This window comes from Bombina bombina, chromosome 10, assembly GCF_027579735.1.
Source record: "Bombina bombina isolate aBomBom1 chromosome 10, aBomBom1.pri, whole genome shotgun sequence".
Classification (NCBI taxonomy): Eukaryota; Metazoa; Chordata; class Amphibia; order Anura; family Bombinatoridae; genus Bombina; species Bombina bombina.
In genome coordinates, this window is record NC_069508.1 from 157336328 (window position 1) to 157480506 (window position 144179).

A 144179-nucleotide genomic window follows, 5' to 3' on the forward strand; every position below is an offset into this window, starting at 1 on the left:
CTTCTCCGGGCTGTTGAGGCCCTTAGTATTTATGGTTAACAGTTCAATGTGGTGTTTCCTCTCTTGGGGGTGTAGATAAGCCATATCTGCCCCAGGAGGTATGCAAGAGAGAGAGAGAAAAAAAAAAAAGTGAAAGAGGGGTTTGAGAAGATATATAGAGTTAGTTGAAAAAGGTAAAGTAGGATAGTTGGATTTAATTAGGTGAAGAAAGCTGATTAGTGAAGGAGGGGGGAGGGAAGGTGTGGTGGTAGAATGTATATAAGAATAGAGAGTGGGATGTAACCCTCCAAATGTCACAGTCGACTCTGGGGGGTAAATATACAGTTAGGAAGTCTGAAAAATAAGATCAACAAAGTTGTACAACAGGGGGTAGTAACCCCAATACTCTCATATATAGATATATTGACATATATGATTAACTTTGTGGGTGTTTGTAACTCAATAACATTTTAAATCAAACCGTTGTTAGAATTTAAACATGAACAGTAACAAAAATTTAGAACCAGAAAAATACATAATGTCCCTCCAGCAAATGACAAAACATATATTCCTACGCCAGGATTCAACCATAAAATCTGAAGTCATATCTAAGACTAAGACCCTCCTTAGTTCATGTTAAAAGGTTCCACTAGCTTCTATATTCTTTATGGGAGACTCGGAGTAACAGAAGATAAGCAACATATGAATGCCTAGCGAAACTGATTGGACAGGATATTAGTTTAGTACTCCGTTAGTCGTGATGAAAGAGTCAGCACGACCAGGCATATAAAAGCTCACCTGAGTTATAACTAGTGCAGCGCAATTTATGGTGGTTTATACTAGGCAGATCTGTCCCTTCCACAGTATATCTAAATAGTAGTTCCTACAAACTGCACTGGCTGAGGGGGGTTTATCATGTATATTTAATCCTTCAATATGGCTAGTATGTGCTCCTTTTACCCATTCTCACTGCCTTTTCGCTCGTACATATTGCACAGTGCTTTACTATATTATTAGTGTTAATCATACGCATAAGGCACCTCTGAGGTCTCTATAGTAATCTTAGGGGAGGGTCTATTCAATCTGGTTACGCTTGAGTATCCCTGGACCTATGACAGATATTCTTAAATATAAAATAGTTAAAACAATTCAACACTGTTTTCCTGTTCACATTAGGCACACTACGCAACATCATAACATAAACATTATATGCAGAGTTCAACAGTCCACATTTACAACCTAGATACTATGTTCCGGCAATCCGTTGTACAGCGGTCAAAGTCTAGGATGGCCAAGTTGTAAGTTCAAGTTCCACCAGAAATGTTCTCTATTGAGGTGCGTGGGCCATATCTGCCACCTCATGCTAAACTCGTCAAACAGTGGGTGCCAAAACATGTTGTTTGGCAAACAAGAGAAGAAAATAAACTATACTTATCTGTCCAGGGACACAGCTCAGGTAGGAAGTCTCAAGTAGGGGGTCATTTCAAGTAGCCACTGTTCACCATGCCATCTGGCATGTTCTTCAAGGGTTCTTTAAAGTTGAGGTCTGCACTTTTAGACGGGTCTCGGCCTAATTACCTCGTGGCATTCTCCTGGACCAGCTGGAGCCGGCACTACTGCTGCATTTAGTGGTCTGATCTGTAGGCCCAGGGCTTGGTTGAAAGTAGGGAGATCTGCAGGTGTTTTGAAGACAGCTGTCGTTCCATCTTTGGTAGCTATTATACAAGTGGGAAAACCCCACCTATATTGGATTTGTTGCTCCTTAAGGGTAGAGGTGATGTATCGTAGCTCCCGTCGCTTCTGAAGGGTAGCCGCTATCTTTTACTTTTTAATAAAATATCACACTTGATTTTGGGGTCATTTATAAAAGATCTGATCTCTGGTTAATTTTATGAGCGTTGATTGCTACCACAAGCTGTATGTGTGTGTAAAAGCTGTGTGTGTGTGTGTAAAAGCTGTGTGTGTGTGTGTGTGTGTGTGTAAAAGCTGTGTGTGTGTATATATATATATATATATATATATATATATATATATATATACACATATACAGTATCTCCCAAAAGTGAGTACACCCCTCACATTTTTGTAACTATTTTATTATATCTTTTCATGTGACAACACTGAAGACATGATACTTTGCTACAATGTAAAGTAGTGAGTGTACAGCCTGTATAACAGTGTAAATTTGCTGTCCCCTCAAAATAACTCAACACACAGCCATTAATGTCTAAAACATTGGCAACAAAAGTGAGTACACCCCTAAGTGGAAATGTCCAAATTGCGCCCAATTAGCCATTTTCCCTCCCCGGTGTCATGTGACTTGTTAGTGTTACAAGGTTTCAGGTGTGAATGGGGAGCAGGTGTGTTAAATTTGGTGTTATTGATCTCACACTCTCTCATACTGGTTACACTCTCTCATACATGGCACCTCATGGCAAAAACTCTCTGAGGATCTGAAAAAAAGAATTGTTGCTCTACATAAAGATGCCTATGCTATAAGAAGATTGCCAAGACCATAAAACTGAGCTTCAGCATGGTGGGCAAGACCATACAGTGGTTTCGCTAAACAGGTTCCACTCAGAAGTTGAGTGCATGTGCTCAGCGTCATATCCAGAGGTTGTCTTTGGGAAATAGACATATGAGTGCTGCCAGCATTGCTGCAGAGGTTGAAGGGGTGGGTTCAGCCTGTCAATGCTCAGACCATACCAGTACTGGAACCATGTCCTGTGGTCCGATGAGACCAAGATAAACTTATTTGGTTCAGATGGTGTCAAGCGTGTTTGGCGGCAACCAGGTGAGGAGTACAAAAACAAGTGTGTCTTGCCTACAGTTATCCATGGTGGTGGGAGTGTCATGGTCTGGGCCTGCATGAGTGCTGCCGGCACTGGGGAGCTACAGTTAATTGAGGGAACCATGAATGCCAATATGTACAGTGACATACTGAAGCAGAGCATGATCCCTTCCCTTTGGAGACTGGGCCACAGGGCAGTATTATAACATAATGACCCCAAACATACCTCCAAGACGACCAATGCCTTGCTAAAGAAGCTGACGGTAAAGGTGATGTACTGGCCAAGCATGTCTCCAGACCTTAACCCTAATATATAAATTAATGTGAACTGCAAGAAAATATGCTGTTTAAAACAGACCAGAGTACATTTTTAAGACATTAAGGCCTAGATTTGGAGTTAGGCGGAAAAAGGGCTGTTAACGCTCCGCGGGCTTTTTTCTGGCCGCACCATAAATTTAACTCTGGTATCGAGAGTTCAAACAAATGCTGCGTTAGGCTCCAAAAAAGGAGCGTAGAGCATTTTTACCGCAAATGCAACTCTCGATACCAGAGTTGCTTACGGACGCGGCCGGCCTCAAAAACGTGCTCGTGCACGATTCCCCCATAGGAAACAATGGGGCTGTTTGAGCTGAAAAAAAACCTAACACCTGCAAAAAAGCAGCGTTCAGCTCCTAACGCAGCCCCATTGTTTCCTATGGGGAAACACTTCCTACGTCTGCACCTAACACTCTAACATGTACCCCGAGTCTAAACACCCCTAACCTTACACTTATTAACCCCTAATCTGCCGCCCCCGCTATCGCTGACACCTGCATATTTTTTTTAACCCCTAATCTGCCGCTCCGTAAACCGCCGCAACCTACGTTATCCCTATGTACCCCTAATCTGCTGCCCTAACATCGCCGACCCCTATATTATATTATTAACCCCTAATCTGCCCCCCTCAACGTCGCCGACACCTGCCTACACTTATTAACCCCTAATCTGCCGAGCGGACCTGAGCGCTACTATAATAAAGTTATTAACCCCTAATCCGCCTCACTAACCCTATCATAAATAGTATTAACCCCTAATCTGCCCTCCCTAACATCGCCGACACCTACCTTCAATTATTAACCCCTAATCTTCCGATCGGAGCTCACCGCTATTCTAATAAATGGATTAACCCCTAAAGCTAAGTCTAACCCTAACACTAACACCCCCCTAAGTTAAATATTATTTTTATCTAACGAAATAAATTAACTCTTATTAAATAAATGATTCCTATTTAAAGCTAAATACTTACCTGTAAAATAAATCCTAATATAGCTACAATATAAATTATAATTATATTATAGCTATTTTAGGATTAATATTTATTTTACAGGCAACTTTGTAATTATTTTAACCAGGTACAATAGCTATTAAATAGTTAAGAACTATTTAATAGTTACCTAGTTAAAATAATAACAAATTTACCTGTAAAATAAATCCTAACCTAAGATATAATAAAACCTAACACTACCCTATCAATAAAATAATTAAATAAACTACCTACAATTACCTACAATTAACCTAACACTACACTATCAATAAATTAATTAAACACAATTCCTACAAATAAATACAATTAAATAAACTAGCTAAAGTACAAAAAATAAAAAAGAACTAAGTTACAGAAAATAAAAAAATATTTACAAACATAAGAAAAATATTACAACAATTTTAAACTAATTACACCTACTCTAAGCCCCCTAATAAAATAACAAAGCCCCCCAAAATAAAAAATTCCCTACCCTATTCTAAATTAAAAAAGTTACAAGCTCTTTTACCTTACCAGCCCTGAACAGGGCCCTTTGCGGGGCATGCCCCAAGAAGTTCAGCTCTTTTGCCTGTAAAAAAAAACATACAATCCCCCCCCCCAACATTACAACCCACCACCCACATACCCCTAATCTAACCCAAACCCCCCTTAAATAAACCTAACACTAAGCCCCTGAAGATCTTCCTACCTTGTCTTCACCATCCAGGTATCACCGATCCGTCCTGGCTCCAAGATCTTCATCCAACCCAAGCGGGGGTTGGCGATCCATAATCCGGTGCTGAAGAGGTCCAGAAGAGGCTCCAAAGTCTTCCTCCTATCCGGCAAGAAGAGGACATCCGGACCGGCAAACATCTTCTCCAAGCGGACATCTTCGATCTTCTTCCATCCGGAGCGAAGTGGCAGGATCCTGAAGACCTCCAGCGCGGAACATCCATCCGGACCGACGACTGAACGACGAATGACTGTTCCTTTAAGGGACGTCATCCAAGATGGCGTCCCTCGAATTCCGATTGGCTGATAGGATTCTATCAGCCAATCGGAATTAAGGTAGGAATTTTCTGATTGGCTGATGGAATCAGCCAATCAGAATCAAGTTCAATCCGATTGGCTGATCCAATCAGCCAATCAGATTGAGCTCGCATTCTATTGGCTGTTCCGATCAGCCAATAGAATGCGAGCTCAATCTGATTGGCTGATTGGATCGGCCAATCGGATTGAACTAGATTCTGATTGGCTGATTCCATCAGCCAATCAGAAAATTCCTACCTTAATTCCGATTGGCTGATAGAATCCTATCAGCCAATCGGAATTCGAGGGACGCCATCTTGGATGACGTCCCTTAAAGGAACAGTCATTCGTCGTTCAGTCGTCGGGTCCGGATGGATGTTCCGCGCTGGAGGTCTTCAGGATCCTGCCACTTCGCTCCGGATGGAAGAAGATCGAAGATGCCGCTTGGAGAAGATGTTTGCCGGTCCGGATGTCCTCTTCTTGCTGGATAGGAGGAAGACTTTGGAGCCTCTTCTGGACCTCTTCAGCACCGGATTATGGATCGCCAACCCCCGCTTGGGTTGGATGAAGATCTTGGAGCCAGGACGGATCGGTGATACCTGGATGGTGAAGACAAGGTAGGAAGATCTTCAGGGGATTAGTGTTAGGTTTATTTAAGGGGGGTTTGGGTTAGATTAGGGGTATGTGGGTGGTGGGTTGTAATGTTGGGGGGGGGATTGTATGTTTTTTTTTACAGGCAAAAGAGCTGAACTTCTTGGGGCATGCCCCGCAAAGGGCCCCTGTTCAGGGCTGGTAAGGTAAAAGAGCTTGTAACTTTTTTAATTTAGAATAGGGTAGGGAATTTTTTATTTTGGGGGGCTTTGTTATTTTATTAGGGGGCTTAGAGTAGGTGTAATTAGTTTAAAATTGTTGTAATATTTTTCTTATGTTTGTAAATATTTTTTTATTTTCTGTAACTTAGTTCTTTTTTATTTTTTGTACTTTAGCTAGTTTATTTAATTGTATTTATTTGTAGGAATTGTGTTTAATTAATTTATTGATAGTGTAGTGTTAGGTTAATTGTAGGTAATTGTAGGTAGTTTATTTAATTAATTTATTGATAGGGTAGTGTTAGGTTTAATTATATCTTAGGTTAGGATTTATTTTACAGGTAAATTTGTTATTATTTTAACTAGGTAGCTATTAAATAGTTCTTAACTATTTAATAGCTATTGTACCTGGTTAAAATAATTACAAAGTTGCCTGTAAAATAAATATTAATCCTAAAATAGCTATAATATAATTATAATTTATATTGTAGCTATATTAGGATTTATTTGACAGGTAAGTATTTAGCTTTAAATAGGAATCATTTATTTAATAAGAGTTAATTTATTTAGTTAGATAAAAATTATATTTAACTTAGGGGGGTGTTAGTGTTAGGGTTAGACTTAGCTTTAGGGGTTAATCCATTTATTAGAATAGCGGTGAGCTCCGATCGGAAGATTAGGGGTTAATAATTGAAGGTAGGTGTCGGCGATGTTAGGGAGGGCAGATTAGGGGTTAATACTATTTATGATAGGGTTAGTGAGGCGGATTAGGGGTTAATAACTTTATTATAGTAGCGCTCAGGTCCGCTCGGCAGATTAGGAGTTAATAAGTGTAGGCAGGTGTCGGCGACGTTGTGGGGGGCAGATTAGGGGTTAATAAATATAATATAGGGGTCGGCGGTGTTAGGGGTAGCAGATTAGGGGTACATAGGGATAACGTAGGTGGCGGCGCTTTGCGGTCGGAAGATTAGGGGTTAATTATTTTAAGTAGCTGGCGGCGATGTTGTGGGGGCAGGTTAGGGGTTAATAAATATAATATAGGGGTCGGCGGTGTTAGGGGTAGCAGATTAGGGGTACATAAGTATAACGTAGGTGGCGGTCGGCAGATTAGGGGTTAAAAATTTTAATCGAGTGGCGGCGATGTGGGGGGAGCTCGGTTTAGGGGTACATAGGTAGTTTATGGGTGTTAGTGTACTTTAGGGTACAGTAGTTAAGAGCTTTATAAACCGGCGTTAGCCAGAAAGCTCTTAACTCCTGCTATTTTCAGGCGGCTGGAATCTTGTCGTTAGAGCTCTAACGCTCACTTCAGCCACGACTCTAAATACCGGCGTTAGAAAGATCCCATTGAAAAGATAGGCTACGCAAATGGCGTAGGGGGGATCTGCGGTATGGAAAAGTCGCGGCTGAAAAGTGAGCGTTAGACCCTTTAATCACTGACTCCAAATACCAGCGGGCGGCCAAAACCAGCGTTAGGAGCCTCTAACGCTGGTTTTGACGGCTACCGCCGAACTCCAAATCTAGGCCTAAGGCTTTTGAATTGCAAAAATCATGTGACAAGTGTTTTCTAAAGAATTGCAATACTAGCTGTTAGATTGTTCTATACGGGGCGGTAAAAATGCTGTTGAAAAGCTGTTAAAAAGACGGTTTTCGCAGCAAATGGATTGTGGCCCATGCTTTATCACCAGTTGTCTTTAAACAAAATAATGTGACTTTTTATATTCTATGTATTGCTCCTTTTTTAAGGCCAGTAGTTTATACAGTATGTACAGCCCAATCCTTTATACAATGTACTTTAGCAGCCCCTAGCATAGTCTGGACCTTTTATTTATATATATATATATATATATATATATATATATATATATATATATATATTATATACTGTGTGTATGTATATATATATATATATATATATATAGGGTTTCCTACATTTTTTCTGTCTGTATATTAGTCACTTTCATTAATAAAGACATAGCTATAGAATAGGAAGCAGGTGTGTGTGCGAACAGATTCTATAAATAGTATTTTTTTATTTTTCTCCCAAAACTTTTATAATGTAAATAAATTCCACCAATGAATAATGGAAAAATAAATTCATTTTGATGGTTATTCCTTTACCAGCATCTAACAATATTCTGTATTGAGGCTGAAATATCATTAATGTCAAAGAGAAGCCCATAAGCCCACAAAATCTCCTTCTCTGACATGACATTAAATGTAAACCACGCAAATGTCCCTGAGAAGCAGGGCAGAAAATAGGATGACTTTGTTTCATTTATTGTGTAGAATCCAGAATCTCTTGATTACAGTAGGGTTACTGGAAGGATAATGAAAAAAATATGTTGCTTTTTATAGAAGGAGCCTCTCAGACGATGCACAGCCCTCTGAGTTGTGTCTTGTATGGCCGCAGCCCAAGATAGGAACAATATCAGCTTGTCTGCCTATCTTTCCATGCACTTTGTAGGGCTCCAGTTGCACTCAAAGACCCAGATTATCTGTATTCTTTCCAGACCAAAGATCCTTGTTCTTTCTAAATTACAGAAATTATAATAGTACTGTTATCCACACTTTGTAAGGCTGTGACACCGATACGCTTTGTAAGTGACAAGCCCAGAGGACCATTGGCTTATTGTGTCCAGCTAGTAACACAGCCAAGCATTGAGAGATAATGAGACGAGCTCTGCATTCTCCTAAGTAGATATGGACCTTCTAAAGGCCTCTTACTGGGACACTGAGAGCTATTTTTATTCCACTGGGAAAATGTGTTTGGGCTCTTAAGAAAAGGCTTAAAAATAAAATTTATAATTACATGATACATTTTTTTCTTTCTTGGTAGTGAGAGTCCATGAAATTCTATTCTTAAATATGGGAATTAATCTCTAGGCCACCAGGAGGAGTCAAAGACACTCCAAACAAAACATTCAAGTATCCCTCCTACTTCCTCTTCCTTCCCAGTAGTTCAAACTGAGGACAGGGAAAAGCCAAAAAGATAACAAAGGTAAAGAGGTGCATCTATAACTGCCGCCACCAGGGCGGGTTTGTGGACTCTCACTACCAAGAAAGAAAATAATTTATCAGGTAAGAATACATTTTATTTTATTTCTAATGGTAGCGAGAGTCCACGAAATCCTGTTCTATATCCAAGCTGTGGAGTCCACAAAGAAGATAGGGTGGGATGAAATAGGTAAGACAGACACCTAGACACTAGACACCACCGTCTGAACGCTTCTCTCCCAATTGATGCCTCAGACAAGGCAAAACATCAAACTGGTAAATTTTGTGAATGTATGTAGAAAGGCCAGTAGCAAGTTTGTAGATCTGTTTGACCACAGCCTCATTGTTAAAGATCAAAAAAACGTTAACACACAATAGGTGGAATGAACATTAATACAAAACGAATGCTGTTGACCCGCCGCCAAGTAAATCATACAAATAAGACTTCTCAAGTAAAAGATAAGGAAACCTCAGTGATTATTTGACCCGTACTCTTACCACAGAATACATATGATGATTGATACATTTCTAAGAAAAATTAAGATCAAGTCAAAAGGACAGTACAACAATTTTTACCACCCCTAGTTAGACAAAAACCTATTTTGTCCATAGAAACAGCCTTATTCCGATGAAAAAAACCCAAATAAGGGGTTCACTCTGAAAAGCAAAAAAATAAATAAGACTGCAGAGAAGCATATATAAGTGGCTATGATGCACACTACTAGTGTGCCTGCTAATAGCTTAAGGGCTGTAAACATAAATGGGGGGTACTTACACATTTTCTGCACAAACCACTGGTCTTACCCTGAATACAGTATGCAGGTGCAGTAGACAGCCCATACAGTACTGTAACTAACAGTATAGAATATACTGAGGGAGTACATCTCATTGGACAGACAGGAGGAGGTTAAAGGAACTTCACAGCGACACCCGTGGCAGGCTTGTGATCACAACTCCTATAGGAGATTCAAATTACACAGACAGTACTCTCCTTTGTCCCTCTCTTCCGGAACTATCCATTGAGGGAAAACTTGGGATTAATATCCCTAAAACGCTTTTATTTATTTTATTTAAATCCAGAACATCTCTATCCTTGCCTTCCTCCAAAACAAGGCAAAAAACTACTGGGAGGGAAGAGGAAGTAGGGGGGATACTTGAATGTTTTGTTTGGGGTGTCTTTGCCTCCTCCTGGTGGCCAGGAGATGTATTCCTATATGTAAGAATAGGGTTTCGTGGACTCTCACTACCATAAAAAAGAAAAATAATAATTTCAGATTTAGAGTAGTACAGAAACAAATTAAGTGGCACTGTCTACATGCCAATTGACACAGTGTCTACATGCCAATTGACACAGTGTCTACATTTCAAGGGTCTTAGATTCTACATGCCAAGGGTCATGCCCCCTGCAACACAAACAGAGCTAAACATTACGTAGTACTGGTTATACCGTGATTGACCAATATCGGGAGCCACAGCTCCAAGATTTTGACATTTTATAAAATTTTAAGCTGTAGGACAAGCAGCTACCTGTGGAATCACCCCTTCAACTTCAAAGTTATAAACCTTCCTAAAATAATGCATCAGTAACACCCAGAGCTTGTCAACATAAAGCTGATATTGTAGGTAAATATTTGTTAATTAATGTTTTCTTATATATCTTAATATAAGTTTTATGTGAAGCAATAATATTTGATGCTGTGTTGCTGGTAGAGGTTGGTTTTTACAGGGACGTTAGTTCTAACTGAAATGCATGTGCAGGGAGCAGCATTCTACACCAATTTGTCACACAGCGATTAACAGTAACAGTAATGTTACAGCACTGACAGCAGACACACTAACCTACAGGACGTAAGGAAATAGCAAACTGCATTTTATGTCAACTTTCTCTGTAAGGACAAGCTACCAGCAATACTTTATTATCTTTTTTTTTTCTAATACCTGATCCCTCAAATCTTTGAGCCCTTATAACATTTTTTAGACTTTTTTGTTGAGTGTAACAGTTAGCCAGAGCTCTGAAGTTGCGCAATCCCGATGCATGTAAATTTAATTTGCTTTCAACCTGTAATACTCCGCAATAAACCCCTTTTCCCTCATGCATAACAGCGAGGCACTCAGAAACTAAACCAATTTTGGCTGCTCTTGTTTGCCCTACACAAACCTTGAATGACTTATTGGGCAATTGGTCACAGATTGAGGGCCTCTGGTTGGGGGGACATGAGCTCCCACCCATCTGACCCCTTGGGTTGATATATCATATTGACCCGATAGTGATCATTCTAACATGGCTGCTGTCAGATGTCCCTGCGGATGCTCTGCTACTGAGCGCATGCACTTGGTAATGTTTACTTGCCGCGGACACCTTTTAACAGCCTTGCCAGTACTTAAAATACTTAAAATTTTCTGGCCTGGGAACCCATGGGTTGTCCATTCGGCCCTCTGAAACTTTGCTGTGCATTCAGCATCTATCTTGTTTTTGCAAAAATAATTACTATTTATCAAATGTAACATTCTTAATCCTTGTGACCCCGCCCCATTTATAACTCCATATCTCCCTAAACCATAGGTGCTCTCTATTGTCCCTTCTCACTGAATTAAAGGAACAGTAACATCAAAATTAAAGTTAAATAGATTGGATAGAGAACAACACTTTAAACAACTTTCCAATTTGCGTTAATGATCAATAATGCTTAGTACTCTTGGTATCCTTTGTTAAAGAGGAAAACTAAGGGCGTTCAGGAGCGTGCACGTGTCTTTAGCAATCTGGCAGCAGTGTTTTACACTAATGTTTATAGCAATGCTATACATAGTTACAAATGCTGCTGCCATAAACACGTGCACGCTCCTTAACTCCTTTTCAGCCTACCTAGCTTTACTCTAAACAAAGGATACAAAGAGAAGAAAACAAATTTGATAACAAAAATTAAATTGGAAAGTTGTTTAAAACTGCATGCTCTATCGGAATCATTAAACTTTAATTTTGACCTAACTGTCCCTTTAAATTATATGTTCAATCAAACTGGCCAGTGCAACTTTACACCTGGGGAGGAAAGCTTGTATTATAATATGGGATTATACACCTTATGGAGCACACACGTGCACAGAAATACAGCAAAATATGTGCGTATGCACGTGCAGCTCCAGGAATACCGTACACTATATTTAGACCATAATTATCTTGTATGTCTGTTTATCACATGCAGCGATGCGATGCTCAGGGCATATGATGGGAAATGTACGTATCTGAGGCTGCACAAATGGAATCGGCGCAGCTGGGAATCCTGGGAAAATCACATTCCTTTGATACCCTTATCACAAACACATTTCCTCAAACAGAACAAGTGCAATAAACCTTTGACAAATGTGTCTGTCTGTTTAATGAATGGCACCGTAAATTACTGTAATAAAAATCAGCGTAACCGGCAATGTGCAGTTCTCTTCTGTAAGTGTAAAATCTATGGCTCTAATTGCATATTGACTGCCATGCAAAATGACATCACTGTCAGCCAATCAGCACAGAGCAGCACAATACAAAGGGAAGCAATTCTCTCCAAGCCAAAGCTATACCCAACCAGTGAGAGAGTGATGAATGACAGAGGGACACACACCTGCCAGGGATACACAGTGATAATGTTTGTAGATTCGCCAGCAGGATTCTAATCACTGTGCAGAGTTATTCATTTATTAAATAGAAACGGACACTTCATTCTGAAGCCCCAGTGATTTCATAAACAGGGTCACAAACATGCACAAAATGTAAATTATTGTTTTGAAATGAATTCAGTGTCAGAGGATTTGGAAACCGCTACCCAGAAATGAGCTTGTTGGGGCAGAAACTAAAAAAAACATGGTGGCTGCTCTGGCAGAGGTTGCAGTGGCACAGTGGGTGTGGCTACTGATGGATCTACAGACCTGGGGGCCTGTTTGGCCCCTATAAATACACATTTGCCTAACATGTAGCAGATGGGAGAGCTGTGTGGAGGAAATGAGGATGAGATTTCACCCTGCTCCCAATGGCAGAATATTTCCCCACTGATATTAGTTCAGGGAGAATTTAAGAAAAAACCTCAGCTGTCACATATGAGAAAACCACTTTGTTGTGTTGGGACTCACGTTAATTCTTTGTTTTATCCATAACTGCATTGCTCTGGTGCATGTGTAAAGATTAACACAACTGGGAGCTTATGGTTAGATCAAAGGGGAAAAATTCCAGAAGTGACATTTGTCTTAACTTGCCCTCCTAGACTCTCATGCAATACAGTACTTACCCATAGTATCATTACTTACCTAGGGTATCATTACTTACCCATGGTATTACTACTTACCCATAGTATCAATACTTACCCATAGTATCATTACTTACCTATGGTATCATTACTTACCTATGTTATTATTACTTACCTATCATTACTTACAGATGGTATCATTACTTAACTATAGTATCATTACTTAACTATGGTATCATTACTTACCTATAGTATCATTACTTAACTATGGTATCATTACTTACCTATAGTATCATTACTTAACTATGGTATCATTACTTTACCTATAGTATCATTACTTAACTATGGTATCATTACTTACCTATAGTATCATTACTTAACTATGGTATAATTACTTACCTATGGTATCATTGCTTACCTATGGTATTATTACTTACCTATCATTACTTACAGATGGTATCATTACTTACCAATGGTATCATTACTTAACTATGGTATCATTACTTAACTATGGTATCATTACTTACCTATAGTATCATTACTTAACTATGGTATCATTACTTACCTATAGTATCATTACTTAACTATGGTATCATTACTTACCTTTAGTATTATTACTTAACTATGGTATCATTACTTACCTATGGTATCATTAATTACCTATGGTATTATACTTACCCATTGTATTACTACTTACCTATGGTATCATTACTTACTTATGTTATTACTACATACTTATTGTATTACTACTTACCTATGGTATCATTATTACCCTATGATATTATAACATACCTATGGTATCATTACTTACCTATAGTATCATTACTTACTGATGGTATCATTACTTACCTATAGTATCATTACTTACCTATGTTATCATTACTTACACATGGTATTATTGTTTGCCTATATTATCATTACATATCTATGGTATTATTGCTTACTTATAGTATCATTACTTACCTATGGTATACTTACCTATGGTATCACTATGGTATCATTACTTACCTATGATATCACTTCTTTACTATATTATAATTACTTACCTATGGTATCATTATTTACCTATTGTATCATTACTCATTCAAAATATCATTACTTACCTATGGTATCATTACTTACCTTTGGTATTATTACTTACCTCTGGTATCATTACTTTCCCATGGTATCATTACTTACCTATTATTACTTATCCATGGTATAATTACTTTCCTATGGTATAATTACTTTCCTATGGAATCATTACTTATTAATGGTATCATTACTTACCTATGGTATTATTACTTACACATGGTATCATTACTTACCTATGGTATAATTACTTACCTATGGTAACATTACTTACTGATGGTATCATTACTTACCTATGGTATCATTACTTACTGATGGTATCATAACTTACCTATGGTATGACTATATATATATATATATATATATATATATATATATGTGCGCTGATACCTTTTTGTTTGTGTATCGACTAGGTCATATTGGCAGCACTCTCAAAGATATGTATATAAACTTTGTGTAAGGTGTGCTAAACCAAATTTTGTAAATATATTAAAACATAATCAGGGAGACTTACCAGCTCCCATTGGTTAAAGCACCCCACCCAAGCTCAGGTGTGCTCATGACAGTGTAATAGAGTTGTGAATATTAAGCCAGGGAGTCTCATTCTATTATGAAGAGTAAAAGCAGGAATGATTCCGCCCTCTGAGGCAAAGGACTGTAGTGTTAGGACCAGTCTATATTGGGGCACCTTGTAAGTGGTGACTGGCTAAGCAGAATATGGCCATATTATGTGACTAAGATCCCAATTTTATTTAAAAAGAATAGTTATCTCTTGATATGTTTTACAGGCAATTTTTTGCAGCAGCTCAAAATATATGTTGTACTTTTGAAAATGGATGTGCGCTAATACCTTTTTGTTTGTATATATATATATATATATATATATATATATATATAATATATATATACTGTATATAAGATATATGTATACATATGTATTTATGCGTATATGTCTGTAAATGTTTTTTTCATGTTTTCATCTACTTAACTGCAAAGGGCTTAAATGTACCATATATGTATACATATGTATTTATATTTTATATGTGTATATATGTCTGTAAATACATAACTATATATATAATTTCCAGTATTCACTCCATGTGAGTAAAATAATGCTGCACTCACCGGTCTTGTAGAAAATGTTTCTTTATTATATACAAACGACAGTGTTCATCACACAAATACCCCCAGACGTTTCGGTGCACCTCTGGCACCTTTCTCAATGGGTCTGCTTCTAATCCTCCAACAAACTGTACTTTGTCATGTATTTTTTTCAAAACAATTAGCCATTTAAAGAGATATGAAACAATGTTTTTTTTTAGTAAGAACATAAATATCAAAGTAAACATTAGGAGAAACAGATTGTGTTAAACAATCTACTTGTTGCAAAATGAGCAATTACAAATTGTCAGTGTAGCAGATACAGCTAGACAAGGGAGCAGACAATATAAAACCTAATGATTTGTGCAGCAGAATCCTTTACTGATCATGGAGAGTTATTTTATGGTGTCTCCTAGCAACACTTCAAAGGAAACAAATATTGCTTTGCCTTCCTGTAGAAACCACGGCCTCCTTGAGGGGTTGTGACCTGAAGTAATGGACTCTGCACAAATGAAGTAATAAATGGGAATTAAAGGTAAAATCCTTTTGAAATGATGAATAATTCATATTGTAATTATTACTATTAAGTTTAATCTACTAATTAGTGTTTTTTTATTACAGCATTGAAACAGACTGTTTAATATCCCTTTAAGAGTACGAAGAGACCAATCCTTTTAAGAGTAGGAAGGGACCACGTCTACGTCCCTTGAAATGACACCGCTGGCAAAAGTTGTGATTTAACTTAGGAATTGGAGCAATTTGTCTGACTTGGGAGTTTTTTGGCTTCATTTCAGTAGAGATTCCCTGCACAGTTACAGTGCCCAATATTATTCTGTTTATGCTGTAATTGTGTTACTGTGTGTAATATTAATGTAAATAAACATGAGTGTAAAGCAGAAAAGCCACATGTAACAGACTTGTCATTACCATTACTTTACGCTGCTTCCTGACAGGATTTGCTGGCTATGCTTATACTGAGATACTGAATTATTCCAGATTTTGTTATACTCAGGGAGTACAGCCTCATAAAGGGACGACGCCAGTCATTGCTCAGACAGGGAGACAGCAGATCTAGTGAAGGAACTTTGTAGGAAATAATGAAGTGAGGGCCGGGAATCTGCTCCAGATGCCAGTAAAGATAGAAAAGACTCCCAATCAGATGCTGGATTTCAGCCAAATGACAGTTGTTTGTCATTAGAAATGTTTCCCAATCTCAGGAACACTGCAGGGGGCAGAATTTATAGAGTTGTTAAAGGATTTCATTGAATTCATAAGCAGACTTTGTGTGAGAATAACCAGATCCCTCTATGTCTCCACGGCTGGTGTAATATTCAGTGTTTATATCACTTTTGTGATGCTTTATTTAGGTTACACTATATAACTGTCCCAGACTTATGTCTCTGCCCTGCGATTACCCCCATTCAGCCAGTGTAACTCCAGCCATTATGGTGTAAATCTGCTTAGAACTTGAGAGGCCTCACGTTCGCTGTCTGGTATCCCAGCGAGATGTGTTGTACACACAGAGCACATGGCAATGTATCATGGCAAGGGACCAGGCTGACTGCAGCATTAGACCTGGGGCCCTCAGAATGAGCCAATCAGGGGCCACAAAGCAAATTTAGATTGGGAAATAAAGCCAGAACCAATATTGCCCCAATGTCCTGCTCCTGTATGTGTTCATTTCTGTATAGTATTAAAGGGACATTATACACTCATTTTTTCTTTGCATAAATGTTTTGTAGATGATCTATTTATATAGCCCATTAAAGTTGTTTTTTTTAAATAAATGTATAGTTTTGCTTATTTTTAAATAACATTGCTCTGATTTTCAGACTCCTAACCAAGCCCCAAAGTTTTATGTGAATACCGTCAGCTACCTTCTCCAGCTTGCTCCTGTTTGTGTAAAGGGTCTTTTCATATGCAAACGAAGGGGGGAGGGGGGAGTGTCTTATTTGCCACTTGCAGTGGGCTTTCCAGCTACCTTTTCAACAGAGCCAAACTGACAGCTTCTAAGTAAGTTTTTAAACTGTTTAATACTGGATTTTTATATCAGTATCTGTGCATCTTATTCTTTATAGTAGTGTCTATTACATGCAGTTATATGAAAATGAGTGTATACTGTCCCTTTAATTGCTTCAGACTTGACATTAACATTGAGTTAAGCAATAGGATACTGATAATGACACATTTTCTGCCTGCAGGCTGCCATCTCTGGTTGGGACTGTTCATATGAGGGGCTGACACCAATCACTAGCCAATAAATGTTTTGTTTCCGCAGCACATAAATGATCCATTAACACTATAGATTTTGAAAATGAAGGAAACAATTGCTGTGTTTGTGATGAAGAAGCTAATGTGCTGTGCGTGTGGTTCCCATGGGCAGGTCATGACTGCAGTCCTGAGGGCTATTGTCCAGACAGTGCAGAGCTCACAGTTCAGCTGTAATGCAAGTGGACAGGGGCCAAGTCCAGCTGTTCACAACAGACAGTTGTATTGACCAGTCTTTGTGCTGTGTCAGCAGGGGATTCCCATTCATGTGCAGCTGTAGCCCTCAGAGACATCAGCTGAGTATTTCATACGCCCCTCTTGTGCTGTGCCTAATGCTCAGGCTGCCATGTCATGATGGGTGTGTGCCAAGTCCCCTGGCATAGCTTGCCATTACGCCTGGCACCTCTCACTTCACATACAGCAATGGGAAAGGGGTGACCTTCTCCTGAGACTAGAAGTAAGCAAACGGAGCACACTGCTGGTATTTATAGCAAGTGATAGGGAAAGCATAGCCTGCACTGTCAACTAAATTCTTTTAGCAAGGGTGACTAGAAATATCACTTCAGCTCTTTCGTTTTAGATTGTTTTAAACTAGCGACATTAGAGATTGTTCTATAAATGTTTAATTATGTGAGTAAAACAAAATCCAGTATACAATCATGTATTTTTCCTTGCTTTTACATAAAAGTTGTGTGTGTTCCCCTCTTCCCAAATATGATGAAAAGCAAATTCTCCAACATAAGTTTACCAGCTGAAGCATTTGCTAATAAATAAGCTGTGGAGTAATTTCATTTGCTCCTCTTCATCGATTTGTTATTTGTAAAATGCTGCAAATTGCCTAAACCAGCTACATACAACACAGTTATTGCTTAGAGCAGTAGATACGCTCATTTACAGCTCGCCACACGCATGAGCTATTAACCCCTTAACGACCAGCCTATCCGGACGCTGGTCATTATACCCTTAAGGTACCCTGTACTTTCTGCAGTGCTGGGATTCTGTCTGCCGCAATCTTGCTCAAAATAGCGAGATTGTGCTATTTCTGTATGCCCCACGAGTGGGGCACTGCAGAAATAGATTTGCAGAGTTACTGATGCAGAGAGGGACACTCTGTGGCCCTCTCTGCATCGGACAGCGGTGGTGCCGGTCGTTGGTGGGTGGGAGCGTAAGGAGGGAGGCAAGTGGGCAGCCCATCGCTGGAGGAGGCGGGAAGAGGGCGGGAGTTAGTGGGACCGCTCGGCCACGCTACAGGGTATAGAAAAAAAACTAAAAACTGCGTCATTGAGGGGGAAGGAGGGAGGAGGGAGTAAGGGCAATGAAGGGGATACCATGTGGGATCGATTAACAGAAAGGGATCTGGGAGGTGTAGTGTATTGAGGGGGGCAGCTACACTACAGGAAAAAATGGGACTTTTATTTTTTTTAAAATACCAATTTTTCAACAAACTGGGCACTGGCAGACAACTGCCAGTACCTAATATGGTGGCAAATAGGTAGAGGGGGGAGGGTTATAGAGCTTTTTTTTGGGGCGGTCAGAGAGGTTGGGGGGTTAAGGGGGAACCTACACTGCATATATATATTATAAAAAAAAAGGCTTTTATTTTTATACTGGCAGACTTTCTGCCAGTACTTAAAGGGACATTATACACTCAATTTTTTCTTTGCATAAACGTTTTGTATATGATCTATTGTTTTGTAGCGTATCATGTCCTCCAGACATCATTGAATGCCAACAGCACACATGGTCGGCATTTAACATTGCACAAGCAGTTCTAGTGAACTGCTTGTGCAATGCCGCCCCCTGCAGATTCGTGGGCCAATCGGCCACTAGCAGAGGGTGTCAATCAACCTGATCGTATCTGATCGGGTTGATTGCTGTCCACTGCTCCGAGGTGGCGGACCAGTTAAGGAGCAGTGGCCTTAAGACCGCTGCTTCTTGAATGTTTCCGGAGAGCCTAAATGCTCGCACGGAAAAAGGGGCCATTCGGCCCTTGAAAATTCTGCCCCATTATCTGAATCATGAAAGAAAAAAATTGTGTTTAATGTCTTCCCTTTAAATATCACAACGATAGTCCTTCTGGGTAAAAGTCTCTGCTCTGGTTCCTCTTTATCCTAATGGCAATCTGCTGGTTCCGATCAGGATCCTATTCTGCATTACTGCTTGTCTAAGGAGTGGGTAAAAAAGTGTGCAGCCATTTGGTGAGTTAGGCAGCAGACATCACCGTGACTACGGATACCCTTTGTTAACATAAAGCCTTTATACCAGATCCTGATCAGAACCAGCGGATTGCCAAGGAGGATAAAGGGGAGCCAGAGCAGAGACTTTTACCCAGAAGGACTGATTCCTGTTGTCTAACGTACTTCTAGTAAGTGCATTTTTACTGCTTTATGGGAAGCACAAATACATCTTGTTACTTGAATCTGAGCTTTTCTTTCATCTTGTAGCAATTTATACTTTTGAGGAGTTGCCCACAGACTATCAGCAGCACTTTAAGCATTTTACCACACTACACCAGGCACAACTACATACCTACCTGGTTTTCCTGCGAGAATATTTTGTGGACTTCCGACAAGTCTCCAATGCTGGCAGTATCCCCTGTTATTTTACAGACTGGGACATTTTTAATGACTTTTTTTTGTTACTATTTTTTTAAGCGCTGATTATTTTTCCCTGTATTTTTGTGGTAATATATGTGTATCCTACGGTCATATAGAAATGTAGCAGACACCCAAAAAAATCTACTGAAGATTCCACGTTATTTCTTTGAATTATCTTATCATGGGCCTGCAAAGTGGGTGATTGTATACAGCTATTTTGTGATAGTGTTAAAGGGACAGTCTAATGCCAATACTTATTCTTTATTTCTTACTGTTACATACCAGACAATCATCTTGCAATGGGTTCCACATCTATAAGTGTTTTGCCTGTCACTGAGCTCTCTGTATCTGTCCTGTACAACTACCAGCCGTAATTACATCATCTACAGTGGCTCCGGGGGTGATTGCCACCCTGCTCACAGTATGCCCCTAGTGGTGGGACGGTTATTACCTGTCAGCTCAGCATATTCTGTTCTTGTCACCTACACACCAATAAAACTGATGGTCACAATGCCCAGTGGATATTTTATAATCAACCACTCAGTTACAATACGCTTTGTCTTTCGCAGACAAGCAAGAGTTAATGTCTTCAAACAGCTGTGGAAGTGCGCTGAGCATCTATTTGTACAATTACACATGCAGAGTTGTCAGGGTTCAAGGATCCGAGGGGATTAGCTATAAAGGTTTGGACAAAGGAAGAATACATTTTAATGGGATGATTTTAATATCAAAGAGTTCAATTAAATTAGAGTCTTTAGGCTGTGAAGCTCTGGCACGGAGGGAAACGCTGCTCACAAGAAGTCTGCAATACTCAATAATTCGAAGCTCCTGTACCTGGGAGGGATAGGCCCAGCACCTGGGCAGTAATCTGCATTATATTTACTTAATGTCTCTTAAAATGACATTATCTGACCACTAGCTACAGTTATGCCAGGGATGTAGGTAAGTACCAGGGCTGCAGTGGGTGAGGGTGTCCGTCTAACCCTATGTTTCTGCTGCCCTACAAGTATAATTTGTCCACTGGATTCTATTGCAGGAACCCACATAATGACCCATATGATGCCAATAACTACTATGTCATTTGAAAGAGCTGAAAATCTACAGTATACACAGTGCCAGATTACAAGTGGCACGTCATATTTGTTCGCTTGTGTGCTAACCGCTCAAAGTAAAAAAAAATAGTGAGAGAGAGAAATGGCGCTAACTTCTCGCCATGCACATTTATTGTTTGTGCATCATTGTGACTAAAGAACGTTATCTGCGGCCTTCAGATGTCCCGTGCAACTTAAAGATACATAAAAACTCAACATTTTGCCCTCACATTGAGGGCTAGATTACAAGTGGAGCTGTAGTTTGTGTTCCCACTCACGTGTTAACCCCTCTAGACTTAAGATTTTTGCGTGTGTAAGGAAGCATGCGTATAAATTGAAAGTAAGTTAACCCAACACCCGCAACAGGCCGAAGTCCGAATATCGCAAACTATGTTAATGTTTCCCTCTATAGACTTCAATGGAGCATGAAAAGTGGAAAAAAATACCCTACTAGCATGCAAACCTGATCACATTTTCTCACCCGGCTTTCATTCTATTGACTGGTTTGAATTTAAAATGAAAATCAGCCAATAGGAATTAAGGGTACCCCTATATAAAGATGGGTACCTCACTTTCAAAATTCAGTTGTGCGGCAGGTGACCGCATGAAGAGGAGGACAGGGAACGAATATCCGATGTTAAGAAGAAAAGAAGATGGATGAAGATTAATGATGACAGCCCCTCGGATGAAGATAGAACGCCGCCGCAACTTAATAGCTGGATTCAACTTTGGCGAGTAGACAATATTTTGGGTTTAGTGACAGAATTTTTTTGGGTGTTGTTTTTTTTGTTATTTTTTCGGAAGCAAAAAGAGCTAAATGCCCTTCTAAGGGAAATGCCCAACCAAATGTCTTTACAAGGGGTTACTTGTAGAATGGGGTAGTATATAGTATATATGGGCTATGCTATAGTTTAGTGCTAGTATTGGATCTTTATTTTGGGGTGGGTTTTTTAAGTGGGACTTTAGTTTTAGAATAGGCATAACTGTTTTTTAATTTTTGGTAATTTGTTTTTTTATTTTCTGTAATGGTCGTTTTTTTTTCCTACTCAGCACCTTGTCAATTTGGTACATGTTAGGTTGTTTATTTCGGGTAAGGTTAGTTTTTTTAATATTTTTTTATTTTTATTAATTAAGGTTAGGCCTTTTGTTTTCAGGTTATGTTAGAGTTTTTTGGGTAACTGAGGGGATGTTAGGTTAGGGGAGTTAGCTGGTAAGGGGTTTAAGTTGTTAGTGGGTATTTTGCGATGGTGGTTGTGGCAGTATAGGGGTTTATAGTGTAACGGGTACTTTGTGATGGGGTTGTGGTGGTTAAGGGTTAACAGTGTAGCAGGTACTTTGCGATGGTGGAGGTGTGGTGGTTTAGTGGTTAATAGTGTAGAGGGGGTAGTTTGCAATGTATGTTGTGGCGGTTTAGGAGTAAATAGTGTAGCGGGTATTTTGCAATGGGGTAATGGCGGTTTAGATATTAATAGTGTAGTGGGAACCTTGCAATGGGGGTGTGTGGCGGTTTAGGGGTTAATAGTGGTAGAGGGGTCATTTGCAATGTGGGGGTGTGGCAGATTAGGGGTTAATAGTGTAGCAGGTACTTTGCGATGGGGTTGTGGTGGTTTTAAGGGTTAATAGTGTAGCGTTTACTTTGCAGTGTGGAGGTGTGACGGTTTAGGGGGTTAATAGAGTAGAGGGGTAGTTTGCAATGTGGGGGTGGTAGTTAAGGGGGTTAATAGTGTTGCAGGTACTTTGCAATGGGGTGTGTGTGGTTTAGGGGTTAATAGTGTAGAGGGATAGTTTGCAATGTGGGGTGTGTGGCAGTTTAGGGGTTAATAGTGTAGAGGGGTAATTTGCAATGTGGATATGTGGTGATTTAGGGGTTAATAGAGTAGTTCAGTGCATCTGTTTCCTCCGGCCAAACTCTTTAAAAATTTGAAAAGCTCTTGAAATGTTTGAGTGATATATGCGATTGTGCTCGAGCGATTGCATTTACTTTCAACTTGTAATACGAGCGGACATTGGTACTTAACGCTGCCCATAGAAATATGGGGAGCATAAAATATTGCAAGTTTGCATAAACTAATTTGTGATAATTTAATCAGTATGCCACTTGTAATATGGATTAAAGTGTAAAAAACACAGCAATATTGTGATCGCGTTTACGCTCCTCATGCTAACGATAGCGCTCCACTAGCCCTAAGTAAGGTAAACAACACTCAAAAGGTTTTTCAAGGGGTGTGTCCAGGGAATGTAAAACAATGCAAATTTTACTAACAAAATAACAGTTTTAAAAGCTTTTGAACACAGAACCTTTGCAATGCAGTGACATAAATAAAAATGACTTTATTATGCCTATAAATAGTGGGGGAACGTTTATCTATTTGTGGTTGTTGTGGGGGTAACTAACTGATAATCGTGTATCGCTGGCCCTGCTGAAATAAAAGGGGTTAATAATAAAAGGCTAGAAATACTGAGGGAAGAAAGTAAAGCACAACTGATTACAGCCCTGTTAACCCCTTAGCTGACAGAGAAAGCAGCAGCAGCACGGTAAGAGGAGCAAAGCATTACAGCCTTTCACGGCAGGCAAGAGGTTAATCACGGCTCGCCCTGAGGGCAATGAATGACTCAGTCTATGCTCCACTTTTCTCTGCAGGTTGCTATCTTCCCATTCATCAGTGATTGCGTAAAGCGCTTTAGATCTCAGCGGTTATTGCTGGCTCCATTGGAAGCATCGTGTTTCTATGGCCAAATCCTGCTGCACAACTATATATAGATGATAAATGCACATTAGTGGCACAGCCGCTCCTGTACCCGCAGTTACTGTAGGAGGATCATTGTGAGAAGTGACTCTCTAGCTGGCATCGCTTGCACGCCAAAGATGCCAGGGAACCCGGTGTCACTGGGGAGATGCTCAGCCAATGACGTCACAGGGCAAATAACAAAACACAAAAACTCATTTTTACATAACGCAGCAGCAGCAGCTGTGGGGTTTGTCACTTCTGTATGTGACAAATGTACCAAACTAACAAGGTGCTGAGGATGAAACGTTATCTGCTAAAACAGAGCCATTAGTATTTCGTTTGTTCCTTATAGTAACATAACAACAAATTCAACCGATACACATCGTATTATTTTTACAAAAAAGCTCCAGTTAATCTTAAAGGGACATGAAACCCAATTTTTTATTTTAATGATTTAGGTAGAACATACAATTTTAAACAACTGAACATATGGGGTAAGCCAATGACAATCAGTATATATATATATATGCAGCCACCAATCAGCAGCTAGAACCTAGGTTCTTTGCTGCTCCTGAACTTACCTAGATAAACCTTTCAGCAAAGGATAACAAGAGAACAAAGCAAATTAAGTAATAGAAGTAAACTGAAGGTTGTTTAAAATGGTATGCCTCTAAATCATGAATGTCTAATATATGACTTTAATTATGACACCAGAATCACAATGTAGCCTCCTCCAATCCAGCCCTTCTCAGTCCTATAATGAACACTCTGTGTACTAGGAGGGATGTGGCATCAGTCTTTCAGGTACAGCATGACCCCCCATGCTGATTAACCTCTCTGTACCCCAACCTCTCCTATACCCCACCACACAGAGCACCCACATGTGTCAATCATCAATGCAGTTTTATGCTGTGCTGCCTGTAAACGAACCAGGTTCAAGCTGAAATAATAAGCAGCAAACGGGCTGATGGTTAGAACAGGAGGAGAGGAGGGAGATCCTTTACCTGCAATGGTAGCAGTGAGCAGCATACATGCTATGGGGGTAAGTATTTCCTTAAAGGGGACTTTACGCTTTATGTGCATAGGATTATCAGCTATCAAACACTGCACTGGAAAAGATTATGCACAGAAAATAAATGTAATTTAATTACTTAAAGGGACATAATAGGTCATAATGCTAAATCACTTGAAACTGATGCAGTATAACTGTAAAAAGCTGACAGGAAAATATCACCTGAGCATCTCTATGTAAAAAAGGAAGATATTTTACCTCACAATCTCCTCAGCTCAGCAGAGTAAGTTCTGTGTTAAAAGTTATACTCAGCTGCTCCCAGCTGCAGGTAAAAATAAAAAAAAATGAAGAAATGAACAGCAGCCAATCAGCATCAGCAGTGCTGAGGTCATGAACTCTTACTGTGATCTCATGAGATTTGACTTAACTCTCATGAGATTTCATAGTAAGCTTCCTTTACCTGATTGGTGAAATAAGATGAGAGTGCACGATGCTCATCCCTTCAGATGTCCCCGGGACAGTCACACTAATATGCTGCTTAGAAATCCTTTACAATGGGAGGTGCTACTGAGGAACTTTGTTGAGGTAAAATATCTTTCTTTTTTACATAGAGATGTTCAGGTGATATTTTCTAGTCAGCTTTTTACAGCTAGCTGACATCACTTTCAAGTGTTTAAACATTTGGGTATTATGGCCCTTTAAATGGCAGCTTGTTGTAAGGTTGGCATTGTTCTGTACCCTTGAGATTTATCTTATCTCCTCTTCTGTTGTCAGTCAAGCGAAGATTTTGAGCACTGTGCACGGTATAGCATGTAGCAGGGTCAGTGTTCTGCAGGATGAGCTTCTGCATTTCTGAGAAATTAGAGGAAAATCAAACAAATAAATAAAGTAAGTTACATGTTTTTTACGGTGCATAATTAAAGATTTTAAGATAATTATATTTTGAGTTTCATGTCCCTTTAAGCATTTACTAAGCAGGGAAACGCTGTTGGTAACAAAGGTCATGTTTGACAGTGGTACCAGCTGTACCGCAGAGGTAGGCAGGGATCTAATTGGCATTGAGCAGTGGGCATTGTTCATCGAGTTGAGATACATTTATTGAGCAGATGGCATTGTTCATAGTAGACACCCCTGCCAGTGTCACAGACTTAGCTTAAAGGGGGCATTTAGGCTTTGTCCCCAGAAACAGAGAATATTTTAAAAGTATCTGTTCCTGTGCTGAATAAATCACGGAGAGAGCAGCAGAGTGAGTTGTAGATAGCCATGCACGTCCTGCTAGATTTCACTGTAAAAGTAAGCAGTTTGTACTTTCCAGTTTAACAGATTTATCTACTGCCTTTTCATATACACAATTACACAATACAAATATTGTGAGTACTACATCCCTTTAAAGGGACATTTCATTCAAAATTATAATGCACATAAATTAATTACGTATGTGAATAGAAAGATATTTGCAATATACATGTACTGGCAAAAATGCTTCTAGTAAAGTGTTAACATTTTTCTCTACACGTGCATGTGAAGCATAGCTAGATTATTCCAGTGCACCAGCATTGTAAATACTGCAGCTGCTCAGAGGGCTTGCATCATACCAGCAATTAAGCAAATTCAGTCATGGCCAAATGGCACAAACACCTTAGGCTCTCTGAACAAGTGTCGTGTTTAAAATGCTGGTGCATGTTGCATACTTAAAGGGACATGAACTTAATTTTTTTCTTTCATGATTTAGAAAGAGCAAATCAATTTTAAACTTTCTAATTTACTTCTATTATCTTATTTTGCTCCATTCTCTTGATATCCTTTGATGAAAGGCATATCTAGATAGGCTCTAGTAGTTGCTGATTGTGGGGCTGCACATAAATGTCTCGTGTGATTGGTTCACCCAAGTGCATTGATATTTCTTCAGCAAAGGATATCTAAAGGTAAAGAATGAAGCAAATTAGATAAGAGAAGTAAATTGAATGTTGTTTAAAATTGTATTCTCTACCTGAATCATGAAAGAAATTTTTGTGTTTAGTGTCCCTTTAAATAAACTTTTGATAAAATGGGGAGAGAGTAAGCGCTAAAAAGCTTAAAAGGCTAGTAAAAGGTACATTTTAATACATATAAAAATTTACAAAATGGCAATCAGACGCATGGATCCATGTCTGACCTTAACAAAAATATATATATATATATAATAAACAAATCTAAAAATATCTAAAAATATCCAATGGAGTATAGCAATGTGACGCTGACTTAGTGAGCCAGTGATGAGGAGTTAGGACATGTACATTCAATAATATAAACAACCTAAGTGAGTGATTGAGTGCACACAATAGCTTTTCAACAAAGAAAAAATAGCATTCACAAAAAATAGTGTTCACAAAAATTGGCGTACATAAAAAAATGTTCAAATGTTCAAACCGTTTATATGTAAGTGAATCCAGTAGTGTTTCCTCCAAAGTGACGTGTAGAAATATAACGTGAAGTCAATAATAGTAGAATGTAAACGTTGAGTGGGTCAAATTATTGTGGTTCAGCTGCTAATTTAAAAAAATTGTAAATCCGTGAGGTGTATAAAAATAAAAATAAAAATAACTTGTGAAAAAATCCACGTGGAAAACTTGAATTCAAATGATAAACAAAGGTCAAAAATCAAAAGACAAAAATCAAAAGACAAAAATATCAAAAGACAAAAATAGAAAATCAGTGATAAATATTAAAAAGCACTAAAGATCTAGTGAAAACAAATCCTTAATTCAGATGTTAAAAATCCTTGGTAAGATCCATAACAAACAAATACATCGATAAAATACCTAAAAGGGAACAAAAGAGAAACAAATAGTGCAACACTGTATATGATATATAATATAGGTAATTAAAACCAAGCTCACCAGTATGCCAACACGTTTCGGCCTAGACTAGGCCTTTCTCAAGACTATCTTGAGAAAGGCCTAGTCTAGGCCGAAACGTGTTGGCATACTGGTGAGCTTGGTTTTAATTACCTATATTATATATCATATACAGTGTTGCACTATTTGTTTCTCTTTTGTTCCCTTTTAGGTATTTTTATCGATGTATTTGTTTGTTATGGATCTTACCAAGGATTTTTAACATCTGAAATTAAGGATTTGTTTTTCACTAGATCTTTAGTGCTTTTTAATATTATCACTGATTTTCTATTTTGTCTTTTGATATTTTTGTCTTTTGATTTTTGTCTTTTGATTTTTGACCTTTGTTTATCATTTGAATTCAAGTTTTCCACGTGGATTTTTTCACAAGTTATTTTTATTTTTATACACCCACGGATTTACAATTTTTAATTTAGCAGCTGAACCACAATAATTGACCCACTCAACGTTTACATTCTACTATTATTGACTTCACGTTATATTTCTACACGTCACTTTGGAGGAAACACTACTGGATTCACTAACATATAACCGGTTGAACATTTGAAACATTTTTTATGTACGCAATTTTTGTGAACACTATTTTTTTGTGAATGCTATTTTCTTTGTTGAAAGCTATTGTGTGCACTCAATCACTCACTTAGGTTGTTTATATTATTGAATGTACATGTCCTAACTCCTCATCACTGGCTCACTAAGTCAGCGTCACATGCTATACTCCATTGGATATTTTTAGATATTTTTAGATTTGTTTATTATATATATATATATTTTTTTGTTAAGTCAGACATGGATCCATGCGTCTGATTGCCATTTGTAAATTTTTATATGTATTAAAATGTACCTTTTACTAGCCTTTTAAGCTTTTTAGCGCTTACTCTCTCCCCATTTTAACTTTTGTATTGTTAGCCTCCTAGTAGGCTAACAATTAGTAAGCTTAAGGCCCTGGGTGTAGCGCTTGGTCCACTTCTCCTGTTCTTATAAATAAACTTTTGAAACAGCTATACGCTTTTATTAGAAGCATTTTATGCTAACACATGTATGGTACAAAAATGCTTCTATTCAAAACTGAAATGCATCCACGAGAATTCCAATGTTCGTCGAAGTTGACAAAGCGAAAAATCTTCTGTCGGAAGTCCTAACGTGCTTTTTCATACCGCTGCTATTACGAGTCTTGTAGGTTTAGGGGGCACCGCACAACTTTTTTGCCTTACCGCAAACCGACTTACGTAAACTTTGTAAACCCTTTTTTCTATGGGACTTCCATAGCGCCGGTATTACGAGTTTGTCTAGGAGGCCAAAAAACGTGAGCGGTACTACACCCTCTACCTCCAAGATTCCTAACGCCTTCTAAAGTCAGTAGTTATCTCGCCGCCCCTAACAACGCCGCCACCTATATTATACCTTAGTAACCCCTAATCTTCCGCTCCGGACATGGCCGCAAACTACATTACTTATTAACCCTAATCTGCTGCCCTCAACATCGCCGACACCTACATTATATTTATTAACCCCTATCTCCCCACCCCAATGTCGCCGCAACCTACCTACACTTATTAACCCCTAATCTGCCGTCCCAACGTCGCCCGCCACTATATATAAATTGTATTATCCCCTAAATCTAAGTCTACACCCTAACACCCCATAACTTAAATATAATTTAAATAAATCTAAATAAAATTACTATAATGAACTAAATTATTCCTATTTAAAACTAAATACTAAGCTAGCTACAATATAACTAATAGTTACGTTGTAGCTATCTTTAGGGGTTATTTTTATTTTACAGGCAAGTTTGTATTTATTTTAACTAGGTAGAATAGTTACTAAATGGGTTATTAACTATTTAATAACTACCAGCTAAAATAAATACAAATTGACCTGTAAAATAAAACCTATCCTAAGTTACAATAACACCTAACACTACACTACAATTAAATAAATTAACTAAATTAAATACAATTAAATAAATTAAATTAGCTAAATAACAAAAAACACTAAATTACAGAAAATAAAAAAAAACAAATTACAGATCTTTAAACTAATTACACTAATCTAATAGTCCCTTCAAAATAAAAAAGCAATTGCCCAAAGAAATCAGCTCTTTTACCTGTAAAAAAAAAAATACAAAACAACCCCCCCAAGAGTAAAACCCATCACCCACACAACCAACCCCCCAAATAATAGCCTAACTAAAAAACCTAAGCTCCACATTGCCCTGAAAATGGCATTTGGATGGGCATTGCCCTTAAAATGGCATTTAGCTCTATTGCAGGCCCAATGCCCTAACCTAAAAAATAAATCCACCCAATACACCCTTAAAAAAAATCCTAACACTAACCCCCCCGAAGATTCATTTACCCGGGAGAAGTCTTCATCCAAGCGGCAAGATGTCCTCAAGGATGCGGCAAAAAGTGGTCCTCCATACGGGCAGAAGTCTTCATCCAGACGGCATCTTCTATCTTCATCCTTCCGACGCGGAGCGGCTCCATCTTCAAGACATCGGAGCGGAGCATCCTCTTTAAACAATGTCTCTTTGGAATGAATATCACTTTAAGTGACGTCATCCAAGATGGCGTCCCTTAGATTCCTATTGGGTGATAGAATTCTGTCAGCCACGGAATTAAGGTAGAAAAAATCCTATTGGCTGATGCAATCAGCCAATAGGATTGAGCTGGCATTCTATTGGCTGTTCCAATCAGCCAATAGAATGCAAGCTCAATCCTATTGGCTGATTGGATTGCATCAGCCAATAGGATTTTTTCTACCTTAATTCCGATCTTGGATGACGTCGTCACTGAAAGTGATATTCATTCCGAAGAAGACGTCGTTTGAAGAGGATGCCTCCATGCGGATATCTTGAAGATGGAGCCGCTCCGCGTCCGACAGGATGAAGATAGAAACTGCCGGATGCCCGTCTGTAGGACCACTTCTGCCCGTTCGGAGGACCACTTCTGCCGGCTTCCTTGAGGACATCTTGCCGCTCTGGATGAAGACTTCTCCACTAAGTGAATCTTCGGGGGGTTAGTGTTAGGAAATTTTTGAAGGGTGTTTGTATTGGGTGGGTTTTATTTTTTAGGTTAGGGGCTTTGGGCCTTCAATAGAGCTACATGCCCTTTTTCTGGCAATGGGGAGCTTAGTTTTTTAAGTTAGGCTTTTATTTGGGGGGTTGGTTGTGTGGGTGGTGGATTTTACTGTTGGGGGGGTTGTTTGTATTTTATTACAGAGTAAAATAGATGATTTCTTTGGGGCAATGACCCACAAAAGGCCCTTTTAAGGGCTATTGATAGTTTAGTTTAGGCTAGGGTTTTTTTATTTTGGGGGGCTGGTATTGAAGTGCCGTATGGAGCTTAATTTGCTCTAAGCGCACTTCTTGCCTTTTAACGCTGGGTTTGTAAACCCTGTAATACCAGCGCAGCAGGTAAAGTGAGCGGTGAGAATAAACTGCACGGTAGCACCACATAGCTTATAACGCAAAACTCGTAAATCTGTCCGTAAGCGTTTCACTTTATAATTTAATAAAAAAAAAAAAAGTTTTTTTTCTTTAAATAAAAAATATTTTCATTTATTTTTAATTATCTAATTAATTCAATATATCTCTAGAGGCACAGGTAGAGTGCTCATACATAAATGTAAATTTTACAGTGTAAGGTACCATAGCAACAAACTTGTTATGGTGTGATTTTCAAGAAATCTGACGTTGATTGGAAGATTAAAAACAACGTTGACAAACTTATGGCTCCATTTTTAACGACTCATTGTAAATGAATCCTGAGTAGCTATTTTATTCCTTTAATTGGCTATAAGAAAGCAGTGATTTTACCCCTTGACTGCTAGTAATACAGAAAGTGATTCTATTACCCACTGCTAGGGAAATGCTTTTTGCGCTTCCGCTCGTATTACAAGTTGAAAAATCATTATTTTGTGCTAGCGGTAAGCCAGAGAAGTGCAAAAAACCGCTTGCCAAAAAAAATAAAATAAAAAATCCATAATCTTCAAAAATAAAACCAACCCAAAAAAACAAAACAAAAACTGTCTAACCCCAAAATTAGTACTTACGATGATGATGGGCGGGGGCTCCATTTCATTTCGGCAGTGCTCCATTTTCATCCATCTTCATGACTTCTTCCATCAGCGGCCCATCTTCTATCTTCATCCCGGGTGTCAGTGGCCAGGTGTCAGCGTTGATGAGTTGCAGTAACATTAGTCCTTCTCTTCAGACCATCATCACTGAGATCAGCTTCATTGCGGTCTCCAGCCGCACACTGAAGATTGAATTAAAGGTTCCCCCCTTTATATAGGGGTATCCTTGCATTCCTATTGCTGATTTGATTCTTCAATTCAAATCAGCCAATAGAATGAAAGGAAAAAGCTTTCATCCTATTGGCTGATTTGAAATTCGAAGAAACCAAATCAGCCAATAGGATTGCAAGGGTACAAAGCTGTTTGACTTGCTTGACTGTCCTGTACTTAAACAGAGGAATCATTTTACCCTCTTAGTTGCCTTACTCAAACAAGGGTAGAGATTTCTCAATCATCACTGGATTTCAGTAAACAAAGAGTGAGCTAACCCTATATGTCGGTAACACAAACCAGTTATTTAACCCATTAAGTGCCAGTAAGCTAACAATCATTGTTGACTCCATGTGCCAGTAAAACATACAGCATTTATTTTAACCCCATGTGTACCAGTAAGAGCTTTATGTGCCAATATTACTTTAAAACATTTTATTTAGCTGCAGCTCAGGCACCTAACAACTGGGCATTTAAAGGGATAACTAAACTCACGTAGCCACCACTAAGCAAGCACTATTCAGGGTGCTGAACCTAAAATGGGCCAACTCCAAAGCGTTACATTCCTGCTTTTTAAATAAAAATATCAAGAGAACGAAGAAACTTGATAATAGGAGTAAATTAGAAAGTTGTTTAAAATTACACCCTCTATCTGAATCATTAACCCCTTATCGACATGCGTCGTACGTCGCAAACAACCTGTCTTTAAAGACCAGCGACGTAACCTGTACGGCGTTGGGGATTAAAGCGGCTGGAAGCGATCCTGATCGCTTCCAGACACTTTACGGTTATTGCAGTGATGCCTCAATATCGAGGCATCCTGCAATAACATTTTTGCCACATCCGATGCAGAGAGAACCACTCAGTGGCCCCTCTCTGCCACCGGCATCGATGGCCGCAATCGTTGGTGGGTGGGAGCCGACGTGGGAGGTGGGGTGGGCGGCCATCGATGGAAAGATTGAAGAGAGAGGGGGCGGGATTGGGGGCGGGTTTGTCGGGAGCACGCACGGGGGGCGGCGGGCGGGCGTGTGCACGGGGAGGGAGCGGGTGGGCGTGTGCACGGGGAGGAAGCGGGTGGGAACCGCTATACTACAGAAAAATGTGGATTGATAAGTGGGAGAAAGGGGGGGTGGAAACAGCAGAAAATGATCATTGTAGGAGATCTGGGAGGGGGGGTGGTTGGTCTATGGGGGGTGGGAGCTACACTACAGAAAAAATAAAAATTAAAAATAATAAAAAAAGGTATTTTTGTTCTAAACTGGGTACTGGCAGACAGCTGCCAGTACCCAAGATGGCTCCCAGTAAGGTAGAGGGGGAGGGGTAGAGAGCTGGTTTGGGGGGATCAGGGAGGGTGGGGGCTAAGGGGGGGATCCTACACAGCAGCATATATAAATATGCTATACAATTTTTTTTTTAAATTTACCTTTTATTTTAGTACTGGCAGACCTTTCTGCCAGTACTTAAGATGGCGGGGGACAATTGTGGGATGGGGGTGGGAAGAGAGCTGTTTGAGGGATCCTGGGGTGTAATGTGTCAGGTAGGAGGCTGATCTCTACGATAAAGCTAAATTAACCCTGCAAGCTCCCTACAAGCTGCCTAATTAACCCCTGCACTGCTGGGGCATAATACATGTGTGGTGAGCAGCGGCAATTTAGCGGCCTTATAATTACCAAAAAGCAACGTCCAAAGCCATATATGTCTGCTATTTCTGAACAAAGGGGATCTCAGAGAAGCATTTACAATCATTTATGCCATACTTGCAAAGTTGTTTGTAAATAATTTCAGTGAGAAACCTAAAATTGTGAAAAATGAAACGTTTTTTTTTATTTGATCGCATTTAGCGGTGAAATGGTAGCATGAAATATACCAAGATGGGCCTAGATCAATACTTGGGGTTGTCTACTACACAGCACTAAAGCTAAAATTAACCCTAGACGCTCCCTACATGCTCCCTAATTAACCCCCTTCACTGCTGGGCATAATACACGTGTGATGCTCAGTGGCATTTAGCGGCCTTCTAATTACCAAAAGCAATGCCAAAGTCATATATGTCCTGCTATTTCTGAACAAAGGGGATCCCAAAAAAGCATTTACAATCATTTATGCCATAATTGCACAAGTTGTTTGTAAATAATTTCAGTGAGAAACCTAAAGTTTGTGAAAATATTTGGGAAAAAGTGAACAATTTTGGTGGTGAAATGGTGGCATGAAATATACCAAAATGGGCCTACATTAATACTTTGGGATGTCTTCTAAAAAAAATATATACATGTCAATGGATATTCAGGGATTCCTGAAAGATATTAGTGTTCCAATGTAACTAGTGCTAATTTTGAAAAAAGTGGTTTGGAAATAGCAAAGTGCTACTTGTATTTATTTCCCTATAACTTGCAAAAAAAAGCAAAGGAACATGTAAACATTGGGTATTTCTAAACTCAGGACAAATTTTAGAAACTATTTAGCATGGGTGTTTTTTGGTTGGTTGTAGATGTATAACAGATTTTGGGGGGTCAAAGTTAAAAAAAAGTGTGTTTTTTCCATTTTTTTCCTCATATTTTATCATTTTTTTTTATAGTAAATGATAAGATATGATGAAAATAATGATATTTTTAGAAAGTCCATTTAATGGCGAGAAAAACTGTATATAATATGTGTGGGTACAGTAAATGAGTAAGAGGACAATTACAGCTAAAACACAAACCACAGCAGAAATGTAAAAATAGCCCTGGTCCTTCAGGGAAAGAAATTGAAAAATGGCCTTGTCCTTAACGGGGTTTAAAGAAAAAATTTGGGTTGCATAACCTTTTTAAGTGTCATTTATATACATATTTTATGGCTGGCCTGGTTGAAATACAGGCAGCATGGCTGGCAATCTTAGTAACCAAGTCTTTACTGTTCCTTTGGTCAAGAGCTTTTGTACCAGATGTTTTACAACAAATACTACTGATATCCTGTCTATACACTAACATATATGGGGGTTTTTTTTCAGGTAAAGGCTGTAAATCGTTTCAGCTGCCTGCCATTATATAACAGGGGAATTACACGTTTGCTCTTTTTGCATGTTACGTTGTGACCATTACATGACTCTAGTGACCCTCTGTGTGGAAAGTGACCTAGTATATGGTCAGAGCTGGTGACAGATGAGGGTGACATATTAATTCCAGAGGTTCTACACCATCTCAGGAGATGAAGATGAGTTGCCCATTTCCCCATGGCAGGCTGACAATTGCTTCTCTTGCTATGTAAACAGAAATAGAACGCTGGGAGATATGACTCATGTAAGAGTCTAATTATACGTGTTGGGAAGAAATGACAGAGGTAACACATTAACTCGATTTAAGTCCCCTTAAAATATAAAAAAAATACAATTTTAGTCGTCATCACACAGATGCAGGAAGATGGCACTACGTGGGCAGCACCAGCGTTGTATTACCGCAGGCTTTATTTGACGTCACGCCACTCTGTTGTGGGCGCTGCTGATATGTGCTTATCTAACAATACAATATTATACAGAGAACCTTTTAATTAGCTGCCTAGGAGTCGTACATACAGTACGTGATAAGTTGTAAGTTACATGAGGTTTTAGGGATAAATTAAAAAGAAAATCTGTGAGCTCCAGGGACCAACCTATTTAACAATTTCGCTCATGTGCGAGCACCGCTGGAAGTAATCTTTTAATGTGGGTGGGATAGCTTCCATATTACAAGTTGAAAGTAAAATGTTTGCACGCAAGCAAAAGTCGATGCTTGCTAACTTCAAGACTTTGGATATCACGACCACGTTAACTTCTCCCATAGACTTCAATGGAGCAAAAAAACAAAACACTTATCACTTGCGCACTAACCGACAACTCGTTAGACCTACATAGCTAAACACAAAGGGCATGATTACGAGTGGTGCTCTAACTTTAGAGCAAGTGCGATATCGGGGGTTTTTTTTAGGCTCCCTAGAGCGCCTTCTGCCTCTCTAGCCTCGCCAAGTCCTTATGTTTTTAATAAGTATTTAATACCATAAGGACTGGGTGAGGCTGAAGACGCTCAAGGGAGCCTAAGAAAAACCGATAACCGCACTTGCCCTACAGTTAGCGCACCACTGGTAATCTAGCCCAAAGGTAGTTATGAACATTTCATATTCAAATGTGCTTCACATTGAATAAAAATGTTCTTTTTATTTTGAAATATATATTTTTATTACATCTGATGATTTTTTTTGGGGGAAAATATATACCTATATATCTATATGAATATATACAGGAATATGTGAAGAACATAAAATATTTACAGTAAATAATACACAATAAAAAAAAAATCCTAAAATATTAAAATTGAATAAAAATAAGATTTTTCATGTTTTAAGGTATTTGAGTGAAAAGGGCTACAAAGTGTATACATTTGTTACATATATATATATATATATATGTGTACATATATATATATTGTGTACATATATAATATATTTATGTGTTTATATGTGTATATATGTATGTATATATAAATATAAAAATACACATGTATATTCACACACACACACACACACACACATATATATATATATACTGTATATATATAAATATATATATATCTATATATATATATATATACATGTATATATATATATACACTGTATATATATATATATATCTATATATATAAATGTACAAATTGAGTCCAGCACTAATCCACGTATAAGATTATCCTTAATGTGTGCCTGTGTTTCTCCAAAAAAATTACAGTCCATATATGCAATGTGACAAGCACCACAAACATTTTTAAAGGTGATAATTTCTATATTTAGATACAAAACCCTTTAAAAAGCGACGTTTCAGGCCTACATGGTCCTTAATCATGCATATTTAGAAGAGGTGAACACAGACATTTAAAAAGGCTATCTGAACCAATCAAATCGCACATTGCTTCTTAATTCATATTAACCCCTACCTATCCAGGTTAGACATACAATACAATTGTGACATCTAGCTGGTATTAGAAGCAGAAATACAAAATTATAAAACAAATGCAATTCATAGTCCTATTCAGACCGTATGGATGGAGAGTATTCAAAAATGTGATCCACCATACCCTCCTTTTATTTTAATCTGAGTTCTCTATTCCCCCCTCTCCCTATATTGGAGAATATGATCAATGAACTGAAAACGGAGTTGACTGACTGAATGACCCATTTGTGTAAAATGTGCTGAACTGGCAGAGTCATATCTTTGGATCTGATTGAGGTTTGTGTTGGCAAAATCTATCCCTAACGGCCTGGGTGTTCTTGTCAATGTAACATAGCCCACAATGGGCATTTTAGGAGGATAGATGGCATAATCTGTCTGACAGGTATATAGGCAGTTAATTTTAAGTTGCTTTCTTTTGTCATTTCCAGCCAAATATTACCTTTACTGACAGAATTACATTGAACACAATGCAAGCAGGGGTAATATCCTTTATTGGAGTAGTTAGATAGTTAATAGCAGTAAGGTTTAGTTGTACCCACATCTGCCCTAACAACTAAATTATCCCTATGGTTCTTTACCCTACCGTATGAGGGCATAGGTGGCAATTTAAATGATTCTACTTCAGGATTGTATTTTGACAGTAGATACCAGTGCTTTCTTACAACCCTAAAAATATCTTTTGCTCCTGTTCATTGTATTCTGTTGAAAAAAACAATCTGTTTTATTATTTTTCAATTTTTTTTCCATATTAACGTCAAACAATGGTTTTATCAATAATACTCTTAGGGTATCCCCTTTTTTCCAATTTATTGCCATAGATTTTAAACTATCAGGTAGCCTTCTTTTGATCTTTAACGATCCTCTTGTTGTGTAACATTTGGCTTCTAGGTATCGAATGAAATTCAGTTTCTGGATGATAGCTCTCATACCTAGATATTGTATTTTTATTAGTGGGTTTTGTATAAAGTTTAGTAATAACTTTGTTTCCCTGTTTGTACACCTTGGTGTCCAAAAAACTAATTTCATGATACGAATAGGTGAGGGGTAAACTTGATGTCTGACATAGACATATTCAAGATCTTCTACAAATTGTAGCAAGGACTCCAATGGAACCCCCGATATGCCAAAAACTTTATGATAGGTCTTCCCTTGTGCAATCCCTAATGCATGCTTGGAGCAAACAAATTTACTTTCAAACTTGTAATATGCAAAGCAAAATTAGCGCAGTCATGATATTTCTTATCCCGACTCGAGCTTACAATAGCGTGCCACTTGTAATCTTGCCCAGAAAGCGATGTGCAATTAATTTTACTTGATATTGTAACGCATAAAAGTGCTGATATTTTTAACTACACTTCTAATCTAGTCCTTATTGTATGCGCAGACTTTTAGCAACATGGCACTTAATTGCCTGAAAATATACTGTGTATATAGCAACATTTATTGTGTGTGTAGACCTCTTGTAATGTGGCGCTTAATTGCTGATATATAGGGGCCAATTTATCAATATCTGGCATCTGGCATACGCTGTCGACATTTTAATATTGCAACAAGCTGTTCTAGTAAACTGCTTGTGCAATGCCGCCCCCTGCATATTCGCGACCAATCGGCTGCTAGCAGGGGGTGTCAATCAACCAGATTGTACACAATCAGGCGGATTGATGTCTGCAGGCTGCCGAGGGTGGCGGACCAGTTAAGGAGCAGTGGTCTTAAGACCACTGCTTTATAACTACTGCTTCCGGTAAGCCTGAAGGCTCTTGCGGAAACGGGGGCATCAGGGGCCAGTCAGCCTTGATAAATCGGCCCCATACTGTGCATATATAAACATTTAGGGCCAGATTACAAGTGGAGCGCTAAATAATGTTTTCATGAAAGCAATAATTGTGCTCCACTGTGTAATACCAGCACACATTACACGTTTTCAGCACAAGAGCGGGCTTCCATTATTTAAAATTATAATGCCCTCTATTTTGAGGGCAATTGGGGCACTTTTAAAAAAAATAACCCAGAGATTGAATCTCTGGTTAATTTATTGAGTGCTTCTTGTGATAGCTGGTTAATTATCGCGTGCCCGAAAACAGGCAAATTTGCCCGTTTCCTAGGGCATGCGAAAATTTAGCGCTCCACTTGTAATCTAGCCCTTATTGTATGAGTAGACCCTTTTGTAATGTGGTGCCTGCTCTGAGGCTGCGGACATCAATCCGCCTTATCTCATCATCGATCGGGCGGATTGACACCCCCTGCTAGCGGCCATTTGGCCGCAAATCTTCAGGGGAAGGAATTGCACAAGCAGTTCACAAGAACTGCTTGTGCAATGATAAATGCCGACCGTGTATGCTGTCGGCATTCATCGATGTCTGTCGGACATGATACGCTGAGCAGATCATGTTGGAGAGACCGATGATAAATCGGGCGCCCCATATTGTGTGTGCAGACCTTATGTAATGCAGCACTTAATTACTGATATATACTGTGCATATATATGTATTTATTGTGTGTGCAGACCTTTTGTAATGTGACACTTAATCACTGATAGATACTGTGTATATATAAACATTTAGAGCTAGATTACGACTGGAGCACAAATGAATGCTACAACTTGAGCGTTAATTGTGCTAGAATTACGATTTGTGCGCTCGTCAGGTTGCACTCGTATTATGAGTTGAAAGTAAAGTGTTTTCGTTCTCACGCTTACCCGACGAGAGCAAAAATTCAAAGTTAGAATATCAGGTGCACGTTCACGTATTCCCCATAAAAGTCAAAGGAGGGAAAAAAAGAAAGAAAAAAAAAACACCACACTCTTGCGTAAACCCGATTGCATATTCTTATCTGCACTAACCAGACCTGAAAATATTAATATTCACATTAAATGAAGAGAAACAGAGGGGCGCCTCATGTGTAGTATCGTCAAGTGGAAACACAAAGTTAATGACAATATAGCCAAATGAGTACTGCTGCAGATTATTGAAGGTGTGACAGCTCACCCGTACAAACAATGCCTCTCAGTGCTGTAATGCTGGAAATGGAGTGGAGACACAAAAAGGAAGCACTACATGTGCAGACTATTAAAGATAAAACCAACAGTATTTTCTTAGTTGTATAGATGGATACTCACATACTCCAAGAGCACAATCAATGTTGCTGGTAGAAACCGGCTTGCAGATTTAGGCAGGTGTGACAGCTCACCCAAAGGGATAGTCTCTTGATGTTTGTAATGTTGTGAAACAATGGCACCAGTAATCCAAATGAACTGCACCAAGTATCAGGAATGTCTCTTGTGTATCAGTAAAGGCAATAGGTAGGTAGAGAGATCCACTCCAGGAGTAAAAGTTCAAATATTTATTAAAAAACAAAAATTAAAATAAACAACACAGCAGTTGTTATAAAAAGTGGATAACAGGGTTACCAATGTTACCCCCATAATTGCGACGCATTTCTCGGTTTACAAGCCCCGTTTCATCAGCATAAATAACTCTCATTCCTACCTCTGCCTTAAATACCAAACTAAACAAACATTTGCCTCCCTTCAAAGGGGTGTGTTTCCTAATTAATGTCTTACACCTGTCTAGTGTAACAGGCCTCCTGATTATAGTATCCGTATAAGGAAAAAACTGTGCCTTTCGTAGACAAATACAATATACTAAAAATCATCTCAAAATCAAGATAGACTATTATATTTTACAATTGATGATTGTGCATACATACATACCATAAAAAAGATTTGCGTTACCCTATAATATTAATGATAAAAGATGAGTGCTCCCTTTTCATTGTCCAACTTGCAGTGGAAATGCAAAGTTAACGTTAAATCTAGGCATTGATGGTGACGGACATAGGTGGGTAATATCAAAATATTCCCTTACCATTATTAGCTTTTGAATGAAAATTGCAATCTGGTTTTCTGTTCATTTACGGATGTGTCTAAAATTAGTAACTATGTAAAGACAGTTTGTTTCTGTATTTCGGCTGACGTTGGATTCCTATTGGCTCTCATGTTTCGTCGTCAGTTTATAGGTGTTGTTATTGGTTGCGTTCATATGGTTCAAGTGAAAGTGTACGCCCCCTGGTCGATCGTAATTCACTAGTGTGTAGGTAACCTTGCAGTGTAATCAATAGATGCAGCACGTTCTAAAATCTGGTATAATAGTCACACCAACCGAGAAAAGGTACCAATTACCCCATATGCACTGGCTCCCTACCACCCGACCAAGCGCAACCAATGAAACTGCACTTCATTCTATCAAAGGACATTATCTTTTTGTATTTTCCCATTTAAAAGGAATTATATTAATTAAGACAATATTAAATATGTTTGAACTGTATATTTTCTTGTTATTATTAATTATTCACATTGCAATGTTCTTCACATAGCAGAATATGTTCTATTTATTCATAAATACACGTATATATATATATATATATATATATATACAGTATCTCACAAAAGTGAGTACACCCCTCACATTTCTGTAAATATTTTATTATATCTTTTCATGTGACAACACTGAATAAATTACACTTTGCTACAATGTAAAGTAGTGAGTGTATAGCCTATATAACCATGTACATTTGCTGTCCCCTCAAAGTAACTCAACACACAGCCATTAATATCTAAACCGTGGCAACAAAAGTAAGTACACCCCAAAGTGTCAATATTTTGTGTGGCCACCATTATTTTCAGCACTCGCCTTAACCCTCTTGGGGCATGGAGTTCACCAGAGCTTCACAGGTTACCACTGGAGTCCTCTTCCACTCCTCCATGACGACATCACGTAGCTGGTGGATGTTAGAGACCCTGTGCTCCCCCAACTTCCATTTGAGGATGCCCCCACAGATGCTGGAATAGGGTTTTAGGTCTGGAGACATGCTTGGCCAGTCCATCACCTTTACCCTCAGCTTCTTTAGCAAGGCAGTGGTCTTCTTGGAGGTGTGTTTGGGGTCGTTATCATGGTTGGAATACTGCCCCCGACGGCCCAGCCTCCGAAGGGAGGGGATCATGCTCTTCTTCAGTATGTCACAGTACATGTTGGCATTCATGGTTCCTTCAATGAAATGTAGCTTCCCAGTGCTGGCAGCACCCATGCGGGCCCAGACCATGACACTCCCCCACCACCATGCTTGACTGTAGGCAAGGCACACTTGTCCTTTGTAAGCCTCACCTGGTTGCCGCTACACATGCTTGGCACCATCAATTAAGTTTATATTGGTCTCATCGCACCACAGGACATGGTTCCAGTAATCCATGTCCTCAGTCTGCTTGTCTTCAGCAAACTGTTTGCGGGATTTCTTGTGCATCATCTTTAGAAGAGGCTTCCTTCTGGGACCACAGCCATGCAGACCACTTTGATGCAGTATGCGGCGTATGGTGTGAGCACTGACAGGCTGACCCCCCACCCCTTCAACCTCTGCAGCAATGCTGGCAGCACTCATACTTATATTTTCCAAAGGACAACTTCTGTATATGATGCTGAGCACGTGCACTCAACTTCCTTTGGGTCGACCATGGCAAGGCCTGTTCTGAGTGGAACCTGTCCTGTGAAACCACTGTATAGTCTTGCCCACCGTGTGCTGCAGCTCAGTTTTCAGGGTCTTGGCAATCTTTTTATAGCCTAGGCCATCTTTATGTAGAGCAACAATTATTTTCTTCATATCCTCAGAGAGTTCTTTGCCATGAGGTGCCATGTTGAACTTGCAGTGACCAGTATGAGAGAGTGTGAGAGTTGATAACACCAAATTTAACACACCTGCTCCCCATTCACACTTGAGACCTTGTAGTATTAATGAGTCCACATGACACCAGGGAGGGAAAATGGCTAATGGGGCCCAATTTGGACATTTTCACTTAGGGGTGTACTCACCTTTGTTGCCAACGGTTTAGACATTAATGGCTGTGTGTTAAGCTATTTTGAGGGGCCAACAAATTTACACTGTTATACGGGCTGTACACTCACTACTTTACATTGCAGCAAAGTGTAATTTCTTCAGTGTGGTCACATGAAAAGATATAATAAAATATTTACAAAAATGTGAGGGGTATACTCACTTTAGTGAGATACTGTATATATATATATATATATATATATATATATATATATATATATATATATATATATATATACAGGGAGTGCAGAATTATTAGGCAAATGAAGTATTTTGACCACATCATCCTCTTTATGCATGTTGTCTTACTCCAAGCTGTATAGGCTCGAAAGCCTACTACCAATTAAGCATATTAGGTGATGTGCATCTCTGTAATGAGAAGGGGTGTGGTCTAATGACATCAACACCCTATATCAGGTGTGCATAATTATTAGGCAACTTCCTTTCCTTTGGCAAAAATGGGTCAAAAGAAGGACTTGACAGGCTCAGAAAAGTCAAAAATAGTGAGATATCTTGCAGAGGGATGCAGCACTCTTAAAATTGCAAAGCTTCTGAAGCGTGATCATCGAACAATCAAGCGTTTCATTCAAAATAGTCAACAGGGTCGCAAGAAGCGTGTGGAAAAAACCAAGGCGCAAAATAACTGCCCATCGAACTGAGAAAAGTCAAGCGTGCAGCTGCCAAGATGCCACTTGCCACCAGTTTGGCCATATTTCAGAGCTGCAACATCACTGGAGTGCCCAAAAGCACAAGGTGTGCAATACTCAGAGACATGGCCAAGGTAAGAAAGGCTGAAAGACGACCACCACTGAACAAGACACACAAGCTGAAACATCAAGACTGGGCCAAGAAATATCTCAAGACTGATTTTTCTAAGGTTTTATGGACTGATGAAATGAAGAGTGAGTCTTGATGGGCCAGATGGATGGGCCCGGTGGCTGGATTGGTAAAGGGCAGAGAGCTCCAGTCCGACTCAGACGCCAGCAAAGGTGGAGGTGGGAGTACTGGTTTGGGCTGGTATCATCAAAGATGAGCTTGTGGGGCCTTTTCGGGTTGAGGATGGAGTCAAGCTCAACTCCCAGTCCTACTGCCAGTTTCTGGAAGACACCTTCTTCAAGCAGTGGTACAGGAAGAAGTCTGCATCCTTCAAGAAAAATATGATTTTCATGCAGGACAATGCTCCATCACACGCGTCCAAGTACTCCCACAGCGTGGGCTGGCAAGAAAGGGTATAAAAGAAGGAAAATCTAATGACATGGCCTCCTTGTTCACCTGATCTGAACCCCATTGAGAACCTGTGGTCCATCATCAAATGTGAGATTTACAAGGAGGGCAAACAGTACACCTCTCTGAACAGTGTCTGGGAGGCTGGTGGTTGCTGCTGCACGCAATGTTGATGGTGAACAGATCAAAACACTGACAGAATCCATGGATGGCAGACTTTTGAGTGTCCTTGCAAAGAAAGTTGGCTATATTGGTCACTGATTTGTTTTTGTTTTGTTTTTGAATGTCAGAAATGTATATTTGTGAATGTTGAGATGTTATATTGGTTTCACTGGTAAAAATAAATAATTGAAATGGGTATATATTTGTTTTTTGTTAAGTTGCCCTAATAATTATGCACAGTAATAGTCACCTGCACACACAGATATCCCCCTAAAATAGCTATAACTAAAAACAAACTAAAAACTACTTCCAAAACTATTCAGCTTTGATATTAATTAGTTTTTTGGGTTCATTGAGAACATGGTTGTTGTTCAATAATAAAATTAATCCTCAAAAATACAACTTGCCTAATAATTCTGCACTCCCTGTATATATATATATATATATATATATATATATATATATATATATATATATATATATATATAAATATAAATTTATATATATATATATATATATATGTATACAGTGCTTTTTTGTAAAAGAAAAGCTATCAGTACTCAAAAAAAAGGTATCGGTACTCATTCATTTTTGATTGATATTTTTCTGCTTAGTAACTTTGAGTAAAGCAAAGGGACAACATTATTTACAATGTTTGATGCATTTTTACAGCCCCCATTTGTGAAAAACTAGAGTATTTACATGATAATTACAAATATTACATCTAATGAGTTGTCAGAGGTGGGGGTTACTCAGTACCGGTATATATATATATATATACTGTATATATAAACACGGAAGGGGACTGCATTCGCAGACTGGACTGAGTACACATCCCATGACCCTGCAACATGCTCAGCCCTGGGTGCTCACTGGCACTCACAGAAAGCTGTGCTGTCCCCAGAGTCACAGGCAGTTAACCCCAGACAGGTCTGGGGAAATTACAAAACAAATTAATACAACACACAGAGAAAGTCCCAGCACTCACTCACAAGCTCTCAGCTAAGATTAAAAGCAAAAATGGAAGGGTCAGTTACCGCATCTGGCCAAATAGGATAAGCCCAGGTACCACGTCAAGGTCCCTTCCAAAACCTGGTACCCTAAAACAGCCACACAATGCAATCTCTCAATCCAACAAACAATGGTCAGGTTGCGCTCGTATTATGAGTTGAAAGTAAACTTTTTTCGTTCTCACGCTCACCCGACGAGTGCAAAAATCTGAAGTGAGAATATCAGGTGCACGTTCTCGTATTCCCCCATAGAAGTCAAAGGAGAGAAAAAAAGAAAAAAAAACTAACACCACACTCTCGCGTAAAACCTGATCGCATATTCTTATTGCACTAACCCAACTTGAAAATATTAATATTCACATTGCAATGTTCTTCACATAGCAGAATATGTTCTATTTATTCATAAATACACATTTTTACATATACTGTATATATATACATCTTTAGACATGTTTATATGTATCTCTTTGTTATAGCCCTTTGACTGCCTTTTTTCCCTTCCTAACACCTGAGACATCATTTCTTTGAGCCCTTATAACTTTTTTGTGCAATATTATTTTAAAATAGTTTTTATTAGATGGTGTTATTATGAGTGTAACTGTACTTTTTTAATGTATTTTTGACGTGTTTTGTGCAACGTTTTAGTTTAGTGAAACAGTTAACCACAGCTCTGAGGAGGTGGTAATCATTATATCGCTTAAGCGCAGTCGTGTTTACTTGCAACTTGTAATACCAGCGCAATTTAATGATCACAAAAAATGATTTCGCTTGCGAACTAACTTTTGCGCTCCACTTATAATGTGGCCCTTGTGTGTGCAAACCTTTTATTACACACATGCGGCACATAATTGCTAATATATACAGGGCACACTTAAACAAATTACTTTCCCTTTACATAGTGTAGGGCTTCCTAGCTCGGAGGACACCAAGGGGTTACGGCCCTTCGCACATGAATGTGTGTGTGAGTGCAACTTTTTTGCAGTTAGGAAGGTGGAGTTTCTACTACCTTTTAGGAAGACGACTGATATTCTCCAGTCTCTTCCTATGGATAACTGAAGATTCTTCCTCCTCCCTACCCTAAGGGTGGTGGTCATCAATCAGTCAGTGTGACCTCCTTAAAGGGTTTTTAGTTTGTCTAAGGCTGGAGCAGGGTTACTTGACTTAGCTCTGTAAGTCCAAGGATGGTAGTTTTGGCTCCACGGGGTACCGCATGCTGTATGACTTGCGGATCCTGGATCTATGAGGTTGGAGCTTTTTATGCTATTGCACCCTAGCTTAGGCGGTTGGTCTTGGCTCAGGCTGCGTGATGGTGAGTGATGACCATTGCGTGAGAAGTGACGTCCCCATGTATGGGGTATGGTAACTCCTCCTTAGGTTTGCAGTGGGCTGCAGAGCTCCTTAAGATTGGCCTTTATATGATAGAGTTGTAGCTAAGTTCTGTCTGATGTCAGCAGCCTGTGCCCATCTTTGAAGGGGTTAGCTATTTAGAACCTAATTAGTGCCACCTTGTTTTGGTTATAGTGAAAAAGTTAAGCCTGGTGGTCTTTGTGCTTGATAATAAATATGACCCAGGGTTCTTTAACCTCACATCCTGGTTATGTGTCTTTAAGGGATAGTTAGATTTACCCACAGCTCAGGACAATCGGAGATTTAATCCCTTAAATGTTTCCAGTTATTTCCTCAGGAAAACTCTCTGCCTTAGGCAGCTAAAGGTAATTTCCATGCCCAGGATTGTGCTCTTCATGTCACAGATTGTCATTCCCATATTACTGAGGGCCAGTGAGAGACATGAGTCTGATACAGTAAAATGGAGTTACAGCTGCTTGTTCTTGTGGTAAGGAGCAGTGGACATTACGGCGCTGCTGGTGGGTATGGGGCTCAGTGTGTGGAGATTTCACATCCCTATTAAACTGTCAGGCTTGTCTGTATTAGTGAACTTGGATGTGTGACTGATACACCAGCGCCACCTAATGGACACACACAAACTTTTCCTTGTCTCCTGGCTCCTTATGTGCCCAGCTTAGGGCGGTAAGGTGCAGCCGCTCAGGTGCTGGTGATTTTATAGATATATTAGATAAGCTGCCATTAGACTACTCTCTATAACATACCTTGTGATAATGTAAAGCTGATTGTGAAGTTTTTCTCCTAAAACTGCTGAGATCAAAGGGACATAAAATGGGCACAGAGGGATCTCAAATAAACAGAGATGTAACATTTTATGGTGAGATTCTAAATATCCCATTTGTTCTATTAAACATTTCTTGTTACAAAAGCATCAAAAGTGTTATTTTGTATTAAATGACACCCCCTTGCACACATCCCCAGGTACTCTCCCACCCTAATGCACATACCAAGGTACTTACCAACCCTAATGCACATACTCAGGTACTCTCCCATCCTAATGTACATACCCAGGTACTCTCCCACCCTAATGCACATACCCTGGTACTTTCCCACCCTAATGCACAACCCCTTGGTACTCTCCCACCCTAATGCACATACCTAGGTACTCTCTCACCCTAATGCACATACCCAGGTACTCTCCCGCCCTAATGCACATACCAAGGTACTTTCCAACCCATAATGCACATACTCAGGTACTCTCCCACCCTAATGCACATACCCAGGTACTCTTGCGTCCTAGTGCACATACCCTGGTATTTTTCCCACCCTAATGCACATACTCAGGTACTCTCCCACCCCTAATGCACATACCCTGGTACTTTCCATCCTAATGCACAACCCCTTGGTACTCTCCCACCCTAATGCACATACCTAGGTACTCTCTCACCCTAATGCACATACCCAGGTACTCTCCCGCCCTAATGCACATACCAAGGTACTTTCCCATCCTAATGCACATACTCAGGTACTCTCCCACCCTAATGCACATACTCAGGTACTCTTGCGCCCTAATGCACATACCCTGGTACTTTTCCCACCCTAATGCACATACCTAGGTACTCTCCTACCCTAAAGCACATACCCAGGTACTCTCCCACCCTAATGAACGCACCCCAGGTACTCTCCCACCCTAATGCACACCCCAGGTACTCTCCCACCCTAATGCACATACCCAGTTACTCTCCTACATTAATTCACACCCCCAGGTACTCTCCTACCCTAATGCATAAACCCAGGTACTCTCCCACCCTAATGCACATACCCAGGTACTCTCCTACACTAATGCACACCCCCAGGTACTCTTCTACCCTAATGCATATACCAATGTATTCTCCCACCCTAATGCACATACCCAGGTACTCCCCCACCCTAATGCACATACCCCCAGGTACTCTCCTACACTAATGCACACACCCCAGGTACTATCCTACCCTAGTGCACATACCCAGGTACTCTCCCACCCTAATGCACATACCCAGGTACTCTCCTACACTAATGCACACACCCCAGGTACTCTCCTACCCTAGTGCATATACCCATGTATTCTCCCACCCTAATGCACATACCCAGGTACTCTCCTACCCTAATGCATATACCCATATATTCTCCCACCCTAATGCACATACCCAGGTACTCCCCCACCCTAATGCACATACCCCCAGGTACTCTCCTACACTAATGCACACACCAGAGGTACTATCCTACCCTAGTGCACATACCCAGGTACTATCCTACCCTAGTGCACATACCCAGGTACTCTCCCACCCTAATGCACATACCCAGGTACTCTCCTACACTAATGCACATCCCCAGGTACTCTCCTACCCTAATGCATATACCCAGGTATTCTGCCACCCTAATGCACATACCCAGGTATTCCCCCACCCTAATACCCCAGGTACTCTCCTACACTAATGCACACACCCCAGATACTATCCTACCCTAGTGCACATACCCAGGTACTCGCCCACCCTAATACACTTATACAAACATACACACTCACACATATACTACAGTAAACACATATACACTCATACATACACACACTTACATGCACACATAGTTTTACACACTTAAGCATACACTTATACACACATATACAAATATATACTTATACACAACACACTTATACACTTATTTACATACACTGTTAGAAAAAAATGTGCAAAAATTGTACCTTTAGTGGTACAACAGCTTGTCACTGGGGCAGTACCCTCAAAGGTACACCCACTGTGCCCTTTAACATGGGAACATATTGATACCCTTGCAGAGTGTACTTTTCAAAGGCAAATGTGTACCTTTGGTGATTAAATTGGACCTCAATGCTATGGTACCATAAGGGATTAAATGCCCTACATCTCCTGAGTGTCTGCTTATAACTTAACTTAACTTAACACTTAATATAACTTAATAACTAATAAATAACAACACAACACAGTTCTGTGGGTGAAAGACCCGTGGGTCGCATTTATTGGTACCAGCCGTGGAACTGGCAGGTAACTTATCCACGGGTGGCGGCAATCGGGGGCCTACGTCTAACTATGAATAACCCCTTCTAGAAAATGGCCAAGGGACACCGCTGCAGACCACAAGGCGGAGATACTCACGCAGCTTTCATAATTAGGGGTTTTTCCGGCCCAACAATAATCAGCCCAAGCACGCCCAAGCATACCAAGCCTGTGACGTCACCCTGACCGCAATGGCCATTACTCAAACCTCCTTCCAGTCTGCAGCCGTGATCCTGACCACCCGCCAGTGTAGGGTGCAAGCATTATTAACTCCAAACCTGTAGGTCCAGCCTTGACTTGACGAACAGCATGTCAATAACTGGGGAGTTCAAAATTACCGTCCTTGGTCTTAGGGAAGTAGTTCGAGTAACCCTCTTCCGGCCTCAGACACCTAGTCTCGAATAGAGACCTAATGACAAACCGATTGCCGCCTGTTATTTCTTTAACTGAATCAATAGAGCATTACCAGTGCCAATCAGTAATGCCTATCATCGAATTAATAATGCATTACAAGTGCCAATCCGTAATGCATAACAAATCCATCCAGGTGGATAACAAAACAAACAACAGTGCATAACAAATTCAACAACAGTGCATAACAGGGCTGGGAGGGTGGGGAAAGATCTTCTGGGAGTCCACAGGAACAAAGAGGAAGTAGAATCCCTGTACATCCTTCTTATAAGGTTAGTAAACCCCTCCCAACACAATGCAACATTGTAACTAACACACACACACAGCAGCACTCACTCCTCCAGGCCTTAACCCTTAGCTATGCTCCGGGCTATTTGCTCTGCACTTTCTTAAGGGATTAAATGCCCTACATCTCCTGAGTGTCTGCTTATAACTTAACTTAACTTAACACTTAATATAACTTAATAACTAATAAATAACAACACAACACAGTTCTGTGGGTGAAAGACCCGTGGGTCGCATTTATTGGTACCAGCCGTGGAACTGGCAGGTAACTTATCCACGGGTGGCGGCAATCGGGGCCTACATCTAACTATGAATAACCCCTTCTAGAAAATGGCCAAGGGACACCGCTGCAGACCACAAGGCGGAGATACTCACGCAGCTTTCATAATTAGGGGTTTTTCCGGCCCAACAATAATCAGCCCGAGCACGCCCAAGCATACCAAGCCTGTGACGTCACCCTGACCGCAATGGCCATTACTCAAACCTCCTTCCAGTCTGCAGCCGTGATCCTGACCACCCGCCACAAGAGACTGACCTGCATATACAATGGTCCTGACTCTTGCCGCCACCCTATACTCTTAGGAGTAACTCCTGCCTGATGTTCTGCAAGAATAAATCTACTCCTGCCAGTTCTAAATGAACCCCATCCTGCCTATACAAACCCTTATGGGCTGCCGAGATGTTCCCGTGCTCTACCACAAAACCCTCGAGTTCAACTACCTGCTTCCTCAGGTCCCTATTGATCTTTTTCCTGACCTGGAAAGCTGTCTTATGACACACCATGTGCCTCCATCTTAATCTAGGGATCACATTCGACCACCCGATTCTCACACCTGGAAACCAGAGTTTGAACTGCCTCAGGTCTGACTGCATTACCCGGATTAGATCCAATGTGGGAATGGCCCCCACATCATTGCCGCCAGCATGAATTATCAGAATGTGAGGTTTCTCCCGCCTTTTCGCTGTGGTCTGGAGCAATGCAGGCAGATCTGACCAAACCAAGCCTCTGCGCCCTAGCCAACGTAACACAGCCCTGGACTAATGAAATCCTAGCTGCTGTCCTCCTGGCATGGCTGCAGCTCTAATTGCGGCCCAGTGCACGTATGTATGGCCGACGATCCACACCCGTACAGGACCTGGACGTATTTCTGAAAACAAAGAAAACAAGAGTTAGCCCGCTTACAGTAGACCAGATCCACACAACCTTGGCCCATAACCTTTTGGTATCACCCCCGCAAGCCCCCCAACTCTTGCATGCATGACCTTTGATCCCCGGTCTCAAACATACAGCGGCCTAACGTAAGACTTATACCGCTGCGACCTCCACCGCCCCAATGAGCGGATCCGATCCGAGGACCAACCCAGCTCTGCTGCTGTCATCGCTGCCCCCCACCCTAAAGGAGTGTGGGGCGATCCGAGACCCGTCTAGACCAACCTTTTGCGCTGCCCTATCCAAGACCTTTCCAAACTGGTATCTGGTCAGCGGGTCTCCATTAGCATGTATCAAAAGCCTGGAGGAGCCTCCTGGCCGTACCTCCAGGTAAGATGACACTAGCTGCACAGGGCAACAGGCAACACCCTGCTGTCCCGGCAGGGAAAGCCAAGCTCCCCGGCCCTCCTGGTCCGTTTTGGACCTGGGAATGAACAATAGCACTGAGTCATCCACCAGCCGAACGTGGCTGTGCATGACCCCCCCTGTGGCTGCCGTCCTGGCTCGCGGCACCAACTCACCCACCCTTAATGCGCCATGAAACGCCAAGCCAAAGGCCGCCCCGAAGAGGCGAGCCTCGAAAGGTGAGGAACATACTTCTGGTAGTACGTCCAGTAATGTTACCAGCCGTTCTGCCGTAATGGGCTCCCTTGTGTCCCGTCGTGGAACTTCCAGACGGCCCCAGCCCCTCAACAGCTGTTTAACGAGAAAGGATCGCGACTCGTCTTTAAAGGCGTATAGCCTGCAGAAAAACGCCACAGCCGATAGCCTTGCTACCACCTTCGTTGCTCGCTTACCTCTCAGCTCCGCCAGCCAGCGCAACAGAAACCCTTGTTCACCCTCACAGGAGGGGAACTCACGAAGGTCGCAAAAACCTACCCATTCACTCCAGTACCTTACGTATGCCGACCATGTGCTGGGTGCCAACGAAGCCCGCAACAACGGGATCAGTTGCTGTAGTCCCTCGCCATCTGCCACAAAAAGAGAGGGCAAGAAAGACCATTAGGAGCCGCGGCAGGCGCCGCAGCCCTAAATGCCCCCCACTGGAAGCGCGACAGTGCATCTGCAACTATATTCTGCACCCCTGGCACATGCCGGGCCCTAAAATCAATGTTCAGTTGCAAACATCTCAACACCAGGTGTCGCAAATAATGCACGACCACAGGCGATGAAGCAGAAAGCCTGTTAACCGCAAACACCATGCTGAGATTATCCGTCCAGAAAATCACAGCCCTGTTACTAAACAGGTGACCCCACAATTCCACCGCAACCAGTATAGGAAACAATTCCAGAAAGCAAAGATTGCGTGTAAGCCCTCTGGTCGCCCACTCGGTCGGCCAGGGCTCTGCACTCCAAGCCCCTTCAAAATAAGCCCCATACCCGGATGCTCCTGCAGCGTCCGTGAACAGATGTAGCGCTTGGTTAGATATCGGATCCCCCGCCACATGCAGACGCCGTTAAAGTCCTGGAGAAACCTCTCCCAGACCTGCAAATCCGCCACGAGGTCCCTCGTGATGCGAATGCGCGATGCCGGAGCCCTACCTCCGCCCAAACACCGCTCTAGCCACTTGCTAAACACCTTCCCCCACGGGATCACTCTCCCCGCAAAGTTAAGGAGACCAAGGAGCGATTGCAGCTCCCGCAGTGAACATGTCTGTGTTGCAACCATGGCCCGTACAGCCGCCAACATCTTGGCGACCTTCTCCTTAGGCAACCTACATTCACCAGCCACCGAATCAATCTCGATGCCTAGGAACGTCAAGCATGTGCACGGCCCCTCCGTCTTATCCTCTGCCAGAGGAACCCCAAACCTGGCCATCATGAACCTCATGACTTTCATTAACGAGGCACATTCTTGCGAGTTGGCCGCCCCTACCAGGAGAAAGTCATCCAAGTAGTGCGCAACTCTATCACTACCAGCCACCGAGACCATCGCCCAGTGCAGGAAAGTACTGAATGCTTCAAAGTACGCGCAGGATATCGAACAGCCCATGGGCAGACAACGGTCAACATAATAACCCCCTTCAAACCAACACCCCATCAGCCCAAAGGATGATGGGTGAATAGGGAGAAGCCTAAACGCGGATTCTATGTCTAATTTCGCCATTAATGCTCCCGGGCCCCGTTCTCTAACCAGAGCCAGCGCGTCGTCAAACGACTGGTAACATACCGAGCTCAATTCCTCCAGAATAGCGTTGTTTACTGACCGCCCTTTCGGATAAGAGAGGTGTTGTATGAGCCTGAACTTACCTATCTCCTTCTTGGGGACCACCCCTAGCGGGGAGACAACTAAATCCGGTAGTGGCAGTTCCCTAAAAGGGCCTGCAACCCTACCCAAGGCCACTTCTTTGCCCAGCTTCTCCCTGACTGCCTCAGGGTATTGGGAAGCCGATTTCAGGTTTTTCCTGTCACGGGCTCCCAACACCCGGCCAACTACCGGGATCACAAAGCCCTCACTCAACCCGCTATCCAAAAGCTGAGCAGCCGCCCTATCTGGGTACCTACGCAGCCACTTACAAATGACCTGGACCCTAAGTGGTGAATCCGCCCTTAGTGCCAGCGCCTCCTTTACCCCCAAACCAATCAGTTTGGGTATCTCGCTTTTTGGAGCAATCAGCACCGGGGTGTTGCCCGCTGCAGAACTTGCAGACGTGCTTGAACGTGCACAATGTGCCCCGCTCGCACACCTTGTCCTGATATCGCCAGCATACACCCCCTTGTCGCCGTCGAAAGCGCAAAGTCTGCCTACCCCCGGGCGATGCCGCTATGGCGCCCCCTTGCGCCCTCCTTTCCGCATCAAGATGCGCCCAGAGGTGCAAATCCATCGTACTGAAATCAAGCAGTGGGTTGCCCACTTTCTTTTTCCGATATAACATATCATAGTCTCTCCAAGCACCATCGGCAAACTTTTGGTGTATTGCGTTGATGGTGTCAACGTACTTAAAGAGGGCAGTCCCCTGATCGGGAAATCTCTCCAAGTAACAAGTGGCATAGACCCGGAAACACCGATGCCACTCCTCAAGGGTAGCAGGCCGCCTAAATTTCTTAGGGCCCGTACCATCCTCCGCCATCTCCTTAAACTTAAAAGCCTCTGCAGACAGCTCAAACATATTTACATACTTACCGTCCTGGATACGTTTCACAGTTTTAGATTTAAGGTGTGCATGCAAACTGTGTACCTGGCACGAATAAGTATCCCCGTGTACTGCTGCCTTTCTGTTCACCGCCTGTGGTGACCCCCCCAGCAACCCCTAAGAGTTGAGATGACTGCGCCCCACTACTGGCATTGCCATCCCCGTGATTGCCCCTACTCTTCTTTCTCAACATTCTATACATCCTCCTATGCCCTTTCGTGTACAATCCCAGGGACCCATCTATCTCAGATCCCGAACCTGACCCAATAGAGCTGGAAGAATTACACCGCCCCCTAGGTAAACCAAGTTGCATCTCACCAGAGGAAGCGCCCGATGTGGCTTGGCCTTGTCCAGAAGCACTGCTGACTCCTCTAGGCACGAGACCTCCTGAACTCTGAGTCGCCATGTCCTTGCTGGATGAGGATGTCCTGGGTACCTGCAAAATAGAAGCCAAGAGGGGAGTACCTCGGGAAGGGCCAGCCATCTCTTCCCTATCCCCCATTTCCTCAAATTCTAGATAACCTTCCCGGTCACTATCACTCACACCACATGCCGCACTCACATCATCATCCGTACTGGTGGCCAACCCGCAAGTTGAATCCTCTTGAAATCTCACGGTCCTACTCCGACCCTGAGACTTCGATCCCCTAGCCTGTCTCACCTGCTCCCTCCCGGGGCTCTCTAAACCTTCCCCAGGGCCTACGCTAATACTAGCATGCCCCCTCTTAACAGCCCCCCTTGTGGCTATTTGCTCTGAACGTGCTGGTGAGGTCTTGCTGGGCGTCATTATACCCTGCAGGCTTTGTGCCTGGGGCTCCGCTACTGCGGCATCGCCCCTTGAGCTGTGTGCCAGGATGGCCCCCTTATTTGCGGTCTTGGCCGCGGGGGCCTTTCCTTTACTTTGGGCCGTGGCGCGTGTGGGGGCCGCCTTAGCTTTGCCCCCTCCTAACGTAGGCCGCGAGCGCGAGGAGGGTGCCCTGTCAGCATCCCCCCCCCCTTATTACTGGGACCAGCTGCGGCTCTTGTGCGCACACCCCGCTGCGACACCCCCAGAGTGCCCTCCGGGGGGCCCTGCTGCCACATTCACAGTTGCCCCATGACTCCGCATTTCTGCCCGTCTTTCCGGCCCACCATGTGCCCCCCCAGCCTCCTGGGCCCCATCAGGCTTGCCCCCAAGAGCGGGTGTCCCCCCCCCGAGGTGCTCCCTTCTTACCTTCGGAGCCTGGGGGGAACGATCCACTCTGCGCGCTGTCCGGATTGCGCCGGAAGTCGACGCGGCGGCCATTTTAGATGCCACGAGGGACGAACCGGAGACCTGTACAGCACTGTAGGCCGAAGCCTGGGCCTGAAGTACCGCCGGACCCGACGACGCACCCACGAGGACCGACGCCAAGGACTGGAGGAGGGCCACCGCCGCCGCCACCGATTCCCCGGAGAGGACCACCGCCGCAGGTAAGGCCGCACTGCTCCCACTACCCGCGCCAACGACACTCTCCCCAGAGGTGCATGCACCCCCTAAAGCCTCGCTGGGCCCTGCCACTACAGGCCCCTGCCTAAGGCCGACACCGGAACCCCCGGGTGTATTACCGGGACCCCCGGAGCCGAAACGGAGCTCCCCTGGGACCCCCTAGGCCCTAACACCGAGCCGCCTAACACTCCTACTCGCCCCTCAGGACCTACCTCCCCTGGGGGCCTACACTCCGACCCGACCGGCTGATAAGCCGGACCGGGGCCACCCCGGACCGGGGCCACCATCCCCCTCTAAATTCTCCTGTGCAGGAGAAGGGAACAACACTGGGCTACCCCCCCCCCTAAGGGAGAAACGGGCAGACACAGCCCAGACGCACCGTGACAGTTCCAGATGGGGATGGTGCGACCCAATCCACGTCCTCTAACTCCATTTCTTCCCATTCTCCAGCTTCGCCTTCCATTGGAAAATGCTGCAAACTGCTAAGCTGAAAGATCTTCTGGGAGTCCACAGGAACAAAGAGGAAGTAGAATCCCTGCACATCCTTCTTATAAGGTTAGTAAACCCCTCCCAACACAATGCAACATTGTAACTAACACACACACACAGCAGCACTCACTCCTCCAGGCCTTAACCCTTAGCTACGCTCCGGGCTATTTGCCCTGCACTTTCTTAATGTACCCTTAAAAATGGTGCAAATTTGGTCTTTTAAGGGTACTGCCCCAGTGACAAAAGCGCTTTGTTTCTTATTATGGCAAATTGATACTCAAAACATCATATTCAAAATGCTGTTCCATTAAATGAATTAAATATTATTCACAATGTATTCATAAACTGTGCGCCTGCTCGGAAAGTATTTTAAGTATTTGTCTACTATTCAATAACAAAACACAACCTTACAGTAGCCACACTGAGTTTGAGGATTTTGGAAAGTGTAACCATAAACCATAAAGCAGGGCCTAAGACTCTGCAAATAGAATTCCTGAAAGAACTACATATAACCAACTGATCCAATAAGGAGTTGCTCAGAATGCTGTATTTCACTCTCCACTACACTCTAACTACACACCATTTAACTTAAACATAGAGAAAAAATATAAAAAAACACATAATAATAAAACTCTAACAAAAGGAAAGGGGATTCAGGGGAGGGATAAACAATAAAACACACAACCATACATTTGAATTGTCACCCTATGCAAAATATATGCAAATCAGTCTTTTTCCTCAGTGCACATTTTTGTGATGAATCTTCTACCAATAGATGGCGCTGTGTTACACTTTGTTCAGGAACTTTCAACCAATAGATGGCGCTATGGTGTGTTTCACAATGTCCATGTGTGCGACTGGGGAATGATCACAATTTTGGGGTGACTGCCAGTTATCTGTTCATTGAATAATAGGGATCACTGGGGAAAACTATATGTAGCCGAAGTATAAAATAACTGTTTACCATCTTGGGAAATAATTATATAGACTTGTAGAGTTTGACAGCCTTGAACCACCCATGCCCCTAAACCTTTTGGTCACACAAGTGATTGTACATTTTTTGGGGGGATTAAATAGTACAGACATGGACCCTTTGACATTTGGAAACATATTTCTACCTTATTTACCCCTAAATGTTACATAGTTCCTTAAGGTGTAATTATGACCCATTGAGGGTACATCCACGGCAGTTGTACCCTAAGCGCTAGATTACAAGGGGCACATTTTTTATTTTTTTTCGTAAGCAAAAATACTGCTAGTGTTAAGCTTTTTGCGCTATTTGGATTGCACTGCTATTACAAGTTCCCAAAAAATAATTTTACGCTGGCGGGAACAAAAATTGCTTTTAAAGTTGAAAATCGAAAATCACAATCGCGTTTTCGCATTCCCCCATAGAAGTCAATGGAGCAAAAAAGTTGGAAAAAAACACCCATTCTCTTGCGAAAACCATGACAATAGCGCTAACCTAACAAGAAATAATGAATATTTCATATTCCAATGTTCTTTAACATGGTTTTTGTAATGTGTGCATACCCAATCGCATACTGTAATATGCACAGAAATGAGCGCATACTGTAATATGCGCATACCCGACATGAAAATATAAAAAAAATATGTATACATATATATTAATGTATTTATATGTGTATATATGTCTGTAAATACATTAATACACATAATAATACATTAATACATATGTATACATACTGTATATAGACATATCTATATTCATACATATACTCTATGTTAAAGTCCTCATATCTGAGCCCTTACAACTTTTTTGTGCAACATTTTTTTGTGAATCATTGTTATTAGACAGTATTAATATGAGTGTAACTGTACTTGGTAATGTATTTTTTTAAGTGTTTTGTGCAACTTTTTAATTTCGGAAAACAGTTAACCATAGCTTTGAGATTGCGGAAAGGATTGAAGCGTAAATCGCGATTTGCTAGCGATATTGCGATTGTGCTCAACTTGTAATGAAAATGGCTCACAGAAATTGCTCAATGAAAATGGCTCTCAAAAAAGCAATAGGGCGAGTGCAAAACCCTTTGCGTCTTACTTGTAATCTAGCCCTAAGTGTTCACAAATGGACCTCAACCGTACCCTTTTTTCGGACAGTGTACACACACAACACACTTATACACATATAAACATTTACATGCCCACATGTATATACACACATAAACACACTCACACGTATACACACATACACTAATACACACATACACACACTTATACTACTGTACACACATATATACACACACATAAACACACTCACACGTATATACACATACATTAATACACACATACACACACTTATACTACTGTACACACATGTATACACACACATAAACACACTCACACGTATACACACATACACTAATACACACATACACACACACACTTATACTACTGTACACACATATATACACACACATAAACACACTTGCACGTATACACACATACACTAATACACACATACACACACACACTTATACTACTGTACACACATATATACACACACATAAACACACTCACACGTATACGCACATACACTAATACACACTGATACTACTGTACACACATATATACACACACATAAACACACTCACACGTATACACACATACACTAATACACACATACACACACTTATACTACTGTACACACATGTATACACACACATAAACACACTCACACGTATAAACACATACACTAATACACAGATACACACACACTTATACTACTGTACATACATATATAAATAAATAAATAATATACACACACAGGTACATACACACACACATATACACACATATACGCATACACATATACACACATATATACTCATACACACACATATATACACATTTACATATAAACATGTGTACACACATTTACATACACACGTATACACACATTTACATACATACACATGTGTACACACACACATATATATATATATATATATATATATATATATATATATATACAGACACACACATATACACACGTACATACAAACATAAATATACACACATATACATACATTTACATACAGGCATACACATTATATTTACATACACACACACATACATACATTTACATACAGGCACACACATATCTACATTTACATACATACTACATACACACATATCTACATTTACATACATACACACACATATACACACATTTACATACAGACACACACATATACATATATTTACATACAGACACACAGATATACATATATTTACATACAGACACACACATACATATATTTACATACAGACACACACACATATACACACATTTATATACACACACGTATACACACATTTACATACAGACACATATATACACACATTTAAATACAGACACACATATACACATATTTACACACACATATAAACACATTTGCAAACACACACATATACACACATTTACATACAGACACACACATATACATATATTTACATACAGACACACACACATATACACACATTTACATACAGACACATATATACACACATTTAAATACAGACACACATATACACACATTTACACACACACACACACACACACACACGTATACACACATTTGCAAACACACACATTTACATACAGACACACACACGTATACACTCTTTTACATACACATACATGTATACACACATTTACATACACACACACAATACAGAAACAGAATGTAGAATGTTGCTTTCCTTTACTTATGAAATTAAATTAGGTGTGGGGGACAGTTTAGTTGTGAGAGCAAAATTAAAGCTTTTTATTACTGTCATGAAGCCATTACTTTAAGTATAACATAATAATGGCGTTGTCTTTACATGCTAGCTCATATGACATGGCCTCTATTGTAGCTGCACATATTTTGGCTTCACACCCTATATTTGCTGTATTCAGTTTCTCTGTCCCAGTGTTCCTGTGACAAGTGGCTGTGCATTCACCCACACAGCGCACTTCAAAACACGCAGGTTCCAGTGGTGTTGCACAAAGTTTGTACTGAGATAATTATAGTTTGTAAACCAGCAGGGGTGTGATGCCGCCAGCGTATGCCTGTAAAACATCACAAATGGTGTTTCATTACCTGAAATGTGTCTTGGCTGAGCACACACAAGCAGCTTGTGCCCACTCGAGAATATTATCAGCTGTTAGTATTTCATTTAGTGACTTTTCTTGGGACACACAATTGGCTCTTGGCAAAAGTCTTTGTATGCACGAATAGACGTCATTAAATCTCAAAAAAATATAATTTTATAAAAAATATAGGGGAATGTGAGCACCTTTGAAAATGGTAAGGCTGTAGGTTCAACCAATGTGTGGGTTAATCACAGTAATGGGCTAGATTACAAGTGGAGCACTATCTTAACGTGCTCCCTGAAAGAGGAAAATGTTCCCGTTTACGGGGCGGACGTTAAATAAGCAGTTGTTACAAGTGGCTGGTTAATGCTCTAAGCACAGTTAACCAGAGGTCAGACCTCTGGTTAAAAACTAAAAGTTCCCCGATTACCCCCAAAATAAAGAGAGAGTTATGTAAAATTAAAAATAAATATGTGCCTCTTTTTTTTTTTTTTTCTTTAATAAAAAAATGCACAAAGCAGTTATAAGGGGTTTAAATGAGGGGATCTGGGGTGTTAGAAAAAAGAAAGGCACCTTTGCATAGAGGTGAATGGGGGATTGTGTTTTCTCTATAAAAATATATGTATATGCTTATATACATATATTTCTATGTGTTAATATGTGTATATATACATATAAACACTTAAATATATATTCACTTGGCAGCTAATTATTGTACCCTGTGCATACACAACACCTGGCTGCTGAATATTGTACCCTGTGCACACACAACACCTGGCTGCTGAATATTGTACCCTGTGCACACACAACACCTGGCAGCTGAACATTGTACCCTGTGCATGCACAACACCTGTTTGCTGAATATTGTACCCTGTGCATACACAACACCTGGCTGCTGAATATTGTACCCTGTGCATACACAACACCTGTCTGCTGAATTTTGTACCCTGTGCATACACAACACCTGTTTGCTGAATATTGTACCCTGTGCATACACAACACCTGTTTGCTGAATATTGTACCTTGTGCATACACAACACCTGCCTGCTGACTATTGTACCCTGTGCACACACAACTGGTTGCTGAATATTGTACCCTGTGCATACACAACACCTGGCAGCTGACTATTGTACCCTGTGCATACACAACAACTGGCTGCTGAATATTGTACCTTGTGCATACACAACACCTGGCAGCTGAATAGTATATCCTGTGCATACACAACAGCTGGCAGCTGAATATTGTACCCTGTGCATACACAACACCAATCTGCTGAAAATTGTACCCTGTGCATACACAACACCTGGCAGCTGAATATTGTACCCTATGAATACACAACACATGGTAGCTGAATATTGTACCCTGTGCATACACAACACTTGGCAGCTGAATATTATACGCTGTGTATACACAACACCAGGCTGCTGAATATTGTACCCTGTGCATACACAACACCTGGCAGATGAATATTGTACTCTGTGCATACACAACACTTGGCAGCTGAATATTATACCCTGTGCATACACAACACCAGGCTGCTGAATATTGTACCCTGTGCATACACAACACCTGGCAGATGAATATTGTACTCTGTGCATAAACAACTCCTGACATCTGAATATTGTACCCTGTGCATACACAACACCTAGCTGCTAAATATTGTACCCTGTGCATTCACAACACCTGTCTGCTGAATATTGTACCCTGTGCATACACAACACCTGGCAGCTGAATATTGTACCTTGTGCATACACAACACTTGGCAGCTGAATATTGTACCCTGTGCATACACAACACCAGGCTGCTGAATATTGTACCCGGTGCATACACAACACCTGGCTGCTGAATATTGTACCATATAAATACACAACACATGGTAGCTGAATATTGTACCCTGTGCATACACAACACTTGGCAGCTGAATATTGTACCCTGTGCATACACAACACCAGGCTGCTGAATATTGTACCCTGTGCATACACAACACCTGGCAGATGAATATTGTACTCTGTGCATAAACAACTCCTGACATCTGAATATTGTACCCTGTGCATACACAGCATCTGGCTGCTGAATATTGTACTCTGTGCATAAACAACTCCTGACATCTGAATATTGTACCCTGTGCATACACAACACCTAGCTGCTAAATATTGTACCCTGTGTATTCACAACACCTGTCTGCTGAATATTGTACCCTGTGCATACACAACACCTGGCAGCTGAATATTGTACCTTGTGCATACAAAACACTTGGCAGCTGAATATTGTACCCTGTGCATACACAACACCAGGCTGCTGAATATTGTACCCGGTGCATACACAACACCTGGCTGCTGAATATTGTACTCTGTGCATAAACAACTCCTGACATCTGAATATTGTACCCTGTGCATACACAACACCTGGCATCTGAATATTGTATCCTATAAATACACAACACATGGTAGCTGAATATTGTACCCTGTGCATACACAACACTTGGCAGCTGAATATTGTACCCTGTGCATACACAACACCAGGCTGCTGAATATTGTACCCTGTGCATACACAACACCTGGCAGATGAATATTGTACTCTGTGCATAAACAACTCCTGACATCTGAATATTGTACCCTGTGCATACACAACATCTGGCTGCTGAATATTGTACTCTGTGCATAAACAACTCCTGACATCTGAATATTGTACCCTGTGCATACACAACACCTAGCTGCTAAATATTGTACCCTGTGCATTCACAACACCTGTCTGCTGAATATTATACCCTGTGCATACACAACACCTGGCAGCTGAATATTGTACCTTGTGCATACACAACACTTGGCAGCTGAATATTGTACCCTGTGCATACACAACTCCAGGCTGCTGAATATTGTACCCAGTGCATAAACAACTCCTGACATCTGAATATTGTACCCTGTGCATACACAACACTTAGCAGCTAAATATTGTACCCTGTGCATACACAACACCTGGCTGCTGAATATTGTAATCTGTGCATAAACAACTCCTGACATCTGAATATTGTACCCTGTGCATACACAACACTTAGCAGCTAAATATTGTACCCTGTGCATACACAACACCTGTCTGCTGAATACTGTACCTTGTACATACACAACACCTGGCAGCTGAATATTGTACCCTGTGCATACACAACACCTGGAAGTTGAATATTGTACCCTGTGCATACACAACACCAGGCTGCTTAATATTATACCCTGTGCATACACAACATCTGTCAGCTGAATATTGTACCCTGTGGATACACAACACCTGCCTGCTTAATATTATACCCTGTGCATACACAACACCTGTCAGCTGAATATTGTACCCTGTGCATACACAACACCTGTCAGCTGAATATTGTACCCTGTGCATACACAACACCTGTCAGTTGAATATTGTACCCTGTGCATAAACAGCACCTGCCAGCTGAATATTGTACCCTGTGCATACACAACACCTGGCTGCTTAATATTGTAAACTGTGCATAGACAACACCTGGCAGCTGAACATTGTACCCTGTGCATACACAACACCTGTCAGCTTAATATTGTACCCTGTGCATACACAACACCTGGCTGCTTAATATTGTAAACTGTGCATACACAACACTTGGAAGCTGAATATTGTACACCTGTGCATACACAACACCGGGCAGCTGAATATTATACCCTGTGCATACACAACACATGGAAGCTGAATATTGTACCCTGTGCATACACAACACCAGGCTGCTGAATATTGTACCCTGTGCATACACAACACCTGCCTGCTTAATATTATACACTGTGCATACACAACATCTGTCAGCTGAATATTGTACCCTGTGCATACACAACACCTGCCTGCTTAATATTATACCCTGTGCATACACAACACCTGTCAGCTGAATATTGTACCCTGTGCCTACACAACACCTGTCAGCTGAATATTGTACCCTGTGCATACACAACACCTGTCAGCTGAATATTGTACCCTTTGCATACACAGCATCTGCCAGCGGAATATTGTACCCTGTGCATACACAACACCTGGCTGCTTAATATTGTAAACTGTGCATAGACAACACCTGGCAGCTGAACATTGTACCCTGTGCATACACAACACCTGTCAGCTGAATATTGTACCCTGTGCATACACAACACCTGTCAGATTAATATTGTACCCTGTGCATACACAACACCTGGCTGCTTAATATTGTACCCTGTGCATACACAACACCTGGCAGATGAATATTGTACTCTGTGCATAAACAACTCCTGACATCTGAATATTGTACCCTGTGCATACACAACATCTGGCTGCTGAATATTGTACTCTGTGCATAAACAACTCCTGACATCTGAATATTGTACCCTGTGCATACACAACACCTAGCTGCTAAATATTGTACCCTGTGCATTCACAACACCTGGCAGCTGAATATTGTACCCTATGAATACACAACACATGGTAGCTGAATATTGTACCCTGTGCATACACAACACTTGGCAGCTGAATATTATACGCTGTGTATACACAACACCAGGCTGCTGAATATTGTACCCTGTGCATACACAACACCTGGCAGATGAATATTGTACTCTGTGCATACACAACACTTGGCAGCTGAATATTATACCCTGTGCATACACAACACCAGGCTGCTGAATATTGTACCCTGTGCATACACAACACCTGGCAGATGAATATTGTACTCTGTGCATAAACAACTCCTGACATCTGAATATTGTACCCTGTGCATACACAACACCTAGCTGCTAAATATTGTACCCTGTGCATTCACAACACCTGTCTGCTGAATATTGTACCCTGTGCATACACAACACCTGGCAGCTGAATATTGTACCTTGTGCATACACAACACTTGGCAGCTGAATATTGTACCCTGTGCATACACAACACCAGGCTGCTGAATATTGTACCCGGTGCATACACAACACCTGGCTGCTGAATATTGTACCATATAAATACACAACACATGGTAGCTGAATATTGTACCCTGTGCATACACAACACTTGGCAGCTGAATATTGTACCCTGTGCATACACAACACCAGGCTGCTGAATATTGTACCCTGTGCATACACAACACCTGGCAGATGAATATTGTACTCTGTGCATAAACAACTCCTGACATCTGAATATTGTACCCTGTGCATACACAGCATCTGGCTGCTGAATATTGTACTCTGTGCATAAACAACTCCTGACATCTGAATATTGTACCCTGTGCATACACAACACCTAGCTGCTAAATATTGTACCCTGTGTATTCACAACACCTGTCTGCTGAATATTGTACCCTGTGCATACACAACACCTGGCAGCTGAATATTGTACCTTGTGCATACAAAACACTTGGCAGCTGAATATTGTACCCTGTGCATACACAACACCAGGCTGCTGAATATTGTACCCGGTGCATACACAACACCTGGCTGCTGAATATTGTACTCTGTGCATAAACAACTCCTGACATCTGAATATTGTACCCTGTGCATACACAACACCTGGCATCTGAATATTGTATCCTATAAATACACAACACATGGTAGCTGAATATTGTACCCTGTGCATACACAACACTTGGCAGCTGAATATTGTACCCTGTGCATACACAACACCAGGCTGCTGAATATTGTACCCTGTGCATACACAACACCTGGCAGATGAATATTGTACTCTGTGCATAAACAACTCCTGACATCTGAATATTGTACCCTGTGCATACACAACATCTGGCTGCTGAATATTGTACTCTGTGCATAAACAACTCCTGACATCTGAATATTGTACCCTGTGCATACACAACACCTAGCTGCTAAATATTGTACCCTGTGCATTCACAACACCTGTCTGCTGAATATTATACCCTGTGCATACACAACACCTGGCAGCTGAATATTGTACCTTGTGCATACACAACACTTGGCAGCTGAATATTGTACCCTGTGCATACACAACTCCAGGCTGCTGAATATTGTACCCAGTGCATAAACAACTCCTGACATCTGAATATTGTACCCTGTGCATACACAACACTTAGCAGCTAAATATTGTACCCTGTGCATACACAACACCTGGCTGCTGAATATTGTAATCTGTGCATAAACAACTCCTGACATCTGAATATTGTACCCTGTGCATACACAACACTTAGCAGCTAAATATTGTACCCTGTGCATACACAACACCTGTCTGCTGAATATTGTACCTTGTACATACACAACACCTGACAGCTGAATATTGTACCCTGTGCATACACAACACCTGGAAGTTGAATATTGTACCCTGTGCATACACAACACCAGGCTGCTTAATATTATACCCTGTGCATACACAACATCTGTCAGCTGAATATTGTACCCTGTGGATACACAACACCTGCCTGCTTAATATTATACCCTGTGCATACACAACACCTGTCAGCTGAATATTGTACCCTGTGCATACACAACACCTGTCAGCTGAATATTGTACCCTGTGCATACACAACACCTGTCAGTTGAATATTGTACCCTGTGCATACACAGCACCTGCCAGCTGAATATTGTACCCTGTGCATACACAACACCTGGCTGCTTAATATTGTAAACTGTGCATAGACAACACCTGGCAGCTGAACATTGTACCCTGTGCATACACAACACCTGTCAGCTTAATATTGTACCCTGTGCATACACAACACCTGGCTGCTTAATATTGTAAACTGTGCATACACAACACTTGGAAGCTGAATATTGTACACCTGTGCATACACAACACCGGGCAGCTGAATATTATACCCTGTGCATACACAACACATGGAAGCTGAATATTGTACCCTGTGCATACACAACACCAGGCTGCTGAATATTGTACCCTGTGCATACACAACACCTGCCTGCTTAATATTATACACTGTGCATACACAACATCTGTCAGCTGAATATTGTACCCTGTGCATACACAACACCTGCCTGCTTAATATTATACCCTGTGCATACACAACACCTGTCAGCTGAATATTGTACCCTGTGCCTACACAACACCTGTCAGCTGAATATTGTACCCTGTGCATACACAACACCTGTCAGCTGAATATTGTACCCTTTGCATACACAGCATCTGCCAGCGGAATATTGTACCCTGTGCATACACAACACCTGGCTGCTTAATATTGTAAACTGTGCATAGACAACACCTGGCAGCTGAACATTGTACCCTGTGCATACACAACACCTGTCAGCTGAATATTGTACCCTGTGCATACACAACACCTGTCAGATTAATATTGTACCCTGTGCATACACAACACCTGGCTGCTTAATATTGTACCCTGTGCATACACAACACCTGGCAGATGAATATTGTACTCTGTGCATAAACAACTCCTGACATCTGAATATTGTACCCTGTGCATACACAACATCTGGCTGCTGAATATTGTACTCTGTGCATAAACAATTCCTGACATCTGAATATTGTACCCTGTGCATACACAACACCTAGCTGCTAAATATTGTACCCTGTGCATTCACAACACCTGTCTGCTGAATATTATACCCTGTGCATACACAACACCTGGCAGCTGAATATTGTACCTTGTGCATACACAACACTTGGCAGCTGAATATTGTACCCTGTGCATACACAACTCCAGGCTGCTGAATATTGTACCCAGTGCATAAACAACTCCTGACATCTGAATATTGTACCCTGTGCATACACAACACTTAGCAGCTAAATATTGTACCCTGTGCATACACAACACCTGGCTGCTGAATATTGTAATCTGTGCATAAACAACTCCTGACATCTGAATATTGTACCCTGTGCATACACAACACTTAGCAGCTAAATATTGTACCCTGTGCATACACAACACCTGTCTGCTGAATATTGTACCTTGTGCATACACAACACCTGGCAGCTGAATATTGTACCCTGTGCATACACAACACCTGGAAGTTGAATATTGTACCCTGTGCATACACAACACCAGGCTGCTTAATATTATACCCTGTGCATACACAACATCTGTCAGCTGAATATTGTACCCTGTGGATACACAACACCTGCCTGCTTAATATTATACCCTGTGCATACACAACACCTGTCAGCTGAATATTGTACCCTGTGCATACACAACACCTGTCAGCTGAATATTGTACCCTGTGCATACACAACACCTGTCAGTTGAATATTGTACCCTGTGCATAAACAGCACCTGCCAGCTGAATATTGTACCCTGTGCATACACAACACCTGGCTGCTTAATATTGTAAACTGTGCATAGACAACACCTGGCAGCTGAACATTGTACCCTGTGCATACACAACACCTATCAGCTTAATATTGTACCCTGTGCATACACAACACCTGGCTGCTTAATATTGTAAACTGTGCATACACAACACTTGGAAGCTGAATATTGTACACCTGTGCATACACAACACCGGGCAGCTGAATATTATACCCTGTGCATACACAACACATGGAAGCTGAATATTGTACCCTGTGCATACACAACACCAGGCTGCTGAATATTGTACCCTGTGCATACACAACACCTGCCTGCTTAATATTATACACTGTGCATACACAACATCTGTCAGCTGAATATTGTACCCTGTGCATACACAACACCTGCCTGCTTAATATTATACCCTGTGCATACACAACACCTGTCAGCTGAATATTGTACCCTGTGCCTACACAACACCTGTCAGCTGAATATTGTACCCTGTGCATACACAACACCTGTCAGCTGAATATTGTACCCTTTGCATACACAGCATCTGCCAGCGGAATATTGTACCCTGTGCATACACAACACCTGGCTGCTTAATATTGTAAACTGTGCATAGACAACACCTGGCAGCTGAACATTGTACCCTGTGCATACACAACACCTGTCAGCTGAATATTGTACCCTGTGCATACACAACACCTGTCAGCTTAATATTGTACCCTGTGCATACACAACACCTGGCTGCTTAATATTGTAAACTGTGCATAGACAACACCTGGCAGCTGAACATTGTACCCTTTGCATACACAACACCTGGAAGCTGAATACTATGATTAGATTACGAGTGGAGCACTATCTTAACGTGCTCCCTGAAAGAGGAAAATGTTCCCGTTTACGGGGCGGACGTTAAATAAGCAGTTGTTACAAGTGGCTGGTTAATGCTCCAAGCACAGTTAACCAGAGGTCAGACCTCTGGTTAAAAACTAAAAGTTCCCCGATTACCCCCAAAATAAAGAGAGAGTTATGCAAAATTAAAAATAAATATGTGCCTCTTTTTTTTTTTTTTTTTTTTTTTAATAAAAAAATGCACAAAGCAGTTATAAGGGGTTTAAATGAGGGGATCTGGGGTGTTAGAAAAAAGAAAGCCACCTTTGCATAGAGGTGAATGGAGGATTGTGTTTTCTCTATAAAAATATATGTATATGCTTATATACATATATTTCTATGTGTTAATATGTGTATATATCCATATAAACACTTAAATATATATTCACTTGGCAGCTAAATATTGTACCCTGTGCATACACAACACCTGGCTGCTGAATATTGTACCCTGTGCACGCACAACACCTGGCAGCTAAACATTGTACCCTGTGCATGCACAACACCTGTTTGCTGAATATTGTACCCTGTGCATACACAACACCTGGCTGCTGAATATTGTACCCTGTGCATACACAACACCTGCCTGCTTAATATTATACCCTGTGCATACACAACACCTGTCAGCTGAATATTATACCCTGTGCCTACACAACACCTGTCAGCTGAATATTGTACTCTGTGCATACACAACACCTGTCAGCTGAATATTGTACCTTGTGCATACACAACACCTGGCAGCAGAATATTGTACCTTGTTCATACACAACACCTGGCAGATGAATATTATACCCTGTGCATACACAACACATGGAAGCTGAATATTGTACCCTGTGCATAAACAACACCAGGCTGCTGAATATTGTACCCTGTGCATAGACAACACCTGCCTGCTTAATATTATACACTGTGCATACACAACATCTGCCTGCTTAATATTATACCCTGTGCATACACAACACCTGTCAGCTGAATATTGTACCCTGTGCATACACAGCACCTGCCAGCGGAATATTGTACACTGTGCATACACAACACCTGGCTGCTTAATATTGTAAACTGTGCATAGACAACACCTGGCAGCTGAACATTGTACCCTGGGCATACACAACACCTGTCAGCTTAATATTGTACCCTGTGCATACACAACACCTGGCTGCTTAATATTGTAAACTGTGCATAGACAACACCTGGCAGCTGAACATTGTACCCTTTGCATACACAACACCTGGCAGCTGAATATTGTACCCTGTGCATACACAACACCTGGCAGCTGAATATTGTACCCTGTGCATACACAACACCTGGCAGCTGAATATTGTACCCTATGCATACACAACACCTGGCAGCTGAATATTGTACACTGTGCATACACAACACCTGGCAGCTAAATATTGTACCCTGTGCATACACAACAACTAGCAGCTGAATATTGTATCCTGTGCATACATAACGCCAGGCAGCTGAACATTGTACCCTGTGCATACACAACACCTGGCTGCTGAATAATGTACCCTGTGCATACACAACACCTGGCAGCTGAATATTGTAAATTGTGCATACACAACACCTGGCAGCAGATTATTGTACCTTGTGCATACACAACACCTGGCAGCTGAATATTGTACACCTGTGCATACACAACATTTGGAAGCTGAATATTGTACACCTGTGCATACACAACACCTGGCAGCTGAATATTGTACCCTGTGCATACACAACACCTGGCAGCTGAATATTGTACCCTGTGCATACACAACACCTAGCAGCTGAATATTGTATCCTGTGCATACATAACACCTGGCAGCTGAATATTGTACCCTGTGCATACACAACACCTGGCTGCTTAATATTGTACCCTGTGCATACACAACACCTGGCAGCTGAATATTGTACCCTGTGCATACACAACACCTGGCAGCTAAATATTGTACCCTGTGCATACACAACACCTGGCTGCTTAATATTGTACCCTGTGCATACACAACACCTGGCTGCTTAATATTGTACCCTGTACATACACAACACCTGGCAGCTGAACATTGTACCCTGTGCATACACAAAACCTGGCTGCTGAATATTGTACCCTGTGCATACACAACGACTGGCTGCTGAATATTGTACCCTGTGCATACACAACACCTGGCAGCTGAATATTGTACCCTGTGCATACACAACACCTGGCAGCTGAATATTGTACCCTGTGCATACACAACACCTGGCAGCTGAATATTGTATCCTGTGCACACACAACACCTGGCTGCTTAATATTGTACCCTGTGCATACACAACACTTGGCAGCTGAATATTGTACCCTGTGCATACACAACACTTGGCTGCTTAATATTGTACCCTGTGCATACACAACACCTGGCAGCTGAACATTGTACTATGTGCATACACAACACCTGGCAGCTGAATATTGTACCCTGTACATACACAACACCTGGCAGCTGAATATTGTACCCTGTACATACACAACACCTGGCAGCTGAATATTGTACTCTGTACATACACAACACCTAGCTGCTGAATATTGTACCTTGTGCATAGTCATACACAACACCTGACTGCTGCATATAGTAAATTACCCTGTGCATACACAACACCAGGCTGCTGAATATTATACCCTGTGCATACACAACACCTAGCAGCTGAATATTGTACCTTGTGCATAGTCATACACAACACCTGACTGCTGCATATAGTAAATTACCCTGTGCATACACAACACCAGGCTGCTGAATATTATACCCTGTGCATACACAACACCTAGCAGCTGAATATTGTACCTTGTGCATAGTCATACACAACACCTGACTGCTGCATATAGTAAATTACCCTGTGCATACACAACACCAGGCTGCTGGATATTGTACCCTGTGCATACACAACACCTGGCTGCTGGATATTGTACCTTGTGCATACACAAAACCTAGCAGCTGAATATTGTACCTTGTGCATAGTCATACACAACACCTGGCAGCTGAATATTGTACCTTGTGCATACACAACACCTAGCAGCTGAATATTGTACCTTGTGCATAGTCATACACAACAACTGGCTGCTGGATATTGTACCCTGTGCATACACAACACCTAGCAGCTGAATATTGTACCTTGTGCATAGTCATACACAACACCTGACTGCTACATATAGTAAATTACCCTGTGCATACACAACACCTGGCAGCTGAATATTGTACCTTGTGCATACACAACACCTGGCAGCGAGGAGCAGGGGGCTTCTGCTGTTCAGACTCATTTCATACTATCACATTAGATAGTCTGACATTTCATTGCCATAAAAAGGAACATTAAACACAAATTGGAAGCTGCATGAATCTGCAGCTTGATATGTGAGAAGAATTTTACTATGAATAATGCAGCTTTGCTTTATTAAATGAGTATATTTTTTGCTTTTAATTTTCAATGATTTCCCTGTTTCCCCAGACCGAAAAGAGCCCTGCAAAGCAATCACATCCGTGCACATGTATATGGTGTATGATGAACATGTATCATATATCTCTGTCGCTATCTATCTATCTATCTATCTATCTATCTATCTATCTATAATACACTCACAGGCCACTTTATTAGGGGCACCTGTTCTATTGCTTGTTAATACAAAATGCTAATCAGCCAATCACATGGCAGCAACTCAATGCATTTAGGCATCTAGACGTAGTGAAGACGACTTGCTGAAGTTCAAACCGAGCATCAGAATGGGGAAGAAAGGGGATTTTTTTTAGTGACTTTGAACATGACATGGTTGTTGGTGCCACACGAGCAAGTCTGAGTATTTTAAAAACTGCTGATCTACTGGGATTTTCATGCACAACCATCTCTAGGGTTTGCAGAGAATGGTCCGAAAAAGAGAAAATATCCAGTGAGCGACAGTTGTGTGGACGAAAATGCCTGGTTGATGTCAAAGGTCAGAGTTGAATGGTTCGAGATGATAGAAAATAACCACTCGTTACAACCAAGGTATGTAGAACCTTGAAGCAGATGGGCTACAGCAGCAGAAGACCACACTCCTGTCAGCAAAGAACAGGAAACTGAGGCTACAATTCGCACAGGCTCACCAAACTTGGGCATTAGAAGATTGTAAAAAAGTTACCTGGTCTGATGAGTCTCAATTTCAGCTGCGACATTCAGATGGTAGGGTCAAAATTTGGCGTAAACAACATGAAAGCATGGATCCATCCTGCCTTGTATAAGCATTTAGGCTGTGTCACGCCGCTCCTCCGTGATCATAACCGTTGCTATGATCGCGGCATGACTCGCAGTTTTGTGAGCATGGCCGTTGCTATGGTCACAGTGGTTTTTGTGGGTGCGTGGGCAATGATGTCATCAACGCACGCCGTAGTATCCGATGCTGCTCTGGATTCACCTGGGAGGTCTCCTTGGTGCGAACAGGCGCCTATGTAAGTACCTCCTTCACTTCTCTTCACTGCCCAAGTATAGGTTAGTCTTGTGCTTCCCTGGGTGCTATTATTCTGAACTGCTGTTACTTTGATTGCCTTATTGTTACCGAACTGTGCCTGTCTGACCACTCTGCCTGTTTAACCCTTGAATTGCTGGATTGCCTTATCATTGCTGAACTCTGCCTGTCTGACCACTCTGCCTGTTTACCCTTGAATTAATGGATTGCCTTTTCTTTACTGAACTCTGCCTGCCTGACCATTCTACTGGTTTACCCCTGAACTGCTAAACCACTGGATTACCTTTGTTGCGGACCTCTGCCTGTTCCTAAACATTCTCCTGGTTTACCCCTGAACTGCTAAACCACTGGATTACCTTTGTTGCTGACTTCTGCCTGTTCCTGACCATCATCCTGGTTTACCCCTGAACTGCTAAACTGCTGGATTACCTTTGTTGCTGACCTTTACCTGTTCCTGACTATTCTGCTGGTTTATTACTGAACTGCTAATCTGCTGGATTGCCTTTCTCTTGTTGCTGTTAAGGACTGCCCTGTCTACCGTGAGTATTGCTTACCTCATTTCTTATACTTACTTTGTTCTGCGATATTTCCTTATCCTTCCACTTGATGCCGGGATAAAAAGACTACTGGCCAAGTTTCGTCTGATAGGGAAATATCCCACAAGCATTACATTATACTTGGGCCATGGACCCAAATGAGGTAATAAGAGCAGTCTCTCTTCAGGGACAGACCCTGGAAACCCACGCCATACACTTGCAGAATGTGGAATCTAAACTAGAGGCTATATCCGCTATGCTCTCCTCACTGGTTGCAGAGAAAAATGCTGCTCCTGTTGTTACTCAGCCAGCCCCTGTTGCTAGTGCTGCAACTCCCCCCCCCCCATTTCTGGAAGTATACCCCGGATACCGTTGCCTGACAAGTATGATGGTACTACCGACTGTTAGGGTTTTCTTAACCAGTGCAAGTTGCCCTTCCGCAATGACCCTCACACTTTCCAGTCTCATCAGTCAAAGGTCACTTTTATAATTTCTTTATTGAAAGACAAGGCCCTAGCCTGGGTCTCTCCACTTTTGGAAAAGAGCGATCAACTCCTGAACAATGCAGATGCCTTCATTTCTGCATTATCTTCCGTATTTGGGACCTCCGGCTGCACTTCTGCTGCAGAGTACTCCCTCTTTGATCTCCGCCAGAGCAATAGATCTGTGGCACAATACGCCATCGAGTTTCGCACCTTGGCACATGAGACCAGATGGGATGGCAGTGCTCTCAAAGCGGCCTTCAGGAGAGGCCTGCATGAGCGCATCAAGGACAAGTTCACTTATCGTGATGTTCCATCTTCCCTGGATGAATTCATAACACTTTGTATCAGTCTGGATTCTCGCTTTCAGGAGAGACAAGCTGAGAGAGAGAGAACTCGTAGAATCCTTCCCTCTCGTCTTCCTACTCGTCCAGTCACTAGACTGTCCTTTACCCCTTCAGCACCTCCAGTTACCTCTGTAGAGGAACCCATTGATCTTTCTTCCCTTAAGCCCTCTGAATCTGAAAGACAGAGAAGGAAATTGAGACTGTGGCCTCTAGTTATCAAGCCGTCAACCTCAAATACGCTGGAATTCCACAGCGTATTTGTGGCGAGGCTGATTTGCCTTAGTTATCAAGCCCTACACACTGGCAAAAGTAGAATATATTGACGTAAGCTTCGATCCGCCGGACTCAGTCATACACAGATCACTCCAGATGTTCCGAACACAAGTTCGGCACAATCTGACTATTTTTGCTAGTTATCAAAAAACTAGCAGGTACGCTCGGCACTTTTCCGGCCCAGCGTACCTGGTTTTCAATCTGCCGCCCTGGAGTCGGCGGATCCCATAGAAATCAATGGGAGTCTCACCATAGCGAAAGTTCATGTTCGCTGCTGCCCGACATCCCATTGATTCCTATGGGAGATGTCTGCACCTAACACCCTAACATGTACCCCTAATCTCCCCCCCCTACATCGCCGCAACTAAATAAATGTATTACCCCCTAAACCGCTGCTCCCGGACCCCACCACAACTATAATAAACTGATTAACCCCTAAACCGCCGCTCCCGGACCTCGCCGCCACCTACATAATACCTATTAACCCCTATCCTGCCCCCCCTATACCGCCGCCACCTATAATAAATTTATTAACCCCTATCCTGCGGATCCCGGACCCCGCCGCAACTAAATAAATTGTTTAACCCCTAAACCGCCGCTCCCGGACCCCGCCGCCACTTATATTAACCTTATTAACCCCTAATCTGCCCCCCCTACACCGTCGCCACCTATAATAAATGTATTAACCCCTAAACCTAAGTCTAACACTAACCCTAACACCCCCTAACTTAAATATTAATTAAATTAATCTAAATAAATATTACTCTTATTAAATTAATTATTCCTATTTAAAACTAAATACTTACCTGTAAAATAAACCCTAAGATAGCTACAATGTAATTAATAATTACATTGTAGCTATTTTAGGATTTATATTTATTTTACAGGTAACTTTGTATTTATTTTAACTAGGTACAATAGCTATTAAATAGTTATTAACTATTTAATAACGACCTAGCTAAAAGAAATACAAAATTAGCTGTGAAATAAATCCTAACCTTAGTTACAATGAAACCTAACACTACACTATCATTAAATAAATTAAATTCATTAACTACAATTACCTACAATTAAATACAATTAAATAAACTAACTAAAGTACAAAAAATAAAAAAAACTAAGTTACAAAAAATAAAAAAAGATTACAAGATTTTTAAGCTAATTATACCTAATCTAAGCCCCCTAATAAAATAATGAATAAAATAATAATGATCAGAACAGCCAATAGAATGCAAGCTCAATCTGATTGGCTGATTGGATCAGCCAATCCGATTGAACTTGAATCTGATTGGCTGATTTAATCAGCCAATCAGATTTTTCCTACCTTCATTCCGATTGGCTGATAGAATCCTATCAGCCAATCGGAATTCGAGGGACGCCATCTTGGATGACGTCCCTTAAAGGAACCTTCATTCGTCGTTAGTCGTCAGTCTGGAAGGATGCTCCGCGCCGGAGGTCTTGAAGATTAAGCCGCTCCTCGTCGGATGGATGAAGATAGAAGATGCCGCTTGGATGGGTGAAGACGTCTCAAGGTAGGGTGATCTTCAGGGGGGTAGTGTTAGGTTTATTTAAGGGGGGTTTGGGTTAGAGTAGGGGTATGTGGGTGGTGGGTTTTAATGTTGGGGGGGGTTGTATTTTTTGTTACATGCAAAAGAGCTGTTTATTTTGGGGCATGCCCCGCAAAAGGCCCTTTTAAGGGCTGGTAAAAGAGCTGTTAACTTTTGTAATTTAGAATAGGGTAGGACATTTTTTTTATTTTGGAGGGCTTTGTTATTTTATTAGGGGGCTTAGATTAGGTGTAATTAGCTTAAAAATCTTGTAATCTTTTTTTATTTTTTGTAACTTAGTTTTTTTTATTTTTTTGTACTTTAGTTAGTTTATTTAATTGTATTTAATTGTAGGTAATTGTAGTTAATTAATTTAATTTATTTAATGATAGTGTAGTGTTAGGTTTAATTGTAACTTAGGTTAGGATTTATTTCACAGCTAATTTTGTATTTCTTTTAGCTAGGTCGTTATTAAATAGTTAATAACTATTTAATAGCTATTGTACCTAGTTAAAATAAATACAAAGTTACCTGTAAAATAAATATAAATCCTAAAATAGCTACAATGTAATTATTAATTTCATTGTAGCTATCTTAGGGTTTATTTTACAGGTAAGTATTTAGTTTTAAATAGGAATAATTAATTTAATAAGAGTAATATTTATTTAGATTAATTTAATTAATATTTAAGTTAGGGGGGTGTTAGGGTTAGTGTTAGACTTAGGTTTAGGGGTTAATAATTTTTTTATAGGTTGCGGCGGTGTAGGGGGGCAGGATAGGGGTTAATACATTTATTATAGGTGGCGACGGTGTAGGGGGGGCAGATTAGGGGTTAATAAGTTTAATATAGGTGGCGGCGGGGTCCGGGAGCGGCGGTTTAGGGGTTAAACAATTTATTTAGTTGTGGCGGGGTCCGGGATCCGCAGGATAGGGGTTAATAAATTTATTATAGGTGGCGGCGGTATAGGGGGGGCAGGATAGGGGTTAATAGGTATTATGTAGGTGATGGAGGGGGTCCGTGAGCGGCAGTTTAGGGGTTAATATATTTATTATAGTTGTGGCGGGGTCTAGGAGCAGCGGTTTAGGGGTTAATAACTTTATTTAGTTGCGGGGGGCTCCAGGGGCAGCGGTATAGGGGGTAGAACAGTATAGTATAGTGTGGGTGCTTAGTGACAGCTTATTAATAAAGCTGGGAAAAAGCCGAAGAGCAGTGAGATCGGATGAGTGATAACTATCACAGTCCGCTGCTCATCACCCCGTACTTGGTGCGCAGCTTTTTGACAGCTTTTTTGATAACTTTGGCGAACATATTCAGGTCCGCGGCGGAGATGTGAGGCGAGCTTAGGCGGGCGTATTGGGGCCGGCGAAGGTAGGTAAGTAGACACGTTGATAACTAGAGGCCTGTGTTTCTATTGTGGTTCTAATTCACACCAACTCAAGAATTGTGATTTACTGCCGGGAAAAGCCAACGCTTAGAGGATAAAAGTGGGGTACCTCTAAGCGTGGCCACTGCTAATTCCCCTCACCCTTCTCAGATCCTGGTACCGTTACCCTTACCTTTCTTCAGAATTCTGTCCATACACAAGCCTTTATTGAGTCAGGGGCAGCTGGAAATTTTCTAGATCTCCGTTTCATGATTCTTGCAGGGTTACCTTTTCTTCAGAAGAAACAATGTCTTAAAATAACTACTCTGGATGGCACTCCCCTTGGATCAGGGTTAATCCATTTCGAATCAACACCTCTTACCATGACTGTGGGAGTCCTTCATACCGAACAATTGCAGATTGATGTCATCCATTCTCCAGCACAACCAGTTATCCTTGATCTTCCTTGGCTACGTAAACACAATCCTCCTTTAGTGCATGTGGACCAGGTCGGCTTTATGGCACATTGGAACTCGGCAGCAAGTATTCGAAAAGTTATGCTGTTGATTGATTTTTTTCAATCAAAGTTGAGTAAGAGTAAGGAAGAGCCAGCTATCCTGTCCCTTGATGCCAACAAGGCATTTGACTCTATTACGTGGGACCATTTATTCCATACCATGGAGCATTTTGGCTTTAGAGGACACTTTCCCAATTGTATTCGGGAGCTATACACAAATGCCTTATCAGTATTAATGGTGAATGGTTCGCCTACGGACCCTTTTTCTATCAGGACTGGCACCCGACAAGGCTGCCCAATTTCACCACTCCTGTTTAATTTGGCAATTGAACCGTTGGCGTTATTATTCAAAGCGCATCTCAAAGGGATTTGCCTAGGAGACGCCCACTGCAAATTATTATTATATGCAGATGATCTGCTTCTCCTTCTTAATGACCCTCAAACTGAAGTTCCGGTTATTTTAGAGATTATAGTCAAATTTGGGTCATTCTCGGGCTATAAAATTAATATTAGTAAATCAGACTTACTTTGGTTAAATTTATCAGTACAGTCAGACTATGTACCCCCTTTTAAAGTGGCCGAACAACATATAACATACTTAGGTATCAACATTAGTAGAAACCCATTAGATTGGTACAATCTCAATTATTCTCCTCTCTTCGCCAAAATAGAAGTAGATTTAAGAAAGTGGGCAAATATACCCCTTTCACTTACCGCAAAAGTTAATCTAATTAAGATGACCATTCTACCGAAACTTTTGTACGTCATGCAAAATATTCCTGTCTTAGTAACTAAAAATGATCTTAAACGTCTAGACAACTTTATTAGGTTATTTATATGGGGCAGCGGAAGGAAACGTATCTCGCTATACAAGCTGGCGCAGCTTAATCAGTTTGGAGGACTAGCGTTGCCCATATTTTCCTTGTACAACAAGATCTGCTTAGCTAAGGTAGCCATGGATTGGTTAACTGATGGATCATATGTAGCTTCTCTTGAGATAGAAAAAAAAATAGTCTTTCCCTACTCCTTAGTGGCTCTATTGCACTGCTTGGCTTCAGTCATACCGAATAAGATAAAGAAGAGAATTACACTAATGAATGTTATAAAAGCCTGGCAGGATATTCGGAGTAATATGAATGATAATCCCTTGATTTCTGAGGTTATACCCATTATGAAAAATCCAAGTTTTACTCCTGGTTTAAACAATAAACTGTTTCTTAGATGGGCTGATCAAGGTCTCTCGCATCTATACCTCTATCTATACTTTTGCCGCACTAAAATCCCGCTATCAGCTTATTAACACAGATTTTTACGCGTATTTGCAGGTTCACCATTGGTATAATTAAATCTTACAAAAGCATACTAGTGAATGGACTCACCCCGCCAAGAATGGGTCTTAACCTTTACAAGTTAGGAAAACGCTTGAGTAACTATTGGTATAGGATGATTCTATCGTCATGGGGGGAGAGTAATTTACTGGACATTTATGCCAGGTGGGCACAAGATATTCCTAATTTGGAATTAGCTAATGTGAAACTTGGTATAATTGCAGTGGTGCGGGCTTCCCTTTCGGCATCCTGGCGTGAATCACATTTTAAACTGATAAACCGTATATACATACCCCCAGCAAGTTTAAATAGATGGTATGGCAATATATTAAATACATGCCCACGTTGAAGTTCCTGCCAGGCTGATCTGGTCCACATGTTCTGGAGCTGCCCGAAAATCATGCAATTCTGGGGCAGGGTACAATTCTGGTTAAACAGGATATTCTCCTCCCATTTAGTATTTCAACAACAAGATATTTTCTTCTTGACAGTGTCCTCTTGTGACACTTACAATGTTGCTTTTGTTAACACAGTAATCCTGGGTGCTAGATACCTAATTTTAAAAAGCTGGAAAGATAAGCACGCACCAACGATCAATAATCTATCTCACCTCTTACATTCACAATATACAATAGAACAATTAGACAGTGTTAATTCTGGAAACAGTCAACAAAATAAATTTGTAAGTAAGTGGTTGGATTTCATTAAAATATATAGAAATTCTATTTAAGTATACGGCAAAACTATTACAGGGTTTTTTTTTTTGGGGGGGGGGGTTCTCCCTTTCTCCCGCCAGGCCATTCTCCCCCCCCCCCCGTAACCCTCTTATAAATCCACCTTCTTGTCAATAGATTAACAGCTACTTAATTGAGTAATACAAAGTATCATGTAAATTGTCTTTTTTTTTCTTTTTTTCTTTGTCGTTTCTTTTTCTTCTGCAATTAATGTTCCAATGTGAAATTATTGTATTGATTGGTAATTTCCTTATTCGACCATGTACGTATAAATTCAAAAAAATTGTTGAGGTTAGCATAATTAAGCTTTTTTTTTTTCTTTTTTTTTTCCGGGAACAGAATGTATATGTTCATCATAATTATGTAACTTGCTTGGATATGTTTTTTTTTTTTTTTATTATTATTATTTTTTGCTTATTGTTCTTTCTGTTACTTTACCTCAACCTCAATAAAAGAAATATATAGTAAAAAAAAAAAAAAAAACCACAATCCTCAATTTGACTGGACTGAGGGACAGTTAGCTTCCTGGGGTAAATCCTGTTTCCACTCCTGTCTGGCTAAGGTTACTCCGCTGCATCACATCCCTATAGCCAGCCTTCTGACCCCTTCTAATCTTCCCTTAGTATACCCAGAATTTATGGATATCTTCGAAAAGAAAGCAGCTGATGTGCTGCCACCTCACTGTCCTTACGACTGCAAAATAGACCTCTTTCCTGGAGCCCCACTTCCTAAAGGCAGGACTTAACCGCTCTCCAAAGCTGAAATCAAGGCCATGGAGGAATATATCCAAGAAAACCTAGCTAAAGACTTTATTCACCCTTCCTCCTCTCCTGCCAAGGCTGGCTTCTTTTTTGTCAGTAAAAGGGAAGGTGGTCTCAGACCCTGTATCGACTAAAAAGCCCTAAACAACATTACTATCAAAAATCGTTATCCTATTCCTTTGATCACTGAATTATATGATTCACTCCAGAATACTTGCTACTTTACAAGGTTGGACCAACGTGGGCCTTACAATCTCATTCGTATCTTCCCTGTACACGAGTGGAAGACTGCCTTCAACACAAGATCAGGGCATTACGAATACCTTGTAATGCTTTTTGGGCTGTGTAATGCCCCTGCTGTATTCCAAGAATTTGTCAATGATGTCTCTATCTATCTATCTATCTATCTATCTATCTATCTATCTATCTATCATCTATCTCTGTATCTATCTATTGGTCTATCTATAATCTATCTCTGTATCTTTCTCTGTATCAATCTATCTATTATTCTATCTCCCCTTAGGGTTGTTTAGCACTGATTTGGCTTAAGTATACTTTATTAAACAGGTTTAGTTAACACATTGATCCAATTTGTTTGATACGCTCTCTCTCTCTCTCTCTCTCTCTCTTTCTCTCTCTCTCTCTCTCTCTCTCTATCATCTATCTCTGTATCTATCTGTATGTTTGTCCTTCCACCCGTCTATCTGTCTGTCTATATCAATCTATCTATCTATTTATCTATCTATCTATCTATCTATCTATCTATCTATCTATCTATCTATCTCTGTATCTGTCTGTTTGTCCTTCCCCCCATCCATCTGTCTGTCTCTATCTATCTATCTATCTATCTATCTATCATCTATCTCTGTATCTATCTATCTATCTATCTATCTATCTATCTATCTATCTATCATCTTTAATCTATCTATCTATAATATATCTCTGTATCTTTCTGTGTATCTATCTATCTATCTATCTATCATCTATCTCTGTATCTATCTATCTATCTATCTATCTATCTATCTATCTATCTATCTATCTATCTATCTATCTATCATCTATCTATCTATCATCCATCTCTGTATCTATCTACCAGGGGTTGATAGTTATATTTAGCATTTGCAATGTGGGGTAATGGCGGTTTAGGGGATAATAGTTTTATTTACATACTTTGCGATGTGGGGGGATGGTGGTTTAGGGCCTGATAGATAGTGCAGGGCAACTAGCCTGGAACGGAACTAAGGGTTAATGCCTGGTTGAGTGAGTGCTAAGTATGTGTGTTTTGTTACAATGTTGTATTATGTTAGGGAGAGATTTACTCACCCTTTATATGTGATGTGCAGGAAATCCACTTTCTCTTTGCTCCAGTGGATTTCTGGAATTTTTTTCAACATGGACCGAAGCAAGAGAGTTTCTGTTCCTCCTCAAAGGTTCAGAGATGAAGAGGCTGAGCCTGAGGGGTGGGAAGAGATGGACCTTTAAGAGATAGAATGGATTGCACCTTCCCCCTCTGGGGCCCTTTTACAGTATCGTGGGTCAGGGCTATGTTTCTGGTCTCTCCATTTCCTCTTCCCCTTCGGTGGGCGAGGGGAGTCAAGTTTTGTTTTCCTCTCCTGAATGGGGGGGGGGGTTGAGTAGGATGGTGATATCGTGGGGCCCTCTCAGGCTTCTCAACTGGCCGGGCAAACTAGGGACCACTATGGGCTTTAGGCTAGGGTCCCAAGTTATTGGTGGTTTAGGGAAGAGAAGTGGTAGCTGGCCGGGGTCCCAAGTGAAAGGAGAGGGTCCTTCTAATGTAGATAGGATACTCAGTAGTGTAAGTAGTGGGAGCAGTGGGGCCTTACCGGCATTGGTGGTGCTCTCCGGCGAGTCCGTCGCAACCGCTGTGGCACTGCTCCAGTCCCTGGTGGCGGGACATACAGGGGCCTCATCTCCAGGTGCGTTGCCCATCCAGTTCCAGGATCTGATGCAAGGGGTCGACCAGCAGTCCTCTTCGTCCACTGCATTCCATGCCTCATCCAAGATGGCCGCCACGCTATCTTCCAATCACGTGCCGCTTCAGCCTACCGCTTCTGGTGACGTCACTTTTGGTCGCATCAGTCGGAATACAGAGCGGATCGTCCCCCCCTTGGCTCCACAGGTAAGAAGGGAGCAACACAGGGGGGGAAGGAAGCCTCAGTGAAGCCACGAATCAGTGAAGAAAAGGGCAATAAAGGGTCCCAAGTGCACACACACGCTTCTACCATGGCCAAAAATAAAGGAGGGTAGGCCGTTAGGGCTCCCTCCTTGCACTCACGGCCCAATGTAGTATCTAGCAAGGCCAGGGTGGCCCTTGTCTTTCCTTTTTCTGGCAGTTGGCGAGGGTTTGCAGAGGCTGATTCCTTTGATCTGTGCTTCCCTGGCATCGGCTACCTGGACAGCTTACGTGAGGTACTGGAGTAAATGGGTGAGTTTTTGCGACCACTGGGGAGGGCAAGCAATGCTTATTGCTCCAGTGGCTCGCTGAGTTGAGAGGTATGGAGGATACAAAGGGGGCAGTGGTGTCCTGACTTTCTGCTATTGGTTTCTTTTGCAGGCTATATGCTTTTCAGGACGCATTGCGGACCTTTCTCGTTCGGCAGATAGTACGAGGCTGGGGGCATATGGAGGTTCCAAGCAGAGACATCAGGAAACCAATTACAGCACACCGATTAGTTCTTTTGCTCGATGAGTTAACGTCAATCTGTTCCTCCTTTATTCGAGTCAAGGCTCTTCGGAATGGCTTTTGGGTTGGCTTTTCATGGGGCACTGCGAGTAGGAGAATTGGTCCCGCCTTCTAAGACGGCCAAACGGGGGGGGGGGGGTGTCATGAATGAACACATTCGTGTGACAGGTGACGCAGTACTACTGTTTATCCCGCGGTCCAAAACAGACCAAGATGGACGGGGGCTTGGCTTTCCCTTCCAGGGCAACCAGGCGTGGCTTCCTGTCAGCTGATATCCTCCTATATGAAAATATAGCCAGGAAGGTTCTCCAGGTTTTTTATTCACGCAAACGAGGAGCCATTGACGTTATTGAAGTTTAGAAGAATTTTGGGAAGGGTGGCCCAACAGGCGGGCCTTGATTCTTCACACAGCTATGAATGCAGCTGAGTTAGGATGGTCTTTGGATCGTATTCGTCCTTTGGGGCGATGGAGATCACAACGGTATAGATCTTACATCAGACCGTTGCAGCTACAGTTCTGTAAATATTGAGCAATAATTTGGTAATCCTTGGTAAGGTATTTGGTGGAGGAGGGTCTTATGAGTATTGTAATGTCATCTTTGATGTCAGGATCGCTACAGCCAGACTCTAACTGTTATTTCTTTTTCAGGAACACGTCCAGGTCCTGTTCAGGTGTGGATCGTAGGCCACTCTTATGTGCACTGGGCTTCCATTCATGCTTCAGCTGCGCCTGGAGAACAACAACTGGGATTCCCCTCGGCTACGGCCGTGATACGATGGTTGGGGCGTAGGGGTTTGTGCTGGGCAGATCTGCCGGCATTGCTGCAGGATGCCGCTAGGAGGTGGGAAAAACCTTGCATCCTTATTCTGCATGCAGGCGGCAATGATGTAGGGGCTATCCCCACAGTGGATTTAATCCAGGCAATGCAGGCTGATCTGCGGCAGTTCAAACTATGGTTTCCTGGTGTGTGAATCGGGTGGTCGAATGTGATCCCTAGATTGAGGTGGAGGCACATGTGGTGCCATAAGGCAGCTTTTCAGGTCCGTAAAAAGATCAACAGGGACATAAGAAAGCTAGTAAAGGACCTTGAGTGTTTTGTAATAGAGCATGGGAACATTTCTGCAGCTCATAAAGGCTTATACAGGTAGGATGGAATACATTTGGAACCCGTAGGAGTAAACCTATTTATACAAAATATCAGGCAGGCACTACTCCTAAGATTATAGTGTGGTGTCGGCAAGAGTCTGGACCTTTTAAATCACAGGACTGTCTCTTGTAGCGGGTGGTCAGGATCACGGCTGCAGGCTGTAAGGAGGTTTGAGTGATGGCCATTTTAGTCAGGGTGACGTCCCCAGGTTTGAAGCTTGGGGGTGCCCTGACTGGTTAACAGCGGGCCGAGAACTCCCTAAGCTAATATTTTGCGTCAATCTATCTCCGCCTTTTTGTCTGCAGCTGTGGCCCCTGTCCACTTTCTAGAAGGGGTTATATAGTTAGATATTTAGGCCTCGATTGCCACCACCCGTGTATATATTTCGTATTGCAGTTCCCATTGTTGGGCAATAATAAATACGACCCACGGGTCTGTCACCCACTTATTGTGTTGTGTGTTATTTATGCCAAAGTTATTCATTATCGGCTAGATTACGAGTTTTGCGGTACAGCTATATCACTGAAAAATTGGGTATTAGGCTGGAATGGCCAGGAACGCATATTACGAGTCGCAACTGTATATTTATACCGCAAGCATTTTCGCCTTTAACACAACGTCCATTCCACACTCAAAAAAATTATGTTTGAGTGCGGTATTTTCATAACACCGGGATTACAGGTTGTGCGTTCCGGCTAAATTGCTTGCGTTATGCTCTATACCGATACGATCCATACCGCCATCTGAGAGCAGTAGTTATGGATTTTGTGTAACAAAAATGTTACAAAGTACACTAACACCCATAAACAACCTATTAACCCATAAACCGCCGCCCTCCCACATCACAAACTCTATATTAAACTTATTAACCCCCAATCTGCCGCCCACACACATCACAACTATTAAATAAATGCATTAACCCCTTATCTGCCACCCACACACATCGCCAACACTATTTAAATATATTAACCCCTAAACCGCCGCTCCCAGATATCGCCACCAGTATAATAAAGTTATTAACCCCTAAACCTCCAGCCTCCCACATCGCTGCCACTAAATAAACCTATTAACCCCTAAACCGCTGCCCCCACATTGCAAAACACTAAATTAAACTATTAACCCCTAAACTAAACACCCCCCTAACTTTAAATTAAGATTGCAATATAACTAACTAATAAATAAAAACTTACTTGTGAAATAAATAATAATACTTCTATTATCTCATTTGCTTCATTCTCTTGATATCACTTGCTGAAAAGCATATCTAGATATGCTCAGTAGCTGCTGATTGGTTGCTGCACATAGAGGCCTTGTGTGATTGGCTCACACATGTGCATTTCTATTTCTTCAACAAAGGATATCTAAAAAATTGAGCAAATTAGATCATAGAAGTAAATTGGAAAGTTGTTTAAAATTACATGCCCTATCTGAATCATGAAAGTTTAATTTTGACTAGACTGCCCCTTTAAACTATAAATTAACCTAACCTTACTATTCCAATAAAATGAAAAAAACTACCAATTAAAAATCCTAAATTACAAATTTAAAAAAAATAACATTACAAAAAAAAATAAAAAATAAAATTATGAAAAATAAAAAACACTAAGATTACAAAAATAATAAACGAAATGATCAAAAATAAAAACAATTTCACTTAATCTAATAGCCCTAAAAAAGCCCCCCTCCCCACAATAAAAACACCCCCTAGCCTACAATAAACTACCAATAGCCCTTAAAAGTGCCTTTTGTAGGGCATTGCCCTAAGTTAAACAGCTCTTTTACCTGGAAAAAAATACAAAGTCCCCCAACAGTAAAACTCACCACCCAACCAACCCCCCAAAATAAAAAACCTAACTCTAAAAAAAAACTACCCATTGCCCCTAAAGGGGCATTTGTATGGGCATTGCCCTTAAAAGGTCATTTAGCTCTTTTGCATTTCCCTTAAAAGGGCATTCAGCTCTTTTACAATTTGCCCAAAGCCCTAATCTGAAAAAAAAACACCCCAAAAAAAAAACAACTAACACTAACCCCAGAATATCTACTCACGGTTCCTGAGGTCCGGACATCCATCTCCATCCAGACGGCGAGACGTCTTCATCCAGGCGGCGACATCTTCATCTATCCCGGGGACGTCTTCTATCTTCATCCCAGTGGCATGGAGTGGAGCTATCCTGGAAGCCGATGCCATCTTGCGCGGAGCATCCTCTTCATATGGTCACCGCTGTACACTGAAGCTTCAACAGGGCTGGACTGGGAATAAAAAGCAGCCCTGGAAAAATATGAAGACCAGCCCTATTTTCCATTGAGTAGGTAGAATGCACATGCCCCATTTTTCTCAAAGGGGATTACTGTGATACTCCTTCCCCATAATTAAATTGTATTACTTTGTATTAAATAAAAATGCCACTTTGATGTTATAAAGGCACCCTACAACACAATTTCATCCATTAATCTCCCTTTAAATTGTAGAGTTCCAGCCCCAACTGCTGCAGCCCACCGGGAAATCTCCTGGTATCCTGGTAGGCCAATCCGGCCCTGGCGTCAATGCAAAGTACCCATTTTAAAATGGCGATTCTTCAAATTCAAATCAGCCAATAGGATGAGAGCTACTGAAATCCTATTGGCTGTTCAAATGGGGGATGGCAGTTTAGGTGTTAATAGTTTTATTTAGATACTTTGCGATGTGGGGGGATGGCAGTTTAGGGGTTGATAGATTTATTTAGATCATTTGTGATGTTGGAGGATGGCGGTTTAGGGGTTAATAGTTTTAATTAGATAATTTGCGATGTGGGGGGATGGTGGATTAGGGGTTGATAGTTTTATTTAATGTTTGCAATGTGGGGGATGGCGGTTTATGGGTTAAAAGTTTTATTTAGATACTTTGCAATGTGGAGGGATGGCGGTTTATGGGTTGATAGTTTTATTTAGTGTTTGTGATGTGGAGGGATGGCAGTTTAGGGGTTAATAGTGTAGCTGATGGGTGTAAGGGTACTTTGTAAGGTATTTTTTATGTGTTTTGTGAAACTTTTTTTTGTTTTGCAAAGCAAATATCTACAGCTCTTCGAGTACGGAATGGAATGGATTGTTGCGGATTCTTTTAGACTTGTAATATCAATGCAAAGAACATTGGGCGCAAAAAGACCATATCGAGTGTGGGAAAGACATATTGTGCGACTTGTAATCTTGGCACCTGTTGGCTTTAACATGTATTGCAGCCAGAATCATTGGTTATTAGGAGAAAACCCATCAATAAATGCCGACAGCATACATTGTCGGCATTTATCATTGCACAAGTATTTCGTGTGAAATTGCTTGTGCAATACTGCCCCCTACAGATTTGCGGCCAATCTAGCCGCTAGCAGGGGGTGTCAATCAACCTGATCGTATCAGATCAGGCTCATTGCTGTTCGCCGCCTCAGACCGCTGCTTCTTAACTCCTGTTTCCGGCGAGCCTGAAGGCTTGCGCGGAAACATATACATTATGATCAATACGGAGCATAATAAATTGATCCTTATAAATTGATTTGTGACTTATTGGGCGAATGTGACCTTTTAACAAGTCTTTAAAAAAATACTGTAAATCACAAATTTACTTCTGCCAGTTGTAAACTTTCCAAAAAAATCCATTAACTAATTATTAGTGACTACTCATTTCAATAACTATTTAGATATCAAATTTATTGCTATAATTATATGCCAGTGTTTCATTTCTAAGCTTTATTATCTGTAGCTCCAGTTGACAAAGCCATACACAATTATTTCTACTGTTTCCATCAGGTCGCCAGTGGCTCTGGGTGTCCGTCCTGACAAGCTGATGGCTGTTATGTCCTCCTCTGCAATGACCAACTATAAATAACTACATCTCACTTGAATCACAGGTATGGACAGCTCTGTGATTGGTGGAATTATGTCACCAAGTGGACAGTTTTCCTGTCCCCAGAGAGCCATTAGTTACTATAGTAACAACTGTTACCAAAACACTGAAGAGATTTATAATTGTTTTGTGCAGTTTCAGCTGATTACACCAAACAAGCCCCGGTATTCGCGCACTGTTAAAAGCAGATAATGATCGTAATTTAAAGACTCAGAGTTATCAATGCATCAAGAGAGGGACGTTTGTCAGGAGAAATAAGACACAGGAAATGACTATAGGGGAGGTTGAAAGGTCATTTTTTTTATTCTCCCATCAACTGTAACATGAAATTCCTTGTAAACATTTTGCTTACAGAAGACTCAAAGTCTAACCAAAAATGATTTAACGTACAAGTTTAAGGGACAGTCTAGTCAAAATTAAACTTTGATGGCAGGGCATGCAGTTTTAAACAAATTTAACAATTTACTTTTATCGTCAAATGTGCTTTGTTCTCTTGGTATTCTTTGTTGAAAGCTAAATCTAGGTAGGGTCATATGCTAATTTCTAAGCCCTTGAAGGCTAGCAGGAGATCCTAAAAAATACCTCAGTATTCAGCTCTTCCTGCAGAGCTGTGCATTCTGGATAGGAACATGTGTACCTCCTGACTTTGTTTCTCTTCCGCCATTTTCAAGCATGAATTCCTTAACTATATGCGCTCTGTGCTTCTTTTATATACCATAACCTGGGTTAGAATACTATGGAACCTACTGGTCTTATCTCAGCAATAGGCATACAGAGTAGGCAATTCAGAGGGTCGACTGGGAAAAGCTTCTTGTGGTCTAAACTTTTTTTAATGCAACACCCTTTACCTGACTAACCCTAAGACCCTGTTTTATGAGACCTAAGTTTCTTCAGATTGGATGCAGCTGGATTGGAATCAGTAGGTACATCTGTATGGGCAGTGCCTCCACCTACAGGGAGCACATGAGGTGTAGTAAAGAGTGGGGCAGCTATAAAACTCAATATAGAATCTTAAATAATCCCACATAGACATTTTCTACTAAAACATTACTTGTGGTAAACTTCTTTATCAAGTCAAATACATCATAGACACATACAAATACATGTTACACCTAATGACATACAGTATTCTCTCTACTTTGCAATAAGCCTTTCATGAGCTCATCAACTAAATACATACTTAGAGGAAATAAACCTTGGTTGCATGTATTTTACTGGACTGGCTACATACTGGATATCTGGCAACTCTACAAGACATATTGCACACATTACAAAGTAAATTTCAGCAACCAAGGGGTTAACTCAACTAGTCATCAGCTAGATAGACGTTAGCTTGACATGGTCCTTCCAAATCCAATTTGTCTCTATCTGCCTTCAGATGCATTTGTTCTCATAGCAAATTATTTGAGTACAATGCAATACAATTTGCTTGTATAGCCGCATCTCTTATGCAAATCTGATCCACAACGCTTTACAGTCACTGTGGGAAATACAATAGGAAACCACAATAAATGTCAGGAGACAATGAAAACAATAGAGAAAGATGATGGAGAGGACATGGGTCTTGCATACCAGGTTATGAAAAGATTGCAATCAAAGTAATAGGGACAAGTCAAACACACAAAAGCGGAGAAGAGAGTCCAACTGGGATTTGTGAAGAGAGTGATTTGCATGAAGAGCAGACAGGATGTTATAGAGAGTTTGTATCAGAGGGTAAACACTGCGAATAGAGAATATCTGACGGTACTAATCACACACACAGGGGGCAATTACCTTGTATGTTCTCCTTGCGTGTGGTAATTCAATACTCTACAGATTTATTCCACCAAAAGCATATTATTTATTTTTGGATTGTAGAGGTTTTTTATTTAGTAAATTTAAGTCTAAATAAGTTAAAAATGAAAATAAAAATTGACAACACACACAGCACTACCCTTTAGGGATCCATCACTCAGTAACTACAGTCGTCCCCAGGGTATTTTGGTCCATAGGAGCAGAGAAGGGTCTGAGATGCACAGGCTATGGGCACCGCCACCAACCTTCTCATATGAGGGAGCAGACTGGAATTTATTTACTCACAGGGTCAGAGAGTTAAAATGAATAAAAATAAACTGCTATTTCTTCTCCTATATTGAAGGCAAAATAAGCCAAGACAGTATTGTGAAACATTATCGTGATCACAAAAACTTTGCTAGAGAAAAGTGTTTAGCGCTAGTCGGGTTGTGCTTGTATTAAAAAGTTTATTGACGTATTCCTCTATAGACGTCAATGGAGAAAAAAAAGTGGGGGGAAAACTAACACCCACTCTCTCACACAAACACAATCGCATTTTCACAATTATCTGATGGGTTTTGAAACAAATATATATTTATACCTATTTATATAGATGATTATATATAGGTATAGATATATACAGATATATAAAGGATTATCTATTGACAAATAACTAGAACATATTATGCTATGTGCAGAACATTGGAATCTGAAATATATTTACAGTTAATACACACACATATATATATTTATACAAATTCATCTTTAGTAATGTTTCTGTATGTATTTCTATGTTAAAGGGCCATTATACACTAATTTTTTCTTTGCATAAATATTTTGTAGATGATCTATTTATAAAGCCCATAAAGGTTTTTTTTTTTTTTTTTAATGTATAATTTTGTTTATTTTTAAAAAACATTGCTCTGATTTTCAGACTCCTAACCAAGCCCCAAAGTTTTATTTGAATACCGTCAGCTACCTTCTCCAGCTTGCTCCTTTTTGTGTAAAGGGTCTTTTCATATGCAAACGAAGGGGGAGTGTCTTATTTCCCACTTGCAGTGGGCTTTCCAACTGCCTTTTCAACAGAGTTAAACTGAAAGCTTCTAAGTATGTTTTAAACCATTTTATACTGGATTTTTATATCAGTATCTGTGCATCTTATTCTTTATAGTAGTGTCTAACTATTACATGCAGTTATATGAAAATGAGTGTATACTGTCCCTTTAAAGTACTTTGAGCCTTTATATCTTTTTTGTTCAAAATATTTTTGTAATAATTTTTATAAGACAATGTTAATATGAGTATAAATGTACTTTATAATGTATTTTTGACGTGTTTTGTGCAAATTTTTAGTTTCGGAAAACAGTTAACCATAGCTCAGAGATTGCTGTAAGAATTTAAGCATAAATAGCAAATTCGCTCAATTTGTAATGTCAGCGCAATTAAAAATGCTTGTGAAAACACGATATCGCTTGCGTAAAAACGTTTATGCCTCACTTGTAATCTACGCTAGCCCTTAGTGTGTTGTATATGGGGAACATATGTAAGCAGTAAAAGTCCATACTGGTAATACTGTTTATCATGGACACATAAAGATTTTATCTGGGGGGAAAAACTTCACATCTCACACAGCAATAGAGTCTCTATGAATTCTATTAGCTGAGACTTAGGTGAAAATCCTGTTTACAAACGTGAAACAGCATGTAATAGCCCAGAACGCCTAAAGTAAGTTCTGTCTGTGAGGGGTCTGAGGCCCTTTGTTTTATCCAGTGAGACTAATTTACCATAACAAATAGACGTGTGAATAGTTTGCACTGACAAACATTTTCATAACTCTTACATAGTAATGGTCACTAATGCCTGCTAATGTCCGCTAATGCCCATTATTGCCTGCTGATGCCCACCGATGCCTGCTAATGCCCATTAATGACCACTGATGCCTGCTAATGCCCATTAATGACGGCTGGTGCCCATTGATGACTGCTATTGCCCACTAAGGCACACTAATATCCACTGATGTCTGCTAATGGCCACTAATACATACTAATGCTCAGTAATGCCCACTAAGGCCACTATTGCCTGCTAATTCACACTAATGCCCACTAATACACACTAATACCCACTGATACCTGCTAATGCCCACTGATGCCTGCTAATGCCCAATGATGCCTGCTAATGCCCAATAAAGCACACACTGGTGATGCCCTCTAATGCCCATTGATGCCCCACTAAGGCCCACTAATTTCCAGTGATGCATGTTAATGCCCACTAATGCCCACTGATGCCTGCTAATGCAAACTAAAGCTAACTAATGCTCACTGATGCCCATCAATGCCTATAGTGTGCATAAGTGGGTGTTAGTATACATTAGTGGGTGATAGTGTGCATTAGTGGGTGTTAGTGTGCACTAGTGGGCATTAGTGGGCATTAGTGGGTGTTAGTGTGCACAAGTATGCATCAGTGGGCGCTAGTGTGCACTAGTGTGTATTAGTGGGTGTTAGTGTGCATTAGTGGATGTTAATGGGCATTAGTTTGCACTAGTGAGCATTATTGGGCACTAGTGTGCATCAGTAAGTGTTAGTGTGCATTAGTGGGTGCTAGTGTGCATTAGTAAGTGTTAGTGTACATTAGTGGGTGTTAGTGTGCACAAGTGTGCATTATTGGGAGCTAGTGTGCATCAGTAAGTGTTAGTGTGCATTAGTAAGTGTTTGTGTACATTAGTGGGTGTTAGTGGGCATTAGTGTACATTAGTGGGTGTTAGTGTGCACAAGTGTGCATTTGTGGGCACTAGTGTGCATTAGTAAGTGTTAGTGGGCATTAGTGGGTGTTAGCATTCATCAGTAGGCATTAGTGGGCATTAATATGCACTACTGAGCATTAGTGGGCTAGTGTGCATTAGTAAGTGTTAGTGGGCATTAGTGGGTGTAAGCATTCATTAGTGGGTGTTAGTGGGCATTAGAGGGTGCTAGTGTGCAATATTAAGTGTTAGTGGGCATTAGGGGGGTTAGCATTCATCAGTGGGTGTTAGTGTGCACTAGGGAGCATTAGTGGGCTAGTGTACATTAGTAAGTGTTAGTGTCCATTAGTGGGCATTAGTGGTGTTAGCATTCATCAGTGGGTGTTAGTGGGCAATAGTGTGGATATAAACTAAACCTCATATGACACAAGATAAATGTTTTGCATAGCCAGCACAAAACAAGTGGTGTTACTCACACTTTGCACTCACACTAGTTGTACATCATACACTGACCATTTGGGTCTAATTAACAAACTGAAAATAATATCCAGTTTGCACTGAAACTGTAGAAAGTAAATGTCTGACATTCTGATAGACCACCCGGCCCTTCTATAAGGCCAAATGAATTCAGGGTAATTAAATACTGCACAAACCCAAGCACTGGTGGGAATTATTTAAATGTGGCACACTAATATACATTAGTGAAGTCATATGTCATGTGATCAGTGATGTCATGATGATTTCATGCATTTTGCCCTCACAGCAAACAGCTGATGGAGAAAGTTTACTTACATATATAACATGAACATTTGCATATTTGAGTCAATTCTTAAAAGTTGAGCCTGTAGAGGTGTTTCTAGTAATTGTTACAACAGGTTTTGTAAAATCTCATATCGTGCACACAACCAGTAAGTACATTACAGAAATGCTTCTTGTCACATCTCAATAGACTACTGTACAGCGCTGCGCACATCACGTGACTTATTAGTTTTATAATGACTGCTATATACGTCTGAAAGTTTGTTAAAGTTAATTCAGTATAATACAATACATAGATGTAAATTCTATTGTAATTAATACCTGGTAAAAAAAAAATTTCAATCCTTGTTGTTACGGTACCAACAGGATACCAAGGGTTAATACCAGATGAACAATGTCCTGAATAGGGAATCAGCAATTCACAACCCAGCCATTTACCCCCCTCAAACATGAGACCAGGCTCCACATGGAAGGTAAAAACAGAGTGTACTTTATTAAGGGCCATATGCCCAGCATTTATGCAGGTCTGACCCCAGATGGGGGGTTGAAAGAATATTGTACATTAGATAGAGGGACAATGCCCTTTGACAGGCCACAATAGAATTACATTACTTAAGCAGATAACAAGTTAAACACAAGACACACTTGATCCTTTCTTATCACTGGGGCGTCTGCTCTCTAGATGTGATTGAACAATGGGAATGTTTATCACTTAAACTTAATTATAGCTGATGCCAGCAAACCTGTCTTTAGAAAATAGCTTCTTAAAGCTGAACAAAGTTAACTCTTTCAGTTCTGACCGAAGGGTCTGTCACATAGCTCCCCCCTTGTGGAACACTCCGGCAGACCCGGCTTGAGCCTTTGGTGGGTCAACCTGGGGATGACCGGACTAGGAGGTGGTAGGCATGTCAGTTTGCCGGGACAATCCATCTGTATTCCCGTTATGAGAGAGAATTCCTGCCCGTAAAAATAAGGGTTCAACTTCTTCAGTGCCCAGACTAGGGCTAAACAGTCCTTCAAAATCTCATCAGCTTCTTTACGAGTTTTTTGTACCTGCTCTTTATAGGTATCCACAATCCCTTCATACTGACATAGGGTGCCCTTGAGTTGCTGCACCTCACTATGAGCCAGCGTCAGCTTCTCCTCAAGTGTCGCTAAGTTTGTCTTTAATGTTTCATGTCCCACTCTCAAGCTGGTGTTTTCTGCAGTCTGTCGGTGCAGCTTGTCTAGCAGAGATTCCCGTTCTAAACGTGCTTTTTCCTCTGCACTCCTCTTCTCTCCCGCTAGCACTGTTACATGATTATTTAACGTGACCATTTCATCCTCTACTTGACTCTTCTCCTTCATCAGCGCATTGTAACGGGACTTCCATGTATCAATAGCGGATAGAGATTTACTGAGCTCAGCGTCCTGGGGCTTAGCAGCAGGTGGGTCAGACTCTGCTGCACGGATCTGGGCATGGATAGTCACAGGGTTAACATCAGCGGGACCCATGGGAGCATAGGCAGAAACAAGGGGGGCAAAGTTATTTCCAAGGAGAACATCAGCTGGTAAGTCCTTCATGACCCCCACATTCACAGGTCTAGCGCCCACTCCCCAATCCAAATGTACCCTGGCAACAGCTAGGCAGAACACAGCGCCCCTGCTACCCTCACAGCCACAGTGTCTCCAGTGTGCTGTTTCTCAGACACCAAGTTCTTTTGAAGCAAGGTCATGGTAGCACCAGTATCCCGTAGACCACTGACCTCCTTCCCATTCACTTTAACCAGTTGTCGGTTATTCCGGCGGGCAGCTTGCACAAGGTCTGCTTCATGTAGGATGCCCCAGCATTCTTCCACCTCTACGCAGTGGGCCGCAGGCTGAGGGTTATGTGGGATTCCGCCGGCAGGTCTTCTCCAGGACTGTGCTTGGTTCGCTGCATTTAGGGGACACTCTGGTCTTTTGTGCCCCAGTTGCTTACATCCAAAGCACCGAATAGGCTGTGAGTAGCCCCGTGAATTGAACCGTGCTCTCTGAGGATAGTTCGTGGCTGGAGGCCGTGGGTTATAGCGGTGCACCAGGGTTTGGTAACTGGCAGCTGCTGGGGTGACTGGGGGTCTGTACTCCACTCTGGCAGGGGGCTTAGTGGTAGCAGTGTCCAGTTTGCGGGCATCCGTATACTCATCTGCCAAGCGGGCAGCTTCATGCAGGGTGGAGGGTTTACAGTCCCGGACCCACTCTCTAACTCCTGCTGATAACTTGTCAAAGCAATGTTCCAACAGGAATAGCTGCAGCACCTCTTCCCCAGATACGGCTTGGCACCCCGCTATCCAGTGAGCTGCTGTGCGGTGCACCTTACATGCCCACTCAACGTAGGAATCACCAGCTAATTTAACAGTGTCTCTGAACCGCCTCCGTTATGCCTCCGGTGTAACCGCATACCTGGAGAGCAGAGCCTCTTTTACAGTATTATAATCCCAGACTTCCTCATCTGGAATGGCCCGAAAAGCCTCTCTGGCCCGGCCGGATAATTTTCCGGATAATATCGTGACCCAGTCCTCTGCGAGTACCTGGTGTAGTGCACATTGCCTCTCAAAATCCGCAAGGTACCCATCAATCTCTCCTTCTGTTTCCAGGAAGTTTTTAAAAGCTGCAAAATTTACTTTTCTCTTTTACACTGGGGTTGCTGTGACTTGGGCTGCTGCAGCGCCGCTTTGGCGAAGTAGGTTGGCCTCCACAGCTGCTATGACCCGGTCGATAATTTCCACAGATGGGTTGGGGCCATAATGTGCCAGTCTTATTTTGACAGCCCGGTCAAAACTTGCTTCTTCGGGGGTTCTGTCTGATATGCTGAGCCCATTGGTTCCTACAGTCCCTGGTACTCTTTCCATCTTTGTCAGTATTGTAATAATCCCCCTCTTCCTGAGGTTACTGGCTTGTGTAGTTGCTCTTCTGGGCGATAAGGTTAATTCCGTCGCTTGCCACCAATTGTTACGGTACCAACAGGATACCAAGGGTTAATACCAGATGAACAATGTCCTGAATAGAGAATCAGCAATTCACAACCCAGCCATTTACCCCCCTCAAACTTGAGACCAGGCTCCACATGGAAGGTAAAAACAGAGTGTACTTTATTAAGGGCCATATGCCCAGCATTTATGCAGGTCTGACCCCATATGGGGGGTTGAAAGAATATTGTACATTAGATAGAGGGACAATGCCCTTTGACAGGCCACAATAGAATTACATTACTTAAGCAGATAACAAGTTAAACACAAGACACACTTGATCCTTTCTTATCACTGGGGCGTCTGCTCTCTAGATGTGATTGAACAATGGGAATGTTTATCACTTAAACTTAATTATAGCTGATGCCAGCAAACCTGTCTTTAGAAAATAGCTTCTTAAAGCTGAACAAAGTTAACTCTTTCAGTTCTGACCGAAGGGTCTGTCACACTTGTAGTCTTTTGTTGTAGTAAAGTTTTCAACAGTAATAGAATTCAGAACAAAGTAAAGTATTACATGTGTGCTATTCAGTTAAATAGGTATATTTTCCTAGGTGTATGTATATATAGATTAGATACACAGTATATATAGATAGCATGTCATTTCACAGCATCCTGTTTCCATTTAATCACATTACCCTTACAACTCATGCACACGGTTAATATAATAGGGTTGAGGCTCCAGTATCATGTTTTTAAAAAATATTCGGCTAGATTACGAGTTTTGCGGTATGAGTGAAAAAGCAACGTTGAGGCTCTTTTTCACTACCGCTGGTATTACGAGTCTTGCAGGTTTAGCTGCACCACACACTTTTTTGGCTGTAACGCAACGTAACTACCGCAGATTTCCAAAAGTCCTTTTTCAATGGGACTGCCTTTGCGCCGGTATTACGAGTTTGCCTGGGAGGCCAAAAAGTGAGCGGTACACCATATACCATCAAGATTCGTACCGCCACCTGAAAGTCAGTAGTTATGAGTTTTACGTTAAAAAGCCGTAACATAAAACTCATAACTAAAGTACTAAAAAGTACACTAACACCCATAAACTACCTATTAACCCCTAAACCGAGGCCCTACCGCAGCGCAAAAAATAAAATAAAATTATCAACCCCTAATCTGCCGCTCCCGACATTGCCACTGGATGACTTCTGGATGAAACCTTCTGCCGGCTTGGATGAAGACTTCGGCCCGCTTGGATGAAGACTTCTGCCGGCTTCGCTGAAGACTTCTGCCGCTTCATTGAGGATGGATGTCGGGTCTTCAAAAACTGTAAGTGGATCTTCGGGGGTTAGTGTTAGGTTTTTTTAAGGGTTTATTGGGTGGGTTTTATTTTTAGCTTAGGGTTTGGGCACCAAAAAAGAGTTAAATACCCTTTACAGGGCAATGCCCATCCAAATGAGCTTTTCGGGGCAATGGGGAGCTTAGTTTTTTTTAGTTAGGCTTTTATTTGGGGGGTTGGTTGTGTGGGTGATGGGTTTTACTGTTGGGGGGTTGTTTGTATTTTTTTTACAGGTAAAAACATAATTTATGCTTACCTGATAAATTCCTTTCTTCTGTAGTGTGATCAGTCCACGGGTCATCATTACTTGTGGGATATTAACTGCTCCCCTACAGGAAGTGCAAGAGGATTCACCCAGCAGAGTTGCTATATAGCTCCTCCCCTCTACGTCACCTCCAGTCATTCGACCAAGGACCAACGAGAAAGGAGAAGCCAAGGGTGTAGTGGTGACTGGAGTATAATTTAAAAAATATTTACCTGCCTTAAAAAACAGGGCGGGCCGTGGACTGATCACACTACAGAAGAAAGGAATTTATAAGGTAAGCATAAATTATGTTTTCTTCTGTTAAGTGTGATCAGTCCACGGGTCATCATTACTTGTGGGATACCAATACCAAAGCAAAAGTACACGGATGACGGGAGGGATAGGCAGGCTCTTTATACAGAAGGAACCACTGCCTGAAGAACCTTTCTCCCAAAAATAGCCTCCGAGGAAGCAAAAGTGTCAAATTTGTAAAATTTGGAAAAAGTATGAAGCGAAGACCAAGTTGCAGCCTTGCAAATCTGTTCAACAGAGGCCTCATTCTTAAAGGCCCAAGTGGAAGCCACAGCTCTAGTGGAATGAGCTGTAATTCTTTCAGGAGGCTGCTGTCCAGCAGTCTCATAAGCTAAACGAATTATGCTACGAAGCCAAAAAGAGAGAGAGGTAGCAGAAGCTTTTTGACCTCTCCTCTGACCAGAGTAAACGACAAACAGGGAAGACGTTTGTCGAAAATCTTTAGTTGCCTGTAAATAAAATTTAAGGGCACGAACTACATCCAGATTGTGCAAAAGACGTTCCTTCCTCGAAGAAGGATTTGGGCACAAGGATGGAACAACAATCTCCTGATTGATATTCCTGTTAGTGACTACCTTAGGTAAGAACCCAGGCTTAGTACGCAGAACTACCTTATCCGAGTGAAAAATCAAATAAGGAGAATCACAATGTAAGGCTGATAACTCAGAGACTTTTCGAGCCGAGGAAATAGCCATTAAAAATAGAACTTTCCAAGATAACAACTTTATATCAATGGAATGAAGGGGTTCAAACGGAACACCCTGTAAAACGTTAAGAACAAGGTTTAAACTCCATGGTGGAGCCACAGCTTTAAACACAGGTTTAATCCTGGCCAAAGCCTGACAAAAAGCCTGAACGTCTGGAACTTCTGACAGACGCTTGTGTAACAGAATGGACAGAGCTGAGATCTGTCCCTTTAAGGAATTAGCGGATAACCCCTTTTCTAAACCTTCTTGTAGAAAAGACAATATCCTAGGAATCCTAACCTTACTCCAAGAGTAACCTTTGGATTCGCACCAATATAGGTATTTACGCCATATTTTATGGTAAATCTTTCTGGTGACAGGCTTCCTAGCCTGTATTAAGGTATCAATAACTGACTCAGAAAAACCACGCTTTGATAAGATCAAGCGTTCAATTTCCAAGCAGTCAGCTTCAGAGAAGTTAGATTTTGATGTTTGAAAGGACCCTGAATCAGAAGGTCCTGTTTCAGAGGTAACGACCAAGGTGGACAGAATGACATGTCCACCAGATCTGTATACCAAGTCCTGCGTGGCCATGCAGGCGCTATTAGAATCACTGATGCTTTCTCCTGTTTGATTCTGGCAATCAATCGAGGAAGCATCGGGAAAGGTGGAAACACATAAGCCATCCTGAAGGTCCATGGTGCTGTCAAGGCATCTATCAGGACCGCTCCCGGATCCCTGGATCTGGACCCGTAGCGCGGAAGCTTGGCGTTCTGTCGAGACGCCATGAGATCTATCTCTGGTTTGCCCCAACGTGGAAGTATTTGGGCAAAGACCTCTGGATGAAGTTCCCACTCCCCCGGATGAAAAGTCTGACGACTTAAGAAATCCGCCTCCCAGTTCTCCACTCCCGGGATGTGGATTGCAGACAGGTGGCAAGAGTGAGACTCTGCCCAGCGAATTATCTTCGATACTTCCATCATTGCTAGGGAGCTTCTTGTCCCTCCCTGATGGTTGATATAAGCTACAGTCGTGATGTTGTCCGACTGGAACCTGATGAACCCCCGAGTTGCTAACTGGGGCCAAGCCAGAAGAGCATTGAGGACTGCTCTCAATTCCAGAATGTTTATTGGAAGAAGACTCTCCTCCTGATTCCATAGTCCCTGAGCCTTCAGAGAATTCCAGACAGCGCCCCAACCTAGTAGGCTGGCGTCTGTTGTTACAATTGACCAGTCTGGCCTGCTGAATGGCATTCCCCTGGACAGATGTGGCCGATAAAGCCACCATAGAAGAGAATTTCTGGTCTCTTGAATGGAATGAAGGACACGGCATGCATTTTGAAGTTTTGTTAACCTGTCCTCTGTCAGGTAAATCTTCATTTCTACAGAATCTATCAGAGTCCCCAGGAAGGGAACTCTTGTGAGTGGAAAGAGAGAACTTTTCTCTTCGTTCACTTTCCATCCATGCGACCTTAGAAATGCCAGTACTATCTCTGTATGAGATTTGGCAGTTTGAAAGCTTGAAGCTTGTATCAGTATGTCGTCTAAGTACGGAGCTACTGAAATTCCTCGCGGTCTTAGTACCGCCAGAAGAGTGCCCAGAACCTTTGTGAAGATTCTTGGAGCCGTAGCCAGTCCGAATGGAAGAGCTACAAACTGGTAATGCCTGTCTAAAAAGGCAAACCTTAGATACCGGTAATGACTTCTGTGAATCGGTATGTGAAGGTAAGCATCCTTTAAATCCACTGTGGTCAAGTACTGACCCTCTTGGATCATGGGCAAAATTGTTCGAATAGTTTCCATCTTGAACGATGGAACTCTTAGGAATTTGTTTAGGATCTTTAAATCCAAGATTGGCCTGAAGGTTCCCTCTTTTTGGGAACTACAAACAGATTTGAGTAAAACCCTTGTCCTTGTTCCAACCGCGGAACTGGATGGATCACTCCCATTAATAAAAGATCTTGTACGCAGCGTAGAAACGCTTCCTTCTTTGTTAGGTTTGTTGACAACCTTGACAGATGAAATCTCCCTCTTGGGGGAGAGGATTTGAAGTCCAGAAGGTATCCCTGAGATATGATCTCTAACGCCCAGGGATCCTGAACATCTCTTGCCCAAGCCTGGGCGAAGAGGGAAAGTCTGCCCCCCACTAGATCCGGTCCCGGATCGGGGGCCCTCAATTCATGCTGTCTTAGGGGCAGCAGCAGGTTTTCTGGCCTGTTTGCCCCTGTTCCAGGACTGGTTAGGTTTCCAGCCTTGTCTGTAGCGAGCAACAGCTCCTTCCTGTTTTGGTGCAGAGGAAGTTGATGCTGCTCCTGCTTTGAAATTACGAAAGGAACGAAAATTGGACTGTCTAGCCTTGGCTTTGGCCTTGTCCTGAGGCAGGGCATGACCTTTACCTCCTGTAATGTCATCAATAATCTCTTTCAAGCCGGGCCCGAATAAGGTCTGCCCTTTGAAAGGAATATTAAGCAATTTAGATTTAGACGTAACATCAGCTGACCAGGATTTTAGCCACAGAGCTCTGCGTGCCTGAATGGCGAATCCTGAATTTTTAGCCGCAAGTTTAGTTAAATGTACTACGGCATCTGAAATAAATGAATTAGCTAACTTAAGGAATTTAAGTTTGTGTGTGATGTCATCTAGTGTGGATGATTGAAGTGTCTCTTCCAGAGACTCAAACCAAAATGCTGCTGCAGCCGTGACAGGCGCAATACATGCAAGAGGTTGCAATATAAACCCTTGTTGAACAAACATTTTCTTAAGGTAACTAATTTTTTATCCATTGGATCTGAAAAAGCACAGCTATCCTCCACTGGGATAGTGGTACGCTTAGCTAAAGTAGAAACTGCTCCCTCCACCTTAGGGACCATTTGCCATAAGTCCCGTGTGGCGGCATCTATTGGAAACATTTTTCTGAATATAGGAGGGGGTGAGAAAGGCACACCGGGTCTATCCCACTCCTTAGTAACAATGTCAGTAAGTCTCTTAGGTATAGGAAAAACGTCAGTACTCGTCGGTACCGCAAAATATTTATCCAACCTACACATTTTTTCTGGGATTGCAACTGTGTTACAATCATTCAGAGCCGCTAATACCTCCCCTAGTAACACACGGAGGTTCTCAAGCTTAAATTTAAAATTTGAAATGTCTGAGTCCAGTTTATTTGGATCAGAACCGTCACCCACAGAATGAAGCTCTCCGTCTTCACGTTCTGCAAACTGTGACGCAGTATCAGACATGGCCCTTGCATTATCAGCGCACTCTGTTCTCATCCCAGAGTGATCACGTTTACCTCTTAGTTCTGGTAGTTTAGCCAAAACTTCAGTCATAACAGTAGCCATATCTTGTAATGTGATTTGTAATGGCCGCCCAGATGCACTCGGCGCTACAATATCACGCACCTCCTGAGCGGGAGATGCAGGTACTGACACGTGAGGCGAGTTAGTCGGCATAACTCTCCCCTCGTTGTTTGGTGAAATATGTTCAATTTGTACAGATTGACTATTTTTTAAAGTAGCATCAATACATTTAGTACATAAATTTCTATTGGGCTCCACTTTGGCATTAACACATATAGCACAGAGATATTCCTCTGAATCAGACATGTTTAACACACTAGCAAATAAACAGCAACTTGGAAATACTTTTCAAAGTAATTTACAAATAATATGAAAACGAACTGTGCCTTTAAGAAGCACAGAAAATATTATAACAGATAAAATAATTAAGTTATAGCATCAATCTTTGTCAGAATATACAGTTTTAGCAAAGGATTGTTCCCCTCAGCAAATGATAACTAACCCAGGCAGCAGAAAAAAATACACAAATAAACGTTTTTTATATCACAGTCAATACAATCAGCACAGCTCTGCTGTGAATGATTACTTCCCTCAAAAAAGACTCTTGAGATCCCTGAACTCTGTAGAGATGAACCGGATCATGCAGGAAGAAAATGAACCTCTGACTGAGTTTTTCTGATGCATAGTGAAAGCACCAAAATGGCCCCTCCCCCACACACATAACAGTGAGAGGGATCAGTGAACTGCTCTAATTTAAATCAAAACTATTGCCAAGTGGAAAAAAAGTGCCCAAAACATTTTTTCACCCAGTACCTCAGAGAAAAAAACGTTTTTACATGCCAGCAAAAAAACGTTTTACCTCAATAATTAATTGTCATTTAAAACCTATTGCAAGTCCCTGCAAAATAGGTTAAGTCTATGTATACAGTTTAAAAGCCAGAGAAGTACCATTTCCCAGAAAACTGAAGTGTAAAATATACATACATGACAGCCTGATATCAGCTACATCTACTGCATTCAAGGCTGAGTTTACATTATAACGGTATGGCAGGATTTTCTCATCAATTCCATGTCAGAAAATAATAAACTGCTACATACCTCTTTGCAGATTAATCTGCCTGCTGTCCCCTGATCTGAAGTTTACCTCTCCTCAGATGGCCGAGAAACAGCAATATGATCTTAACTACTCCGGCTAAAATCATAGAAAAACTCAGGTAGATTCTTCTTCAAATTCTACCAGAGAAGGAATAACACACTCCGGTGCTATTATAAAATAACAAACTTTTGATTGAAGATATAAAAACTAAATATATCACCATAGTCCTCTCACACATCCTATCTAGTCGTTGGGTGCAAGAGAATGACTGGAGGTGACGTAGAGGGGAGGAGCTATATAGCAACTCTGCTGGGTGAATCCTCTTGCACTTCCTGTAGGGGAGCAGTTAATATCCCACAAGTAATGATGACCCGTGGACTGATCACACTTAACAGAAGAAAGAGCTGATTACTTTGGGGCAATGCCCCACAAAAGGCCCTTTTAAGGGCTATTGATAGTTTAGTTTAGGCTAGGGTTTTTTTATTTTGGGGGGGATTTTTTATTTTTGATAGGGCTATTAGATTAAGTGTAATTAGTTTAAAGATCTGTAATTTGTTTTTTATTTTCTGTAATTTAGTGGGGTTTTTTGTGATTTAGCTAATTTAATTTTATTTATTTAATTGTATTTAATGTAAGTAATTTATTTAATTGTAGTGTAGTGTTAGGTGTTATTGTAACTTAGGTTAGGTTTTATTTTACAGGTCAATTTGTATTTATTTTAGCTAGGTAGTTAGTAAATAGTTAATAACTATTTAATAACTATTCTACCTAGTTAAAATAAATACAAACTTGCCTGTAAAATAAAAATAAACCCTAAGATAGCTACAATGTAACTATTAGTTATATTGTAGCTAGCTTAAGGTTTATTTTATAGGTAAGTATTTAGTTTTAAATAGTAATAATTTAGTTAATTATAGTAATTTTATTTAGATTTATTTAAATTATATTTAAATTAGAGGGTGTTAGGTTTAGGGTTAGACTTAGATTTAGGGGTTAATACATTTAATATAGTGGCAGCGATGTTGGGGGCGGCAGATTAGGGGTTAATAAATATAATGTAGGTGGCGGCCAGCAGATTAGGGGTTAATAAGTATAATGTAGGGGTCGGCGATGTCGGGGGCGGAAGATTAGGGATTATAAAGTGTAAGATTAGGGGTGTTTAGTCTCAGGGTTCATGTTAGGGTGTTAGGTGTAAACATAACTTGTATTTCCCCATAGGAATCAATGGGGCTGCATTACTGAGATTTATGCTGCTTTTTGGCAGGTGTTAGACTTTTTCTCAGCTGGCTCTCCCCATTGATGTCTATGGGGAAACGTACGACCAGCTCACCGCTGACTTAAGCAGTGCTGGTATTGGAGTGCGGTATGGAGCAAAATTTTGCTCTTTGCTCACTTCTTGCCTTTTAATGCCGGGTTTGTAAAAACCTGTAATACCAGTGCTGCAGGTAAGTGAGCAGTGAGAAAAACTGTTCGTTAGCACCGCACAGCTCCTAACGCAAAACTCATAATCTTGCCGTAAGATAGCTACAATGTAATTAGTTATATTGTAGCTAGCTTAGGGTTTATTTTACATGTAAGCATTTCGTTTTAAATAGGAATTATTTAGTTATTAATAGTAGGTTTTATTTAGATTTATTTTAATTACATTAAAGTTATTGAGTATTAGGGTTAGGGTTAGACTTAGGGGTTAATAACTTTAGTATAGTGGCAGTGATGTTGGGGGGCGGAAGATTAGGAGTTAATAATTGTAGGTAGGTGGCGACGACATTAGGGGCGGCAGATTAGGGTTTAATAACTGTAATGTAGGTGTCGGCGATGTCAGGGGCGGCAGATTAGGGGTTAATAACTGTAATGTAGGTGTCGGCGATGTCGGGGGTGGCAGATTGGGGTTAATAAGTATAATGTAGATGTCGGCGATGTCGAGGGCCGCAGATTAGGGGTGTTTAGACTCGGGGTTTATGTTAGGGTGTTAGGTGTAAACATAACTTTTCTTTCCCCATAGGAATCAATGGGAGGGTTACGGAGCTTTACGCTCCTTTATTGCAGGTGTAGGCTTTTTTTTCAGCCGGCTCTCCCCATTGATGTCTATGGGGAAATTGTGCACAAGCACGTAAAACCAGCTCAAAGCAGAGCTGGTAATGGAGTGCAGTATGGAGCTCAATTTTGCTCTACGCTCACTTCTTGCCTGCTAACGCCGGGTTTATGAAAACCTGTAATAGCAGCGTTATAGGGAGGTGAGCAGTAGCAGTAACTTGCAAGTTAGCACTGAGCAGCTCTTACCGCAAAACTCGTAATCTAGCCAATTGTTATTTACTTTTATTTTAAGAAGCCTCCTCTGAATTAATCTAGATGCACACAGTGAAGCAGAAAGTCACCAGCTCACTGCACATGCGTCTGACTTCAATGTCAGTACAGGCTTATCCATTAGGCACAGTAGGCACTTTAGGCACAGTAGGCACTTTATTACAGTAGGTACAGTAGGCACTTTAGGCACAGTAGGCACTTTAGGCACAGTAGGCACTTTATTACAGTAGGTACAGTAGGCACTTTAGGCACAGTAGGCACTTTAGGCACAGTAGGTACAGTAGACACTTTAGTTACAGTGGGCACTTTATGTACATTAGGTTCAGTAGGCACTTTAGGTACAGTAGGCACTTTAGGTAAAGTAGGCACTTTATGTACAGCAGGAATAGTAGGCACTTTAGGTACAGTAGGCACTTTAGGTACAGTAGGTACAGTAAGAACAGTAGACACTTTAGGTACAGTAGGCACTTTATGTACAATAGGTACAGTAGGCACTTTAGGTACAGTAGTTATAATAGGCACTTTAGGTACGGTAGGCACTTTATGTACAGTAGGTACAGTAGGCACTTTATTACAGTAGTTACAGTAGGCACTTTATGTACAGTAGGTATAGTAGGCACTATATGCACAATAGCCATAGTCACACAGTGAGCACAGTAGGCACTTTATGTAGAGTTGGTATAGTAGCCATTTTATTACAGTAGTTACAGTAGGCGCTTTATGTACAGTAGGTATAGCAAGTACTTTATGCACAATAGCCATAGTCACACAGTGGGCACAGTAGGAACTTTAGGTACAGTAGGGACTTAAGGTACAGTAGGCACTTTAGGTACAGTAGGCACTTTATGCACAATAGGCATAGTTGCACAGGGGGCACACAGGCACTTTAGGTACAGTAGGCACTTTAGGTACAGTAGGCACTGTAGGCATGGTGGGAACAGTAGGCACTTTATGTACAGTAGGCACTTTATTTACAGTAGGCATTTTATGCACAATAGGCATAGTCACACAGTGGACACTGTAAGCAGTTTAGTTACAGTAGACACTTTATGTGCAGTAGGTACAGTAGGCACTTTAGGCATGGTTGGAACAGTAGGCACTTTATGTACAGTAGGCACAGTTGGTACAGTAGGCACAGTCAAAACAGTGGGTACAGTAGGCACAGTCAAAACAGTGGGCACAGTAGGCACTTTAGGTACATTATGCACTTTATGAACAATGGGCATAGTCGCACAGTGGGCACAGTAGGCACTTTAGTTACAGTAGACACAGTCCCACAGTGGGCACATTAGGCACTTTATGTACAGTAGGAACTTTAGGTACAGTAGGTACTTTATGTACAGTAGGCACAGTGGGCACTTTAGGTACAGTAGGCACTTTAGGCACAGTAGGCACTTTATGTACAGTAGGAACTTTATGTACAGTAGGCACAGTGGGCACTTTAGGTACAGTAGGCACATTAGGTACAGTAAGCACAGGGGACACTTTAGGTACAGTAGGCACTTTAGGCACAGTAGGAACTTTAGGTACAGTAGGTAATTTATGTACAGTAGGCACAGTGGGCACTTTAGGTACAGTAGGCACTTTAGGTACAGTAGGTAATTTATGTACAGTAGGCACAGTGGGCACTTTAGGTACAGTAGGCACTTTAGATACAGTAGGCACGTTAGGTACATTAGGCACAGTGGACACTTTAGGTACAGTAGGCACTTTAGGTACAGAAGGCACAGGGCCTATAGTGCCCATAAAAAATATTTTAATTTCTTTTAAAAATTAGAACAGTAAAAAATAACTTTTAGAGTAGAATTTTTTTTCTCATGTCAGGGGCACGATCCGATATATGGCGCAGGTTTCCGCGCAAGCGAGCTATCCCATATATGGCGCCGACAGTTGATAAAGTGCCGTAAGTCAAACAAACTAGCGATGTCCAGAAGTAAGCGTAAGTACAAATTTCTGGAGTCGTCAGTGACTTACGGCACTTTAGAAACTGCCGCCGCCTAAAAAAACTAACTAAAATATTAAATCTGCCGTTACTGTCTAACACGCCTCCCAAAAATAGCCTGACACGTATACCCCTATATCCACAATCCCCCCTCTCACTCCTAACAATAAATGTATTAACCCCTAAACCGCCGCTCCCGGACCCAGCCGCCACCTATATTATATGTATTACCCCCTAATCTGACCCCCCTACCCTGCCGCCATCTATATTATATGTAGCACCCCCTAATCTGAGCCCCCTACCCTGCCGCCACCTATATTATATGTATTACCCCCTAATCTGACCCCCCTACACTGCCGCCACCTATATTATATGTAGTACCCCCTAATCTGAGCCCCCTACCCCGCCGCCACCTATATTAACTATATTAACCCCTAATCTGAGCCCCCAACACCGCCGCCACCTATATTAAATATAGTAACCCCTAATCTAATCCCCCTCCCCCGCCGCCACCTATATTAACTATATTAACTCCTAATATGATCCCCCTACACCGCCGCCACCTATATTAAATATAGTAACCCCTAATCTAATCCCCCTACACCGCCGCCACCTATTTTAAATATAGTAACCCCTAATCTAATCCCCCTACCTAAGTTACCATTACACCTAACACTACACTATCAATAAATTAATTAAATGAACTACAATTATCTAAACTAAAATACAATTAAATACACTAAACTATATTTAAAAAAAAACAAAACACTAAATTACAAAAAATAAAAAAAGATTACAAGAATTTTAAGCTAATTACACCTAATTTAAGCCCTCTAATAAAATAAAAAAGCCCCCCCAAAATAATAAAATCTCCCTACCCTAAACTAAATTACAAAAGTAATCAGCTCTATTACCAGCCCTTAAAAGGGCCTTTTGCGGGGCATTGTCCCAAAGTAATCAGCTCTTTTACCTGTAAAAAAAAGAACAACCCCCCCATTACAACCCACCACCCATACACCCCTACTCTAAAACCCACCCGATCCCCCCTTATAAAAAGTCTAACCCCCAAGTGGTCCTTACCTGTCCTGAAGACCGGCGGAGAAGGTCCTGTTAGGTGTAATGGTAACTTAGGTTAGGATTTATTTTACAGGTAATTTTGTAATTATTTTAACTAGGTAGCTATTAAATAGTTATTAACTATTTAATAGCTATTAAACCTAGTTAAAATAAATACAAAGTTACCTGTAAAATAAATATAAACCCTAAGCTAGCTACAATGTAATTATTAATTATATTGTAGCTATCTTAGGGTTTATTTTATAGGTAAGTATTTAGTTTTAAATAGGAATAATTTAGTTAATAATATTAATATTATTTAGATTGATTTAAATAATAATTAAGTTAGGGGGTGTTAGGGTTAGACTTAGGTTTAGGGGGTAATATAGTTAATATAGGTGGCGGCGGTGTAGGGGGCTCAGATTAGGGGTTAATAGAGTTAATATAGGTGGCGGCGGTGTAGGGGGCTCAGATTAGGGGTTAATAGAGTTAATATAGGTGGTGGAGGTGTAGGGGGCTCAGATTAGGGGTTACTATATTTAATATAGGTGGCGGCAGTGTAGGGGGGTCAGATTAGGGGTTACTATATTTAAAATAGGTGGCGGCGGTGTAGGGGGATCATATTAGCCTTTAATATAGTTAATATAGGTGGGGGCGGTGTAGGGGGATTAGATTAGGGGTTACTATATTTAATATACATGGTGGCGGTGTAGGGGGCTCAGATTAGGGGTTAATAGAGTTAATATAGGTGGTGGAGGTATAGGGGGCTCAGATTAGGGGTTACTATATTTAATATAGGTGGCAGCAGTGTAGGGGGGTCAGATTAGGGGTTACTATATTTAAAATAGGTGGCGGCGGTGTAGGGGGATCATATTAGCGCTTAATATAGTTAATATAGGTGGCGGGGGTGTAGGGGGATTAGATTAGGGGTTACTATATTTAATATACGTGGTGGCGGTGTAGGGGGCTCAGATTAGGGGTGAATATAGTTAATATAGGTGGCGGCGGGGTAGGGGGTTCAGATTAGGGGGTACTACATGTAATATAGGTGGCGGCGGTGTAGGGAGGTCAGATTAGGGGGTAATACATATAATGTAGGTGGCGGTGCGGTCCGGGAGCGGCAGTTTAGGGGTTAAACACTTTATTAGGTATTGCGGTGGGGGATTGCGGTTGACAGGTAGATAGACATTGCGCATGCGTTAGGTGTTAGGTTTTATTTTGCAGGCAGTTTAGGGAGTTACGGCGCTCCAATACTCAGCGTAAGGCTTACTACGCCTGCATTTTGTGGCGAGGTGAAAAAGATTTCTTTATTTTTGCCACGTAAATCCTTACGCTGTATATTGGATACCAAACTGCGCTGGTTTGGTATTTCACTCTATGGGCCAAAAAACTACGGCCGAAGGGTGAAATATATGAGCGTAACATCTAGGTTACGCCGTATATGTGATACCAAACCAGCACAATATTTGGCGTCGCTGCATATCGGATCAGGCCCCAGATCCCTAATTTAATATTTGGTAATTTACTGATGAGATGACTCTGAAGATTAGAAGGTCATTTGATTTCAGATCATGGGGTGAGGTTCACTGTTGGGGGCACTTAGCTTTAGTGCATTTTACTTCTTGCAATAAATGAGTTACATACTTTGACATATAATAATGAAAATAATCACAACAGGATTTTTTTTCCCATAAAATATCTGGTATTTCTGCTTAGGCTAAATATCTGCATCTCCATTTCATGTCTCATTAGATTTTATTTATGACAAGGGTCCCTGTCACACCGACACTACAGGCTCATCCTTAGCTGTAGAGAAACGAATACACTGACTACGACATTGCTGTGTCCTGCGCCCAGTAACCCAGCTCCAGCCGCATCAAGCACTAATTACACATCACGTGAATAAAATCCCTTTGTGTGTCTTATGGCGCAGGGCTAATTTATCAAACTGTCTGAAAAACCCACTTGATAAATTGCCCCAACACGCAATAAAGGATTTTGTGATAAATTCCCACGTGATGCACAATTACACCTTCGAAAATATTGGATGTTGTGTTAATGATTAGAATTAACTGTGTAAAGTAATTGTTTGTCCTTGTGTCTATTCTAGATGTTATTACCTAACCGGCTCTACATTTTTTTTTTTATAGAAACACAGATTTTCTGTCTTTCAGGAATATTTCTACTATCAGAAGATTGTTCTTTTTATGCTTCATATGGGAACTTAAAGTAAAAAATCAAATTACACAAAGACTTGAAGCATAATTACTAAGTGCAGCAGATTTTTTACACACATCTCCTCTGGGCCCGTTAAAAAAGAGATATATACCTGACAATGCAGGAAGTTAGGGGGCACAATGCAGGAGGGAGTGGGGCACTGTGCAGGAGGGAGGGGGCACAGCACAGGAAGGAGGGGATACATGACAGGAGGGAAGGGGCACAGCGGAGGAGGGAGGGGGCACAGTACAGTAGGGAGGGGGCACAGTGGAGGAGGGAGGGGACACAGCTCAGGAGGGAGGGTGTACAGTGCAGGAGGGTGGGGTCGCATTGCAGGAGAGAGGTGACAGTGCAGGAGGTAGGGGACACAGAGCAGGAGAGAGAGGACACAGCACAGGAGGGAGGGGGCACAGCGCAGGAGGGAGGGGGCACAGCACAGAAGGGAGGGTGCACAGTGCAGTAGGGAGGGGGGCACAGCTCAGAAGTAAGAGGACACAGCACAGGAGGGAGGGAACACTTTGCAAGAGGGAGGGGACACAGTTCAGGAGGGAGGGGACACAGTGCAGGATGGAGGAGGCACTGTGCAGGAGGGAGGGGACACAGTGCTACAGGAAGGGGGCACTGTGCAGGAGGGAGGGGGCACTGTGCAGAAGAGAGGGGACACAGTGCAGGAGGGAGGAGACACAGTGCAGGAGGGAGGGGACACAGTGCAGGAGGGAGGGGACACTGTGCAGGAGGGAGGGGACACAGTGCTGCAGGGAGGGGGCACTGTGCAGGAGGGAGGGGGCACTGTGCAGAAGGGAGGGGACACAGTGCAGGAGGGAGGAGACACAGTGCAGGAGGGTGGAGACACAGTGCAGGAGGGAGGGGACACAGTGCAGGATGGAGGGGACACAGTGCAGAAGGGAGGGGTCCCAGAGCAGAAGGGAGGGGACACATTGCAGGGGGAGGGGGCACAGAGCAGGAGGGAGGGGACACAATGCAGGAAGGAGGGGGCACTGTGCAGGAGGGAGGAGGCACAGAGCAGGAGGGAGGGGACCCAGTGCAGGAGGGAGGGGACACAGTGCAGGAGGGAGGGGACACAGTGCAGGAGGAAGGGGACAAAGTACAGGAGGGAGGGGACACAGTGCAGGAGGGAGGGGACACAACAATAGTCCAGATATCAAGGAATTAATAGAGTCATCAGGACAAGAAAATATCTGATTTCTGGAGCCAGTCAGATAGCAGCAGTTTAGCCATAACACGGTACACAAGCCAATCCCATGAGGACCTGGTGGAAGTCTATCCAACGGCTTCTCACAGGATGGTTGACGTTCTTACAGACAGATTATGATTAGTTTTTTAAGCAGAAGGTTTATCTACACAATGAGGTACACAGGTGACCTACTGCACATCAGCTGCTGTACGCCGAGCCAGTGATGGGGACAGATATCTGGAAACGTTATTTCAATTGATTTATCTACAAAAATGCCCATAGACTTTTAGCAAATTATGTATAACAAAAAGTAATAAAAACTGGTATAGAAAATACCCCTAAACATTGAAAATGGCAAATCTCTTGCCGTGGGCACAAGCCAGCATGTGACACAGTAATTAATGTATTTTAAAAGGTCATTAAACTTTGTGTAATTACAGACTTTGCTGCTGTGTTGCTATAGAATAGCTAAACTGTCTAATATGGAGAACCAACCTGGGATGTAGTCTGCAGACAACAAGGGTAACTACTGTCCTCATGTTAGTATTTAGTGCGTTATTTTGCATTAGGGACATATATGTAGCAAGGTTAGCCTTGAGAAGTCAGCAGGTGCATTTCATGTTCTGAGAATTAGAAATTGGTCAATGTCCAGAGTTATATTACATGAAAAGGGGAAAAATAAATAATTAAAATATATTACAAAGTTGTTTCATTATATACAACTAAACTTGTTTTATACATATCTCAAGGTGTTTACTGTCCCTTTGAGTAAAATGAAGCAACTTCTTTTTCCTTTTTTTACTGATTGCTCCAGTAAAATATTAAATAATGGAAGCGACCTGTAAAGTGGGATTATAGAGTCAAACTAATCTGCTGAAATCTTAGTAAAAAATACTTCTTAAAACTTAGTGCACACAAAGAGGCCTATCTATCAAGCTCCGAATGGAGCTTGATGCCCCATGTTTCTGGCGAGCCTGTAGGCTCGCCAGAAACAGCAGTTATGAAGCAGCGGTCACAAAGACCGCTGCTCCATAACCTGTCTGCCTGCTCTGAGCAGGCGGACAGACATTTCCCTGCTGGCGGCCCATTGGCCTCGAGTCTGCAGGGGGCGGCGTTGCACAAGCAGCTCTTGTGAGCTGCTGGTGCAATGCTGAGTATGGCGAGCGCATTGCTCGCCGTATTCAGCGAGGTCTGGCGGACCTGATCCGCACTGTCGGATCAGGTCCGCCAGACTTTCTTAAATAGGGGCCAAAGAATAATAACAAAACAAGCCTATGCAGTAATATGTGTCAATCCCCAGAGCTTGCTTTATACCACAGCATAAGGACAATGGGCAGCTGCAGTTTATTTTCAAATGAATTCATTTAAACCAATACAATGATGTGAAATTTTACCACGCCTGTTACAAAGAATGAAAGGTGATTAGTATTGCTGAGTGCGTTATCACATCGTCTATTAGATTGCAAGCTCTGTGCAACAGCTCCTCACTTATTTACTGGAATACGTACCAATATCCATGAGATGTGCTGTGCTATGCGTTACCTGCTTTAATGGTGACTAAGTCACTAATGACACACTACATGGATCTCCTGCTCCCCACACTAACTTATGTTGCCCCATGGGTTGAAGTGTGCTCTCTCCCTGAGGGTTACTGTAATTTGTAACCACAGGTGGGAATAAAAATTTGTACCTGATGTTTCCTGAGCTTCAATAAATCTCATCTCAACAAGAGGAGCATTTTCTTGGAGACTAATATGCGCAGCAGATTCTGTCAATTTGTGGTTACCTGCAAGAGAGTGAGAGGTGTATTAATGCTTGTGTACAGAGAGGTATATGTATCAGTTAGCTGGTTAAGTGGCCCTCTCTCTGTGTATCTATGTATCAGTTAGCTGGTTAAGTGGCCCTCTCTCTGTGTATCTATGTATCAGTTAGCTGGTTAAGTGGCCCTCTCTCTGTGTATCTATGTATCAGTTAGCTGGTTAAGTGGCCCTCTCTCTGTGTATCTATGTATCAGTTAGCTGGTTAAGTGGCCCTCTCTCTGTGTATCTATGTTTCAGTTAGCTGGTTAAGCTCCTCTCCCTAGTAAGGCTGCCAAGGGAGCTCGGGATTGTATTCAAGATTAATTGAGCTTTGCTCAATTATTTACCTGTATTTTTAGTGTATTACTTGTGATTCCTGTCATATATAGTTGTCAAATATATAAACATGCTTGGAAAATAGTTTGTGTAAATGTTTATAACTGGGGATTTTTATTTGGCATTTTTATTTGCCCTTGACACTAGCCATGACCCCAGTCTAAACTAAAACCCTAGTCATGACACCAGCTCTAACTAAAACCCTAGTCATGACATCAGCCCTAACCAAAAACCTAGTCATGATACCAGCCCAAACTCAAACCCTAGTCATCTCACCAGCCCAAACTCAAACCCTAGTCATGACACGAGCTTGAACGCAAACCTTAGTCATGACTACAGCCCAAACTCTAGTCATGACACCTGACCAAACTCAAACCCTAGGCATGACTACAGCCCAAACCCTAGTCATGACACCAGCCCAAATTCACACCCTAGCCATTACTCCAACTCTAACTCAAACTCTTGTCATGACACAAGCCTAAACTCAAACCCTAGTCATGACACCAGCCCAAACTAAAAACCCTAGGCATGACTCCAGCCCTAACTCAAACTCTAGTCATGACACAAGCCCAAACTCAAACCCTAGTCATGACTCCAGCCCTAGCTAAAACCCTAGTCACGACACCAACCCAAACTCAAACCTTAGTCATGACACCAGCCCTAACTCAAACTCTAGTCATGACACCAGCCCAAACTCAAACCCTAGTCATTACTCCATCCCTAACCCAAACCCTAGCCACCGTCCAAATCCTAGCCATGACCCCAGCCCAAAATCAAACCTTAGTCATGACCCCAGCCCTAACGCAAACCCTAGTCCTGACTCCAGCCCTAACCCAAAACATAGCCATAGCCCAAATCCTAGTCATAAGCCCAGCCCAAATTCAGTCCTTAGTCATGACTCCAGCGTTAAACCAAAACCTAGTTATAGGCCAAATCCTAGTCATGATTCCAGCCCTAACCCAAACCCTAGTTATAGCCCAAATCCTAGCCATGACCCCAGCTCAAATTCAATAATTAGTCATGACTACAATGCTAACCCAAACCCATAGCCCAAATCCTAGCCATGACCCCAACTCAAACCCTAGTCATGGCTCCATCCCTAACCCTAGCCTAAATCCTAGTCATGACTCCAGCCCTTACTCAAACCCATGTCATAACTCCAGCCCTAAACCCTAGCCATGACCCTAAGCATAATCCAAACCCTAGCCTTCCTAAACCTCATTCAGACCGGCACTCTAACCTAAAAAATAGTTAGAGCCCAAAGCCTAAATGTAATGATAGTCCTAGTCAACAAAAACTAGCCATAATCTCACATCTACTCTTAACCCTTACTCTAGCACAACATTTTGTACTGATTCTAGAAGTAACCTTAAGTTAACCTTATCCTTAACCATAGCATCATAACTATTATTAAACCTGACTTTATACCTGACCCAAAAAGTATCCCTAACACTAAAAATATCTCTGCAGCTAACACTAGCTCAAGCATAACCCTAGACCCAAGTAGCTTGAATATATCCCCCATTTAAAGTGCAGAATGTAAATCAGATCTGTTCTGGCACCAATACGTTAACAAGATATGAATCTGTTAATCTGGTTTAACATTTGCCTGTGATTGTGGTGCTTAGTAACCTGGGAACTGGTTTACAAACAAATGTTAGCTTTCATCTATTTTACCCATAGCTCAATTTCTCACAATAATAAAAGTCATATGGTATCAGGTTATAATTAGATGGGAAACTTTTTAAGATTTGCCTGGGAGCCTTGTGTCATTATACAGAGAGTGAGTATGGTGGAAGAACAGTGACCTACTGCTGACAGAACCATAGATAACCAGTTGCACAGATTGGTACAAAGCATTTATGTATACAAACCAATAACCAGCTATCTTTATTAACAGTATTGTTGGGCATATCTTAAGTTTTTTTGTTTTTCCAGTAAAGCTCTTTGAGGACAATGTCTGTAATAGGTGATCTGCCTTTAGTGAATAGCTGATATCCCTTTAAATAGGTTGTTATCCTGTTGGTTCATAGTAGGAGAAGATGGCTTTGTTTACAGATACACACTATATTACATGTGTACAACTGTAAGCTCTGGGCTCATTGTATCCATGGGTATTATCATCCTGCACGCTGCTCATGTACTGCGCACTGCTGAACATGCTGGCAGTATACAATGATAAGTACAATAATACTATACACATCTAAGGTCTGATGATCAAAAAAATGCTGACATGGATAGAAATCATGCAGAATATTTTGGGGCTTTTTAGAGCATAATAATATAGTGTAGGTGTCGCTGCTTGATAATCTCACCAGAGCGGAGAGTTTTATATTACAGGGCCCTTAAATGGATAGTCTAGTCAAATTTAAACTTTCATGATTTCGATAGAGCATGCCATTTTAAGCAACTTTATAATTTATTCCTATTATCAATTTTACATTGTTCTCTTAGTATCTTTATTTGAAGGTAAGCTTAAGAGACAGTCCATTTTTGGTTCAGCACCTGGGTAGCGCTTGCTGACTTGTGGCTACATTTAGACACCAATCAGAAAGTGCTACCCAGGTGCTGAACCAAAAATGAGCTGGCTCCTATGAGTATATTCTTGCTTTTTCAAATAAAGATACCAAGAGAACAAAGAAAAATTGAAATCAGATGTAGTTATGGCTGTCTAACTCTCATAGCTTCCCACAATCTACCAGGAATTGTTTCCATATTTGTTACACATTAAAGGCACAGTCTAGTCAAAATTAAACTTTCATGATTCAGATAAAGCAGTAATTTTAAGCAACTTTCTAATTTACTCCTAGTATCATTTGTTCTTTGTTCTCTTGGTATCTTTATTTGAAAAAGCAAGAATATACTCATAGGAGCCAGCCCATTTTTGGTTCAGCACCTGGGTAGCACTTTCTGAGTGGTGTCTAAATGTAGCCACTAGTCAGAAAGCACTACCCAGGTGCTGAACCAAAAATGGACTGTCTTTTAAGCTTACCTTCAAATAAAGATACTAAGAGAACTAAGTAAAATTGATAATAGGAATAAATTATAAAGTTGCTTAAAATTGCCTGCTTTATCTGAATCACGAAAGTTTAATGTTGACTAGACTATGACTTTAATGTGTAACTAATATGGAAGCAACTCCTGGTAGATTGTGAGAATCTATGAGAATTAGACAGCCATAACTACATCTGATTTCAAGCACTTTATTTCATTAAAGCTGCCCAGCTTGCAGTAAATTTACAGGCGGAATTCACGGCATATAACTCATGTAATTATATAGCGCACACAATCGCCCTATTAAGCCCTGTGGGTTACTGAGGAATGTTTAGAAAGAAATCCTAAATCTCACACACCTTAACGTGCCCCCAGCTGGGGTTATTGACAGAACAATAATACAAGTGGCCACTATTAAATGGGCCATGGATCTTACAGACAGGGGGCTCTTCCAGTCAAACCTCATTATTGGGAGGTCACATTTGCCTTGTGGATTATTGATTTTCTCTTTCCTCTGTTATCCAGCTGCAGTTCCTATGTCTCTGTATAGTGTCTGATGGTTTCATCTCAGGATAATGATTATCAGAGCAGTTATCTGTCAGTGGTCAGATCTCATGGGGATTGCGTAACCCTGTAATGTCTGTCATGTATCCGCCGTCCCATCCAGTCTGGTGTAAAGAAAGACTTCGCATTCTAAAGGGACAGTCGTCATTTGTTTCAGATCAATTATTTGTTACAAAAAAAATGTTTTTGCTTCCTGTAAAACATTTTCTCCATAAGGCCATTTGGTTCAGAAGAATTCTGGCAACATTATTTCGTCATTAACAGAAAGTCATAAACTCCTTGTTTCCTGCACAGCAGTCTAAGTAAAAGATAGTGGTAGTGCTACAAGCCAACAGTAGCACAAAAAAGTTTTTTTTTTTTTTAATGCATGTTTTTTAAATGGGGTCGAGGTTGTTAAAGGGACATGAAACCCAACATTTTTCTATCATGATTTAGGTAGAACATACAATTTTAAACAACTTTCCAGTTTCTAACTGAACACATAGGTGAGCTAATGACAATTGGTATATATGTGCAGCCACCAATCAGCAGCTAGAACCTAGGTTCTTTACTGCTCCTGAGCTTATATAAATAAACTTTTCAGCAAAGGATAACAAGAGAAGGAAGCAAATTAAACTATAGAAGTAAATTGTAAAGTTGTTTTAAATTGTATGCTCTGGCCTCTATTTAACAAGCTCCAAATGGAGCTTGATGGCCCCTGTTTCTGGTGAGTCTTCAGACTCGCCAGAAACAGCAGTTATGAAGCAACGGTCACAATGAACGCTGCTCCATAACCTGTCCGCCTGCTCTGAGCAGGCGGACAGACATCGCTGGAAATCAACCCGATCGAGTACGATCGGGTTGATTGACACCCCCCTGCTGGCGGCTGATTGGGCGCGAGTCTGCAGGGGACGGCGTTGCACCAGCAGCTTTTGTGAGCTGCTGGTGCAATGCTGAATACGGCGAGCGCATTGCTCGCCGTATTCAGCGAGGTCTGTCGGACCTGATCCACACTGTCTGATCAGTTCCGGCAGACCTTGATAACTAGAGGCCTCTGTCTAAATCATGAATGTCTTATTATGACTTTACTGCATATTTATTTGCTGATACAGGAATAAATCAACTATTGAATAGGTTAAAACGTTAAAGCATTTCTGGCCTTTAGAGAAACATTTTCAGCAAATGAAAGCATCAACTAAAAGTTCATGTTGCCTGCGTTCATTCATGGGTTTGTTTATTCATTTTTGTGTGTTTTCAAATTAATTTAAAAAAAAACAGCAAATTTTGCACTCATCAGAATTTGAATGCACATGTCTAACAAAAGATTTGATATAAACTATCTGGCTGGAGGGGATTCTGCCCCTGCAAAGATTTTAAGCAAAATGTAATAAAGTTAAATATTAAAGGGATATTGTCAATTCACTTCTATTTTCAAATGTGCTTCGTTCTCTTGGTATCCCTTGTTGAATATAAGGATACCAATATGCACATATCCTACACTAGTGGCAGCTAGTTTCTGATTGGTGCCTGCACACATTTGTCTCCTGTGATTGGCTGACTATATATGTATATCTAGCTGCCAGTAGTGCAATGCTATTTAGTCAGCCAATCACAGGAGACAAATGTGTGCAGGCACCAATCAGCAGCTAGCTCCCACTAGTGTAGGATATGTGTGTATTGGTATCCGTATATTCAACCAGGATACCAAGAGAACGAAGCACATTTGAAAATAGAAGTGAATTTAAAAGTGTTTTAAATTGACATGATCTATCTGATTTTTGCAATTTTAATTTAGACTTTTCTATCCATTTAACGTCTAATTAAACTAAAACAGGCAGAGCCATTCGATATGATGTACAAATTATTAAAGCAATTTTGTGGAACACTACACAAATGAGAAATACTTCAACGCACAATGTAATAGAAAAGGCTGAGATTTCTCATATTGCAGTGTCATAAACTGAGTATTTATTTAAAAAAAAGACACAGATAGACGGGTTATAGCAGCAGTGCAATGAGAAGCTAATCTTCTGCTCTACCCCACAATATTTTTATTGATAGAGATGCAGTGAAGTTATTATCAGATGACAATAAAATACATCCTAGGTCAGGTGAAGTGAATTATCATCATATGCTGCAAATTCATTGTGCCAGTTGCTGACCATGTAATGTAACAGAAATAAGTCAGTTTCTACCAGTCTAGGGCAAGACTACATATGCGGCGTTGCCCGCAAAAGCCGGCGATGCCAGTTTTAGTGGTTTTAGTATCACATATACAGCGCCCCATATTAATGCATTGCGTATATTTCACCCCTCGCCCGCAATTTTTACTCCCATGATCTAACATAGAAACGTGTTGCAAATTTGTATCACATATTCAGCGCAAGGACTTACGCAGCAAAAATTGGGAAATGTTACTCCATTTTCACCTCGCCACACATAGTCAGGAACAGCAACATTTGTGCTGAGTATGTGAGCACCGTAACCCCCTGAAAAGAGTAATTAAAACCTAACGCATGTGCAATATCTATCTACCTGTCAACCGCCAACCCCCACCGCAATAACTAATAAACTATACTAACCCCTAATCTGCCAACCACCACATCGCAAAGCATCTAATTAACTTATTAACCCCTAATCCTCCAACCCCCCACAACGCTATATACCTAATAAAGTGGGCAAAATACCTTAATAAACTATTAACCACTAATCCACCATTCACCCATATTGCAAAGTACCTATTAAAACTATTAACCCCTATCCCTGCCATCCAGTATGAAAATAAAAAAGCCCCCCTAAAATAAAAACACCCCTAATCTAACGCTCCATAGCTCCGCAGTCACCGGTCTTCAGTTCCTCGGTCGCCGGTCTTCAGTTTCGCGGTCCTGGATGAAGATAGAAGAGGTCGCCGCTTGGAAGAAGACTTCTATGCCGGACTTCAGGAACCGTGAGTACCTATCTGGTGGTTAGATTTAGGTTTTTTTTTTATTTTGTTTTTTATTTATTTTTTAGATTAGGGATTTTGGGCAATTGTAAAAGAGCTAAATGCCCTTTTAAGGGCAGTAAAAGAGCTAAATGCGATTTTAAGGGCAATGCCCATACAAATGCCCCTTTAGGGGCAATGGGTAGTTTAAAAGAGCTGTTTAACTTAGATCAATGCCCTACAAAGGGCCATTTTAAGGGCTATTGGTAGTTTAGTATTAGATTAGAAGGTGTTTTTATTTTGGGGGGGGTATTTTCATAGGGATTAGGTATATTTTTTTTATTTTTGATAATTTGGTTTATTATTTTATGTAGTGTTAGACATTTTTTTATTATATGTAATTTTAGATTCATTTAAAATTAGTTTATTTTTATTTTTAAAGTAATGCTAGGTTTTTTATTTTAATTGTAATTTAGGATTATTTTAATTTATATAATGGGGTTAATTTAGGGGGTGTTAGGTTAGGGGGCTTAGTGATTATTTGTTTTTATTAGGTTAATTGCTTTGTGGGGTTTGGCGGTTTAGGGGTTAATTGATTTATTAGGTTAATTGCGATGTGGGTTAATGGCGGTTTAGGGGTTAATAGATTTATTAAGCTAATTGCGATGTGTGTGAATGGTGGATTAGGGATTAATAGTTTAAATAGATACTTTGCTATATGGGGGTTGCGGATTAGGGGTTAATACATTAGTTATTGCGGTGGTGGGGTTGCGGGTTGAGAGGTAGATATTGCCCATGTGTTTGGTGTTTGATTTTATTTTAACAGCGAATGACGGGTAAAATATACGCACCGCACTTGTATGCGGCGCCGTATATGTGATCGAGTGTAGTGTAAGGTCGGGTTTCTATAGTAACCTATTAATGTTTTGGAAATCCGGCATCGGGTGGAAGCATTAACTGCCGGCTTCAATGAGGACTTCTGCCGCCTGGATGAGGATGGATGTTCGGTCTTCAAAAACTGTAAGTGGATCGTCGGGGGTTAGTGTTAGTTTTTTTTTTAAGGGTTTATTGGGTGGGTTTTATTTTTAGCTTATGGTTTTGGGCAATGTAAAAGAGCTAAATGCCCTTTTAAGGGCAATGCACATCCAAATGCCCTTTTCAGGGCAATGGGGAGCTTAGGTTTATTTAGCTAGGGTTTTATTTTGGGGGGTTTGGCTGTGTGGGTGGTGGGTTTTACTGTTGGGGGGGTGTTTGTATTTTTTTTTACAGGTAAAAGAGCTGATTTCTTTGGGGCAATGCCCCCGCAAAAGGCCCTTTTAAGGGCCATTGGCAATTTAGTGTAGGCTAGAGGTTTTTTTTATTTTGGTTGCGCTTTTTTATTTTGATAGGGCTATTAGATTAGGAGTAATTCCATCAGCCAATCAGAATATTCCTACCTTAATTCCGTTTGGCTGATAGAATCCTATCAGCCAATCGGAATTCGAGGGACGCCATCTTGGATGACGTCATTTAAAGGAACCGTCATTCGTCGTCTAGTCGTTGGTTGAAGAGGATGTTCCGCGTCGGCTTGGAAGAAGATGGTTCAGCTCCGCTCCAGAAGAAAGAAGATTGAAGATGCGGCTTGATAGAAGACTTCATCCAGATGATGGACTTCCGACTTCAGCCCGAGGATGGATTTCTTCAGTCGCCGCTTGGATCCAGACTTCAGCCCAAGGATGGACGTCGCTCTTCAGCCCCCCGCTTGGGCTTGGATCAACACTTCCGAGGCTTGGATCAAGACTTCCGAGGACGGATCGGTGAACCTGGCAGGGTGAAGATAAGGTAGGAAGATCTTCAGGGGCTTAGTGTTAGGTTTATTTAAGGGGGGTTTGGGTTAGATTAGGGGTATGTGGGTTGTAATGTTGGGGGGGTATTGTATGTTTTTTTTTTACAGGCAAAAGAGCTGAATTCTTTGGGGCATGCCCCGCAAAGGGCCCTGTTCAGGGCTGGTAAGGTAAAAGAGCTTTGAACTTTTGTAATTTAGAATAGGGTAGGGCATTTTTTTATTTTGGGGGGCTTTGTTATTTTATTAGGGGGCTTAGAGTAGGTGTAATTAGTTTAAAATTGTTGTAATATTTTTCTAATGTTTGTAAATATTTTTTTATTTTTTGTAACTTAGTTCTTTTTTATTTTTTGTACTTTAGTTAGTTTATTTCATTGTATTTATTTGTAGATATTGTATTTAAATAATTTATTGATAGTGTAGTGTTAGGTTTAATTGTAGGTAATTGTAGGCATTTTATTTAATTAATTTATTGATAGTCTAGTGTTAGGTTTAATTGTAACTTAGGTTAGGATTTATTTTACAGGTAATTTGTAATTATTTTAACTATTTTAGCTATTAAATCGTTCTTAACTATTTAATAGCTATTGTACCTGGTTAAAATAAATACAAAGTTACCTGTAAAATAAATATAAATCCTAAAATAGCTATAATATAAATATAATTTATATTGTAGCTATATTAGGATTTATTTTACAGGTAAGTATTTAGCTTTAAATAGGAATAATTTATTTAATAAGAGTTAATTAATTTGGTTAGATTTAAATTATATTTAATTTAGGGGGGTGTTAGTGTTAGACTTAGCTTTAGGGGTTAATACATTTATTAGAATAGCGGTGAGCTCCAGTCGGCAGATTAGGGGTTAATGTTTGAAGTTAGGTGTCGGCGATGTTAGGGAGGGAGGGGTTAATACTATTTATTATAGGGTTAGTGAGGCGGATTAGGGGTTATTAATTTTATTATAGTAGCGGTGCGGTCCGCTCGGCAGATTAGGGGTTAATAAGTGTAGGCAGGTGGATGGGAAGTTGAGGGGGGCAGATTAGGGGTTAATAAATATAATATAGGGGTCGGCGGTGTTAGGGGCAGAAGATTAGGGGTACATAGCTATAATGTAGGTGGCGGCGGCGTGCGGACGGCAGATTAGGGGTTAATTATTGTAGGTAGCTGGCGGCGACGTTGTGGGGGGCAGGTTAGGGGTTAATAAATATAATATAGGGGTCGGCGGTGTTAGGGGCAGCAGATTAGGGGTACATAAGGATAACGTAGGTGGCGGTCAGCAGATTAGGGGTTAAAAAAATTTAATCGAGTGGCGGCGATGTGGGGGGACCTCGGTTTAGGGGTACATAGGTAGTTTATGGGTGTTAGTGTACTTTAGAGCACAGTAGTTAAGAGCTTTATGAACCGGCGTTAGCCCAGAAAGCTCTTAACTACTAACTTTTTTCTGCGGCTGGAGTTTTGTTGTTAGATTTCTAACGCTCACTTCAGCCACGACTCTAAATACCGGAGTTAGAAAGATCCCATTGAAAAGATAGGATACGCAAATGACGTAAGGGGATCTGCGGTATGGAAAAGTCGCGGCTGAAAAGTGAGCGTTAGACCCTTTTTTGAGTGACTCCAAATACCGGCGGTAGCCTAAAACCAGCGTTAGGAGCCTCTAACGCTGGTTTTCACGGCTACCGCCAAACTCCAAATCTAGGCCTTAGGGTTTATTTTACAGGTAAAGATTTAGTTTTAAATAGGAATTATTTAGTTATTAATAGTAATTTTTATTTCGAATTATTTTAATTATATTAAAGTTAGGGGGTGTTAGGGTTAGGTTTAGCGGTTAATAGGTTTATTATAGGGGCGGAGTGGGCGGACGGCAGATTAGGGGTTAATTTATATTTAAATAGTGTTTTTGATGCGGGAGGGCGGTGGTTTAGGGGTTAATAATTTTATTATAGTGGCAACGATGTCGGGGAGCGGCAGAATAGGGGTTAATACATTTTTTTTAAGTGGCGGCGATGTCTGGAGCGGCAGATTAGGGGTTAATTAATTTATTATAGTGTTTGCGATGCGGGAGGGCCTCGGTTTAGGGGTTAATAAGTAGTTTATGGGTGTCAGTGTACTTTTTAACACTTTAGTTATGAGTTCTATGCTACAGCTTTGTAACGTAACACTCACTACTAACTTTAGATGGCAGTACAGATCTTGTCGGTATAGGCTGTACCGCTCACTTTTTGGCCTCCCCACAAAACTCGTAATACTGCCGCTATGGAAGTCCCATTGAAAAAGGACTTTTTTAAAAGTGCAGTACTGACGTTGCGTGACGGCCAAAAAAGTGTGCGGTACAGCTATTCTAACAAGACTGTAATAGCAGCAGTAGGGAAAAAGCATCGGTATGGGCCATAATAATGCTTTTTCACTCATAACACAAACTCGTAATCTGGCTGAAAGTTGCTTAAAATTGCATGCTCTATCTGAAATTTGGGTTCAGTGTCCCTTTAATTGGGTATTTTATATTGCAATATATGTATCAGTGAAATGGTCCCAGATACTAGTCTGTGACCAAGATATATTATCTTTCATGGATCTAACATATATTGTCTTTCCATGTAGTAATAGAGCCTGTTTTTAATATTTTGACCACATTGCTTTAATGTTTTGACCACATTCCTTTCACATGTACATGGAAGGCAATATAGATTTATTATATAGAAGTATTTGACAGCACTGAATAGTGGATGTGTGTCTTTTGAATTCACTGTATTTTTTTAAATTTGATTGCTATTATTATGATGATGTTATACATATATATATATATATATATATATATATATATATTATATATATTTTATAAGCTACTTATAGCTAAAATATACAAACAAGATACAAAAGTGGATCCACTTAAAATTAACAATAAAATATGCATATATCTATATAAAAAACAATACAATTGTGGTTAAAAACCACAACAATATACAATCTTAATCACAAAATAAATTACAATTAAACAGCTGTTGATGGTTGGATAAAAAATAATAAATAAATATAAAAACATCAATTTACTGAGTAGGTGTCCATAAATATGTAGGTCCCAAACTTTAAATTCTTTCCAGAGAGTGAATGTCCAATATGAAGATTCTATTTTAAAACAGTTATCCTTATATATCCCTCGATAAACGGTGAAATGATGAAGTGTGTAAAAAAGAAAAACGTAGTGGTTTTCAAATCAATTTTCAAAAATTATTGTGAATATCCCAAAAATCCTGAAAAGATGATGTGATGAAGTGGGCGTGAATAATCAAAAATATGTGTACACAAAAATGAAAAAAGAAAAAGGAAAAAATAATCCAAATGAATATTTAGGATGTGTTAAAGTGAATAACACACTTATAAAGTGACCCTTATGTGAATACAAGATGTGAAGAGATGCTCCTAAAAAGTTATTCCTGTGTGTAAACGATGAAAAAATACAGAAATGGATCCTATGTCTCAGGGATCAATTCATTCAAAGATATACCTGTAATAAAAAAAGTCTTGATAAAGGCCCAGTTCTTAGGGCCGAAACGCGTTGACATATATGGTAAGCTTCTTTTCAATTACTGACTAAGTTTGAATAGCAGTTTTGCACTATGTTATATTTGTTTTATTACAGGTATATCTTTGAATGATTTGGATTATTTTTTTTTTACATTTTTTCCTTTTTCTTTTTTCATTTTTGTGTACACACATTTTTGATTATTCACGCCCACTTCATCACATCATCTTTTCAGGATTTTTTGGATATTCACAATAATTTTTGAAAATTGATTTGAAAACCACTACGTTTTTCTTTTTTACACACTTCATCATTTCACCGTTTATCGAGGGATATATAAGGATAACTGTTTTAAAATAGAATCTTCATATTGGACATTCACTCTCTGGAAAGAATTTAAAGTTTGGGACCTACATATTTATGGACACCTACTCAGTAAATTGATGTTTTTATATTTATTTATTATTTTTTATCCAACCATCAACAGCTGTTTTATTGTAATTTATTTTGTGATTAAGATTGTATATTGTTGTGGTTTTTAACCACAATTGTATTGTTTTTTATATAGATATATGCATATTTTATTGTTAATTTTAAGTGGATCCACTTTTGTATCTTGTTTGTATATTTTAGCTATAAGTAGCTTATAAAATATTTTATATACCCCTATAGAATTTCAATATATTTTTTATTTAAATAATCTTGTCACTACTAGTGTCTTAGCCTTTTAGGAGGCGCTCTGTGTATTTATTTTTAGCACTACATTCACCTTTTTGGGGGCGCTGGTACCCACAATACTAGGAGCTACAGACACAAGGTTGAGCGCTGTCAGATTTTAACAGATTTTTATATATTATATATATATATATGATATAGATATAGATTATATATATAAATATATATACACACATATATATATATATATACTGTATATATATACACACACACACACACACACACACACACACAGACACACATATATATATATATAGTGAACCCCCATTTGAATAACCCACGAGCTGCCACTATCTGTATTTGTCACTGTCACTATATCCATACGTATGTGCCCCTTGTTGTGTACCCGGTGCTACAGGATTATGTTTCGTATATTTATGTATCTGTATATGTCACTGTATACCCATACGTATGTGCCCCTTGTTGTGTACCCGGTGCTACAGGATTATGTTTAGTGTGTTTATTTATCTGTATATGTCACTGTATACCCATACGTATGTGCCCTTCTTGTGTACCCGGTGCAACAGGAATATGTTTAGTATATTTATGTCTGAATACGTCACTGTATACCCAATCATACGTGCCCATTCTTGTGTACCCGGTGCTACAGGAATATGTTTAGTATATTTATGTATCTGTATACGTCACTTTATAGCCATACATATGTGATCCTTCTTGTGTACCAGGTGCTACAGGATTATGTTTGGTATATTTATGTATCTGTATACGTCACTGTATACCCATACGTATGTGCCCCTTCTTGTGTACCCGGTGCTATAGGAATATGTTTAGTATATTTATGTATCTGTATACGTCACTGTTTACCCATACGTATGTGCCCCTTCTTGTGTACCCGGTGCTATAGGAATATGTTTAGTATATTTATGTATCTGTATACGTCACTGTATACCCATACGTATGTGCCCCTTCTTGTGTACCCGGTGCTACAGGATTATATTTAGTTTGTTTATGTATCTGTATATGTCACAGTATACCCATACGTATGTGCCCCTTCTTGTGTACCCGGTGCTATAGGATTATGTTTAGTGTGTTTATGTATCTGTATATGTCACAGTATACCCATACGTATGTGCCCCTTTTTGTGTACCCGGTGCTATAGGATTATGTTTAGTTTGTTTATGTATCTGTATATGTCACTGTATACCCATACGTATGTGCCCCTTCTTGTGTACCCGGTGCTATAGGATTATGTTTAGTTTGTTTATGTATCTGTATATGTCACTGTATACCCATACGTATGTGCCCCTTCTTGTGTACCCGGTGCTATAGGATTATGTTTAGTGTGTTTATGTATCTGTATATGTCACAGTATACCCATACGTATGTGCCCTTCTTGTGTACCCGGTGCTATAGGATTATGTTTAGTGTGTTCATGTATCTGTATATGTCACTGTATACCCATACGTATGTGCCCTTCTTGTGTACCCGGTGCTATAGGATTATGTTTAGTTTGTTTATGCATCTGTATATGTCACTGTATACCCATACGTATGTGCCCTTCTTGTCTACCCGGTGCTACAGGATTATGTTTTGTGTGTTTATGTATCTATATATGTCACAGTATACCCATACATATTTATTTGCCCTTCTTGTGTACCCGGTGCTACAGGATTATGTTTAGTTTGTTTATATATCTGTATATGTCACTGTATACCCATACATATGTATGTGCCCTTCTTGTGTACCCGGTGCTACAGGATTATGTTTAGTTTGTTTATATATCTGTATATGTCACAGTATACCCATACATATGTATGTGCCCTTCTTGTGTACCCGGTGCTACAGGATTATGTTTAGTTTGTTTATATATCTGTATATGTCACTGTATACCCATACGTATGTGCCCCTTCTTGTGTACCCGGTGCTACAGGATTATGTTTAGTATATTTATGTATCTGTATAAGTCACTGTATACCCATACGTATGTGCCCCTTCTTGTGTACCCGGTGCTACAGGATTATTTTTAGTTTGTTTATGTATCTGTATATGTCACAGTATACCCATACGTATGTGCCCCTTCTTGTGTACCCGGTACTACAGGATTATGTTTAGTATATTTATGTATCTGTATATGTCACAGTATACCCATACGTATGTGCCCCTTCTTATGTACCCGGTACTATAGGATTATGTTTAGTGTGTTTATGTATCTGTATATGTCACTGTATACCCATACGTATGTGCCCTTCTTGTGTACCCGGTGCTATAGGATTATGTTTAGTGTGTTTATGTATCTGTATATGTCACTGTATACCCATACGTATGTGCCCTTCTTGTGTACCCGGTGATATAGGATTATGTTTAGTGTGTTTATGTATCTGTATATGTCACTGTATACCCATACGTATGTTCCCTTCTTGTGTACAAAAAGCAGCAGATGTCCAGCACTGAGGGTACTGTTTGCAAGCCACAGGAGCTCCACAAAACCCCAAATCAACATAAAAAAGTCCAGAGGTGGCTGCAAAAAGGAGTTTATTTAAAACACACACAGGGAATAGCAGAGCAACGTTTCGGGAGTGATCCCTTTGTCAAGCTAATTTTACACTGTTCAAAATTCTCAATTTATACATAGTCCCCACAAGGGGGCGCTTAATACATAGGAGTAAATTAACTCTAACATGCCCAGAATCAATTCATTACACGTAATTGTGAAAAAAACTAATCTATATACAGACATATCATCAAAGATTAAAACAGATGATAGAGAATGTAATAAATAAATTACACAATTCCTACATGATTACAAAAAGGCAACAATTCATTTATGCACATTTTCAAATTTCATATTTATTAAATCCAAATTTTAAATTATAATAATCCTGTATTACTGTGTACACAAGAAGGGGCACATACGTATGGGTATACAGTGACGTATACAGATACATAAATATACTAAACATATTCCTGTAGCACCGGGTACACAAGAAGGGGCACATATGTATGGGTATACAGTGACGTATACAGATACATAAATATACTAAACATAATCCTGTAGCACCGGGTTCACAAGAAGGGGCACATATGTATGGGTATATAGTGATGTACAGTATGTTCCCCTTCATGTGTACCCGGTGCTACAGGATTATGTTTAGTATATTTATGTATCTGTATACATCACTGTATACCCATACGTATGTGCCCCTTCATGTGTACCCAGTGCTACAGGATTATGTTTAGTATGTTTATGTATTTGTATACGTCACTGTATATCCATATGTATGCGTATATACAGTGCTACACTATTTAATGGCACTTTACAAATAAACAAGAATAATTGAGATGTCTGTTATTGTAATTAATGTACCAGTATTGTTTCCTGGTTTACGGCTTTTTGTTATTTATTTCCTTTGTGTCACAATGTGTTTCTGTTCTACATTACAACAATGCGCCCGTTGTATTTCGCATTGAGAGCACTAGACAATAGGTACTTATATCAAACCCCATCATTGTTGTCTCTGACCAAAAAGAGAAAAAACCGAGAGCTCAAGGAAATGCTGTTTTATTGTTTATTTGGATAAAATCAATGTTGGAATTTACAACTTGATCTACAACAAAAAGCTCTGTAAAAAAATCAATTAACAGAAGAGAGGTGAGGAAAAATGACAAATAACAAATAGCTTTGTACGCTGTGATGTTTCCCTCTCTCTGTGTTTTTTTTTTAATTATTGATCACATGAACTGAGAATTACAGTCATTGTAGAAATCAGTAATCACAGGGTCATATAGTGCCCCTTAGCCCCAGAGAACTTGACACATTCTGAGCTAGATTACAAGTGAGGCACAAATGGTTTTGCGCTAGCGCAATCGCCTTTTCGCGAGCCATTTTCAATGCTCTGATATTACAAATGGTGCAAAATCGTGATTGCTTTAATCCTTACTGCGATCTCAGAGCTGTGGTGAACTGTTTTTGAAACTAAAAAGTTGCACAAAACACATCAAAAATACATTACAAAGTACACTTACACTCATAAACTATTAATCCCTAAACTGCTATCCGCCCACATCGCAAACACTAAATACAACTATTAACCCCTAAACCGCCATCCCCCCACATCACAAAGTACCTAAATGAACTATTAACCCCTAAACCACCATCCCCCCACATCACAAAGTACCTAAATGAACTATTAACCCCTAAACCACTAGCCCCCACTTTGCAAAGTACCTAAAAAAAACTATTAACCCCTAAACCGTCCTTCCCCCACAACGCAAACAATCTAAATAAACTATTAACCCCTAAACTGCCACTCTCCCCACAATGCAAACAATCTAAATAAACTATTAACCCTTAAACTGCCACTCTCCCCACAACGCAAAGTAATAAAGTAACATCTAAACCGCCTAAATTTACTTAAAAAAAAAAAAACTTACCTGTAAAATTAAATAAAAACCTCATCTTACTTTTAAAAATAAAAAACTAACATTACAGAAAATAAAAAAGTCTAAGGGGCCGATTTATTAAGCTGCGAATTTAAAGGTTAAGAAGCAGCGGTCTAAGACCGCTGCTGCTTAACTCATCCGCCACATCTGAGGTGGCGGACAGCAATTATCTTGATCCAATTGGGATGATTGACACCCCCTGCTAGCGGCTGATTAGCCGCAAATGTGCAGGGGGTGGCATTGCACAAGCATTTCACTAGAAATGCTTGTGCAATGTTAAATGGCGACAGCATTTTTTATTTTCTGTATTCTCAGGGGTAGATTTATTAAATGTCGGACGGACAGCGGATCCTGTCTGTCCGACATTTAATAAATCTCCCCCTAAGAATACAGAAAATAAAAAAGTAATTACCAAAAACATTTTTTATTATTAATTATTAATCTAATACCCCCCAAAAGCCACCCCAAAATAAGAAAAAGTCCTATTCTAAAACTAAACTACCAATAGCCCTTAAAAGGGCCTTTTGTAGGGCATTGCCCTAAAGCAAGCAGCTCTTTAAAAAACAAAAAAAAAAAAAACACTAATCCCCCCAACCACCCAAAATAAAAAATAAATAAAAAAAACGTAAATATGCATTGCCCTTAAAAGGACATTCAGCTCTTTTGCTGCACAAAAATAAAATTAAAAAAAACTAATCTAAAATAAAAACACACCCCCCCAAAAAAAATAAAAAAATAACACTAACCACTAAATTGGTACTCACCGATGTTGATGGTGGCGGCACTCCATGTTCATCCCAGCGGCACTCCATCTTCATCCCGGTGGCGCTCCATCTTCCTCCCAGCAGCACTCCATCTTCATCACGAAGGCGCTCCATCTTCATCACGGAGGCGCTCCATCTTCATCACGAAGGCGCTCCATCTTCATCACGGAGGCGCTCCATCTTCATCACGGAGGCGCTCCATCTTCATCACGGAGGTGCTCCATCTTCATCACGAAGGCGCTCCATCTTCATCACGGAGGTGCTCCATCTTCATCACGGAGGCGCTCCATCTTCATCACGGAGGTGCTCCATCTTCATCACGGAAGCGCTCCATCTTCATCATGAAGGAGCTCCATCTTCATCAGGAAGGCGCTCCATCTTCATCACGGAGGCGCTCCATCTTCATCAAGGAGGCACTCCATCTTCATCACAAAGGTGCTCCATCTTCATCACGAAGGCGCTCCACCTTCATCACGAAGGTGCTCTATCTTCATCACGGAGGCGCTCCATCTTCATCACGGAGGCGCTCCATCTTCATCACGAAGGTGCTCCATCTTCATCATTGAGGCGCTCCATCTTCATCATGGAGGCACTCCATCTTCATCACGGAGGCGCTCCATCTTCATCACGAAGGTGTTCCATCTTCATCACGAAGGTGCTCCGTCTTCATCACGGAGGCGCTCCATCTTCATCACGAAGGCGCTCCATCTTCATCACGGAGGTGCTCCATCTTCATCACGAAGGCGCTCCATCTTCATCACGGAGGTGCTCCATCTTCATCACGGAGGCGCTCCATCTTCATCACGGAGGTGCTCCATCTTCATCACGGAAGTGCTCCATCTTCATCATGAAGGAGCTCCATCTTCATCAGGAAGGCGCTCCATCTTCATCACGGAGGCGCTCCATCTTCATCAAGGAGGCACTCCATCTTCATCACAAAGGTGCTCCATCTTCATCACGAAGGCGCTCCACCTTCATCACGAAGGTGCTCTATCTTCATCACGAAGGTGCTCCATCTTCATCACGGAGGCGCTCCATCTTCATCACGAAGGTGCTCCATCTTCATCACGGAGGCGCTCCATCTTCATCACGATGGCGCTCCATCTTCATCATGAAGGTGCTCCATCTTCATCACGGAGGCGCTCCATCTTTATCACGGAGGCGCTCCATCTTCATCACGAAGGCGCTCCATCTTCATCACGAAGGCGCTCCATCTTCATCACGGAGGCGCTCCATCTTCATCACGAAGGCGCTCCATCTTCATCACGGAGGCGCTCCATCTTCATCACGGAGGCGCTCCATCTTCATCACGGAGGCGCTCCATCTTCATCACGGAGGCGCTCCATCTTAATCCATCTTCTTATCTTCTCCTCGGCGCTCCATCTTCATCCCGGTGGCACTCCATCTTCATCCAGGAGGCGGTCCATCTTAATCCATCTTCTTATCTTCTCCACGGCGGTCCATCTTCTTTTCTTCTGGCTGAAGCGATGGCGGCGGTGTATTCACCATTTGTAATCTAGCCTTTGACGTTTTATGCCATTGTAGTAAAAGTCAATATAATTAATTTTTTACATGAACCTCACATTAAAAAAAAAAAAACTTCCCTTAAACAATCCGAAAATGTATCTAGTTTCCATTATGCACCAACTGAGCTATTGTTAACTAGAGATATCAGGAAGATGGAGGCTCCTCCTCTTGCGGCAGCTTTTTTACTCACCATACGTAACAGCATAAGCTACTCAACCACTCAATTCTCTCTTATATGCATATGAGATTCAATTAGCAAAAAGCCTGAGAGACAGAGGCTGGGATTCGGTGTTTGCCCCTTGCACTTGCAATCACTGACCTTAACACAGCCCCAGGGAGTATAACCGCACTGCCCAGACTGTCCTACCTACCGCACCGCCCAGACTGTCCTACCTACCTCCCACCTGATGAGGGTGCTGGGAGCGGTTTTTAGAGCACTGCAGCTATTTGTGTCATTATATTTCTATGCCACACATCCTGGAGCTACAAATAAATGTGAACTTTTAAACTGCCGACCTTTGAAATATTCTAAAACCCTCACTCTCATTCCTATCATTTGGTACACATGGTTGCCTACCTTCACCTGTCTGTTTACCATCTGTTTTAGCCCTCCCCTGCAGAACTGAAGGTGAAGGAGTTGTGTTCATGTGCTTGTGCCCTTTATTTAGGACTTTATTACAAGTGGAGCACTAATTTATTGCACACTTGCAAACAGGCAAAGTGGCTGGTTATTGCTACCCTGAGCTCGCTGTAACAATTAGCGCTTATTATACTGATGGAAAATATTCAAAATTTCAGTCTTTTCTCAGGGTACAAAGTAAATACTTAAAAATCAGAATTATTATGGTTAAAAAAATCCAGAGATTCAATCAAGGTAAGCCCATTTAAAGTAGTTAATACATTTCTTTACCTAGGCATATGGCTGAGTAGGAATCCAACAGATTGGTATAAAGATCATTTTAAACCTGCTTTTCAAAAAATACATGATTATATAAGAATCTGGAAACATCTTCCAATATCATAAACAGGTAAAATTAACCTGGTTAAAATGATTTTATTTCCTAAAGTACTTTACATTTTGCAAAATCTACCCTTTTTAATTAAGAAGAAAGATATTCATTCATTTTACCAAAACATCTTGATCATTATAAGTAAATATTATCATATGAGTAATAAATTTAACCGTATTCTCAGAAGACACTGGCATATTTTGAAAGATCTTAACCCGCTGGTAAGAGCTTTCGATAATCACCCCATGTCAGTGTACAAACGCAATAAAAATATTAAAGACTATTTGGTTCGAGCATATATAGGCAGTGACAAAATAAATATTCAGAGGACTATAGGCCCAGGCCAGACAGGTTGTTATCTATGTTTAAACTGCAGCAATTGCAATTCCATGATAAAGGGTGAATTTTTTTCACCATCCCACACAAGGTACAAAATACAGGATCAAACAATATCTAACATGTAGGTCCAAATTTATAATATATCTCATTAAATGCCCGTGTGGCTTTAATTACATCGGCGAGTCCTGTAGGGAGGCTAGAGAGCGGATCACACAACACAAATCTAATATAAGATGTCAAAACAAGGATGCCCCTGTTTCGTCACACTTTATAGAAGCTGGCCATAATATCAGCCAACTACGCTTCCAAAAGTTAGAGAAAAGTTTTAGATCAACAAGCTGCAAACTTTGAAACCAAAGGGACTAAACAAGGACTTTGATTGGTCACTCTTTAGATTAATATTTTGTATATGTGATATAAATTGACTGTGATGCTTGTACAAATTTAAAACTGATATAAAGGTATTAATGATACTCGTACGAACTGCATTCATTAATATAGTCTTGAGTTGTTTACAATTTTTGTATTTGCATGGCTGCACACATGATTGCTGCTACTTTTTAACAATTTTGTTACTTGATCTGTTTCTGGAATCTGATTTACTCTTATAACTGTATTCGATTTTGCAAATGTAGCTTCTCATTTTTTAATTATATGCATAGGGACTATATGTATATGTTTTAATTATACATTTTTGTAATTTTGCCAATACACATCATACGCAGTGCTTGTTTAAGATAAGAAATACCATCTTTAAATGTTACAAAAATTGTCTACACTAGATGGCGCTGTTTTGTAATGTATGTGTAATTGACTTACGCCTGTGTAATTGATTTACATCTGTGCATGTGTATAAAGGTAGTCTCTCTGTATATTCAGGTAGACATGACTAAGGACCTAATGTAGGTCTGAAACGTTGTTTGTTTTCTTGTGGACCGTGGCACAATAAAAGGTCTTTTTACATTAATCTGCCAAGGCTGGAGCACCTTTTTTCCTTTGGAGTTCCATTGTTGAGGAGGAGGTGGCTGCCTCCCGGCTCCTGTGCCTAATTGTTTGGCTGCTGTTCCCCACCTTTTGCATATTTAACCAAAACATGTTAGAGTTGTTTTGGGGAGACAAGAGAAAGAAGTATTCCTTGAAGAAACTTTCTCAAGCTAAAAAATATGGTGGACTAGCATTTCCAGACCTAGAGAAATATAATATATCATGTCTAGTGAAACTTGCAGTTGAATGGTTAGTAGATGTCGGATATTATACTCCTAGGAAGTTGGAGGATGAAGTGGTGAAACCGTTTGCCCTTAAAGCCCTTCTACATACAGATAGGAAGCGTATGCCTATAGAAATAAAAAAATGTGTTTGATGCAGGGGATTTTACAGGCCTGGCAGAAATTCTGTAAAATAATTGGGCTGAACTATTTAGCGTCAAAATTTATTACGATCATTGGGTTTCCGGTTTTCACTGAGGCTTTAAGTTCGGAAGTATTCCACAGATGGAAAAGAAAGGGTCTGATTTATATTATTCAAATTTTTGATGAGAGATTCATAATAAAAACTTTTGATGTTCTTAGCAATGAATTTGGTCTCCATAGAAAGGATTTTTTTGCTTACCTCCAATTAAGGAGTTTAGTGAATAAATTACGACAAGCAAATGGGAATGACTGGAGCTGGACATTAATTATGGATAACTTAAATAGATATAAAAAGGGGAATTATTCGGAGACTTCCGGTGGGCGGAACTAGCGGCTGGCAGCAGAGGAGAAGAGCTCCGCATCTGGCTCTTTTAAAAATCTATATTCCTCGCTGCCGGCCGCCTTTCCCACAGTGCTGCCTTGTTGGTCCCTTGCAGTACCCCAACTGGCTTAACATCGGTGCAGGGCTGAAGATCGCCCTGGCCCCGGGAGCACTTTCAAGTTGTTGCGCACTATCGCGCGTGAATATAGACGGGCGCCATATTGGTTAGGCCCCCCCTCCCTCCTCCTTAAGAGCAGCGGCCTTGTCAGGGCCTGAACGAAACCCTCAGTACCACTGATAGACCTCCTGAGAGGGCAACATATACTCCGGCAGGACAGGAGTCCCTCCACATTACGGCAAGCTTCAGGACACTTGCTGCTGAGGATCGGTAAGAGGCCTGCACGCCAGGCACTTCATCTGCGTCACACACCTTCTATCCCCTGCTTTATCAAGCTCATTCACATACAGGGTTGGAAGGAAGGGACAGGCAAATATTGGAGCACCACTTCTAACAGAAAATAAGGAGATAAGGCCTGAATAGCTGTGGTCTAGGGGAGACCGGGTAAGCTGCTTATACCACTAACTTAAGCTACTTTCAGATACCAGCCTCACCCTGTTTCCCCCACCAAAAAAAAATAAAAAAAAATAAAAAAAAAACACATACTGAACACATTACTTTATGGACAGATACCTACACCCTCAAGCTGCATAGAAGCTGATCACTTTGTTATTATACAGTGATTTAACAAAGGGAGTGCATTGCTTATTGTTTTCTATATCTATACTGACTCTAAACTGCATGATAACACCACTGCCAGCTAAACCCCTGTTCTTCACCCTATAGTCACTCCTACATTTTGAAGTATCCCTGCACTCTCCCCTACCTTTAGGGTGAGCCCCCTGCTATCCTACCTGTGTTGCCACAATCACAGAATCTTATCCTGTCAAAACAAAAAAAAAAAAAAAGAGAGAAAGTACTGTAACCTTGCTATATGAAAGTCAACGATTATTTCCAGAGGCTCTCACCGCCTAAAAAAGACGCCATGAGTCAAAGGTCAAAAACTCAGGAGAAGAAGCTCCGACAAGCGGCAGAGAACCAAGTAGCAAACTCTTCTCAGTTGGAGGGGGGCACAGGCTCTCAAGACCATAGCTCTTTATTACAGGAACTCAAAACCTTTTTTTTACCGAAAATGGACTCCTTGCAAGCGGGGGTGGATACCCTGACTAGTGAGGTGAGAATGTTTTCCACACGTCTTACAGCTGCAGAGCAACGAATCTCAGGAGTAGAAGATAGGCAGCAAGATTCAGAGAACTCCTTGAAAAACCTAACTAAGCAAAATCAATATCTCCTAGATAAAGTAGAGGACTTGGAGAACCGCAGCCGGCGGAATAACCTGCGAATAGTTGGAGTACCTGAGATTGTGAAAGATAAGGATCTACTAGAATTTACTGCATCTACTCTCCCGAAGCTCCTTGGAATGCCCCAGGACTACCTCCCACTGGACATCGAAAGGGCACACCGAATAGGCCCCGACAGACATCTGGAAAATCCTAAGGACAGGCCTAGGCAGGTCATTTTTAAGTGCCTGAATTACCAGGATAAGCTGGCCTTGTTAAGGGCTTTCAGGTCACATAAGGAACTCAAATATGAAAGCCACAAGCTCCTTTTGTTCCAGGACTTTTCAATGGAAGTCACTCGAAAACGCAAGGAATTTGCTCCCCTATGCTCCAGGCTTCATGAGCAGGGGCGACAGGTCGCCTTATTGTTTCCTGCTAAATTGAGGCTCCAGACACCCTCAGGCCCGAAAATCTTTCATACACCTGCTGCAGCGCAAGCTTACCTATCTACGGAACGTCAGAGAGAAAATGACTGATACCTCCTCAATCACTAATAAGTATTCACAGCTGCTCCTTATAGCTTAGATATTGTTTTATAATGTATGCTGAACTTTGTTTACAAGTTTGGCTAACCCCAGTGTTGGCTGTTCTGTTTGGACTACAATGTTTGAATTGTAACTGTTGGGTTTGCCTTGCAGGGGAAGGGTGTTATTTTTTCCAGGTTGTGTGTTTCACATTTCTTGCATTCCTGTTTGAGACTGGGAGGAGGTCCCTGACTCTCCCATACGGCCCCCAAAATTATAAACAAAGCTTTCCTTACCTCCTAAGTGCCTTTTGCATTCTGATACCATATGATATATTACGTACTTGCACTATATGTGTGGCTCACTCTCCCGCACCAAGACCAGTGATTGCACCGCTCCCTTACTGGGCTCTGAGGAGCCGCATATCACCCCACCTAATTCTCCTATATTACTCTGAGTCTCCTCCTCTAGCGGTGGAAAATAAAGGCTCATATCGCCCGCCCACAGCACGGCCCCTGTCCCTGAACTCTTTTTCACACATCACCTGGTGTACTCCGGATGATGCTATGCATAATACCTCCAAAGTTCCATTACAAATGCTACTGCTATGTATTGAAAATGTTGGGCTGTTAATTTACAAGAGTGCCTTGTTGAGGAAAACACTGGGTTGCTTGTCCTTAACTATGTTTTTTTTCCTGATCTGTCCTCAGTTTACTTCTGGAGCGCCTGGAGTATCGCCCCCCGCGGCCACGAACTCATGGAGAGAGCTACCTGCCTTATATCTGCTGGTGAGTCAACCCTTCGAGCCTAACCTCTTTAGGCCCTCACTTACACCCCACACACACGTTTCTGATCCTAGTCGCAGGGCTCATGGCCTAATTTATGTCAGTCTAGATGTTCTAGCGAATAGATACGCACCGCACAACTTATTCCCCATTCCTACCCGCTCTCATATCAATCCTGACATAGTATGGCTGCAAACCTGAGGATAACCTCCTGGAATGTTGGGGGCATCACGTCCCCGGCAAAAAGGAGTATGATTTTACAACAGCTTAAAAAACTACATACTGACATAGCGCTGCTCCAGGAAACCAAATTAACCTCTGAGGAACATGAAAAAATGAAGGTCCGATGGGTAGGCCAGATTCTTTACTCCCCTACCGAGAGTAGAAAGAGAGGGGTAGCTGTCTTGGTAAGAAAGGGCCTTCCAGTGTCTTTTTCACAAGTGGAGATAGATAGAGAAGGCAGATTTATTCTAGCAATCCTAAAAGTGGGAAACCTTGAATACACTTTATGTAATGTCTATGGTCCCAATGAATTCTGCCCCCCCTTTTGGTCGTCTCTGCTAGCCAAACTAGCCTCTTATACTGCCCCTGTGATCTTGGGGGGAGATTTCAACTTGGCCCAGGCCCTTCCCCTGGACAGATTCAAAGACCCAACTTCAGCTAGCTCCACAAAATACTCACACACTAGATACAAAAGAGAGATATCTCTGATAAATAACTTAAAAACCACACTGGGTCTTGTAGATGTATGGAGAGTACTGAATCCACTGGAGAGAGAATATACTTGTCTGTCTAAGACGCACAGTACCCTTTCGAGAATAGATTATTTCCTGACCTCCTCTGGGATAACACCTCAAATTCAGCATCCCACCATAGAACACATCACTATTTCAGACCATGCCCCAATTCATTTCATACTCCAACCCACACCCATCAAACCTCCAAATAAATCTTGGAGATTCCCAGCCTATCTATACCATGACATAACTTTCCGTCAACATCTTAAAACCGCATGGACACACTACGCGTCAGATAATGACCAACACAAAAACAACCCAAATCTGTTTTGGCATGCCTCTAAGCCAGTTATGAGAGGGATTATAACCTCCTTTACAGCACACCATAATAAAAACATTAAAAGAGTTGATGAAGCATTCTTGGCAAACCTTACCGAGGCGTACAATGGATACCTCTCTAACCCTACCCCCACATCTAAAAAAAATTACTATGATCTTAAACTGGCTAGGGACACCTACCTAGCCCAACAAAACAATACTTCAGACATACACAGACAGGGACGATACTTTAGGCACGGTAACAAGTCAGGTAAGCTGCTAGCTAATCTAGTTAAGCTATGCACGCCCAAATCGCACATCCTGGCTATAAAGTCCCAATCACACTTAACTTCGAACAACAAAGAAATAATGTCAGAATTTGTTAAATATTACACCTCTCTATACACCAGCCAAGAAATTAACCCAGAGGCGAAGCGGAACTTCTGGAACAATACAAATATCCCGACCCTCTCAGATGAACAAAACTCACTACTTAGCGCCAACATCCTCCCTCAGGAAGTAATTAAAGCCATAAATAGAACCAAGCTTGGAAAGGCGGCGGGCCCTGATGGCCTACCTGTAGAGTACTACAGACTCCTTGTAGAGGACATAGCCCCGGCTCTGTCCTCCCTATACACCGCATACCTAGAAGGCTCTTCTCTAATAGATACCAGATTTACAGAGGCAAATATCTGCCTTATCCCTAAGCCTGATAGAGACCTTACAGATACTTCCTCCTATCGCCCAATTTCATTATTAAACGGAGACTACAAATTGCTCACCAAAATTTTAGCTGACAGATTAGCGCAGGTTCTTCCCTCAATTATACACACAGATCAGACCGGGTTTATTAAAGGGAGATCATCGGTGATTAACATCAGGAAAACATTGGCAATCACTTCTCATTATTGGTATAATTCCCACTCCTCTAACCCCGCTGACCTGCAGGACGCCTGTCTCCTTGCCCTCGACGCAGAGAAGGCGTTCGATAGGATAGAATGGGACCACCTACATACATCTTTACAAAAATTTGGCCTCTCGGGCAATTTCACGTCTTTTCTACAACGGTTATATACAACCCCTAAAGCATCTCTGATAGTTAACGGAGAGCTTTCCCCCTCATTTGTCCTGCAAAGGGGTACGAGACAGGGATGCCCCCTCTCCCCGCTGTTATTCGATTTAGCCATAGAACCCCTTGCATGCTACATCCGACAAAAATGCGATGGCCTAGACGTCCTAGAACACAAGCAACATTTATCGCTGTATGCAGACGATCTGCTACTATTTATAGGCAACCCTGCTACTAACTTGAACCCCCTCTTGGAAGTAATTGAAACCTTTGGTACCTTTACAGGTTACAAGGTTAACGTTAATAAATCGGAGGTGACTTGGTTACAAAACAAACAACACACCATTCTGACGAACACCACACTTAAAATAACAGACGGATCCTTTAAGTATCTGGGCATTTATGTACATGTGAACCCCAATAAACTATATCACCTAAATCTGACAAATACTATACACAACATAAAACTTCTGCTCTCGGGATGGCAAAACTTACCCCTGTCTCTTATGGGACGAATTCATCTCTTTAAAATGGTTGCGTTACCCAAACTTTTATACCCCCTGCAGATGCTACCTCTCCTCCTTACTCAACAGGACACTAAGTCACTACAGTCTGCTCTGGGCCAGTTTATATGGAGAGGTAAGAAGCATAGGATAGGGAAAGATTACCTGGCTATGCCCCTGACTGGAGGAGGGCTTCGTCTTCCAAATATTTCATGGTACAATTGGTCCACCCTCACTAAACTCATATTAGACTGGCTGGTTGGTAACAACCGTTTTACTATCCCCATCCTAGAAGATAATTTTATTAAACCAATGAGCCTAGCCTTCTTACCTCACGCAAACCTCACTTCATTACCATCACAAATACAGCAACATATATTATATAGGGACCCGCTTAGGGCCTGGGCCAAGTTGTGCAGGCTATGGGGGATAGATAAATCAGTTAGTAAGTATCTGCCAATTCAGGGCAACCTAAATTTCCTACCT